Source organism: Lampris incognitus, chromosome 3 (assembly GCF_029633865.1).
Source record: "Lampris incognitus isolate fLamInc1 chromosome 3, fLamInc1.hap2, whole genome shotgun sequence".
NCBI lineage: Eukaryota > Metazoa > Chordata > Actinopteri > Lampriformes > Lampridae > Lampris > Lampris incognitus.
The window spans coordinates 98947245-99069140 of record NC_079213.1 but is presented as its reverse complement, the minus strand read 5'-3'; the positions used below and the strand labels follow the sequence as shown (position 1 = coordinate 99069140).

General features: G+C 43.9%; 5 protein-coding genes and 1 pseudogene across 7 annotated transcripts in view; 4 read left to right on the top strand and 2 right to left on the bottom strand.

Annotated features, from left to right (window-relative positions):
- Positions 1-4650: 4650 nt before the first annotated feature.
- LOC130110695 (cytochrome P450 2J2-like) lies at positions 4651-15685 on the bottom strand. Of its 2 annotated transcripts, none has more exons than XM_056277870.1 (9): positions 15431-15685; positions 10426-10588; positions 9864-10013; positions 8694-8854; positions 8236-8412; positions 7600-7741; positions 7306-7493; positions 7066-7207; positions 4651-6844 (listed from the first exon to the last, which is right to left on the bottom strand). In XM_056277870.1, the coding sequence occupies exons 1-9, from the start codon at positions 15611-15613 to the stop codon at positions 6669-6671; spliced, it is 1482 nt and encodes a 493-aa protein (XP_056133845.1). In that variant the 5' UTR covers positions 15614-15685; the 3' UTR covers positions 4651-6668. The 2 variants fall into 2 exon arrangements, with proteins under 2 accessions (XP_056133845.1, XP_056133846.1); XM_056277871.1 differs by having other exon boundaries at positions 4651-5147.
- A 236-nt stretch (positions 15686-15921) lies between these two features.
- Positions 15922-39756, top strand: LOC130110820 (cytochrome P450 2J2-like; annotated as a pseudogene).
- An 8781-nt stretch (positions 39757-48537) lies between these two features.
- il23r (interleukin 23 receptor) lies at positions 48538-64977 on the top strand. Its single transcript, XM_056276888.1, has 15 exons — positions 48538-48650; positions 48798-48967; positions 49620-49743; positions 49890-50056; positions 50490-50626; positions 50822-51041; positions 52063-52145; positions 52589-52790; positions 53703-53900; positions 54387-54485; positions 55197-55358; positions 57666-57806; positions 58091-58175; positions 63735-63825; positions 64321-64977. The coding sequence occupies exons 1-15, from the start codon at positions 48538-48540 to the stop codon at positions 64975-64977; spliced, it is 2649 nt and encodes an 882-aa protein (XP_056132863.1).
- A 15426-nt stretch (positions 64978-80403) lies between these two features.
- On the top strand, positions 80404-96769 carry il12rb2 (interleukin 12 receptor, beta 2a). The gene is made up of 15 exons (XM_056276887.1): positions 80404-80506; positions 82917-83192; positions 84485-84608; positions 85622-85803; positions 86278-86477; positions 86996-87140; positions 88867-88940; positions 89676-89886; positions 90251-90433; positions 91727-91825; positions 92038-92190; positions 95034-95165; positions 95294-95384; positions 95616-95703; positions 96227-96769. The coding sequence occupies exons 1-15, from the start codon at positions 80404-80406 to the stop codon at positions 96686-96688; spliced, it is 2523 nt and encodes an 840-aa protein (XP_056132862.1). The 3' UTR covers positions 96689-96769.
- A 9822-nt stretch (positions 96770-106591) lies between these two features.
- LOC130110760 (THAP domain-containing protein 1-like) lies at positions 106592-108703 on the top strand. The gene is made up of 3 exons (XM_056277942.1): positions 106592-106846; positions 107310-107526; positions 108275-108703. Exons 1-3 carry the CDS (start codon positions 106672-106674, stop codon positions 108276-108278), a joined length of 396 nt encoding a protein of 131 aa, XP_056133917.1. The 5' UTR covers positions 106592-106671; the 3' UTR covers positions 108279-108703.
- Positions 108704-119275: 10572 nt separating this feature from the next.
- Positions 119276-121896, bottom strand: part of serbp1a (SERPINE1 mRNA binding protein 1a) — a 5940-nt gene continuing 3319 nt past the window's right edge. For both annotated transcript variants that reach the window (XM_056275708.1, XM_056275709.1), the window contains exons 6-9: positions 121767-121896; positions 121256-121300; positions 120790-120990; positions 119276-120604 (exon numbers count right to left, since the gene is read on the bottom strand). The exon at positions 121767-121896 is cut by the window's right edge and continues 42 nt beyond it. In XM_056275708.1, the coding sequence (XP_056131683.1) occupies positions 120545-120604; positions 120790-120990; positions 121256-121300; positions 121767-121896 (436 nt within the window). In that variant the 3' untranslated portion in view covers positions 119276-120544. The remainder of the gene's footprint in view (positions 120605-120789; positions 120991-121255; positions 121301-121766) is intronic.

Below are 121896 nucleotides of genomic sequence, written 5' to 3'. Positions count from 1 at the left end.
TTAGTTTATTTATCAGGATCCCCATTAGCTGTGCCCTAAAACACCGCTAGTCTTACTGGTGTCCACATAAAAACAATACATTTAATACATACATTCAAAACAAGACAGAGAAAAACAAAAAAAAAAAACCAAACAGAAATAGCAAAAACATACATTAAACTTTACAGTACACATAAGTCATCATCCAACAGCAAAGAGACATACATAAATCATTCCAATGTACAAACTGTTGAAACCATCCAGGCTATAGAATTCAGTTCGAATCACACCTTACCCTATATTGTATGTGTGTGTGTGTGTGTGTGTGTGTGTGTGTAATATGTGTACGTATGACCATGTATTTTACATCCTACAAATATAACATTCCAAGGTGTTTCTTTATCTGCTTTTTAAATATTGATTTCTGTGTCAGTTTAGTCATTGGCAGTGGTAAGGAATTCCATGCTTTCATTGATCTGTATTCTACTGGACGCTTCAGAAAATTAGTGTTTGGCTTAGGAAGTGAAAACCGGCCTTCTGTTGCCTGTCTAGTGGCATATGTAAATGATTCTGAATTGTGTTTTAACTGATTGTACTGATATAATGGAGTTTTGTATTGTAAAACCTTCCATATTGAAGATAGAAGTGCAGCATTCATTCTGTCCTCAACTTTTAACCATTGTAGATAGAAGTGCATGCTGTTGATGTTCGTATTGTATGGACATTGGAGAGCAAGGCGCACCGCCTTGTTCTGTAGCAACTGGAGTTTGCTTAAATCTTTTTTCAAATAATTGCCAAATAATATGGGCATTCGCCCATATTATTTGGCAATAGTCAAGCTGTGAGAGAACAATAGTGTTTATTACCATTATAGTCAATTCTGGTGTAAGGTATTGTCTGCATCGCCTTACCACTGCCAATGCCTTACCCATTCTGTTTACAACAGTGTCAATGTGTTTTGACCAGGACAGCTTATTATCAAGAATGATGCCCAGGAGCTTAGTTTCCTTTACTTGTTGGATTGGTGTTTTATTTATAAAGAGTTTTAGCTCTGGCTCTTTCCTAGGAGAATGATTGGAACCAAATATAATACTTTTCATTTTAGTTGCATTAAGTATGACTTTGTTTTCAAAGACCCATTTCCAGATTATATCTAGCTCCCTATTCAAGATGACATTTAACTCAGCAGGTGTTGTTGCTGATGACACTGTAGTGTCATCTGCATACATCGTTAATTTAGCATCTTTTAGTACGAGGGGTAAATCATTTGTAAAAATGGAGTACATAAGTGGACCTAGGCAGCTTCCTTGAGGAATTCCACACTCTATAGATACTCTATCTGAGTAATCTCCGTTAAAGAAGAGTCTCTGTGATCTATGCGTCAAATAACTTTCCATCCAGGCCATTGCAGATGGTCTAAAACCATATGACTCCAGCTTTTCAAGAAGGAGCTTGTGGTCAATTATATCAAATGCTGCTGTAAAATCTAATAGGACTGCACCACAGATCATTTTGCTGTCCAAATCTTTGTACCAGTCATCTGTCATTTGGGCTAGAGCTGTACGTAGAATGTCCCTTTCTATAGGCATGCTGGAAATCTGTTATCAGATTATTTGCTGAGAAGTATTCTTGTATTTGATCAAAAATTGCCTTCTCAAAGATCTTACTTATAGCTGATAGCAAGCTTATGGGGCAGCTGTTATGGCCACTAAATGATGTTTTCTTATCTTTGGGCAATGGTATGACTTTTGCTTCCTTCCAAGCTTGTGGAAAGATAGATTGTTTCAAGCTGGTAATCATTATGTGACAGATGGGGTGTGCAATGTAATTAACAGCTATTCGAATCAGTTTATCATCTATATTATCAATTCCTGGTTGTTTGTCATTACATGTTAACTTAATTAATTTTTCAGCCGTTTCTGTATTTAGTTCATTAAACTCAAAATGACATGGTTTATCTCTCATATATTTTTTAATGTTATAAATGGATAAATTATTATCTGTCCCATGTGATAAGTCTTTCCTTAATTCATATACCTTGCTTTTAAAATGGTCATTCAAATAATTTGCAATTTCTTTGGGTTTAGTAATAAAGGTACCGCTGCAATCAATATAGGTTGGTTGTAAAGATGAGTTTCGTCCCATTATACTGTTCAGTGTACTCCAAAGCCTTTTCCCATCATTCCTTGTTCTGCTTAACGGTAGAGCATAATATTGTTTCTTTTTCTTTTGGTTGAGCTTTGTAACATAATTCCTTAATTTACAGTATTTCTGTCTGTCAATTATACTACCTCTTTTCTGTTCCATTTCCTTTGCCTTATCCCTCAGAGACATGTGGTCCTTTAACTCCTTGTCAACCCATGGTACTCTATGAGTTCTCACCGTCAGTTTTCTAACTGGTGCATGCTTGTCCATGACTAGTTGAAACTTTTTAAGAAAGACTTCTAGTGCTCCATCTGGTTCCTTTTCATCATAAATGGTTGACCAACATATGTTACTAACATCTTCCAGGAAGGCTTCCTGAAAGAACCTCCTGTATGACCTTTTGTACACAACTTTTGGTTTAGCTTTGGGTACTTTACTTTTCCTGGCAATCACTACTACATTGTGATCGCTACAACCTATTGGAACTGATACTGCCTTGGTGTAGAAATCCTTTTCACTCAAAAAAATATGATCAATACAAGATGTTGATACCCCTATTGTTAATGTTTAATCTAGTAGGTTGTGTTACCATTTGTTTCAAACAACATGCCTCAGTTGTGGTGATCAATTGTTTTAAGGGACATATGTGTGATAGCCAGTCGATATTTAAATCTCCTGTAAAAACAACTTCCATGTTCAATTCACATACCTTATCTAGATTCTCGCCTATAACATCTAAATAATAATGATTTGAGCTTGGTGGCCTGTAACAGCAGCCCAATAAAATTGATTTAATATGGGGCACGTTAACCTGAAGCCACAATACCTCAATTTCCTTGCACATAATGTCCTCCGTAACTTTCACTGGAATATGATTTTGAACATAACAGGCAACTCCATCTCCACGCATATTTTTGTCCTTTCTGTATAGATTATATCCTGGTATGGTCAGAGCATCATCATCAAATGTCTCATCCAAATGTGTTTCAGAAAGAGCAAGTATATGAATTGTGTTTGAAAACAACAGATCAGCAATTTCATTCAATTTGTTCCTCAAGCTACAAATATTCAGATGAGCAATTTTCAGACTGTTTTTTGGACGTAGAGTAGCAATAGACATGAGATATAAAATGTATTTTCTACCATATCTTTACTGTTACATATTGTATGTTTGTGCATATTGTCCTTGTTGTGGGTTCTGAGTTCCTTCTTCCTTAATGCCGTTTGTGATTAATGAGTTTGTCATACCTTAGAAATGCAATGTCCCCTCTTTCTCTGGCAGCTTTCATTTTAGGCAGCAGCTCCTTTGTCTTCTGGCGAACAGAATCGGGATAGTCCTCATTTATAAAAATGTTAGATCCTTTCAGCATTTTTGCTTTGCTCAGAATTGTGTCCCTGTCCTTAATTCTTAAAAACTTCACTATTAGAGGTCGAGGTCGCTGTCTGCAGGTGGCTGTCTGCAGGTGCAGGTGGCTGGTGTGACAGAGTAAGATGCAGAGGACAGGAAGAAATGGAAATGGACAATCCGCTGTGGTGACCCCTAACGGGAGCAGCCGGAAGTAGTAGTAGACAGTGCTATCACTGATCCCCTCAGTCATTTGTACTCTGATGTTATGGGAAGGGTGATACCAGGCTTCAAGCTAACAATCTTTTGCAGAAAATGGAAGAACTGGAATTTTTGTTTATGTTGCATTTCTGGACCCGTGTGCTAGGTCTTGTTCACAAGGTCAGCAAAGCCATTCAGAAATCAGAACTGCTATTGAGTACTTGTGTAAGTTTGTACAGTTCACTTCAGGATTTTTTTTAAAAGCAAAATTAGAGGAGATTTTGATAAGCTTGAGCAACAAGCAAAAGCCACCTTGCCAAATGTTAACTACAGAACTATCACAAGGAGACAAAGCGTAAGGAAACAGCAAGGAAATAACGGAAGTGCACTTGGTCCTGAACTCTCTTCAAGAAATACGTTTAGGATAAAATCCTTTATTCCTATACTAGATGTACTTGAAGCCAATCTAAGAAGAAGAGCTACTGTGTACAGTTATGTTGCACAAATGTTTTCCTTTTTGCTAATCTGACAGCATCTAAGCAAGACATTCAGCAAGGTGTTGAACTGTTGCTGGAGGCATACCCAGAAGATGTTGACCTGAAATTTACTGATGAGCTTTTGCACTTTCACATGTACATGAGACAAAGCCACAGGCCTACAGAAGAGCACTCTGTCTCATACAGACCTTTATCAAATTATATACAAGGAAAAAAATTCAGATGACCTTCCCTAATGTGGAAGCAATATTGCGGCTATTTCTTAGCTTAATGGTTACTAACTGCTCAGGAGAGAGGTCTTTTTCACAACTCAAAAGAATTAAAAATTAGTTAAGGGCCACAATGTCTCAAGAGAGATTGTCTGCACTGAGCATTCTGTGCATTGAACATGACAAACTTAGACGAACAAATTTTGTTGAACTTTTGAGTGATTTTGCTATGAGGAAGGCTGGAAAAAAACTTTTTTAGTCTTAGTGTATTTGATGATTGTAGTTTTTTTATTTCTTAATATGCATTTTAAAACCGATAATGACAACATAAAGTAGGATCTAAAAGTATCACATTGTCACTTGTCAGGTAGTTATGATCATTTTACTAACATTTCCCAGGTGATTACATTTTAAACTCAAGGTTTTTCTTTTTTTAAGAATATAACAGTAAACTTACAATTTCATCTTCCCAAAAATTCCTGTTTATGCCACAAAATATTTACAAAGTTCAGTTATTGCAACAGTTTTTCACAGTGTTAATTTGAAAATTTATGCATTTTTTTTCAATCCCTACAGTATTTAAAAATAACATCTTGTGTCCTTTAGAGGAGGAATTGTGAATTGAGGAATTTTAAACAGCTGTCATCATCCTTGGCTTTACTCAGTTTTGTTTAAAACACTCTTCCATCTTTCTCTAGTCATGAGGATGGGGGATTGGGAGGGGCCTCACAAGTGGGATAGCTTAGGGCCTCCCTTCATCTAAATCCGGCACTGAGGATAAGACAGGGAAGAGAGAGGGGAACGGCAACATGTGACAAACAACACAATTTGCCAAGTCATGTAGTGTGCCTGAACTGGCCATGCCTCTTAGATATCTGTCATCACTGGTGTATACAGAGTTCACAGTACATTTATCACATTGTTACATGTCAAAGTTCAATGCAACAACTTACTGAATTTGACACAGTTTCAAGCACAAGTACTGATTTACAAAACAACAAAAAGTGAATGCTCTTATAGAGCACTTAAGGCACTATGCACTTAATCAGCAGTATCATACAGATGGATTTATGGTATCAAAATCAATATCATTACTTTCAGTTTAGTGTCATTACTATAATGGTGTCAATGACAGCAAAAGATAATCGTTCAAATATTAAGGCATAGGTTTATTTGAAAATTATTTACACCGTTTGTGATAACACCCTTAAGGTGTGTTTTAACTGAATATGAAGTGAAATTTATGACCGGCGATTCATTTTTTTCTTTGTAAATTTAATACAAGACTGAATAATAGGATGATCCTATAACATATTTGTTAAATATGATCCAGAAGCGTCTCACTTTGGTAACAACATTAAAAGCCCAGCATGGTGGGGGTGTCCAGATAGCGTGACGGTCTATTCCATTGCCTACCAACACGGCGATCGCCGGTTCGAGTCCCATGTTACCTCCGGCTTGGTCGGGTATCCCTAGAGACACAGTTGGCCGTGTCTGCGGGTGGGAAGCCGGATGTGGGTATGTGTCCTGGTCGCTGCACTAGTGCCTCCTCTGGTCAGTCAGGGCACCTGTTCGGGGGGGTAACTTGGGGGGGAATAGCGTGATCCTCCCACGCGCTACGTCCCCCTGGTGAAACTCCTCACTGTCAGGTGAAAAGAAGCGGCTGGTGACTCTACATGTATCGGAGGAGGCATGTGGTAGTCTGCAGCCCTCCCCGGATTGGCAGAGGGGGTGGAACAGCGACCAGGATGGCTCGGAAGAATGGGGTAATTGGTAGGATACAATTGTGGAGAAAAGGGGGAAATCCAAAAAAAAAGAAAAAAAGCCCAGCATGGTCAGACTTGTACATTACGCTGGTCGCCAACATACAAAACATAGTTCAATATACATAAAACGTTCAATACACATATATATAATAGTGTTTGATGTTTTTACATTATTTGTCATGCATCATTTGGGTCTTATTGTTGAGCTGAGCCAAATGACCTGGCTCACTAAAAAGAGCTGGAATTCCCATCACTATAACGTAGCTGTCGTCTATTGGGTCTAGCAAACTTGCTAATAGCATCACTGTAATCAAAAATGCTAGCCGTGACATGGCAAGAAATTCGTCTGTTAATTTTTTGATCAAACCACTGCGAGGAAAGCGAAGTGAATTTTGCTTTGCATTCAGTTAAACTGCACAGTAAACCTTTTTGTTCAGTAAGTGTTATCAATATAGTAGTTTGTCCTGTTTCACAGAAGACTCTGTATGAACTTCTAGTTTGGACTGAAAGCGGATAGGGTTGGAAGTCACCGAGGCAAAGCAAGCATCCTGAAGACCTCAGGCGAGTGCGTAAAGCCCAACACACCCTGCATGCTGGGCATCTCTTCGAGAACAGGAGAGAAGGTGAAGCGTTGGAGAAGGGAAGCAAAGAAAAGGAACAGCTCCATCCTAGCCAGTTGTTCCCCTAAACACACACGCTTACCTGAGGCGAAAGAAAGTCACTGGCAGATATGGTCTAGCACATTCCTAACCTAAACAAATTGTGCTATTGGTAGCATAGCATAGTGGGTATTCTTTAGAAACTTTTGTTTCTGACAGCGTTTCAATCGCTGGTAAATCGTAACTTCAAAATGTGAACTCACACCATTAACACATATGGAATAATATGAGAAGGACTGTTGAAAATGCTAGTTTTCGAGGTACCTGCTGAGAATGGTAGGAAGGCCTCTCTTCTGCGGAAATGGCCCTCTGAATCCAAGAAGTGTTCAGGATTGAACTTATCTGGAGTTGCCCACTCATTCTTATCAAACAGCACAGATGAGAGGTTTGTAGTAATAACCGTACCCTGGTGAGAGGAGCATGAAATATTTGTGATAACGGTACTTCAGGCTACATATCAGCAAGAGGTCACACTGAGTATGAGTTTTACTAAAAGTATTTTACCTTGGGTATGTAGTATCCTCCCAGTGTTGTGTCTTTGGTGGCCATTTTGGGAAAACCCAGAGGGACAATATTCCCTAACCTTTGAGTCTCATGGATGACAGCGTCAGTGTAGGGCATGTTGGGTCTGTCGGCCATAGTGGGTTGACGAGACTGTCCAATCACGCTGTCTATCTCAGCCTGGACTTTCTCTGAGTGGCAAAACATTGTCATGAAATGTAATTATTTTATTGATCACAGCTCATTAATCATTATCCATCTGGCTGGCTTATGGCTGGTGTTTAGGGTTTCACTGACCCTGGATATTTGGATAGTTCATCATGTACACCAAGGCCCAGCGTAATGTGGTTGCAGATGACTCTGTCCCAGCCTCAAACAGGTCCAGGGTGCACACCATCAGGGTCTCTATGCTGAAGCCGGCCAGGGGATCATCCTTCCTCTTTCATCATGATAGCAATGATTACGTATTATTTCGTATTAATTTTGTTAAAATAATACAGCCCACTTTATTCATCAAACATTGATGGAGTATAACATTTTTCATTGATAAATTGCCATTTCAACTCTAGTGTTGTGCGCTGAAGAGTGGACTTTTTCACAAAAGTCTTTATGCATCCAGGTACTTTGTAACACAGTAGAGTGGGACTGGGGCGCTTGATGAAGAAAACCTGTAAGGTTACTGGTTTTAGCCAGCTACAGCTAACTAAAACCTCTGGAGGGCATGTTATGAGGAAAGGACTATGTCCTTCTTGACTGGTATAGCCATCCATTCAGAAGCCAGTTTGAGCTTTTACATGTAGTTTAGTTTGCTGTTTTTACATTAAAATGTTTCTGCAAGTGTCCCTTATATGGCAATAAATTTGAATTATTTGGAAATGTAAAATATTGCACGCAATTCCATGCAGCTTTACTGAAGATCTGAAAATATCTCACCCTCTCAATCTCTGTAAGATAGGCATCTATATAATCACGGGGGTCATCTGGGTTCCAATCCTCACGGTGTCTCTCGACTTCTCCTTGAAGGAAATCCATAATCTTCTTGTAGTTGGAGAGGATGGTCTGGTGAGGACCTGGCAGGTGCTTCATCAGGCGCGGAAATACATCATAGAGCTGGTTAAGAAACAATATTCCGGTGAGTCATGTTTGAATGTATTAGCCAGACAGTCCAACATGCTTTGCAACAAAAAAAATGTCGATTACAGTGGTTCCCAACTCCAGTACTCTAGACCCCAAGTACACCTGGTTGTCTGTTCTGCCGAGGAGTTAATCACAAATGGAAAACAAGCATGACTTGGGGACCAAAGTTAAGAACTACTGCAATAAGTTACATCAGAAGTTTGGGTGTCCTCACTAGTTTAAACCATGCATGAAAATGCTATGAAATTAGCCACCTGAGCTCCAGCTGTGCCAGCCAGAACAACAGCCTCATTGTCCAAACGTAGCAGATTCTGGAAACGTTCATCACTGTAGTCAAAGCGTTTTCCAAAGACCACCGAAGAGATGACATTACCCACAGCATTGTTTATGGTGTAGTGGGGATTGAATGGTTTACCTGTAAACAGTTCAAAAATAAAATACGAGTTTAGATATGATGGTGGTACATTCTTAAGAACATTTAGCATGGCATTGCCAGGTAATCTACACCAGTGTATAATGTAATGAAATGGGTGGTTGATACAGTGTCATCAACAAAGCCGATGCATACAACAGTTTGCTTTCTAGTGTTATACTAGAATGAGAATTAATGAGAGGGAGGACAGTGGAATGGTGAGGATGCAAGGAGTAGAGGTGATGAATGCATATGAGTTTAAATACTTGGGGTCAACTGTCCAAAGTAACAGGGAGTGCAGAAGAGAGGTGAAGAAGAGCGTGCGGGCAGGGTGGAGTGGGTGGAGACAAGCGTCAGGAGTGTTTTGCGACAGAATTTACAAGACGGTTGTGAGACCAGCTATGTTATATGGTTTGGAGACAGTGGCAATGATGAAAAGACAGGAGGCGGAGCTGGAGGTGGCAGAGTTGAAGATGCTAAGATTTTCATTGGGAGTGACGAAGAAGGACGGGATTAGGAATGATTATATTAGAGGGACAGCTCAGGTTGGATGGTTTGGAGACAACGCAAGAGAGGTAAGATTGAGATGGTTTGACATGTGTGGAGGAGAGATGCTGGATATATTGGGAGAAGGATGCTGAATATGGAGCTGCCAGGGAAGAGGAAAAGAGGAAGGCCAAAGAGGAGGTTTATGGATGTGGTGAGGGAGGACATGCAGGTGGCTGGTGTGACAGAGGAAGATGCAGAGGACAGGAAGAAATGGAAATGGATGATCCGCTGTGGCGACTCCTGACGGGAACAGCAAAAAGTAGTAGTAGTGGTAGTAGTAGTAGTTTCTAGTGTTATGCTAAACATTCACCCCCTCTGAATTTACCTAAAAGTTTTAGCAAGCATTGTTCACAAGTTTATATGTTGTATAAACCAGATCCAAGTAAAATCTGGTGGTCCCGACTTTTCGCACTTGCACTTTCTGCACTATGCACTTTGCATTGACTGGTTCATATCTACTTGCCTTGCTCCTCTTTGAAGGCTTCACAGAGCAAGGTGCTTTCCAGTTCAGTATGTTTCTCCAGGGACTTCTTACCCTCCCCAAAGTAACGCAGGTGGGTGTTGGCAAACTTCCTCTGCATCTTCCATAGGTAACCATTGCTTAAAGCTATGCCTGTAAATGATAATTTTAACAAAGCAAATAGGGTAAGGGGAATGATGGTATAGTCAACCCTAAAGCCCTTTAAATGTAACTTGAATTTATTCATCACCATTATTCCATTATTACAGGTTTGATAAAGCACCCATCATGTCTTTTGATCAGGAAAGAATCAAGACAAGCAATAATGCCTCATGGTGTGGACCACATATGACCAGTTTATTTCTTTTAAATGGTCAACAACTACAACAATGAAGTTCAGTCCTTGAACACAGCCCAAATGATGAGTTTTTTGTAGTTGAACACTAGTGATCACGGGGCAAGAGAAATTGTGATACCATTCATTAAGCTCCATATTACCTAATAAAGATTTATTGATAAATACAAGCTTATAAGAGCATAGAAAATAGATTATTCACTCACTCACCAAGGCCTTTGAAGACAACATGGAAAAGAGGGATGATAGGTCGTTCAACAAAGCTGTCCAGCTGGTTAATGAGGGCCTCTTTTACCATCTTGAATCCTGAAACAAACACTATCCTCTCACTGCCTTTGCGTAGGCTGAACACTCGGCCGTACTCCTCAGTCATCTAAATTGAGAGGGGCCATGATATTAGTACAGGAGATATCTGACAAACCCAAACAATACTTATCTTTAGGTCTTTAATGGCTATTACTCCTGTCATCTGAACTGGATTAGTAACTGTTAAAAAATGGTATATCAGTTGTTAGAGTCAGATCAATGGTGGGATGAGGCACTGGAAAGTGTAAATGCCTCTTCATCATGTGCCAGGCTCAGTCTCATCCAATTTAAAGTGCTCCACAGAATTCACTACAGTAAAAGTAAACTATCTGCAATATACCCTGACATAGCAGATGTCTGCAGCAGGTGTTCTTAAACACCAGGGGACTGTTCGAGGCTGGCTGGGTTTTGGAAATCTTTCTTTGACAATGTCTGAGGTATTAGGGTCAACCATTACCCCATCTCCTCAAATTGCTATCCTTGGGGTTCTAGGAAGGATGCAGGACTATCTGTTAAACACACTTAGAATCATTGGTTTTGCCTCTTTAATTGCCCACCGAAGAATAATCCCACACTGGAAATCAGATACTCCCCCAACAACTATGTCCTGGTTACATGATAACTTGTCTGTTTTACACCTGGAAAAAAAATTACAACCAGAAGGACTTTTGACAAGTTTTTTGTTTGTTTGTTTTTGTTTTTTTTGTTACTGGCAACCACTCAGCTCTTATTTCGGCAACTCACAGAGTGCATCCCTTGATCATTCAGATTAATATATTGACTTTACTCATTTTGTCATAGTTATGTTATCGGTGTTTCCTGTTTTATTTTGAAGACTCACCAGTCCCGCCATTTCTGTTTCTGTCCCTGCTTTGCTCACCTGTTCCCCATTCTCTGTTCGGCTTGCCATTTCTGTTCCTGCCCTGCCTTGCGCACTTGTTCCCCATTCCCTGATTGGCTCCCTAGCAGTTATATTCCCCTGGGTTGCCCTGTCTCTTTGTTGGATTGTTATGTTAGCCTGGTGCTTCATGTCTTGTCCATGAGCCTTCGATGCTGTTTGTACCTTGCCTGTTGTTTTGGACTTTTGACCCCTGCCTACCTCTCCATATGTTGTAAGCTTCATTCTTTCAGTTCTTCATTAAATCACTGCTCTATCCTAGCCTGTCCCTGCTGTCTGCGTTTGGGTCCTCAGTTTCTACTCCTGGTATGACCGTACAAGCCGACCAAATATGGACACAGCAGATCTACTCAGCCTGTCGTATACTTGGGAGGATTTTGGTGTGTCGAGGGACACTTTTCTCAAAGAAGAGCCAGGCTTCTTTAAGCTCCTCACTGCCATCTGGAAGAGGGACCCTGCGTTTGTCCAAGAAATGGCTTTTTTTCAGGTGGAAATTCCATGTTAACCCTATTCCTGACCCTGTTCCTCCCAAGCCCATCATTTCAGCCTCCAATGTTTCCCTGGAGTCTCCCAGCTCTGCCCTGGAAAAGCTAATTGGCTTGTCAGCTAGCTCCAAGACTGTGTCTCGTGTGGCTAGCCTCCAACTAGGGGGTATCCGGCCTGCTAGTCACCAGCTTTCTCAGCCTGCTAGTTTTGGGCATGCTAGCCATCAACCTGTGTGGGAGGTGTGGTATTGTATGAGGAAGTTGGGAGTGGCAGAGAAGTATGTCGGAATGGTGCACGGGGAGTGCAGTGTGACAATAGTGAGGTGTGCGGTTGGAAAAACAGATGGGATCAAGGATCGGCTCTGAGCCATTTGTTGTTTGCAATGGTGATGGACAGGTTGACAGACGAGATCAGACAGGAATCTCTGTGGACTGATATTCGTGGATGACAGTGTGATCTGTAGCGAGAGTAAGGTACGTTGAGGAGAGCCTGGAGAAGTGGAGGTATGCACCGGAGAGAAGAGGAATGAAAGTCAGTAGGAGCAAGACGGAATACCGATGCATGAACAAGAGGGAGGACAGCAGAATGGTGAGGATCCAAGGAGTAGAGGTGATGAAGGCGTATGAGTTTAAATACTTGGGGTCAACTGTTCAAAGTAACGGAGTGAAGAAGAGAGTGCAGGCAGGTTGGAGTGGGTGGAGAAGACTGTCAGGAGTGATTTGCAACAGAAGGGTACCAGCAAGAGTTGAATGGAAGGTTTACAAGATGGTTGTGAGATCAGCTATGTTATGGTTTGGAGACAGTAGCATTGATGAAAAGATAGGAGACAGAGCTGGAGGTGGCAGAGTTGAAGATGCTAAGATTTTTGTTGGGAATGACAAAGATGAACAGGAATAGGAATGAGTATATTAGAGGGACAACTCAGTTTGGACGGTTTAGAGACGAAGCAAGAGAGGCAAGATTGAAAGGGTTTGGACATGTGCGGAGGAGAGACTGGGTGTATTGGGAGAAGGATGCTGAATATGGAGCTGCCAGGGAAGAGGAAAAGACGAAGGCCAAAGAGGTTTATGGATGTGGTGAGAGAGGTCATGCAGGTGGCTAGTGTGACAGAGGAAGATACAGAGGACAGGAAGGGATGGAAATGGATGATCCGCTTTGATGATCCCTAACGGGAGCAGCCAAAAGTAGTAGTAGCCATCATCCTGTCTCCCAGTCTGCTAGGTTTGGGGCCGCTAGCCACCAGCCTGTCTACCGGTCGGTAAACCACCAGCCTATTTATGGTGCTGAGCCAGCTCCAGCCCTAAACCCGTTCTGGGGAGCCTGCCTGGCCAGGGGAGGTCCCTGTAGTTTCCGCCAACCTCCCAGGCTTCGTGGCAGGAAACTCAGTGTTTAATTGGGCTATATTGCAACCAGACTGGTCTGTTCCGGAGCCTGTACAGTTGGCTCCGGCCGCCGGCCGACGCCCTGCCCATCTGCAGGCGCCTTCCACCTGTTCCTGTGCCGCCGGCCAACCTGTCAGTTTGCGCTGCCCAGTGTCTTTACATGGGTTCAGCCTGTTTCTATTCCCAAGCCACCAGCCGACATACTTCCCGTGTCTCCAGTGGCCCAGCTCCACTGGTCTTGCCATTTCTTTCTGCCCTGCCTTGCTCACCCGTTCCTCATTCCCTGATTGGCTCCCCAGCAGTTATATTCTCCCGGGCTGCCCTGTTTCTTTGTTAAATTGTTACGTTAGCCTGGTGCTTCATACCTTGCCCTCGAGCCTTCCTTGCTATTTGTACCTTGCCTGTTGTTTTGGACTTTTGACCTCCTGCCTACCTCTCCATTTGTTGTAAGCTTCATTCCTTCAGTTCTTCTATTAAATCATTGCTCTATCCCAGCCTGTCTCTCCTGTCTGCGTTTGGGTCGTTCCTGCTCCCAGCACGACACATTTGACTGACCCATCTTATGACAGTCACTAACATCCCAAATAGAGCACAGAATCCCGTACTTTTCTATAATGTAGGCTGGAAACCCTAAGGCTGTTTTTATATCTCATTCATTCACATTCCTATTCAACTTTTTCATTGTATTATTTTGTGCATATGTTTGACTTGTGTTTTCACATTCATATATCTCAATTCCATTATAATTCCATTATAATTCCGTTATCCTCTTTCAGTGTTATTCTGTATACACAACATCCATTGCACGTCTGTCCATCTTGGGAGAGGGAGATCCCTCTGTTGCTCTCCCTAGCAGTTGCTGCAAGCCATCCGGTCCTTGTATAACCAAAGTGAGCGCTGTGTCTGCATTCCCAGCACAAAGTCAAACACGTTTTCAGTGGGTGTCAGACTCCGCCAAGGACTTGTCTCTGATTCGGTTTGATATTCATGGACAGGCTCTCAAGGCACAGTCAAGGTGAGGAGTGTGTCTGTTTTGGGAACCTCAGAATTGCATCTCTACTCTTCGCAGATGAAGTGGTTTTGTTGGCTTCATCAGAACGCGCCCCCCAGCTCCCATAATGCCAATTATGCATAATAAAATCACTTGCCGTAGCTATGCAAACCCCAACTAAATTTACCTAGCTCTTTACCGAGTAACTATGGTCCCATAGATTCCTTGCATCAGTGCATTGAACAAATCAAATGGCTGGATGTACCTGAATCCTTCTACTAAAGTCAAGTCATTTTTATTTGTATAGCTCAATATTACAAATTTGCCTCAGGGGGTTTTACAGCAACACGACATCCTGTCCTTAGACCCTCGCATCGGATAAGGAACAACTCTCTAAAAAAAAAAAAAAAAAAAAACCCTTAACAGGGAGAAAAAATAGAAAGAAACCTCAGGGAGCATAACAGAGGAGGGATCTCTCTTCCAAGATGGACAACGTGCAATAGAAAAATAATTATGGACACATCTAAATTTTACTAGCTACATTAAGCTAATAACAAATTCAGGCTATTGTCATGTAAAAAAAAAAACTTTACCAGAAATAGAAGATTCATGTAAAAAAAAAAAAAACAAAACAAAACGGGAAAGCTCTCTGGCATGTTCAGCTCATTCAGAACACTACTGCTGGGGTCCTAACAAACACGAAGAATGCTGAACACATTACACCAATTTTTCGGTCTCTGCACAGGCTCCCAGTATGTCAAAGAAATGATTTGTGCATGAAATGTGCTATACAAATGAACTTGGCTTGCCTTGCCATTATATATTACAGACTATTTATTATACATAAAGATCAATATTGTAGACTGATAGTAAATTCACTGAAACCATTTTGTTTGCGAAATTGTGAGTTTTAAATATGATTGGGTAGAAATGTCACACGAATAAATAAATATTGGTGTAACCGGTTATTTTCTTGCTCGGTAGGAGATTCGATACGAGATGTATTGCACCACAAGGCGACATTACTAACCGTTCGGCTAAAGGCTCAGATCCGTTAGTTAGGGACTAACGTGTCTTACTAGTAGTTTACATTGGTTTATGTTTTGTATGGAAACAAATGTACATTTGGAACAATGCTATTTTTCATGTCACCTTATTTATGGTTTTGAAGTCCGTTCCAGTGAAGATATTGCCCAGTAAAGGCAAAGCCAAAGGTCCAGGTGGAAAGTTTGGTGGCTTCCTGTTTCTGATCACATCAATCACCAGCAGCGCCGTAAAGATGGATATCAACCATCCTGTAAAATCCATACACTCTAACACAGCTTGTAAAATCATAACGACCTCACTGAAAGACCCCAGCAAAGTCACAGAGTGCTATGGTGATCATGCAGAAAAGTGCTTCCCTACTTGGTAGTTGTGTAAAAACCTCTAGAGAGCAGTGGACTGCGGTGTACGTGAGGGGCGTCTCGCTGCAAGGCTCGAAACGAGTGTTGCATAACTGTATTGATGCCTTGCAGGATTTCTAGAGCAAAGTTTAGGCCACAGGGTTTGAGCTCGAGACTGCACTGCCAGATGTTTTTTTTTCTTCCTAGTGTGTGTGTGTGTTGGGGGAACTTTAACCGTCTGGTCGCCTGGTCGGTCATTCACTGCTCTACAATAGAAACCTTTTTGTTGTTGTTGCTGTTGTTGTTGTTGTTGTCTTGCTCCCATATATGAGATGGTGACGCTGTCTGACATTGTGGCGTGGGAATGGATGGATTGGAAAAGTTTTGTGATATTTTTGTGCCTTTTCTTGCTGATTGCTGACGTTATGAAGAAGACAGCCGCCGTGAGAAACTTTCCTCCCGGGCCGTGGTCTCTTCCGATCATCGGCGATCTCCTCCGAATTGACCCGAGCAGGGTGCACCTGCAGTTCGCCACGGTACGTCAACGTAGGAATGCCCTGTCACAGGTGAAAAGCAAGGGTCACGAATCGGGGTTTCAGTGACTCCCTGTAACAGGAAAGCTTAAAACCGTTTGTTTAGTGCAAGTAGACCAGTTTGTGCAGCTTCGATCGGTAGTGTACGGAATTAAAATAGCCTCAAAATGAGGCACCAACATATGTCACGCAGGCACAGTAGAGGGAAAACACCCAACGCACAGATAAAGGCAGTGATTTGTATTTGAAACCCACCATCTGAAAAACATGTAAGCTGACTTTGTAAATATGCAACATTTTGTGCGTTTACATTTTCTTTAATAAACACACAGTGCATGAATCAATGCAGAGTAACTTTTAAGTTACTTTAAGGCTTTTACTTATTTGTAACTTTTAAGTGCAATATTTGTGAATAAATGCTTTTAAATTTACATTAACGTGGCACCAACTAACATTTTTTGCCCTGACAAATCATCATTAAATTCATTTTGGTCGCATACTGATGGGAAAAATGTCGCTGTTCAGTATTATTTTTCGGTAAGATGCTTAAAAGAAGCTGGATATGTATATTACAACAACAACAACAAAAATCAGAACTTTGATCTTATTTCTAGGATTTTGAATGTTCTCGTTATAACTTCGTTTAAAGAGTAATTAAACCATAGAAGCCGAATGAGACTAGAACAGACATTCCCGTTCAAATCACCATAGCAGGCTGGGCAGAGCGGCGGCCATTTTTATTTGAACCGCTGGCATTGTAGAGAACTGACCATTTTAGCAGGTTAACGTCCATGTAAACTTTCCGTATACACTCACCGGCCACTTTATTAGGCACACCTGTCCAACTGCTCGTTAACGCAAATTTCTAATCAGCCAATCACATGGCAGCAACTCAATGCATTTAGGCATGTAGACATGGTCAAGACGATCTGCTGCAGTTCAAACCGAGCATCAGAATGGGGAAGAAAGGTGACTTAAGTGACTTTGAACGTGGCATGGTTGTTGGTGCCAGACGGGCTTGTCTGAGTATTTCAGAAACTGCTGATCTACTGGGATTTTCACGCACAACCATCTCTAGGGTTTACAGAGAATGGTCCGAAAAAGAGAAAATATCCCGTGAGCGACAGTTCTGTGGGCGAAAATGCCTTGTTGATGCCAGAGGAGAATGGCCAGACTGGTTCGAGCTGATAGAAAGGCAACAGTAACTCAAATAACCACTCATTACAACCGAGGTATGCAGAAGAGCATCTGAACGCACAACACGTCGAACCTTGAGGCAGATGGGCTACAGCAGCAGAAGACCACACCGGGTGCCACTCCTGTCAGCTAAGAACAGGAAACTGAGGCTACAATTCGCACAGGCTCACCAAAATTGGACAATAGAAGATTGGAAAAACGTTGCCTGGTCTGATGAGTCTCGATTTCTGCTGCGACATTCGGATGGTAGGGGGAGAATTTGGCGTCAAATACATGAAAGCATGGATCCATCCTACCTTGTATCAAGGGTTCAGGCTGGTGGTGGTGGTGTAATGGTGTGGGGGATATTTTCTTGGCACACTTTTGGCCCCTTAGTACCAATTGAGCATCGTGTCAACGCCACAGCCTACCTGAGTACTGTTGCTGACCATGTCCATCCCTTTATGACCACAGTGTTCCCATCTTCTGATGGCTACTTCCAGCAGGATAACGCGCCATGTCATAAAGCTCGAATCATCTCAGACTGGTTTCTTGAACATGACAATGAGTTCACTGTACTCAAATGGCCTCCACAGTCACCACATCTCAATCCAATAGAGCACCTTTGGGATGTGGTGGACCGGGAGATTCGCATCATGGATGTGCAGCCGACGAATCTGCAGCAACTGCGTGATGCTATCATGTCAATATGGACCAAACTCTCTGAGGAATGTTTCCAGTACCTTGTTGAATCTATGCCACGAAGGATTAAGGCAGTTCTGAAGGCAAAAGGGGGTCCAACCCGGTACTAGCAAGGTGTACCTAATAAAGTGGCCAGTGAGTGTAAACCCACTTGCAGCAAGTCGCGGACTTTTTTTTTTTTTTTTTAGTGGACTCACTGAAGTGAGGTTTTGCAGTTGTCACTACCTGATCCACAGCCTGCTGATGTGCGGCCAACGTGGTTTAATACTGCCTAAAAAGTTGAGCATTTTTATTTATTTATTTATTTTACTTTTGCCGGGTGTCACCAACAACCAGACAGGGGTTACTGCAACAGCTTTTTGGGTGTGAGGAAAGGTGAGTTATTGGGTGGATTTAATCCTACCGAAGTTGCAGACTGGGTGCGTCAAAGAAGGTTGAATCAGTTCATCTGGATACAACGTCCAGATCAAAGATCGTTGTATCGGTTGTAAAAAAGATTGTTGTATACAGAGATCCAATGCTGTATCCAGATCAAAATCAAAAGGTTGAATCAGTTCATCTGAATACAACGTTTATAAACATTGTATCCAGATGAACTGATTCAACCTTCTTTGGTTTTCTTACCTAGATTATTGAGCATGCATCAAGACGGATTGGGTGTGGTTTGGTTGGACTGGATCCTGTTGAAGTTGCAGATTGGGTGTGGTTTGTTGATGCTTGCTTCAGAAGTGTGTGCCTGGATAAGTGTTAAATTTGCAGTGACCAAAACGGAGGACAAGCTGATCACAATTATCAAAATGTTCCTTGTTCTTTACAACTTTAATGTAACAGTTTTGTGATAAACCATTGAAAAATGACACATGGAGAAAAGTTGCACGTTTGTATTTAACAAACATAATGCCACAGATAATCCACGTGGCAGTGCAATGACATTTGTAGCTCTAGAATAAAATAATTCTCATTGATCCAAAACATTGTGGCTACACAACATGATGACAAAGACCCTTAAAGACCACATGAAATGAAAAAATTATTTCCCTCCGTTATTCAACTTTTATCTGCACCAACTCATTTGTCTATCATTATGTACGCAAAAATTCACAAAAACAATTGCCCTTTTTATTTGCGTCCAAAGAATCCTGTGTTCTCTCTTCCTGGACAAGGCATCAAATGCAACTATGAATGAATGATTTATTTTGAACATGTAAACAAGCAGGGTATACCCATTGCCAATAATCTGAAGTGATCAACAGATCCACACATCAAACTCAGCGAACAGAGCTCCATATACATCAGATTATTTGTTACATGTTCTAAAAGGAGTAGGAGGAAGTATTGCGGCGGACACTAGGGGCTATGCCTCTCACCCAGCAGGGCTGTGAGCTGGGGGCGTGGTTTACGTTCCCGGGCTCGCCGGTGCAGGGTTGTTCCTGAGGCAGCTGGTTTTTGGAGTTGAGGAATAAACATCAAACTCGCCTTGGTCTGCTGTGTTTTTCCTCATTCCTGCCACAGTATACTTATTTTTCCTACCCCTTCTCACCTACTCTTAAGTTAATTCAGCTACTATACATTACAAAAAGGAAAAGAAAAAAAAGTAACAAAATATATGACAAAAAAGATGTGTGTGTGTGTGTGTGTGTATGTATGTATAAAACAACGCAGATATCCACTAGGTGTCATATAAAAGAAAATGCAAGTATGTAATTAGGAATGTTTGGAGATAAGTAAAACTTTATCAGTTAACACAACTCTTCATCATCCCTATATCTCTTGAGCTGCGTAATGTTTGTACTTTGTTTGAGGTCCATGCTCAAATTGTTCCACAATTTCACCCCACAGATTGAAATGCCCATGCTCTTCAAAGTTGTACAAACACACAATTTCTTGAAGTTTAATTTCCCTCTCAAATTATATTCCCCTTCTCTATCTGAGAATATGTTTTGTATATGACTCGGTAGTAGATTGCTTCTTGCTTTGAACATTGTTTGTGCTGTGTTAAATCCTACTAAATCCCTGAACTTCAAGGCACTTGACTTTAAAAATAGCTTGTTGGTGTGTTCATGATATCTTACATTAACTATCCTTATGGCTCTTTTCTGTAGTATACATAATGGTTGTAAGTTGGTTTTGTAGATGTTACCCCACACCTCCACACAGTAGTTCAGATATGTTAAAATAAATGAACAATACTGAGTGTGCAATGATTTATGATCCAGAATGTGACTTATTTTTCTCATGCCTGCAATGCTCCTTGCCAGTTTTGCTCGCACATATGTTATGTGAGGTTTCCAGGCCAGCAGATTTTGTGGTCTAGTATCACACCTAGAAATGTATTTTCATATACTCTTTCTAGTTGGACATTGTCTATTACTGTTTTTACCTTAGTATTTATTATTTGATTTCCAACAAGTGAACCCGGCTCTGTGTCTTTCCCACTTTCGCCCGCAGTTGTCCAATAATGATTTAATGTAAACCGATGTCTTTCAGAGTAAAAGTAGTCTTTCTTGATGTAAGAAAAAAAAAATCAGGTCTCGGCGCTTGCAAAAGGATTGACTGCTATGGGATTTCCTATTCCTGATTTCAGCTCCAACGCTAATGGAAACACAGATGATTACTGTACAGAACTCCTTGCTGGCACAGTGGCCTCATTAGGCCTCAGTACAATAATTGGAGGTGGGGGGTATTAACACCACCAAGTGTTGGATAACTGGACTTATCTGCTGTTACTCTATCAGTTTGCAGAGAAATAAGGAAACATTTTCAGTCTTCGACTTTTTGGAGGAAGGGTTGTGGTGGTCAACGGGTATAAGCTTGTGAGAGAAGCCTTGGTTGAAAAGGGGGAGGACTACACGGATCGCCCTTCCATGCCACTGACTGCTGAAATGTTCGGAAATAATGGTAGTATCGTTTTCTTTCTTTCTTTTTTTTAAGTTGTCAGTGAATGTAAGTCCAATGGGGACAGTTGTATGAAAGGGGTCTAAAACAAATGCCAAGTAATGTGAATTGTCTGTTACTTTGTTGATTATTTGGTTGTATTGGACATGTATTTCATGTGTAAGGAACAGTCCATTGTTATTCCTGAATCTTTTTTGTCCTCCAAATAGGTTTGCTGATGTCAAATGGTCACAAGTGGAAGCAGCAAAGGAGATTTGCGCTCCATACACTCAGGAACTTTGGTCTGGGCAAGAAGACCCTTGAACAATCCATCCTGCTGGGAGTGTCGTCATCTGAATGAGGCCTTTGTCCAAATGCAAGGTACAGGACAAGTCTTCACTGTCTTTTAACAAGAAACAACTAAATAGCACCGTGTTGCCAACTATAAAATAGTACCCTAAAAATCTCCTAAGGTCATTGCTATTGTCAAGTCAAATTTATTGATAGAGCACATTTAAAAACAACCCTGCTGACCAAAGTGCTGTACAGACTAGAGCAGGTAGCTAAAACATAAATACAAGAAACGCTGCCATAGACAACAACGCACATACGTAGGTTGTAGGCACTGATAAAAAACACATAGACATTGACACGAGCCAGAAATTAGCCACATCAGGAGGATTCAAATGCTAGAGAATAAAATTAAGTTTTGAGCTGGGACTTAAAAGAGTCAATGGAGGGGCAGATCTCCCAGGGAGGTTAATGCTGTTCCACAGTCTAAAGGCTGCAACTGCAAAGGTCCTCACCTAAGCTTAAGTTTAGATCACGGGACAACCAGGAGTCCCAAGTTAGCTGACCTGAGGAACCTGGAGATGGAATAGATGGTTAAAAGGTCTGCGATATAGGAGGGGGCCAGCCCATTTAGGGCTTTATAAACAAACAGGAGAACCACCTTTATAAGTGTGGGGATACCTGCAGCCAGTTGAGACTAAAAAAATCCAACGAAAGTATACAGGGAACCGTACTATCACATCAGTATATCAGGTCGGTCTTGGTGACCAAAGCTCGCCTGAATCCGATAAATTTGGACATTTCCATTGTTGGACACATGACAATGTACATAAGTGCCTAGATTGCATTTCGGTCTACTTTAAGTTTGGTTTGGTGGATTAATAGACGATTGACAGAAAATTTACGTCCACAGTACTGTTGTTTTTTGTTTTTCTTCCCTTTTGTATCTGTTTTAAGTCAGAGAGTACTGCTGGTGTCGTGTGTAGCTACCACTTCTCCCTCTCGTAGCCCCCCCTTCCCACCCACCCCTGTATGTTTGTGCTATGTTTATCTGTTTTCTTGTTTCACCGCCGTTTATTGTAAAGTGACTTTGAGTGTTAGAAAAGCGATATATGTTTAATCTATTATTATTATTATTAGTGATGAAACGTTTCTGTCAATAAACGTTGTGTCCAGATGAACTGATTCAACTTTATGTGATTTTCTTACCTAGATTATTGTGCTTGCATAAAGACTAACAGGAGAACCTTAACCCTTCTGTTGTCCTACAGGTCAAAAAATGCCCATAACAGTGTTTAACAGCAGAGAAAGGGCTCTAGATGATATTTTTTCAACCTAAAATGTGATGACTTTTCCTAGAGTGACCCAGACATTAGAAAAAGTGAAACGTTGTTTTTGTTCATAGGGTACTAAGATTGTCTTAGGGTCATTTTTGACCTTAAGACATGTTTGGGTCATGTTTGACCCTATGAAAACGAGTGGTGTCCACTGATGAAATGCAGTCTTTCTGCACTGTGAAGAGGGAAAGCCCAGATAGTCACAAAGTTTGTGATGAATGACAGGTTGTTTCTTTGTGCAAAAATAGATTTGGGGATTAAAATTGAATTAAGTTGCTTTAATTTAGAGGTTGAATGGAGGCGGGTTATAAATGACCCTTAAGACAAGGCAGTATACAGAATGTGTGGACAAAACAAGGGTTAAAATCAGTCCTGAACTGAACAGGCAGCCAGTGGCACAGAATAGAGATCGTACAGAAGTACCAATGACGTTCGCGATGTGTAAGACATAACTTGACGTCACTGGACCGCCGCCATTACTGTTCGACTGGAGCTAAAATAAAATATTGCAAATTTTGTGTGTTTTCACACTGTTTCCATGGGTTGTCGGTCATAATGAGTTGTGAAAATGCCGTTGTCGTTCGTAATGGGGCTAATTACTGCCATGGCATCCACTACAGTTGTAACAGCAAAGACACCATCGAACCGAGGACGGGTAGAATCGTCTGATTCCATTGGTGAATTTTGCATCTTTTTATTGCATCACAGTACAACCACTCCTTAAGAACCCAGATCTGTCACTATCTCACACTGGACCAGATCTAGGCCCTTAAGGAGTGGTTGAGCAACAAAATAGCAGACCAGAGTAACAAAATGAAAAAGCTGTCAATTTAATGACAAAATAGTGTAAATTCACTTGAACATGAAAACTATTCACAGCTATGTGTCACACATTCATACATTTAGATATACTTAAATCCCTTTTTAATTCCAATTAGGTTTGTTTAGGTTCAGGTTTCTAATTAGTTTAGTCAATTATCTATTTTATATTTTCCAATTAAGATGAGACCGGTCTATATATTGTAACATGCATGGATAAGTAGACACGTTGGTCCTTGACTAACGGGTCGGACCCTTTAGTCAACTGGTTAATGTTGTCGCTTGCGGAGTGGGAGACATGGATTCGCGTCCCGGCTGTGGAGATGGTCATTTTCCTTGGATAACAGTCTACTTTATCAAGCTACACCTATCTTGTTTCAGTTATTTTTTTCCTTTGAAATAACTCTTTTTGGTTTCAGGTGAGTCAGGTAAGTCTACACCCTAAAATCCCTTTTTCATGTAAATTGGCCCTTTGAGATTAAACCTTGCAGGAAAAACCATTCAAATTCACCATTCAACTCAAGACATCAATATACAGTCAGTAACATTAACAATTTAACCTTAATAAATGCGATGTTACACTTAACAGGGTATCCCTTTCTTTTCAGTTCAGTTCAATGTCAACAGTTCAGTTCAAGTCTCATTCTGAGTGAGGTCCGATGGTATTCAGACGGGGAATTTTGTATCTTTTTATTGTATCACAGTACAAAATATTCTCTCGATTTGAGTGATATTTCTAAAGTTTGCCCATAATAGTATTTGTAAACAAAGGGGCTAAGAAGAAATGGTAAGATCCCGTTGAGATCGTTTCTGTGCTGATGTTTCGGGACAAACGGTGCCTATTTCGCCAGTAATAATGCGTGATATTTAATACTCTATTGTCGATTAGGCCGGATTAACTCTCCGAAGCTTCGCATTTGTGATAAATGAATACAGATTTGAATCAATTGATTGAAACCAGACAACCTTCATGGTGGCGCCATTGAATTACTGAAAACGCGCGGTCACTGGTTGCTCCAGGTAAACAACAATGGCGAACGCGCTTGCGTCTTTACGTCTTTTGTGACAGAACTGCTCATTGGTACTTCTGTAGGATCTCTATTCTGTGGCCAGTGGAGAGAGGCCAGTATATGGATAATATGGTCTTTCTTCTGGGTACATGTCTGGAGCCTGGCTGTGGCATTCTGGACCAGTTGCAGGTGGGGCAGGGACAACTGACTAATCCCAGCATACATGGAGTTACAGTAGTCCAAGCAGGAGGATATACACTACCGTTCAAAAGTTTGGGATCACCCAAACAATTTCGTGTTTTCCATGAAAAGTCACACTTATTCACCACCATATGTTGTGAAATGAATAGAAAATAGAGTCAAGACAGTGACAAGGTTAGAAATAATGATTTGTATTTGAAATAAGATTTTTTTTACATCAAACTTTGCTTTCGTCAAAGAATCCTCCATTTGCAGCAATTACAGCATTGCAGACCTTTGGCATTCTAGCTGTTAATTTGTTGAGGTAATCTGGAGAAATTGCACCCCACGCTTCCAGAAGCAGCTCCCACAAGTTGGATTGGTTGGATGGGCACTTCTTTGAGCAGATTGAGTTTCTGGAGCATCACATTTGTGGGGTCAATTAAACGCTCAAAATGGCCAGAAAAAGAGAACTTTCATCTGAAACTCGACAGTCTATTCTTGTTCTTAGAAATGAAGGCTATTCCATGCGAGAAATTGCTGAGAAATTGAAGATTTCCTACACCGGTGTGTACTACTCCCTTCAGAGGACAGCACAAACAGGCTCTAACAGGTACTATTTAATGAAGATGCCAGTTGGGGACCTGTGAGGCGTCTGTTTCTCAAACTAGAGACTCTAATGTACTTATCTTCTTGCTCAGTTGTGCAACGCGGCCTCCCACTTCTTTTTCTACTCTGGTTAGAGCCTGTTTGTGCTGTCCTCTGAAGGGAGTAGTACACACCGGTGTAGGAAATCTTCAATTTCTTAGCAATTTCTCGCATGGAATAGCCTTCATTTCTAAGAACAAGAATAGACTGTCGAGTTTCAGATGAAAGTTCTCTTTTTCTGGCCATTTTGAGCGTTTAATTGACCCCACAAATGTGATGCTCCAGAAACTCAATCTGCTCAAAGAAGTGCCCATCCAACCAATCCAACTTGTGGGAGCTGCTTCTGGAAGCGTGGGGTGCAATTTCTCCAGATTACCTCAACAAATTAACAGCTAGAATGCCAAAGGTCTGCAATGCTGTAATTGCTGCAAATGGAGGATTCTCTGACGAAAGCAAAGTTTGATGTAAAAAAAATCTTATTTCAAATACAAATCATTATTTCTAACCTTGTCAATGTCTTGACTCTATTTTCTATTCATTTCACAACATATGGTGGTGAATAAGTGTGACTTTTCATGGAAAACACAAAATTGTTTGGGTGATCCCAAACTTTTGAACGGTAGTGTAGGTGTGGATGGCTTTCTCAAGATCTTTAAAAGAGAGAAATGGCTTGATTTTGGTAAGAGTACACAGCGGAAAAAAAACTGGCTTTTACTACTGCATTAACTTGCTTGTCAAACTTGAAGGCAGAATCAAATATCACACCAAGGTTTTTGACATGATGTTTGACAAGGGTGGACAGGTTGCCAAGACTGTTGGTAACACTTAATGCAGTCAGGGGGGCCAAATAGGACAACTTCAGATTTGCCTTCATTCAGCTTTATGCCATCCAGCACTTTATGTCTTCAAGGCACTTCAAGAGGCTGACTAGATTGGGCTGATTGTTTGGTTTGAGGGGAAGATAAAGCTGAGTGTCATCAGCATAACAGTGCAAAGAACTGTCATATTGTTGAATGATTTGACTAAGGTGATGCATATATGTAGAAAAAAAGATTGGGCTTGAGGATAGAACTTTGTGGGACCCTGCAGGAGAGACTAGCTGGGGGAGAGGAAAAATTGCCTATGTTAATTGAGACGCTTCTGTTTTTGAGGTAGGATGTGAACCATTTCAAGGCAGAACCATCAACACCAACCCCATACTGGAGATAGTCTATTAAAATGTCATGATCCACAGTATCAAATGCCGTGCTGAGGTCAAGAAGAATTAGAATGGCACAGTCACCGGAGTCGATACAGAGAAGCAGGTCATTGTACACTTTCAGCAAGGCAGACTCTGTGCTATGATAAGCCTTAAAACCTGACTGAAATCTTTTCCAGATGTTGTTTTGGTGTAGGTAGGGCAGCAGTTGATTAAGAATAACCTTTTTGAGAACCTTTGACAGGAATGGAAGTTTAGAAACAGGTCTGTAGTTACTAGGTAAGATAAGGTCTAAGTTGTTGGGGTTTTTTTTCAGGAGGGGCCGGACCACTGTGTGCTTGAAAGAGGTTGGAATGGTACCAGTGGCCAGGGAGCTGTTGATAATGGAGAGGATGCTGGGCCTGGCTATATTTAAAGACATACTTCAAGAGGGCAGTAGGGACAATGTCATGGGGCAGGTTGTAGGTTTTATGATGGAAACAGTCCTTGTAAGGGTGGGTAGCGTGATAAATTGGAAGCAGTCTAATTTAGCAGAGACAACCAGTGAGATAGCTACGTCACGGGTGGGGGGGAATGTTCATTCTTATATCCTCAATTTAAAAATTATTAGGGTGGCACAGTGGCCCAGTGGTTAGCACTGTTGCCACAGCAAGAAGGTCCTGGGTTTGAACCCCAGGTCATCCCAGGTCCTTCCTGTGTGGAGTTTGCATGTTCTCCCCGTGTCTGCATGGGATTCCCTCTGGTGCTCCGGTTTCCTCCCACCATAAAAAGACATGCATGTTAGGGTTAATACTCCTGCCTGTGGCCCTGACCAAGGCAATAGGAAAAAGAACTGGAGTTGGTCCCTGGGCGCTGCAGCTGCCCACTGCTCCTATAAAATAGCATGGGTTAAATGCAGAGAACAAATTCGTTGTAAGAATACAATGTCAAATAAAGTGACTCTCTTCTTTTTTTCTTATTCTCAACTTTGCTAATGAGAATTTTTTGAAATTCTTTACACTTGGCAGGGGACACATCTAACTAATATGGTACTGGAGGCAGGGCAGAGGACAGAATTTATGGCACTAAATAAGACCTTGGAATTATGAGAGTTGTTGGCAATTAGGTCAGAAAAGTATTTTGGGTTGTGCGGGTAGCGTAGCAGTCTATTCCATTGCCTAACAACACGGGGATCACCGGTTCGAATCCTCGTGTTACCTCCAGCTTGGTTGGGCGTCCCTACAGACACAACTGGCCGTGTCTGTGAGTGTGAGGCTGGATGTGGGTATTTGTCCGGTCGCTACACTAGCGCCCCTTCTGGTCGGTCGGGGTGCCTGTTCGGGGGGGAGGTAGCGTGATCCTCCCACGTGCTACGTCCCCCTGGAAACTCCTCACTGTCCGTTGAAAAGACCTGGTGACTCCACATGTATTGGCGGAGGCATGTGGTAGTCTGCAGCCCTCCCCGGATCAGCAGAGGGGGTGGAGCAGCGACCGGGACAGCTTGGAAGAGTGGGATAATTGGCCAGACACAATTGGGGAGAAAAAAGGAGGGTGAGTATTTTGCTTTCGCAGCCTTATCTGCTTTTTGATATTTGTGAAGATTGTTTTGAAATTTGTATTGAATTTGTTTTGCAGCCTCAGTAGTGAATGTTCATTACCAGGGCATTTTACAGAACCTTTACTAGTTACTGTAGGGCCTCCAAAAGTATCTTTATTTGTCTACAGATGTTTGAGATATTATATGTTCTATATGTGGTCTATTTCTAATTCTGTCTAATATAGTTGAGGATACATTCTGAATGGCTTCACATTATAAGGGGTCTTGAGAAGTTGATAGAATAAATGAAACACATATTTAGTGGCTGTCTTGCTGGTCACGGGTCGTAATGAGCCACCATGGTATCTAAACAGCAGTTTTGCAGAGATTGCATTTGAGAGATGTGTTTAGAAGACAATGGCATACAGTCGGTGTCATGCTCATGAAACCATTACCTCGCCACTTTTGTCCAGGTTATGGGGGGTACAACATCCTCAAAAGACATTTATTAAAGAAGCTACATGCTCACGCCTTAGGGCCCAGACACACCAAACCGACTAGCGGCGACGAAGGCCAACTGTTGCGTTGCCTCACATCACCTGACATCTGGGCCAAAAAGTAGCAGTTGAACACACTGCGAAGACGACAGCCGACGGCCAACTAATATGTACGTTCTGCACTGATTTGCTAAGCTGAACAGCCAATCAGAGTGACCTCTCTCACTGACAGGCTCCAGCGATTTAAGATGCTGAATCATCCAAAAAGCTGCCGACGGGTCCAGTTAGTGCTGATGGTGTGGGACACACCGCAAAAACTAGGGTCCCAGACACTCACCGACGGCCTGACATTGGCCGACGGCCGATCGTCGGCCTGGTGTGTCAGGGCCTTTAGGTTGGCTTAAACTGTCGCCTGACTCAGAGGTGCTTCAGTGTATAAGCCTCCACCTAGTTATTCCTCAGGAGTCATGTATCCATCCATTCATCCATTATCCAAACCACTTGTCCTGCTCAGGGTCGCGGGGATGCTCGAGCTTATCCCAGCAGTCATTAGGCAGCAGGCAGAGAGACACCCTGGACAGGCCGCCAGTCCATCACAGGGCCAATCCACATAATGATTTGGCAGAATTTTACGTCGGATGCCCTTCCTGACACAACCACTAACCCTATGGATGGGGGAACAGGTAAAGTGCTGAATGCATCACAGTATTCATGGATTTGCGCCCATGCCTCTCGCTGTTAGAATGTCATTGTACACTGTAGCATTAAGATTGTTCCTTCACTGAAACTAAGGGGGCTAGCCCAAACCATGAAAACCAAGACATCTCACGAACTGCTGTTCTTTGAGGAACATCAGTGTTTCTGAAACTTATGCCAAATGTGTCCCAGCAATCATCCCTTAAAGTCAACAACCTTTGTTCTCAAAGCCTAAATAGACAAAATCATGGAGAACTTGGCCTGCCTATGGACTTAAAGCTTCAACCCATGACTTTTTTTTCTATCAATAAGTCATCATTTCATCTATTTGCTATTTGAAACGTGATGACCATGTGACGATTCTGTTATACGATATAGTTAGATGTAGAATGCAAAGAGAAAGGGATCCATGGGAACTGGTTTTCTCAGACTACAAACGCCATGTTGCTTGTGTGCCATCAGCTCACCAGTAAACTTTTCCCAACCTTGTAAAAATGGGATCCTCGGAGGAAAGCTAACACAGGCAGTCTAATGTATTAACAACTACATCAAACTGTATCATAACACTGTTACACAGTAATATTGATTTTTTTTAGTACTTTATTAATCCCTGTGGAGCAATTCTTCCTCTGCATTTAACCCATCCTAGCTGTGTAGCTAGGAGCAGTGGGCAGCTGCCGTGCAGCACCTGGGGACCGACTCCAGCTCGTCCTTTCATTGCCTCGGTCAGGGGCACAGACAGGAGTATTAGCCCTAACATGCGTCTTTTTGATGGTGGGGGAAACCGGAGCACCCGGAGAAAACCCACCGCAGACACGGGGAGAACATGCAAACTCCACACTGAGGACGACCTGGGATGACCCCCAAGGTTGGACAACCCCGATGTTCAAACCAAGGACCTTCTTGGGCCACCGAGCCGCCATTGATTGTCTGTCCAACAGAAGCTTGGCAACATCGGCATCATGTTTCAATTTTGTTTCCTGTTTGAATTGTTTGCAACATATATGTGTTTGTTCATCTTATCCAGTCAAAAATGTCAATAGCTGGGGCGTACATGTGGCGTAGCGGTCTATTCTGTTGCCTACCAACACTGGGGTGGCTGGTTCGAATCCCAAGGCTTGGTCGGGCGTCCCTACAGGAACAATTGGCCGTGTCTGCAGGTGGGAAGCCGGATTGTGGGTATGTGTCCCTGGTCGATGCACTAGCACCTCCTCTGGTTGGTCGGGGCGACTGTTGGGGGGAGGAGAACTGGGGGGAATAATGTGATCTTCCCACACACTACATCCCCCTAGCAAAACTCCTCACTTTCAGGAGAAAAGAAGCGGCTGGCAACTCCAAATGTATCGGAGGTGGCATGTGGTAATTTGCAGCCCTCCCCGGATCGGTAGAGGGCTAAGCAGCAACTGGGATGGCTTGGAAGAGTGGGGTAATTGGCCAAGTACAACTGGAAGAAAAAAAAGGGGGGGGATCAATAGCAGTATTCGGAGGCTGGAGAGTGTCTCTGACCATGGTAAAAATGCAAGTTAATATAATGTACCTGACCCTATGATTTATCTAATGGAGAAAAGTCACATATTTCAACTTTAAGCATTTTTAGAGGGTAATTACTTATTGAAGGAGTCAATCTTGAGTGATTAAGAGTGACCTCTGATAATTAACCAGTTGATAAAATTAAATTCTTTTCCTTTTTTTTTTGCACTTGATACTAACGAGGAGTGCAGAAGAGAAGTGAAGAAGAGAGTGCAGGCACGGTGGAGAGGGTGGAGAAGAGTGTCGGGAGGGATTTGCGACAGAACCAGCAAGAGTTAAAGGGAAGGTTTACAAGATGGTAGTGAGACCAGCTATGTTATATGGTTTGGAGATGGTGGAACTGATGAAAAGACAGGAGGTGGAGCTGGAGGTGGCAGAGTTGAAGATGCTAAGATTTTCACTGGGAGTGACGAAGAAGGACAGGATTAGGAATGATTATATTAGAGGAACTGCTCAAGTTGGACAGTTTGGAGACAAAGCAAGAGAGGCAAGATTGAGATGGCTTGGACATGTGTGGAGGAGAGATGCTGGGTGTATTGGGAGAAGGATGCTGAATATGGAGCTGCCAGGGAAGAGGAAAAGAGGAAGGCCAAAGAGGATGTTCATGGATGTGGTGAGGGAGGACATGCAGGTGGCTGGTGTGACAGAGGAAGATACAGAAGACAGGAAGAAATGGAAACGGATGATCCGCTGTGGCGACCCCTAATGGGAGCAGCCGAAAGTAGTATTAGTAGATACTAATATTTCGCACATGGTACATCTACTTCTCATTTGTGCGCAAAATTTAAACAACACCAAATAGACTTTTTTTTTTTACTTGAATATGCTGAAATGTCCCTGGAACTTGGACCATCCTTGGATTGTTTTAAGCCCATGTGTCAGTGTGTGAGTCTCTTAAACAGTCTGTCTTAATGTCTCAGGTGAACCATTTGATGCCCAGCTGCTGGTGGACAATGCCATGTCCAACATCATTTGCTGCTTGGTATTTGGGGATCGCTTTGAGTACAATGACAAGAAGTACCAGTCTGTTCTTGAGGACTTCAATGAATTCTTGTACTTGGAGGGAGGGGTGTGGGCACAGGTGAGTCACAAAATTATACAGAAAATCAGACATTATGACAATTTCTCTATACATGGTGTCAACCAGAGACATTCTATTGAAGGTGCTATTTGCTATATTTTAGCTTTCCTGAAGTACAGTATAAATTGTTTGATGAATCGTAGGTTAACACAAAGTGAAGAATGAAGCATATATGTGACAAACTGCTGAAAGGTGCACAGACCCTAAAGAAGTTCTACAGAGCCATCTACATTTCAAACGTGTCATGACTGATTAAACTTACTTGAAGGTGAAGGTGTGCTTTAGGAGTGAGGTAGCTGGTGGAAAGTTTGATCCTCCATATTCCATTCATTATCTATCCATTATCCAAGCCGCTTATCCCAATTGGGGTCGCGGGATACTGGAGCCTATCCCAGCAGTCATTGGGCGGCAGGTGGGGGGACACCCTGGACAGGCCGCCAGTCCATCACTGAGCTGACACACATTCACACCTAGGGACAAAGGACAACCGGGACGACCCCCAAGGTTGGATAACCCTGGGGTTCGAGCCCAGGACCTTCCTGCAGTGAGGCGACCACGCTAACCACTTTGCCACCGTGCCACCGCTTAAGGGCCCAAGCCAGATTCAAACCCAGGCTGACGTGGTGAGGACTCAGCCTTATGTGGTATGCGCTCTACCAGGTGAGCCACTGAGGCGCCGGTATTGATCCAAACAGCCAAATTTCTGCGAAGCACAAAACACAACATGAAGAACAGGCTCTCTTCTTCCCCACCAACAGATGAAGTTTGTCTAGTTTGTTGCACAGTGATCGCGAGTTAGAGAGAAATATTCCCAGTCAGTCAGTGCACCATGAATTATTAATAAAAAAAGCTCCATATTTATGTCTTTTAATGGGACGTGGCTGCTCCCCCACTGGTCTTAGACAACAATGTGGCAAATCATTCTCCATCTGCTGCAGATGAACCATGTTATAGTTGGTTGAATTAATGTTTGCACAACAGCTTCCTTAAAAACCCACCATTGTCAAAGGTAATGAGGCCATGTAGCTGCAGTCTTGGCTTTGTCTGGGTCTACATGCTCACCAGTTGCATTTCAAGGCTGGTTAGGTGGCAGACTAGCAAATCTGACAAGGTAAATATGTGCGTGCTCCGTAGGCTTACAACATGCTGCCTTGGCTAATGAAATGGCTTCCCGGACCTCACCAGAGAATAATGGAGCTGATGCGGAAGCTTACTGCCTTCGTGCAAAGCAGGATCGATGAACACAGAGACGACTACGACCCCTCATCACCCCGAGACTACATTGACTGCTTCTTTTCAAAGATGGAAGAGGTTTGTGCATGTAACTCTGGCTGCTGTATGAACTCTCTTCTTCTGACACTAATGAAACTACCTTTGACCACATTTGTTTGCATGAGCTAAAGGAAATAGTGTTTGCTTGTATTGGGCCAAAAGTTGTGTCTACATTGATTTTGGTTGTGTGTGTGAATGTTGAACTGATGATGTTTTTTTTCTTTTGTCCTTTTGTAGAACGTGGATCCAGATTCAGGTTTTGATCTGGAGAATTTGTGTATTTGCACCCTGGATCTGTTCGGAGCGGGAACTGAGACCACCACCACAACCCTTCACTGGGGGCTGCTATACATGATCTACTACCCTCACATACAAGGTGTGTGTGTGTGTGTGTGTGTGTGTGTGTGCGTGTGTGTGTTTCTGAGGGCTGCAACACTGATCTTGAAACTCATAATAGAATCCAACAAGCCTCTGCAGCCTTCAGCAAACTCTGACGTAAGGTCTTCCAAAACAAACACCTCCACCTGCACACCAAAATTGTCGTTTACAAAGCTGTCTGCATCACAACTCTCTTATGCAGCTGTGAAGCCTGGGTCATATACAGCCGCCACCTAAGGTTGCTGGAGCAGTTCCACATAAGGGGTCCACAGCGAATCATGGGGATCACATGGCATGACCGTGTTCCTCATGCTGAGATTCTTGCTAGGACAAACTGCAAGAGCATAGACGCCACGGTCACTGAACACCAACTGCGCTGGCTTGGGCATGTCATCAGGATGCCCCAAGAACACCTGCCACGTCAAGTCCTGTATGGACAGCTTCATCTGGGCTGCCGGTCCGCAGGTGTTCAGAAGAAGCGATACAAAGACCAGCTTAAAACATCACTGAAGAAGTGTTGTATCGATCCCTTGAGACTGGAACAAGCTGCCATCAACCGTTCCAACTGGCGGGAGATCTGCCACAGACGTATAGAACAGCTGGAAATGGAGATGAATGTGAAAAAACAACAGAAAAGACAGACATGCAACCATGCCTGCCCCCACATGCCCAACATGCAATAAAACGTGTGGATCAAGAATTGAACTCTACAAGTCATCAAAGAACACACCGTTAACAAGGAGGGATGTCATCATCAGACTCGATGGACTACCAGCAAGAAAGTGTGTGTGTGTGTGTGTGTGTGTGTGTGTGTGTGTGTGTGTGTGTGTGTGTGTGTGTGTGTGTGTGTGTGTGTGTGTGTGTGTGTGTGTGTGTGTGTGTGTGCGCACGCACGTCTGTTTGCAGCAGGTGGCAGGTTTTGGGTTGCATGTATTGTGTGCTATGTTATCATTGGTACACCTGAATGTCTCGAGACAATTAAATTGTCATCAGTTAAGGCAACCATGTTACTGCTTCCATTATGGACTGGTCACTTTAACTTCTAGTGTCAACCTGCTGCCTGTTTAAGTGGGCTAAATACTGGAGAACGTTATTGCCTACTCTTTTCAATGCACAGAGAAGGTCCAGGCTGAGATAGATACCGTAGTTGGTTCATCCAGGCAACTGTCTTTGAGCAACAGAGAGAACATGCCCTACACAGATGCTGTCATCCACGAGATCCAGAGAATGGGCAACATCCTTCCCCTCAATGTAGTCCGTATGGCAAACAGGGACACCGAGTTGGGGAATTACACCATCCCAAAAGTAAAACCACTCAAAAAAAATTACTTGAATTTACATTTGTAAAAACATCTGTTTATTTGTCAAACTCTTTGAGATAAACATGTTTTGTGAAAGAAAGAAAACACTGTAAATAGTTTTGTTTTTTTGCTCCTTTTATCTTCTTCTCTAAGGGCACCATGCTGCTTACCACCCTTTCCTCGGTTCTACATGATGAGACTTTGTGGGAGACTCCACACACTTTCAACCCTCATCACTTCCTGGACCAGGATGGAAAGTTCAGGAGGAGAGAGGCCTTCATTCCCTTTTCAGCTGGTAAGTGTTTTACACTTCTAGAAATGACTGAAGCACAATTTTAACTACGAGTTTCAAACGAGGTTTTCACAACCTGCGATTTTTTTACATGTGCATCTTACAGCTCCTCAGTTTTATGCCACCAGGCTGGTTTCCATTACCATAAGATTGTCTGGTTACAACTAACGTGTGCTATTTTCATTCATAAGCCAGTTTCCAAGCCAGATAAAACACCCAGGACATTTTTATTGTGACTTTCTATGTGGATAGAAATATTTCATGCCACCAGGCTGTTTTATTGTTTGATTTGTTTTTATGTTTTTTATTGTTATATTTGTTTTATTCCATTTGTTTTTTATGTTTATTGTTTTTTTGTTTTGATTGTTTTTTATGTTGTATTCCATATATGTTTTTTATTTGTTATTTATGTTTTATTCCATTATGTTTTTATTGTTTTTATTGTTTTTTATGTTTTATTCCATGTATGTTTTTATTGTTTTATTTATGTTTTCTTGTTTTTGTAGCGCTATCTATCCTTTTTAACGGTCAAGGACAACGCTCCTGAGTTCTCTATACAACTCGGTATCCAATAAACTATTGAAGTATGTTAACTTCGCTTTTTATGTGTTTAAAGTATGTTACAGTGTCATCCAGTAACTCCAACTAAAAAGGTTGACTACCCCTTTAAGGCGCTCAAATATGGCATATGACCCCTTTAAGGCAATCTAACATGGTCTAGACACCTCAATGTGTCACCGAGTAACTTATATTAAAATGATGGACTAGCCCTTTAAGGTTGTCTCAACATGTCACTTACCATAGCCTAGACACCACTGGAATAAACACACATGAATAATCCACACTCACACAGGTACATAGAATTATATATACAAATGTATTATGAGTAATAATTATTAGAATGAATGAAAGTGATAAGCCTCAATGGCTAACAAGCATCTGCATTCAGATATACACAAATTAATCAGACTAACACATTAGCATACAGCTCAATAACCCTATAACTAAGCCTGCAATAAAATAAAAGAAAGTCAACCCCCAGTTGCAGGCCTGTTTCTTTATCAGGTACGTTGGGACCCTAAACAGCCCTCTTCGCTCCCCTTGGAAGCCCGCACATCCAACTTGTACTCACAAAGAATGCTCCTCTTCGTCTCGCGCTTCTCACCGCAGCACAGCAGCGAACGTCAGGCAGGCAGCCATCCTATAGCTAACTGGCTAGTTAGCCGTTAGCACCATCTCACGGTCGAACCGTGCGCTCGCCTCGGCAGCACAACACGGCAACAGACGACTCCTTCTGCGTTCCTCGATGGTCGCATGAACCCACCACTACACTGTAACTGATGACGTTACTTCGCTAAACTAGAAGATGGCCCGACTCACTGTGGGGAGAGCCCCTTACCGCATCCAGTCCATTCGCCCGTCTTGCTGTGCTAGCAACGAACACCGACTGGCTAGCTCGCTCCGTAACGTCGCTGGGTCCACATATGGGACTGACGAGTAGTCAGTTTGTCTCCCCAGTCCACACAAACAGTTCCCGGGATGGGTCTCGGTCAGACACCCGCACACATCACTGTTCACTAAACTTCAATTACATTTCTCTCACCGCAAAATAGCATATAACAACTCGACATCAGACTGCTCCGTTACTCACACCAGGGACGAGAGACCTCCTTCTCCCCGTCCAGTCTGTGCTGACGTTTTCCGCTGCCCTCTCAACCAATCACATTCAAGGTAAGGTATTCGCTCCACAGCCAACCAATCACAACAATGGTAAGTTTCAACACGAAAGTAAATGCATTTCACATTGGTAAACAACTGTTTTGCAGAACAATATCAACAATATAATATATTCATATTCAAAAGGTATACAAAATAACAAACATAGGCCAAACTCTTATCTAATAGTGCAATGTAATATATCTAAGGCCTATAATTTAACCACAGGGTTACATTTTATTTATGCCACCAGACTGTTTTATTTCATTTCAGTCATAAGCCAGTTTACAAGCCAGATAAAACACCCAGGACATTTTACTGTGACTTTCTATATGGATAGAAATATTTTATGCCACCAGGCTGTCTTATTGTTTTATTTGTTTTATTCCATGTATGTTTTTTATTGTTTTATTTATGTTTTTATTGTTTTTTATGTTTTGTTCCATGTACGTTTTTTATTTTTTTATTGTTTTATTTATGTTCTTGTTTTATTTATGCCACCAGGCTGTTTTGTTTTATTTCAGTCATAAGCCAGTTTACAAGCCTGATAAAACACCCAGGACATTTTACTGTGACTTTCTATATGGATAAAAATATTTTATGCCACCAGGCTGGTTTCCATTACCATAAGATTGATTGGTTACAACTAACATGTGCTTTTTCAGTCATTAGCCAGTTTCCAAGCCAGATAAAACACCCAAGATATTTTATTGTGACTTTCTATATGAATAGAAATAGGGATGCACTGGTAGCGGATATCTGGCTGATACCAGGCCAAAATGCAGTGTTGGTTTTGGAGATTTTACCCAGAACTAAAACCAGAAACCAAAAGCCACGAGTAACATTTCATAAATAGAAAGCAAAATGGCGTGTTCTACTGATTTTTTGGCGAAAAGACGCCTGTATTTCTTTAATGGTGAGGAAAAAAGTTTCTATCTCAGTTATTATGCTCATTGGCCCCAATCTAATGGTCTTATTTACACTATTCAGCAAAAGTAATGGTTCGGATTGGCACTCAGTATTGGCAGATACTTAAAGATTTGTATTTGGAATCGGCATCAGCAATGAAAATGTGATATTGGTGCATTCCCTAGATAGAAATTTTCCATTTTTCCTACCATATTTCCCGGACTACAAGATGCACCGGAGTACAAATCGCACTCAGCTTAAAGATGTTGTTGAAAGGAAAACACACACACACAAATATGTGTGTGTGTGTGTGTGTGTGTGTGTGTGTGTGTGTGTGTGTGTGTGTGTGTGTGTGTATAAAAACAGACTTTTACACTGAGGAGACTTCAGTGTAAAAGTCTGTGCCATCTATTGGCCTCTGTTGAAATGCAGTGTATTCGTCCCACAAAATTATATTGTATAAATCGCTTTGGAATATAAGATACAGGACCAGCCAGACAATTAAAAAAACAGTGACTTATAGTCCAGGAAAAATGGTATTACATTTCTGGTTTATTAACAATTTGTCTTTTTTTTCCTTTTTTTTTGTTATTGTAACAAAGGATCGATAGTAACAATTGGAGGCCAATGTTGATGACACATTAGCAGGGGATCTTAACTGATGGACATTCCCTTTAGTTTTGTAGATGGAAGTGAGTCGAATAATGCCGATTGCACAGCTAGCCCCATCCAAAAATGTATTGGAAAATGCAAAATGCATCTGAGCATGCCATGTGCCTTGTGTCTTGACAGGTAAGCGTGTGTGTCTTGGGGAACAGCTGGCCAGGATGGAGCTGTTCTTCTTTTTCACCTCCCTCCTTCAGAGGTTCTCCTTCTCTGCCCCGACTGGCGAGGAGCCTAGTCTAGAGTTCAAGTTGGGAGCCACTCGCTGTCCCAAGCCCTACCGCCTCAGTGCCAAACCACGATAAACCATCTGCTGTCCTACTGCATGTGTCAAACAAGGATAACCCACTCACTGTCATTTGCTCTGTTCATTTTACCACAAACTTTCATACACTGTTGACTGGCCATTGACCCATTGCCTCCAGCCTATAAATACTGTGGACATTAAGTTACATATGGAGCTCAGCGTCCGGGTAGCGTGGCGGTCTATTCCGTTGCCCACCAACACGGGGATCCTGGTTCAAATCCCCGTGTTGCCTCCGGCTTGGTCGGGCGTCCCTACAGACACAATTGGCCATGTCTGCAGGTGGGAAGTCGGATGTGGGTATGTGTCCTGGTCACTGCACTAGCGCCTCCTCTGGTCTGTCGGGGTGCCTGTTCAGGGAGGAGGGGGAACTGGGGGGAATAGCGTGATCCTCCCATCCGCTACGTCCCCCTGGTGAAACTCCTCACTGTCAGGTGAAAAGAAGTGGCTGGTGACTCCACATGTATCGGAGGAGGCATGTGGTAGTCTGCAGCCCTCCCCAGATTGGCAGAGGGGGTAGGGCAGCGACCGGGAAGTCAAGGAAGAATTGGGTAATTGGCCGGATACAATTGGGGAGAAAAAGGGGGGGGGGGTTCCATATGTAGCTCAATAATTTCCACAACTTGTCCACAAACATTTCAAGTCGTACACTGGTATCATGCAACTTTCACGTGTTTAACAACCTTTTATAAATCTCAAGTTCATATGTTGAATTAAGTAGTGGGGGCCAGTAAATATATTTTATGTATTCACATATGTATGTTGATAGTTAGGCAATAAAATGCACAAGGTCATGTGTTATTGTGAAAAACATCACAGCTGTGATTTGGTCATGGGCATAAGCTGAAGGCAAGTGCCGTACCTGATCTCAGTTGTGATTTTATTCGCGATAAAAACACAAACCTTGTGGGTTGTGTTGCTTTATAGAACAGTTGTACAAAGCAAAGAAAAGAAAACCCCAAAACACTGTTTAAAATATGATTTTGTGCGATTTCTTCCATCAAAATCTAGTTCCACCAATGCAACCAAGCAACAAAGGAGAAACTAATATCACACACTTGTAAATTAACCTTTTGTAACTCTGCAATTGCATAGTAGACTTGAATTAGATACTATGTAAGTGGCATGGTAAGTGCCACACTTAACGGTGAAATGAGAGATATCACACAATAAACCTCGAGGCACTGATGACTGTATTGCTCATTTCAAAACGAATACAGATGTCTAATACACAATCTGCACAAACACAAGTGTATTTGTCGAATATACTACAGGCACAAATGCATATCTTACAATGGATAGGAAATGGATTTTTACATTTTATTATGTCAGGGTCTGCAAATTTCATGGACTTAAATGGGACTTGTTTTGCCCTGATCCAAAGTACACGTGATACCATATGAATGCATTGAAATCATTTTAATTTGAAAAAAAGACATAATTTAGTTGACAAAACGGACTTTTTTTTCCATTTTTTTAGTATACCCCCTCCCTTTCCCCCCCGAGTCAATACTTGGTGGCAGCACCTGTGGCAGCAACTACCGCCACCAGTCTTGTTGGATAGCCCTGCACTAGGTTGGCTCACCCGGATTTGGAAAATATAGATTTATTGAATTTTAATTCCAGGTGTTAGGTCTACTGAATATGAACATTTTTCAAGGGAAATTAGGCATATTGTGATGCTCGGGGGGAAGAGGGGGGGGGTTCAATTCCATCATAGACTTTTGAAAATGTTGGCATTCACTTCACTATTGGATATAACCAGAAGAGGCAGCATGGTGCACTAAGTTGTCCTCTTGACTAAAGCTTTGGGGGTTTGTGGATTTTTGTTTGTGAGTTAACTGAAAGATTGTCCATAGAGTTTACCCAGGGAAAAGTTTTATTACAAGTTGATATAAAATAGACACTGATGATAAATGTGTATTGTGTGGAAATGATTTTGAATCTCTAAGCCACCTTTTCTGGAACTTCCCACATGTTGGCAAATTTTGGACGGATTTATCAAATTTTATTCTTAGGAAAACCTCTTTCAGTCTTACCTTTCAAAAGCAACATATCCTGCTTCTATTCGACCCCATATAAAGACCCCAACATGACGTTTGTTATACATTTATTAATTATTCTTGGCAGATTCTTTGTGCATAGGATGAAATGGAATGGAAAAAACCCAAACTAAATGTGTTCTTGATAGACATGCAAAACTACATCAAGACCATTCATTTACATATTGTAAGGGGGCGAGCTGGTAGGCAAGAGGAATCACAGGTCAAGTTTTTATTTACCCAAAACCATTCCCCCGTGATGACGAAAAGCTCTGGGCCCATAAAAGAGGTCGGGAACACTTCCTTGTTTTGAGTTTTGTTTGTTAAATAACTGAGAAATCCCGAAGAACAGTATTTTTGTTGAGTGAACTGAAGCGAACTGAACTGATAGTGGTAACCGGGAAATCCCGAAGTGGAGTATATTTACTTTATAAACTGAACTGAATTATATGGAACTTTTTCTCGTTCCCTTTAACTCTAACCTATAACCTTGAAAATTGACTGATGCTGTGGTTGAGTTTATTTAAATTTAATGTTTTATTTCCCTGCCTTGGAATTAATTATAAATTGTTGTAAAAAAATAAAGTTGTAAAAAAATAATTCAAAGAGCCACATCCAAGGATGTAGGGTAGCACTCACCAATTTGAAAAAGGACAGGGACAGTGCCTCATTTCCACCAATTTATTTTGCCCAGCAAAACATGCTAATGTTTCAGCCTACTGCTAATGAATGCCTTACCACGGGGTAAGGCATTCATTAGGCCACCCTTACCTGAGGGATAGTGGGTGTAGATCGGTGTAGTGTTCGGGGACTCGTCGTTCTCCAGCGACCCCTCTGGCCCATCCGGGCGCCTGCAGCCAAACAACCGAAAGCATTCTCCCTACGTCTCCTTCGCGGCCTGAGGGGAATGCAATCCACGCGAGGCTTCAGCGTGTAAAATGGCGAGAGCAGCCGACAAGAGTTTGAAGGAAGCTGGTGTTACGACTATCTCCTTCCTGTGGAAACGTGAACCAGGGAGTTATTCGACAAGAGTTCCGGCCATATGCCATTGGGTTAATCGGGTGAGATAAGGGGAAAAACTAGAAATAAATTCATGAAAAAAGAGACAAAACACACAAAGTTAAAGACAAATTTGACTGACAGCATTTTTTGTAGTTTTTATTTTCTATAGATATCACAATAATATCGTTATCGTGAATTCTTTTGGCCACAATAATCCATCCATCCATTATCCCAGCCGCTTGTCCTACTCAGGGTCGCGGGGATGCTGGAGCCCTATCCCAGCAGTTGTTGGGCAGCAGGCGGGGAGACACCCTGGACAGGCTGCCAGTCCATCACAGGGCACGGGCACACACACACACACACACACACACACACACACACACACACACACACACCTAGGGACAGTTTAGTACGGCCGATTCACCTGACCTACATGTCTTTGGACTGTGGGAGCAAACCGGACCACCAGGAGGAAACCCACGCAGACACAGGGAGAATATGTAAACTCCACACAGAGGATGACCCGGGACGACCCCCAAGGTTGGACAACCCCGGGGTTCAAACCCAGGACCTTTCTGCTGTGAGGCGACCATGCTACCCACTGCACCACTGTGCCGTCCACCACAGTAATCATGTAGTGAAAATCTAATGCAATTATACATTTCAGATGCAAAAACATTCTTTCACAATTATGCAAACCAGAAATACAGCCACAGAAGAGCCACGGGACCTAAAGTACTAAACAAATTTATGGGCACACCAAATAAAATCACAAGTGCAAACCTTTTATCATCGTTTTGGCTCCTGTTCTGTATCACCTCACCTCACCTATCCTGTAACCTCTCAGGAGGTCATTGGGGCACCGCTGTTGAATCCACAACCAGTCCTCGCCATATCTGTCTGTCCTCAACTGCCCTCTGTAAACTGGCAAAGTCCAGGCCTGTCCACTCTCTGATGTTACATAGCCATCGCTTCTTCTGTCTTCCTCATCTTTGCCCGCCCCTCACTGTGCCTTGCTGGATGGTCTTGGCAAGGCCGGAACTTCTCGAGATGTGACCATACCATTGCAGTTTTCTCTTCTCGGCGATTGTCAACAAGTCTTCATGTGTTCCAATGGCTTGTGTAATCCTTCTTCTCACCTCTTCATTCGTAATATGGTCTCTATATGAGATGCCTAGAATCTTTCTCTAGCACCTCATCTCCACTGCACTTATTCTTCTGTGGAGATCTGCTGTGAGTGTCCAAGTTTTACATGTGTATAAAAAGATGGAGATGACTAGTGAGCGCATCAATCTGACCTTAGACCTGGTACTAATGTTTTTGTCTTCCCAGATTGGTTTTAACCTTGTGAGTGCTGCGGTCACTTGTGCAATGTTGGAAAGGACTTCCGGTTTGGACCCTTCATCTGTGACGATGGCCCCAAGATATTTAAATTTGTTGACTGTCGACAGTGTCTGACCATTGACCTGAATGTTACTGGTAATGCCATTGGTGTTATTAGTCATTAGTTTGTTTTTTTTCAGCACTGATCTCCTGCCGTATGCCTTTGATGTCTTGTCAATGTGTTCAGCCAGGCTTGTCAGCTCTTGTTTGTTAGCGGCCAGGCCGTCAATGTCATCGGCAAAACGGAGGTTTGTGATACCTGTACTATATGCACCCACTCAAAGTAGAAAATAGCACATTGCCGGCAATGCTGCAGTTTATCACACAGGTCAATTCGTAGCTATGTGCAGGTGGGGGCCACACAGTAAAGCCAGAATTATTTGTATGTACAGCGAAGCAGACAGACGTAAAGTAGGTCATTACAGTAGACACAGTGTAATGCGCCCATATGAGATTCTTCAATGACTGACTGTTTAGTTTACCCAACTGACCGTGAATGTTCTCATTCATCCAGGTCATGGTTATCCAAAGGAGTTGAATCAAGTGCAACTGGACTTGGTATATATCCGTGAATACGTTTCGCCTCTCATCCAAGAGGCTTCTTCAGTTCGTGCCTTTCTGACTAGACCAAGCTAGTCTGACTGGCTGGTGACGAGACTCAGAATTTATCCTCTGGGAGTCGTTGTCAGAGCCATAGATATGCGTGGCTCTTTGTGATCAGATGTTTACCAACGCCCGTCGCTAACAGAGCCATAGGTATGAGTGGTGTCAGGGATTCGTTCGCTATCCCCTCATCCGAGTCCGTTAATGTGAAGAAACGACAGTCGAGACGTTTTTGGAGATAATTCCGCGGTTTATTATTTGACAGATATCTGGAGACACAAACAGCCAATCCTCCCTATGTGTCTGTCTTTCTTTGTGTGTGAGATTCTTTATATGCTAAACTTCCCTTGTTCATGCGTCACAGACGGCCTTGAGCATTCTTCCCGACTTGTTTTACTTCTCTACACTATCCCTTCTGTCTGCATAACCCCCCTCTCTGTTAGCTATCCCCCGTTTGGGTAGGGAGAGTTCATCCTGTGTTGACATGCCGTGTCTACCTCGAGGGTCTCTCTGTTCCAGACTTCTTATCTCCTCTCGCTGGCCTTGGCTACACAAGCATTCCTCTCTACAAGTAGCAAGTAATATAATTCACATAATGACATTTAGTTACCCCACCATCGTTTGATATAAATGGTTTATGGTTCCAATAATATTTTAAGTCTTACAGTGGCTCTTTTGTGTACCGATGTCCAGCCGCGCCCGTCGCCATCGGAGCTATTGATTTGCACTTGTTTAGCAGCGACGGTCGTTGGGGGTGTTAGTTTCGACTTCATCGTTCAGTGGTCATAGGAGTCGTTGGAGCCGTTAGTGACTGACTGTTGTTCTTGGAGGCTAGGCTTCTTGAGTCTCCTGGGTAGAGATGAAGGACGGCATTGTAAGTGGAAATAGGTGGAGGTAGATGGTTTGAAAGAGGGGTGAAGGAAGCCATCTATGCGAAACTGGAAAAACCATCCCTCAACAGAGGAGGAGGTCTGCGACACCAACTATCTCCCACTTACAATGCCGTCCTTTCATCTCTACCCAGGAGACTCAAGAAGGCTAACCTTCAAGAACAACAGTCGGTCACTAACAGCTCCAACGACTGACCACTGAACGATGAAGTCGAAACTAACACCCCCAACGACCGTCGCTGCTAAACAAATGCAAATCAACAGCTCCAATGGCGACGGGCCCGGCTGGACATCAGAGCACAGGAGAGCCACGCATATCAATAGCTCCGATAACGACTCCTAGAGGATAAATTCTGAGTCTCATCACCAGCCAGTCAGACTAGCTTGGTCTAGTCAGAAAGGCACGAACTGAGGAAGCCTCTTGGATGAGAGGCAAAACGTCTTCACGGATATATACCAAATCCTGTTGCACTTGATTTAACTCCTTTGGTTTACCCAACTGAGTTTCTGTTGTGTGTAAATTTTCACCAACTTGAGCTCTAAGGTTAAATCTTCATGAGAGAGAAGCTTTGCTTTTCTTTCTTTCTTTTTTTTTGGGGTGGGCGGGTGGGTTTGCAAACACTTCAAAAGCAAAGGTGTAGGTTAGAGAAGCAAAACGTCAACACTTGTGGTCTCTGTGATCTCGGTGTGAGCGTGTACATATTCTTACCCTTGGGTTTTCCCTTTTAGGCCTTTTGAAGCTGAGTACAAGCATCGGCAAGGAAATCTCAAAATCTACTGAGGCGCTGCAAAGCTGCCAGCCCTGTTTTGCTCGTCTCAGCAACAAAATACTCAAATCTGCTCAAATCGAGCCGTTTTAAATGAGTATGAACAGAGGCACGCGGGGAGACTTCTCTACCCAACCAGTATCAATTAAGGAAAGTCTTCGGTTTGCTTCCATTCTTTCTACACTTGATCTTAGCCAAAAAGGCCGAGAAGCGACTTCGTCTGTTCTTTCACATGGCATGACCACATTTAGCCTCAATGTAGTAGCAAAGATGAAGGATTCCTAAAGGCAGACGGTATTATCATCTCATCATGATGTTTTAACAGTGGCAGCGCTTGATCACAGTAACATCTGATCAGAGCTTTTCATGATTTATCCCTTTCGTCTGTTATTCAGTCCATCTTCTTCCAGGTGCTGTTGGAGGACTTTCTCCCTGTAAAGAGGTTTTGTATTTTTTAGGGAGTTGTTCCTTATCCGATGTGACGGTCTAAGGGCTGGATGTTGTGTTGCTGTAGCACCCCTTGAGGCAAATCTGTAATTTGTGATGTTGGGCTATACAAATAAAATTGACTTGACTTGATTTAGGACCAGTAGAAACAAGGGAAAAGTTTAGTAATCACAATAGCGTAGGGGTTTTGTTTTCAAGATGAGGGGAAAGAAGTAAGCCCCCTTCGCAAGGCAAGCCTTACAGGACATGTCATTTGCTAACTGACAGCAGAATTCAGGACAGCGATGGTTATAAATGAATTGACTCGGCTTTTGTGGTGAAAAATAGGAGGGAACCGAAGTAGGACACCAGAGTACTCAAGCAATTGTTCAAAGACTTTGCAAGTGCTCAAATGCCACCAATCTGGGTCACTGGCCTCCTTACGTGGTTTCAGAGGCATGTAAACATGTAGTTTTGGCAGACACGTCTCAAGGGGCTGTGGGAACGACTAAGGATGAAGCCACGAGGAGCAGCAACTCTAACCTTGTCAACCCTGTCATTTAAGAGGCTGCAGAAGATCTGAAATGCCGGTGAACTTTGTCTGCGTGCCATCACACCCTAAAATTTGAGATAAGATTAGCACAAGAGGTGAAAGTGCGGGGGAAAGAAGTGATTAATGCCTCTTATCTCAGGTCAGGATTATTTGGACGACATCATACAAAAGATGTGGGTAAGTTAAAAGTTACTGAGTTGCTCATGGAACGTGTGTCAGAGGCTGCGTTGGTATATCATCTGTACGTTCTGTAAACGCTGTCAGAACAGACTGGGACTCTCTTTCTCCTCTCTTCCCAGACGCGACATCTCCACCGTCTAGATGGCCGAGATAAGCCGAGCTCCTTTTTTTTTTTTGCCCTGAGCTATTTTGAAAATGTTGTGATTAGTTAAAAAGCTATGTTTAAACACCACCCCTATGATCAAAACACGTGTTTTTGCCATCACAGATCCGTCATACTGATGGGATACCCCTGTATTTACGTACCAGAGACTGAAGATGAGCTGAGATGACTCTCCACCGAGCTCTTTGGAGATACGCAATCGCATTCCTCCTCAGCTTCTCCACCAGACGCAAGTTACATCCATTATTATAATATGAAAGTAGTGTGCCTTATCACTGCATTGCCACTGAACTGCTGTCTGTATTTTTTTTTCCCTGACTCATTTATTTGCATATCTATCTGCCCATCTCTCTATAATCTGTCTGTCTGTCCCGTCGTTGATCTATCTTTCTGCCTGATGGCTGGTCTTAACTTTTAACTCTGATAAAGCCCATTGAGAGTTCTGGTTAAAGAAGCGGTGTCATGTCAAGTGGAAAGGGTTGTAGAAAAATTCTAAAATGATGTACATGAGCAAAAAACTTTTTAAAAAAATCATGAATTATGAAACTTCACCACAGATATCTGTAAATCCCTCGTATATATATGTCCCATTACAGCTATCTGTGCTCACAGTTGACCTGCCTGAATGTTTTTGCATGGTAATATCTGCTGCAGCAGGTCTCACTATAAAGCACGGCGGCAGCAGACTAAACAATACGGCCAGCAGGAAAACAAAAAAAGAGCATAAATAATAGACAGATAAAGATATAGCAAGACATAAAAGGTGAATTTCCGGAAATGAACACCCAACCTGAATAATTACACTTTTTTTTTTCTCCCTGGTAAAGCGTGTTTTTTTTTAGGGAGTTGTTCCTTCTCTGATGCAAGGGTCTAACGACAGGATGTTGTGTTGCTGTAAAGCCCCTGAGGCAAATTTGTAATTTGTGATATTGGGCTATACAAATAAAATTGACTTGACTTGATTTAGAAGCAGGCTAATTAAAAACGAAACAAAACAAGAATATATCCTATGCGTGAATGAGAGGGAGACAGTGGAATGGTGAGGATGCAAGGAGTAGAGGTGATGAAGGCGTATGAGTTTAAATACTTGGGGTCAACTGTCCCAAGAAGAGAGTGCAGGCAGAGTGGAGTGGGTGGAGAAGAGTGTCAGGAGTGATTTGCGACAGAAGGGTACCAGCAAGAGTTAAAGGGAAGGTTTACAAGATGGTTGTGAGACCAGCTATGTTGTATGGTTTGGAGACAGTGGCACTGACGAAAAGACAGGAGGTGGAGCTGGAGGTGGCAGAGTTGAAGATGCTAAGATTTTCACTGAGAGTGATGAAGAAGGACAAGATTAGGAACGAGTATATTAGAGGCACAGCTAAGGTTGGGCGGTTTGGAGACAAAGCAAGCGAGGCAAGATTGAGATGGTTTGGACATGTGTGGAGGAGAGATGCTGGGTATATTGGGAGAAGGATGCTGAATATGGAGCTGCCAGGGAAGAGGAAAAGAGGAAGGCCAAAGAGGAGGTTTATGGATGTGGTGAGGGAGGACATGCAGGTGGCTGGTGTGACAGAGGAAGATGAAGAGGACAGGAAGAAATGGAAACGGATGATCCGCTGTGGTGACCCCTAACGGGTAACAGCCAAAAGTAGTAGTAGTAGTAGTATATTAAGAAAGAAACGTGTGTATAGCGTGCAAATACGGCAGTAAAACCTGCTAACATCCACAGGAGTAGTGCTGAATAGCATGACACCCGGACCAGCGGAAAAGATTGCAGAAAGAAGATTATAAGGATATATGATAATTCAAGTAGTGTCACCCGCCTTGAGGTTTAAGGGGGGACGGAGCAGGGCTGTCCCATCTAGCTGACTGTAACTCAGCCGTGGACATTTCGCTGCTATGAAAAGATGTGTTTATTGTTCTGCTCTGCACAGGCTTTTCCATGTTCCCTGCTGGTTGCATGGCCACTAACTGCACCGGCGGCTACCTGACAGTGGAGCCAGCCCCACCCTTCCTCCTGGGCTCAGAGCTGACGGTGTACTGCCACACCACACAGGCAACATGTCACAGCAGGTGGGAATGATATATATGCTCTGCATTTACTTTCCTATTTATGATTGTTCGTGTCATAGGATATCTCGTGTTTTCACGTTCTGTTATAGAAGCTTCAAGAAGTTTTTTTTCTTGAATCCTGTTATTGTTACTCAGTTCCAAGTCCAGATTGGCCCTGGAGCTCAACCACCAACTGTTGCAGCACGAGGAAAGAGTAAGCTGCAGCATGGCAAAAATCAAACTGGCCAACATCCACAGGCCAAAATCCATCCTGCTGTGCAATCTTATGACAGACGGGCATTTGAAGGTTGTCTGTGGACTTGATCTCACCGGTGGATGTATGTGCAATATATTTTCCCATACATATTACAAACATTATCCATCCTTTCATTATAGGGCATACTGATGCCAAACGAATTGTGCTGTACTTCTGGCAACAGAAATCTGCATAAAATAATTGACTTGAAAATATTTCTCCAGGGCGGCGCGGTGGTTAGCGCGGTTGCCTCACAGCAAGAAAGTTCTGGGTTCGAGCCCCGGGGTAGTCCAACCTTGGGGGGTCATCCCGGGTTGTCCTCTGTGTGGAGTTTGCATGGTTTCCTCCGGGTGCTCCGGTTTCCTCCCACAGTCCAAAGACATGTAGGTCAGGTGAATCGGCCGTACTAAATTGCCCCTGTGTGTGTGTGTGTGTGTGTGTGTGTGTGTGTGTGTGTGTGTGTGTGTGTGTGTGTGTGTGTGTGTGTGTGTGTGTGGGCGGGCAGGCCCTGTGATGGCCTGGCGGCCTGTCCAGGGTGTCTGCCGCCCAATGACTGCTGGGATAGGCTCCAGCATCCCCGCGACCATGAGAGCAGGATAAGCGGTTCGGATAATGGATGGATATTTCTCCATTATATTTTCAAGATGATGGCTGTTCTTTGCAAATGTTTTTCTCTAATTTTCTGAAGAGCTGGATTAGACAGAAATGGGTTTGATGTTCTTCTGCCCTTACAGTGCCTCCTGATAAACCCACAGATATTAGCTGTGAGACGTCGTGGCACTCAGATGTAATAGACTGCACGTGGAACAGGGGACAGGAAACATACCTGCTCACTACCTTCAACATCTCAGTCACCAGGTAGTACTGTACCGTGAGAAATTGTGCCAGTGCATCAGTGAAGCAAGTCAACAGAAATGAACAAAAAAAAAACAATATCCTGTACGAGCACGACAAATGATCAGGAACTGAAGGAGTGTCTGTCCTCATCTCTGATATATAAACAGGGAAAATGGAAGCCAAGTGCATTACAACTCGACACGGAGCACGGGAGAATTCACAATGCCAAAAACAGGGTTGGATGACAGTGAGAAGTACCTGCTGACTGTCACCGCCAGCAACCACTTCGGCATGTCGGAGTCAGAGCCCTTCATCCTCCGCACAAAGGATATCGGTATGCAACAGACTCGGCGAGTACAGTGTGCAGATGTTGTCACCTCAAACCATCTGCTATTTTGAGCAAGCCTCTTTTGTCATTAGTTGGTCAAGATGTTATCAGTTGGGTTAACTTCCCTTGCTTTTGTGCACCTGTTTCTAGCCTGTCTGCAACTCATCTCTGTCGGCAACAATTTTGCAACCCCAGAACGCCTGCTCAGCTTTTCAATACGTGTTTTTACCGCATATTGCAACCAAGAATGATGCATTTTTTTGTATCAGCAATCAACTTCTGGTTATCATCGTGCTTTGAGTACACTGGAAATGACCTTTTACAACCATCATATTTGATTCATAGAGCACAGTCACTCTTGGGTGCATGCTATAGATTTTAAAGGACATTTGGATGGAAGTTTTTCTAACGGGCACTTTGTTTTTTGTTTTTTTTGCAGTGATACCAGAGACCCCCTATATTGTGCAGATAGATTTTTATAACAACTCAGTGGGGACTACGTTGCACTGGAAAAGCCCAGAGTCTTCACAGCATCTCAGGTCCTACGTTAGGCTCAAGACAGAAAATGGATCGTGGGTAAATTAATGTTTACAATACCATTTAGCAAAAACTACCCCTCCGTGTGCCATGTAGAGGGATGGTTTTACAGAACTCCCTACAATGGCAAATGACGACTTCTAGTGTTGGCCATATTTATCATTAAAAGGTGCCAGTACATCATTTACGACAAGAGGTTTTACGTGTGACTGAGTGTGATTGTATTTTATGCAGGCAGCGGGACAGGGAACAGAGCTCAGTGAGGGCTTGGTAAGCCTGGAGGGCCTGCAGCTTCTGACACAATATGAGTTCCAGATCAGAGTGTGTAGACTTACAAAGACTGAGAGACCCGCCGCCACACCCAGCTCCACCTTCTCAAACAAACCCGTCTCTAGGGAGAGCCCCCTCTGCAGCAAATGGAGTCCGTCGTACAGGAGGAAAAGCCCAGGCAAAGGCAAGCTCATCACCTGAATATTTTTTGGGGGGGGGGATTTCCCCCCCCTTTTTCTCCCCAATTGTACTTGGCTAATTACCCCACTCTTCCGAGCCGTCCCGGTCGCTGCTCCATCCCCTCTGCCGATCCGGGGAGGGCTGCAGACTACCACATGCCTCCTCTGATACATTTGGAGTCGCCAGCTGCTTCTGACAGTGACTGTGAGGAGTTTGCCGGGGGGACGTAGCACGTGGGAGGATCACACTACCCCCCCCCCCAGTTCCCGCTCCCCCCTGAACAGGTGCCCTGACCAACCAGAGGAGGCACTAGTGCAGTGACCAGGACACATGCCCACATCCGGCTTCCCACCTGCAGACACGGCCAACTGTGTCTGTAGGGACCCCTGACCAAGCCAGAGGTAACACGGGGATTCAAACCAGCGATCCCCATGTTGGTAGGCAACGGAATAGACCGCCACACCACCCAGACGCCACCACCTGAAATTTTATGTGTGAAAAAATTGCTGTTGATGAAAGTGATTGGTGCTCATCTTGAACAGCCGTCCGGGTGGCATAGCAGTCTATTCCGTTGCCTGCCAACTCAGGGATCGCTGGTTCGAATCCCCGTGTTACCTCCGGCTTGGTCGGGCATCCCTACAGACACAATTGGTCGTGTCTGCGGGTGGGAAGCCGGATGTGGGTATGTGTCCTGGTCGCTGCACTAGCGCCTCCTCTGGTCAGTCAGGGTGCCTGTTCGGGGGTGGGGGACTGCGGGGAACTGCGTGATCCTCTCCTGCACTACGTCCCCCTGGAGAAACTCCTCACTATCAGGTGAAAAGAAGCGGCTGGTGACTCCACGTGTATCAAAGGAGGCATGTAGTAGTCTGCAGCCTTCCCCGGATCAGCAGAGGGGGTGGAGCAGCGACCGGGACGGCTTGGAAGAGTGGGGTAATTGGCCAAGAATAACTGGGGGGGGGGCGAACACACTAGCAGCTAGAGTTAGATTCGTTACACAAGTTCATTGATTTATTTTTGTTGTTTAGGTCCGTCTCAGCAGTTAACTATCTGGAGGTTGTTAGGAGACAAGGAGGCAAACGGGCTGCAGGATGTGACTGTTTTCTGGAAGGTAAAGACACGTTATGTGTGGATTACAAATGACTCATTACAAAAGTTCCCACATATAATAAACATTCATTCATAACTGACCATCATGCGTGGCACGTGAGTACATGCACATCCTTGAGTTTTACTGTGTGAGATGAAATATCCCTTTAACCACAAGAAAGGGTGGAGGCCCTACTTCTGGCTTTCATTTTAACACCTCTGGTCTGTTGATGCACGAGGATGGCTCACTGAAAACCACATTTAGATTGTATAAAACATCAACGCAATAACCAGTATGATATGTAAAAGGAGGGTTTTCAGGACTGAAGCTTTAAAAGCACGGTATTGGGATATTTTCTGCTAAAACGACTGGTAAATACACTTAGCGGTCATGTTATACTCCTGGTTGAATAAAACAGGCGAACAAATGTTCAGTGCTGAACTTGAGCAAACCTTTCTCTCCAGCCCTTGTCTCCAGATGATTTCAGTGGCGAGGTGCAGTGGTATGAAATAATCCTGGATCCGGGTCTGAACCAGAAGGTCAGGTGTCCAGCTGCAGTAAGCCAATGTTCAGTCCAGGTGTCACCAAGGGTCCAGGCGCTGAGCGTCAGTGCTGTCACCTCATACGGAAAATCTCCACCTGCTACCATAATGTTCAGATACTCAGGTAATATTTTACACCGAGGCCATCTCTACACACATTTTTTAAACTTCGTTTCACTTCCAACTCATCCATCCATTATCCGAACCGCTTATCCTGTTCTCAGGGTCGCGGGGATGCTGGAGCCTATCCCAGCAGTCATTGGGCGGCAGGTGGGGAGACACCCTGGACAGGCCGCAGGGCCATCACACAGCCCCCCCCCACACACACACACACACACACTTAGGGGCAATTTAGCATGGTTGATTCACCTGACCTACATGTCTTTGGACTGTGGGAGGAAACCGGAGCCCCTGGAGGAAACCCACGCAGACACGGGGAGAACATGCAAACTCCACACAGAGGACGACTCGGGACGACCCCCCCAAGGTTGAACTACCCCGGGGCTCGAACCCAGAACCCTCTTGCTGTGAGGCGACCGCGCTAACTACTGCGCCATCGTGCCGCCACTTCCAATTCAATTAAAAAAAAAATTAATTCAAGTTGATGCAATTCCGTTCTGCTGGGTTCGGTTCACTTCAGCTCGTTTCAGTCCAGTTTCATTCAACTTTACTTTCATTGTCTGGTGCACAATTATAGCAAGTAAAACAGGCGAGCTTGCAGCTCCAATGTACTATGTAATGCAAAAAACAAAACACCAGCTATCAAACGAGGAAATCTTGCAACAAAATGTGCACCAAATTGTGCAAGGAAATAAAAAGTGAACAAAACAAAACATGCAGATAGTATGGTGTGTTAACTTCCCTCAGGAGAACCAATTCAAACAGTACATGACAAAGCAGAAGGTACAGACATGTAAACAGTGCAGTGCTTGGAGTGCATACAAGCAAACTGCAACAGTGTGGTAGTGCAAATGGCAGAAGGGAGCTTGTTAAACACCTCTGAGCATGTTTTTCTTCCTTTGACGATATACTGTAGGTGCTTCTGGGCCTGCTCTAAGAAGGCTGGCCCCTGCAGGCGATGACAGTGTGGTGCTGTCCTGGTCTCGGCCTAAGACTGAGCAGAGCGCAGGGTCTGCAGGAGAGCTGTTAGGCTATGTCCTCGAATGGACGAGTAAACCTACAGAGCTACACTGGCAAACGGTGTCCAAAGGTCAAACCACCACGTCTATTACAGGTAAAGTCAAACTTCTGGGCCCCCCCCCCCATCTGCTGTGGCTCAGTTTCTATTCAGGAACACAAACAACGCTCTCAAAATAAATGATCAACGTGGTGAAGCATCAAGAGATGAAATAGTGCCCTCTAGTGGAATGTGTGATATTACATTATATTGTGTCTTCCTCTACCACAACCGATCCAACTGAAAAAACTAAGCTTGCATGCGGCTTTTTTTTGGGGGGGGGGTGAATTATGGTTCCTTTCAGCTTAGTTCAATTCATTTCACCTCATGCAGTTCGGTTCAATGATGACACTTTTTTCTTGCTACTGTTTTATGATCTTATTTTTAACAATTTTACGCTTGTGAAGCACTTTGTGACCTTGCTCTGTGAAAGATGCTGTACTAAATAACTTTACTTACTAACACCTAGATTTCTTTTTTTGTGGTGTCGTTTCCTTGTTCTGTTTTTTTGTTTTTGTTTTGGTTCTGTTTTTGTTTCCCCAGGTCTGACCGCAGGTGTAAGGTATAATGTCTCTTTGTATGCTGTGACGACCAGGGGCGTGAGCAGTCCATCATCTGGCCTGGTCTACTCTAAAGAGGAAGGTAGGTTGCAAAACTCACGCGTCTACTTCACCTGAATTCCCAACCTCACTATAGCCCTAAATGCAAAGATAATATTGTGGATACAGTAAATGATATTGTAACGAGCATGGATGACTAGACTTGCTAGCCGGTTGGCTAACAGGTCGGACCTTTTAGTCGACTGGTTAACGTAGTCGCCCCAGGTTCGCGTCCCAGCTGTGGCGGTTCACGGCCCAGATAGCATCAGGATGTGGGCCACTTCAGGCAATGATGCGGCACTGATGGCCTTCTTCTGGCCCTGACAAAATGGATGTGAGCCTGAAGTGGCCCAAATATGCCAAATCAAATGTGGGCCTTTTTTGGGCAAAGATGCGGTGCTCTCAGTAACATGTAATCTGGATGTGACCCTGAAGTGGCCCGTGTGGTAAATAATGAATATGGCCCAAATATCACAAAACAAATATGGGCCACCTTTGGCAAATATGTGGCACATGCGGCATTGCTATGGGTTGGTTCTGGCCCAGATCTGGCAAACAGGAGCGCCAGCGCCATCATTCCACGTGGTATGTGGACTGGATGAACGTGTTGGTGTGGGACAGGTCCGGGCCACAGCAATTTTGCTATCTGGGGGGTTGCCCTCCCCCCCCCAATTCTAGAGTAAGCAAGACTGTTATATACTCGGTATATACTCTGTGCATAGTGTACCTAACATCCACTCCATCTGTGCACCAGAACCGTTATCTGGTCCAAACGTGTCAATACTGGTCCACGAGGCCACACGGGTCCTGATCGAATGGGAGGAGCTGGCTGTTGACCAGCAGAGAGGCTTCATCACGAGCTACACCATCCATCTGCGAAGCTCAGCCTCCGGCCACACCAAACAGCACAGTAAGGGTTTCTAGTGATGTGTGTGTGCATGCGTGTGTGCGTGTGTGTGTGTGTGTGTGTGTACATGTGTCTATTCATTACAAGTCTGCAAGTGAAAGCAGGTGATCTCGTATTCATTATAAAAGTTGGTTTGACGTGCACTAAAACTGACTCTTACTCTGACCTTTTCTCAAGCGGTTTTTATTTCTAACGTAAGTAAAGTAGACGCTGGAGCAATGAGCTCCATGAGCTCTGTGAAAATAAGATAATAAAAAAAAATGTACAAAAAGGTAGCTGATCTGAAGGTTGCTGCAAACCATCCACCCCCATCCCCCCAGCAGTTAAAATATACGTGTTGCAGAACACACAGCTCCATATGCCTCTGTAAACAGTGGTTTCCTGTTCTTTTGAACTGACACGGCTGTGCTGTTTTATATTTGTCCCAAGTCATAAAAAAAAGAGCTCACGTATGTACTCTAACTTTCTCAGGCTGCGGCCTTGTGATGAGGCCGTGTATATAGGCAAGGATGTGGGAGGTTCCTTGCTACGCAGTAGTATTCATACGTTGTGTTTCTGTACACTCCACGCTTACATCACGGAAAGCGTGTACCTGTCATCCCTTTGATACCCCCCTCCCACAAACCTGCGGTGCATCAGCAGGGTTTTTCAGCTCGCAGTTCCAGTAATCCAGCGAAGAATGAATGCTTTACATCAACCTTGTAGATAGATAGTGGCTCCCTCTCGTATGTATAAGTTTGGTACGGTGTCTTTGGAGGTACAGCCAACACACAGCAGAGCTTTGGACTGTCACATGCTAAGCCTAGTGATATAACTACATCTGCCCACTGACTCGTTCTTGACAAAGGTACAGATCAGAAATGGTGAAGGAAATTAAAGATATGCAAGTAATTGAGCTGAGGAGAAAAAGTGGGGGGGTATTTAAAGCACAAGTAATGATATTTTCAGTTTTGGGGCTCAGTAGTTTGGGTGAGCGACTCGCAATTGTAGAACTTCCTAGACCACAGACAGGAAGTGCACGCTGCACACAAAGCCACGTGGCTACGTGCACACGCACACACACACACACACACACACACACACACACACACACACACACACACACACACACACACACACACCTGGGGACTACTACTTACCAACCTGCATCTCTTCTGGCAGCCAAAAGCTGCCTGCAAAGTAGCTTTTGTTACTGTGGTGTATAACCCGATGCACATACAGGATACCATAGGCTTGTTTCAGCATGGCAGCATTTCAGCTGGAACATTTTCATTTGCACTCATTGCACTGTTTTTTTAAATGAATATTGTGATTGCAGTATGGAGTGTGATGCGTGTAAACATTGGGGGCAAAGGTAATGTTTAAATAGCATATTTTCTAAAATTACAAAAAAAACAATATTCAATTTCATTTGTAGGAATTGTGCATATTAGAATACCTTCTTTTTGGGGCGCCTGGGTGGCGTGGCGGTCTATTCTGTTGCCTACCAGCACGGGGATCGCCGGTTCGAATCCCTGTGTTACCTCCGGGTTGGTCGGGCGTCCCTACAGACACAATTGGGGAGACAGGTGTGGGTTTGTGTCCTGGTCGCTGCACTAGCGCTTCCTCTGGTCGGTCGGGGCGCCTGTTCGGAGGGGAAGGGGGACTGGGGGGAATAGCGTGATCCTCCCACGTGCTACATCCCCTGGTGAAACTCCTCACTGTCAGGAGAAAAGAAGCGGCTGGCGACTCCACATGTATCGGAGGAGGCATGTGGTGGTCTGCGGCCCTCCCCGGATCAGCAGAGGGGATGGAGCAGAGACCGGGGCGGCTCGGAAGAGTGGGGTAATTGGTTCTGTGCATAACTGTAGTCCACTGACTTCCGGTTTCTGCTGCAGAAAATTATGACTCCTATTAAATGATATCATAAAATTATGATTACTGCAGAAAATTATGAGGATGAGGATACTCATCTTCATAATTGTGGACAACTTGAAACTTGTCACCCATTTGCTGGTAGGTGCAAAGTTTGTGGACAATTCTGTGCATGTTGTTGATATTTATCCATGGTAAATCTTGCAGCCATTGTCACTAGCACACACCAACAAACAGGAAACTGGTGTGACCGCTGCAGTAGAAACCGGAAGTCAGTGGACTACAGTTATGCACAGAGTCGATTGGCCAGATGCAACTGAGGTGAAAAGGGGGGGAAAAAATCTGAAAAAGAGAAAAGAATACTTTCTTTCCTTCGCTTATATTTAGAAGTTGAAGGTGTGTTTGAATTTAGTTGTTCAGCCCAATCAAACTGAATCCTGGTTGTTTGTTGTTTCTTTCCAGCGACGGTGACTGACTCTGGACCCCGGCAGATGTGGCTCAACTGTCCCGAGGGGACTCTTTCCCTCTTTATGTCTGCTTCCAACTCAGCGGGAGAGGGTCCACCAGGGATCTCAGTCTCCTCTCTGCCTGCAGACCCTGCAGGTCGGTCACCAGCTAACACACTGTGGCCCAATCCAAAACTACACCCACCTCCTTGTTGTTGGCGATATGTGTTTTGAAAGTATTCGGTATGCCGTAAAAGGGCACGTTCAAACACCGTTTCTCGTATTAATGACTTTGTTCCATGTGAGCCCGAGATAATAAAAAAAGAAGACTGCAAAGTTAATTGCAGCCTCCCCCCAAGACTTTCCAACATCTGAGCCTGACTACTGTGGGGTATAAAGTTGTTGTGAATCCTCTTTCTTTCCCGATCTTGTTTCTTTTAGTTGACGTGGTGTCTGGCCTTATCATCACTGCCCTCGTCATGATGGTGATGGCCAAATTGGTGTGCTGGAGTTGTGTGAAGAAAAGGTATCATACAGCTGCACTGTGTTTTCTGCCTCACGCTATTCAATATCATGTAAAGGTCTTTGGTATTGGTGATACAATTGTCATTTAAATGTTGCATAGCTTTTAATTGTTGTGCTCAATCTGCTCTGGCATGTATACAGACTTTGTTTTTGGTAGTTATGCTTAAAGTAAAGAAACAGTGAGGCGTCCAGGGAGCATAGTGGTCTATTCCGTTGCCTACCAACACAGGGATTACTGGCTCGAATCCCCAAGTTACCTCTGGCTTGGTCGGGCGTCCCTACAGACACAATTGGCCGTGTCTGCGGGTGTGAAGCCGGATGTGGGTATGTGTCCAGGTCGCTGCACTAGCGCCTCCTCTAGTTGGTCGGGGTGCCTGTTCGGGGGAAGGGGAACTGGGGGGAATAGCGTGATCCTGCCACATGCCCTGGCGAAACTCCTCACTACTACTACTACTATGTTCGGCTGTTCCCGTTAGGGGTCGCCACAGCGGATCATCTGTTTCCATCTCTTCCTGTCTTCTGCATCTTCCTCTGTCGCTCGAACCACCTGCATGGCCTCCCTCACCACATCCATAAACCTCCTGTTTGGCCTTCCTCTTTTCCTCTTCCCTGGCAGCTCCATATTCAGCATCCTTCTCCCAATACACCCAGCATCTCTCCTCCACACATGTCCAAACCATCTCAATCTTGTCTCTCTTGCTTTGTCTCCAAACCGTCCAATCTGAGCGGTCCCTCTAATATAATCATTCCTAATCCTGTCCTTCTTCATCACCCCAATGAAAATCTTACCATCTTAAACTCTGCCACCTCCTGTCTTCTCGCCAGTGCCACTGTCTCCAGACCATATAAAATAACACATAACAACCATCTTGTAAACCTTCCCTTTAAGTCTTCCTGGTACCCTTTTGTCACAAATCACTTCTGATACTCTTCTCCACCCACTCCACCCTGCCTGCACTCTCTTCTTCACCTCTCTCCTGTACTCCCCGTTACTTTGTACAGTTAACCCCAAGTATTTAAACGCTTTGTAACCTCTACTCCTTGCATCCTCACCATTCCACTGTCCTCCCTCTCATTCACGCATATGTATTCCGTCTTGCTCCTACTGACTTTCATTCCTCTTCCAGTGCATACTTCCACCTCTCCAGGCTCTCCTCCACCTGCAGTCTACTCTCACTACAGATCACAATGTCATCCGCAAACATCATAGTCCACGAAGAGTCCTGCCTGATGTCGTCCATCAACCTGTCCATCACCATTGCAAACAAGAAAGGGCTCAGAGCTGATCCTTGATGTAATCCCACCTCCACCTTGAACCCATCTGTCTTTGCAACTGCACACCTCACCACTGTCACACTTCCCTCATACATATCCTGCACCACTCCTACATACTTCTCCACAACTCCCGACTTCCTCATACAATACCACACCTCCTCTCTCGGCACCCTGTCGTATGCCTTTTCTAAATCTACAAAGACATAATGTAACTCCTACTGGCCTTCTCTATACTTCTCCATCAACATTCTCAAAGCAAACATCGCATCTGTAATGCTCTTTCGTGGCATGAACCCATACTGCTGCTCGCTAATCATCACCTCCCCTCTTAACCTAGCTTCTATTACTCTTTCCCATATCTTCATGCTGTGGCTGATCAACTTTATACCTCTGTAGTTGTTACAGTTCTGCACATCGCCCTTATTCTTGAAAATCGGTACCAGTATGCTTCTTCTCCACTCCTCAGGCATCCTCTCACTTTCCAAGATTGTGTTAAACAATCTAGTTAAAAACTCCACTGCCATCTCCTAAACACCTCCATGCCTCCACAGTATGTCATCAGGACCAACTGCCTTTCCACTCTTCATCCTCTTCATAGCTGCCCTCACTTCCTCCTTGCTAATCCACCGCACTCCCTGATTCACTATCCCCACATCATCCAACCTTCTCTCGCTCTCATTTTCTTCATTCATCAGCCCCTCAAAGTACTCCTTCCACCTTCTCAGCACACTCTCCTCACTTGACAGCACATTTTCATCTCTATCCTTGATCGCCCTAACCTGCTGCACATCCTTCCCAGGTCGGTCCCTCTGTCTAGCCAATCGGTACAAGTCCTTTTCTCCTTCCTTAGTGTCTAACCTCTCATACAACTCACCATATGCCTTTTCCTTTGCCTTTGGCACCTCTCACTTCGCTTTATGCCGCATCTCCTTGTACTCCTGTCTACTTTCTTCATCTCTCTGACTATCCCACTTCTTATCTGCCAACCTCTTCCTCTGATCTTGTCCTTTCCTCCCTCTGACACACAAGTAGAGACACACATTGCTGTGTGCTTGACTGACATCTCGGAGTGGATGGCGACGCACCACCTGAAGCTCAATCTGGACAAGACAGAGCTGATGTTCCTCCCGGGGAAAGGTTGCCCGCACCGAGACCTGGCCATCACCATTGACAACACCGTGGTGATGCCAAATCGGACTGTGAGGAATCTGGGTGTGATCCTGGACAACCAACTGTCATTTGCTGAAAAACGTTGCATCGGTTGCTCGCTCCTGCAGATTTCTCCTCTATAACATCAGGAGGATTCGCTCATTCCTCACCGACGAGATGGCACAGGTGCTCATCCAGGCTCTGGTCATCTCCCGGCTGAACTACGGCAACTCTCTCCTCGCTGGCGCCCCAGCGACGGCCATCAGACCTCTGGAGCTTGTTCAGAAAGCTGCAGCTCGTCTGGTGTTCAACCGCCCTAAGTTCTCCTACACAACTCCCCCTTCTCATGTCCCTACACTGGCTCCCAGTAGCTGCTCGCATCCAGTTTAAGACTCTGGTGCTAGCCTACAAGGCATTGAAAGGAACAGCGCCTTCCTATCTCCAGGCCACGGTCAAGCCCTACACCCCCGCCCGACCACTTCGCCCTGCTGCCTCGGGACGCCTGGTTGCTCCGTCTCTCAGAGGCCCCTGCTGCCGATCGACGCAGTCACGGCTCTTTTCTGTCCTGGCCCCACAGTGGTGGAATGAACTCCCCGCTGATGTCAGGACAGCGGAGTCGCTGCCCATCTTTCAGTGCAGGTTGAAAACTCACCTCTTCAAGAACTACTACCCTGTTACTTGTTCTTAGCACTTATTGTATTCACTCATTAAAAAAAAAATCTTTCTTGCACTTTTACTTTAGCCCTGGTTTTGCTCTTAGATGCTTGTTTAGATGCACTTATGACCTCTGATGTCTAGTAGTTCTCCTGATTTCCTACGTTAAATGCACTTATTGTAAGTCGCTTTGGATAAAAGCGTCGGCTAAATGACTGTAATGTAATGTAATGTAATGTAATGTATACTTTGCTGTACTTCCTTGTTCCACCACCAAGTCCCCTATTCTTCCTTCCTCTGTCCTGATGACACACCAAGTACCTTCCTAGCTGTCTCTCTCACTATTTCTGCAGTGGTTGCCCAGCCATCTGGTAACTCTTCACTACCACCCAGTGCCTGTCTTAACTCCTCCCTGAACTCCACACAACAGTCTTACTTCTTCAACTTCCACCATGTGATCCTTGGGTCTGCCTTCCTCTTCTTGATCTCAAAGTCGTCCTACAGACTACCAGCCAATGCTGCCTAGCTACGTTCTCCCCTGTCACCACCTTGCAGTCTCCAATCCCTTTTAGATCGCGCCTTCTACATAAGATGTGGTCCACCTGTGTGCACTTTCCTCCACTCTTGTACGTCACCCTGTGTTCCTCCCTCTTCTTGAAATATGTATTCACCACAGCCATTTCCATTCTTGGGTCCGCGATGGTGTAGTGGTCTGAGCATCAGCTTTGTGTCGATGCAGTTGCCCATTGGGGATCGGGATTCGCGCTTCGGTCTCATCAGATCCGACTATGGCCAGATTCGATGAAGCAGCAATAATTGGCAACGCTGTCTTCGGGAGGGGTGCGGAGTCGGCTTGTGTTCGTCACATGAATGCGTCTGTGTGTGTGTGTCGGAAAAAGCAGTGGTTCCGCCTGGAGTTGCCTTGTCATGGAAGTGGCGAGGCATCCCCTTCGAGACTGTCGGCCGGAAAGATGCAGTTGGTGAACGCACGCAGTACGAGGGTGGGTGTTTGAACTAGAATGGGGAGTGATTGGTCACTAAACTGGAAGAAAAACGGAAAAATCAGAAATAAATTTAGAAAAAAAAAATTTCCATCCTTTTCGCAAAATCCACCACCGTCTGTCCTTCCACATTTCTCTCCTTGACACCATACCTGCCCATCATCTCCTCATCACCTCTGTTTCCTTCACCAACATGTCCATTAAAGTTGGCTCCAATCATCACTCTCTCCTCCTTAGGTACCCTCTCCACCATGTCATCCAACTCACTCCAGAATTCTTCTTTCTCTTCCATCTCACACCCAACTTGCGGGGCATATGTGCAGATAACATTCAGCAATACAACTTCGATTTCCAACTTCATACTCATCACTCTGTCTGACACTCTCTTCACCTCCAGCACACTCTTAATATAATCTTCCTTCAGGATTACCCCTACCCCATTTCTCCTCCCATTCGCACCATGGTAGAAGAGTTTGAACCCACCTCCAATGCTCCTGGCCTTACTCCCCCTCCACCTGGTTTCTTGCACACACAGCATACCTACCTTTCTTCTTTCCATCATATCAGCCGGCTCTCTCCCTTTACCAGTCATAGTGCCAATATTCAAGGTTCCAACTCTCTCCTCCACACTCTTACCCTTCCTCCCCTCCCGCACGCTGCTGGCCAACAGTACTGGTGACAGTCGTTGGTAACCCGGGCCTCAACCAATCCGGTATGGAAATCTGACTTATGATCCGCATATTTGATTTTGCACAGATTTTATGCCAGATGCCCTTCCTGATGCAACCCTCCCCATTTATCCAGGCTTGGGACCGGCACTAAAAATGCACTGGCTTGTGCATCCTCAGTGGCTGGGTTGCATTCCTTACTGTCAAGTGAAAAGAAGCGGCCGGTGACTCCACATGTATTGGAGGAAACATGTGGTAGTCTGCAGCCCTCCCCAGATTGGTAGAGGGGGCGGAGCAGTGACCAGGACGGCACAAAAGCATGGAATAATTGGCCAAGTGCAATTAGGGAGAAAAAAAGGGGGGGTCCCAATAAATAAATAAATAGCTGAATGCTACCATGGTTGTAGTGCCTCTGTAATAATACTATGCCACTGCAGTTGGCAGAAACAGAAAAGAAAAATCATCTATAAAATGGCGTCTAAGTACACAGTCCCACCGCTGGTGACCACCGGTGAACCACATGTAAATAAAACCTCCCATTCAGATAGGTGGCTTTAGGCTTATGAAAATATTGCATATGTACCTCACACACGGTGGTATTGATAACTTTAATAACAAAGACATAGAGCTGTTTTTAACAGAAATGCCTCTTTCGTTTATTTACTCTGTTAACAAGACTTTGTCAGAATAAACCTATTAAAGTTTTAAGTTTTTTTTTGTTTTTTTCCCAAATGCAATATGTGCAGTATCATGGCTCAGCACAATAACGTTTAAGTGTGTTCCATAGTAAAATGCCATTTTCTCTCTACGCAGGATTAAACAGAACTGTGTATCCTTGGGACCTGCCTGCCTTGCTGATAAGTTACCAAAACTTGAAAATAGTTATGCTATCAAGCAACTGAAGGTAATCAGGCTATTTAAAAGCTCTTCTGACATTCATGGTTTCCCTCATTCTGCACAATACATTCATCACCATAGACAAAACAACAACATTAATAGCCAATTCATATCATGGCAAAGAAATTTCTTCTTACAAAGAAGCAAAAGATATTTCTCATGGGAGAGAAGACATTCGGATTCACTGTGACTGTTATTGACTCCTTTCTGTGGTCATCAGCACTGTAAAAACAAATATTTGAATGAGGCTGAAAACAGTACACTCTTAATAACCAGATGGTTCATTAGCCCGAAGTCATGCCAGTATTACTTTCAAGCTCTTGATGATTTCATTCATCAGCACCTTGCTATTTTTTTGGTGTCCATAACTTTCACCAGCTGGTTTTGATGCATCTTAGAAATGCCTGCCTGTTGTCATTAGCCATCACCAGTAGCCGTCTGAAACTTGACATCAATCCATCTGCTGTCATCAACCGAGACATGTTTTCATTCTTTTCTTCAGGAAGGAAGCATCTGCAACTCCTATTGGTCTTTCATTCATAGTGATCCTCTCCTGTCCCCCATCGATGAGATCACCGAAGTGGAGAGGGAGGGGCTGTATCCCATTATCCAGACAGATGGGTTCAACAATGAGCCAGGACAGTTCCCGATGAATGAAGCACCTCAAACAACAGACACGGGGACCATGCCAACGGAAAGGCTGCTGGAGCTACATGTGAGCTATATGCCCCAGATAGCGGCCTCAGCTCCACAGCAGAAGGAAGAAAATGAGGCAAAGCGGAGGGAAGAGAAAAAGAATTATATTGCAGCCTGTGAGCTGGGACACAAAAGCTCCTCTGCATCTGGAGGACTATGGAGAAGTTGCTTCTCCACTGTGGAGATGGACCTCTCCAGTTCATCTCTAGGAACGACTCAAAGCCCTTTGAATGACCTTTTGGGGACTGATGCTCCAGGATTAGAAAGTCTTCTCTGTACAGAGGACTTTCTCAGGGAAAATAGGACCACGAGTGACGTGGAGAAGGACACTGCTTCCCTGGATTTACAGCAGGATGAGAAATCGACATCAGATGAGACAGCTAGTTGTCAGCTTCAGTTTGAGGCAACACTGACCAGCAGCTATTTCCCCCAGCTAGCCATGCACAACGTCTGCCAAAATTAGTTGATAACTTAGACGTCAGAGAAGAGGGCTTATGACTGCCAGTTTGAGTCCCTTGTTGACAAAAAACATTGTTTTGAGGGGCTAAAACCTTTGTGCCCTCCCTACCTTCAAACAGCAACTACTGCTGAGGTACTCTGTTGCTGAGCTGGTCAGGGACCATTAGAGGATTGCACTTGAACTGGTCAGCATGAAGATATTAATGTGTGAAACTGTGGGAATGTGCCACAAAATATTCATGAAACAGAGTATATGCACTCAATTGACCTTTTTGAGAGGTTAACTAAACATTGTACACCAAAACCACCAACACCGAGACTTTCTACAGCATTATCTCAAAACTGAGTTTTGATTGAATGCAGGTGTGATAATTGTTTCTGATGATTCTATATTAATTGTGCAATGTGGTATTTCCAGTTTTCGCAATTCCCGCTTTTCCATCTTCAATTCGAAGCTGATATACGTAGGTCTACAAAATTATAGCCAGTAGGCCCCCAGCTAATTTCTGGAAATAACTGTCCTTTGAGAATTACTGAGAATCAGTCTGTTATTTTATCTTGATGCATGCCCAATAATCCAGGTAAGGAAATCACAGAAAATTGAATCAGTTCATCTGGACACAACGTTTATTGAGAGAGAAACGTTTCATCATTTATCTAAGTAACTTCTTCAGTCTCAACTGAACAGCTCCGTAAGTGTAAACCAGTGGTGATTCCATATGTGGCGGGAGTTTCGGTACAGTTGAGATGCGTATTTTCCAAAAACCGCATCTCTGTTGCTTTCAAACCCCAAAACACACTGTGCCAGTAATTGATCCACCCCAAGGATCGGGTCTCTTTGCACAAACAGAGCAATATAGTGTACACTGTTAAGTGTCAGGAGGATTGCCATGACTTGTACATCGGGGAAACCAAACAAACGCTGGCCAAGAGGATGGCACAACACAGAAGAACTTACACGTCAGGCCAGGACTCCACAGTCTAGACCCATGTACAGGCCAGTGGGCACCCTTGCAAGGATAAGGATGCGCACATCCTTGATAGGGAGCAACACTCGTTTGAACAGGGAGTCAAAGAGGCCATCTATGTGAAGAGAGAATGACCATCCCTGAACCAAGGGGGGCCTAAGAATACACCTGTCACCACCTTCAATCCTGTGATTGCAAATATTCCCCAATCCTCTGTGAATAGTACACATGGCCATTGTAACTCTAGTTAATAGTCACGGCAATTTGCATATGAAAACGATCATTGTGTTCTGTCGTTATGCCACTGTATTGTTTATAAGGGTAGGGATACCTGCAGTCAGCTGAGACTGAAGAAGTCATTTAGATGAGTGATGAAATGTTTCTCCCAAGAAACATTGTGTCCAGATGAACTGATTCAACTTTGTTATTTCTGTAATTTTTGCACCAAGAAACCAGAATGCAAACTATTCCAAATCAAAACTAGACCTACAGTTAGTTCAACATTTCCCTTAGTAAAGGCTAGAAGATTGATTTTAATTTTTTTAAATCAGCTCCTAAATCTGTCTACCTCATGTAACATCTGCAACTTCTCAGGAAACCAAATAAACAACAAAAAAAACCGCCTGCACAGAAACAGTCAAATGGAAGCTGAAATACATGCATTATTATTATTAGCCTATTATTATTAAGTCTTGTCCTTTGCCACTAAAGTTATGAGCCCGATGGGCTCATATTTGTGTAAATCCAAGTGTAAAAGCAAGAGTGTGTAAGTGCAGCATGGCAAGTCCAAGTGATGTAGTTTATTTAGTTGTGTGTGTTCAGGATATGGAAATGTTGGCTTCATTGTGTACATTTTCCCTTCATGCAATTGAAATTGCAATTGAAATACTAAATTACATTTCTGTCTTCGGTCTTCACACTTTGCAACACTTAAACCATACCCATTGCATTAACACCCGTGCATGGGACCTGTAGATTAGATGAATGATACCATCCCATACCCTTTGGCTACACACAATCCATGGCATTGTTAAAAGGGCTATCATAATCTTCAAAGGTAGTTTTAAAATAGTAGTTTTGACAAGTGCCACCCTAATTAAATGGCTGGCCCCAGTTGCCCCCCCCCCAGTATAAAGTCCTGGCTACGCCCCTGCTGCTCAGCATAGTCCAAAAACAAAACAAAACAAAAAAACGTGGCCACAATTAACTTTTTTTTAAATATAACTTTATTCAACAAGACAATGTACATAATGTGTCAGGTACAAACAAGAACACACAATGCAGCAGAGCTGATAACAACATCAAAAAAATAAAATACCAATATATATGAGATGAATGACATTCTAAATAAGTTTAAAATTAAGTAATTATAGTAACAATACAAAAAGAAATGAAAATCTTAAAAAGAAATAAAATCCAAAAGAGAAAGGGAAAAAAATCATTTGACATCAGGGGTTTCATCAAATATGTTTCTGTAATATTCTAAGAACCAGAACTGTTGTGTGTGAGAGCAAGAGAGTTAAGCACCAAGTTAAATTCGATCAAAAAAAGACGGAAAGATGGTCGTGAACCTAAAAACTTCTGTTTATGAATAAAGAATTTCCCCAATAAAATAAAAAAATTAACAACATATTTCAGAGATTTGTTACTCATATTGTCATTGAAACAGATTATAGCTTTGAGAGTAAAACAATGAGTAACATTAGTGATACATGAGAATTTAAATCAGACCAAAATTTGACTGTTATTTTACACTGAAAGAATAAATGGATTGACGTTTCATTGGTATGTCCACAAAAAGAACAAGCGTTATCAACATCCACATATCTGGAGATCATAGATTTCCCTGGATAGATTTTGTGTAAGATTTTAAAAGGAACTTCTTTGACTTTGTTAGGAATGCAAAACTTATAAGGTAAAAGCCATGTTTTTTGCCAGTTAATTTCTTCCAAATGTGAGCTTCAGTAAAATTGTCTTTTTGGAGTAATTTTGGTTTTACTTTGAAAATTTTGACGAATATGTCTATTATTACATTTCTTGTCATTTATGCTGATACCATTCAAAAGCAATGCAGATGGAGCATCTGGGGTATTTCCTCCACCAAAACATAAGTGACTCCTAATAAAATGGATTAGACCAGAAGGAATGGCTTTGACAATGGAATTGTATTCTTTAAAAGGAATTGGAAAGTTGTGTCTAGTTATAAAAAGCTCATAGGACAGTATACAGCCAAGTTCATCCACAATGGATAAAACGTTGACAGTATTTCTTTGGAACCACTTGGGATAAAAAAGAGATGTATTCCTATTAGTTATATAATCATTATTCCATAAGAAAGTTTTATGAGGAGAAAAATTGTAGATGAAGCTTAACTTCCAGGCAAGAAGGGATTGCTGATGAAACTTAGCTAAAGACACGGGAAGTTTGTTACGTGAGTGTTATATGTTACATGTTAATATAAAAGAGAGACCACCAATTTTATCAAAAATATGATTTGGGATGAAGAACCACAGAGAATCTGGGTTTGGCAGACATTTTTTTAGCCGATTGACTTTAAAAGTGTTTACAGTATCAATGAAATTTAAAACTTCAAGACCTCCGTCCGCTCTGCTGTTAGAAAGTACTGCCTTTTTAAGTTTGTGAGACTTATTTTTTCAGATGACAGAATGACTTGTTGATTTCATTAATTGTGGGGTCATTAACAAAAAGAGAAAGGGAAGGATGAACCAAGCGAGAAAGGCCCTCAGCCTTGGATAAAAGAACTCTGCCGTATAATGTCAAGTCTCTTTGAAGCCAGAGGTTAAAGACATTCTTGGTTTTCTTAATCCTTCCATTAAAGTTCAGTTGATGTCTGGCTACAAGGTTTTTAGTTATATGAATGCTCAAATATTTAACTGTGTTCTTTACAGGAACATTTTCAATTGATGCATCTTCACAATCATGTATGGGCAATAACTCACATTTAGAAACATTGAGTTTCAAACCTGAAGCTAGTGAAAACTGTTCAACTAGGTTTATAGCTTTCAGCAACTGATCTTTATCTCTTAAGAAAAGAGTTGTGTCGTCAGCTAGTTGTGAAATTTGTATTTCCCTATTAAATATAGAGATGTCTTTAAACTCTGGATCATGTACAATATTTAGAGATAATAATTCAACAACTAAAAAGGGGTGAAATTGGGCAACTTTAACCGACACCACGTTTTATATAAACTCAATGGGAGGTGTTGAAGTTGATAACGACAGAGCTATTGATATCTTTTAAAACATATCAATAATGTCAATAAAAGCTTTTCCAGAACCAAATAACTGAAGACGTTCTAAAAGAAACTTATGTTCAATAGTATCGAAGGCTTTGTAAAAATCTAAAAAAAGAAGAAGAAAAAAAGCTTTTGAATGTACTGAATCTGCATAGTCCAATAAATCTAAGGTAAGTCTGATGTTATTGCTAATATGCCAGCCTTTAATAAAACCGGACTGTGTTTCAGCAACAGTATGATTAAGCCCTGTCTTTAGTCTGTTCGCATAAGCCAAGCCAAAATGTTATAATCAATAGTTAGAAGCGTAATAGGCCGCCAATTATCTATTAACAAAATGTCTTTATCTAATTTTGGGATAAGGGAAATAATACCTTGTTTCATAGTTGTGCTCATCTCTCTCAGATTGATACATTCTTTGTACATACAAAATAATGGGTTTTGAATCTACTACTACTACTTTCGGCTGCTCCCGTTAGGGGTCGCCACAGCGGATCATCCGTTTCCATTTCTTCCTGTCTTCTGCGTCTTCCTCTGTCACACCAGCCACCTGCATGTCCTCCCTCACCACATCCATAAACCTCCTCTTTGGCCTTCCTCTTCTCCTCTTCCCTGGCAGCTCCATATTCAGCATCCTTCTCCCAATATACTCGGCATCTCTCCTCCACACATGTCCAAGCCATCTCAATCTTGCCTCTCTTGCTTTGTCCCCAAACTGTCCAACCTGAGCGGTCCCTCTAATATAATCGTTCCTAATCCTGTCCTTCTTCGTTACTCCCAGTGAAAATCTTAGCATCTTCAACTCTGCCACCTCCAGCTCCGCCTCCTGTCTTTTCGTCAGTGCCACTGTCTCCAAACCATATAACATAGCTGGTCTCACAACCATCTTGTAAACTTTCCCTTTAACTCTTGCTGATACCCTTCTGTCGCAAATCACTCCTGACACACTTCTCCACCCACTCCAACCTGCCTGCACTCTCTTTTTCACCTCTCTACTGCACTCCCCGTTACTTTGGACAGTTGACCCCGAGTATTTAAACTCAAATGCCTTTGTCACCTCCACTCCTTGCATCCTGACCATTCCACTGTCCTCTCTCTCATTCACGCATAGGTATTCCGTCTTGCTCCTACTGACTTTCATTCCTCTTCTCTCCAGTGCATACCTCCACCTCTCCAGGCTCTCCTCAACCTGCACCCTACTCTCGCTACAGATCACAATGTCATCCGCGAACATCATCATCCATGGAGACTCCTGCCTGATCTTGTCCGTCAACCTGTCCATCACCATTGCAAACAAGAAAGGGCTAAGAGCCGATCCTTGATGTAATCCCACCTCCACCTTGAACCCATCTGTCATTCCAACCGCACACCTCACCATTGTCACACTTCCCTCATACGTATCCTGCACCACTCCTACATACTTCTCTGCAACTCCTGACTTCCTCATACAATACCACACCTCTTCTCTCGGCACTCTGTCATAAGCTTTCTCTAAATCTACAAAGACACAATGATACTCTTTCTGGCCTTCTCTATACTTCTCAATCAACATTCTCAAAGCAAACATCGCATCTGTGGTGCTCTTTCGTGGCATGAAACCATACTGCTGCTCGCTAATCGTCACCTCTCCTCTTAACCTAGCTTCTATTACTCTTTCCCAAATCTTCATGCTGTGGCTGATCAACTTTATACCTCTGTAGTTGTTACAGTTCTGCACATCGCCCTTGTTCTTGAAAATCGGTACCAGTATGCTTCTTCTCCACTCCTCAGGCATCCTCTCACTTTCCAGGATTGTGTTAAACAATCTAGTTAAAAACTCCACTGCCATCTCTCCTAAACATCTCCATGCCTCCACAGGTATGTCATCAGGACCAACTGCCTTTCCATTCTTCATCCTCTTCATAGCTGCCCTCACTTCCTCCTTGCTAATCCGCTGAACTTCCTGATTCACTATCCCTACATCATCCAACCTTCTCTCTCTCTCATTTTCTTCATTCATCAGCCCCTCAAAGTATTCCTTCCACCTTCTTAGCACACTCTCCTCACTTGTCAGCACATTTCCATCTCTATCCTTGATCGCCCTAACTTGCTGCACATCCTTTGCAGCTTGGTCCCTCTGTCTAGCCAATCGGTACAAGTCCTTTTCTCCTTCCTTAGTGTCTAATCTGTCATACAACTCACCATACGCCTTTTCCTTTGCCTTTGCCACCTCTCTCTTTGCTTTACACTGCATCTCCTTGTACTCCTGTCTACTTTCTTCATCTCTCTGACTATCCCACTTCTTCTTTGCCAACCTTTTCCTCTGTATAATTTGCTGTACTTCCTCATTCCACCACCAAGTCTCTTTGTCTTCCTTCCTCTGTCCTGATGACACACCAAGTACCTTCCTAGCTGTCTCCCTAACTATTTCTGCAGTGGTTTTCCAGCCATCTGGCAACTCTTCACTACCACCCAGTGCCTGTCTTAACTCCTGCCTGAACTCCACACAACAGTCTTCCTTCTTCAACTTCCACCATTTGATCTTTGGCTGTGTCTTCACTCGCTTCCTCTTCTTGGTCTCCAAAGTCATCCTACAGAGCACCATCCGATGCTGCCTAGCTACGCTCTCCCCTGTCACCACCTTGCAGTCTCCAATCCCTTTTAGATGGCGCCTTCTACATAAGATATAGTCCACCTGTGTGCACTTTCCTCCACTCTTGTACGTCACCCTGTGTTCCTCCCTCTTCTTGAAATATGTATTCACCACAGCCATTTCCATCCTTTTCGCAAAATCGACCACCATCTGTCCTTCCACATTTCTCTTCTTGACTCCATACCTTCCCATCACCTCCTCATCGCCTCTGTTCCCTTCACCAACATGTCCATTGAAGTCCGCTCCAATCACCACTCTCTCCTCCTTGGGTACCCTCTCCACCATGTCGTCCAACTCATTCCAGAATTCTTCTTTTTCATCCATCTCACACCCAACTTGCGGGGCATATGCGCTGATAACATTCAGCAAAATAATGGGTTTTGAATGAGGTCCCAAAAATAAACGTAAAATTCAACTGAAGACCATCAACACCTGGCGATTTTCCCTTTTTCATCAAGAAAATAGCTGTTTTAATTTCATTTACTGTCAGATCAGAATCACAGAGTATTTTATAGTCCTCATCAATAGCAGAAATATGTTTTCTTATCTTATTGATAAAACTTTCACAGGAATAGTCATTGAATTCAGAAGTATACAGGTTCCCATAAAAGGAAGAGACAAAGTTGGAAATTAATTTTCAATTCAATTCAATTCAATTCAATTCAATTTATTGTCATTAAAAACAATGTGCAGGCACATGTTAAAAATGAAATGAGGGCTGTGGCTTCACCAAAAAGTGCAAGACAGACACAGACAAACACAGCAAACACAATATAAGATATAAACACATGAAGACCAAACGCTAAAAATAAGTTAAGTCTGTATGCTGAGTTCCGTTAATATTAAGAGCAGCTAGTGACTTTCTTTTGCCATTTCTTTTTTCAAAAGCAAAAAAGTAGCTAGAGTTTGTCTCCCTGTCCTCTAGTCATTTGGCTCTGGATCTTACAAATGCACCCTTGGCCAAATCCAGATAAATTTGATCTATTTTTTGTTGAATCTCCTTCAATTCCAGTTCCTCTTCAGTAGATATGCTAGTCTTAGATAAGAGGACATTTATTCTATTTAATAAGTTAAACTCTGTTTTACTTTTAAGGGCCTTTAACTTTTTACTTCTCTTTATAGCAACACCTCTAATCATGCACTTAAAATACTCCCATTTTCGTTTATATTCACAATTTGTGTTATCAATGAATATTTCGTTAATGAACTTTTTAACACTGTCATTAAAGGGGCCGTCTTTAAGAAGGGCACTGTTGAGTTTCCAGTAACCTCTTAATTTTGGAGTATCCTGTAGGCCACCAAGCTTTAGAATAATTTGCTTATGATCTGACAACGGTGCAAAAGAATGAGATGATGTTGCCATTGCTCTAGATTGCTACATCGATCACTACTGCTGTCTTCTGCTCCTTGCCAACCACCACAATATCTGGTTGGTTAGCCAGCACCTGCTTGTCAGTCTGGCACTTGAAGTTCCACAGGATCTTAGCTCTGTCATTCTCAATCACCTTTGGCAGTGTCTCCCATTTGGACTTGGGGACTTCCAGTCTCTATTCAGTACAGATATTCCTCCAGATGAACTGATTCAACCTTCTTTGGTTTTCTTACCTGGATTATTTAGCATGCATCAAGACAAGCAAATATTCCTGTATACTATCCCAGCCACTTGGTTATGCCTTTCAGTGTACACTTTTTCAGCTAGTATTTTACACCCTGCTACTAAGTGCTGGACTGTCTCAGGGGCATCTTTGCACATCCTGCATCTTGGGTCTTGTCTGGTGTGGTAGACCCCTGCCTCAACCGATCTGGTACCTGTTCTTGTGCTGCTATGATCAGAGCCCCTGTGCTGTCCTTCAGTCCAGCCTTGTCTAGCCACTGGTAGGATTTCTCAATATTAGCTGCGTCTTCTATCTGTCAATGGTACATACCATGGAGGGGCTTGATCTTCCATGATTCCTCCTCCTCTTCTTCTTCCTCCACACTCTCTGTCTTCTGCTGCCTTAGGTACTCACTCGGCAGTTCATCCTGGGGGGCCCTCTTTCTGATGTACTCATGGATGTTCCTTGTTTCATCCTGGATAGGGGCCCTGACACTCACTAACCCTTGGCCCACATCTTTTCACTTATCATAGAGTCTCAGGCTGCTGGACTTCAGGTGGAACCCTCTGTGCATTGTGAGGAGTTTCTATGTCCTGATATCTATGGTCTTTATCTCCTCCTTTGGCCAGCTTATTATTCCAGCTGGGTATCTGATAACTGGTAGGGTATATGTGTTGATGGCTTGGATTCTTCCCATTGAGCTGGCCCCTCAGGACCTGCCTCACTCTCTGGAGGTATTTGGATGTAGATGACCTCCCTGCTGCCTCCTCATGGTTTCCATTTGCGTGTGGAATACCCAGGTACTTGTAACTGCCCTGTATGTCTGTTACCCTGCCATCTGGTAATTCAACCCCTTCAGTCCACACCATCTTTCCTCATTTTGCCACCATTCGACTGCACTTGTCCAGTCCGAATGACATCCCAATGTCATCGCAGTAGACCCTGTTGAAGTGGATCAGTGAGTCAATGTCTCACTCATTCCTGGCATACAGCTTAATGTCATCCATGTATAGTGGGTGGATGATGGCAACTTCACTTCTAAACCTGTATCCATATCCACTCTTTGTGATGATCTGACTGAGGGGGTTCAAGCCTATGCAAAACAGCAGCGGGCACAGTGCATCGCCTTGGTATATGCCATATTTGATGGTTACCTGTGGGATTGTCTTTGAGTTGGCCACTAGTATTGTTTTCCGCTGCGGCATTGAGTTCTTGGTGAAGGCTTTTGGTGTCCTGTTGGCTTTGTATAGTGCAAAGCACTCCAGTAACCGTGTGTGGGGTATTGAATCGTAGGCTTTCTTGTAGTCAATCCAGGCTGTGCTCAGGTTGGTCTGTCTGGTCTTAGAGTCTTGGGTGATTGCTCTATCAACCAGTAGATGATGCTTTGACCCTCTGTTGTTGCTCCCAATTCCTTTCTGAGTTTCACTTATGTATTGACTCGTGTGCCCATTCAGCTTAGCTGCCTGACAGGATCTTCCATATTGTGGAGAAGCAGGTTATCGGCCAGTAGTTTAAAGGTGTTGTGCTCTTGTGGGGATCCATCATAAGCATTATTGTTCTCCCCTGTATTAGCCAGTCAGGGTGAGACCCTGATGTTAGCAGCTAGTTCATCTGTGTTACCAGGCATTCATGAGGTGCCATTAGCATCTTCAGTTGGTAGGCTTGAACCATGTCAGGGCCTGGTGCAGTCCAGCTCCTTTCAGTATTGCTCAGTCTCTGCTCTGGGTGGATCTGATGTTGTTCCCTTGTTACACTGCAGCTGGGAGTACACTTTGGATGGTTCTTTGAGGAAAGGGACATGTACTCTTTTGGCTTCTACTTCTCTAGTGTATCTCTTTAGCTTGGTGGCCAGAGCTGTGAGCCTTTGTTTGGCAGTTTCCAGAACCTCACTTATGGATAACTTGCTGTACTTCAACCAGGTTCTGTCTTTCATCACACTTTTCTGCACCTCTGTTAATTGGCTAACATCGCTCCATGCTGCTTTGATCTTGGCTTCCAGCCTTCTCTTCCATGGAGGGTACTGTTGGTTACCTGTTTTCTTAATCCTGTACCGAAGCATCTCCAGGATTATGGTTGCAGTGGCATATACAAGCTCATTTGTCTCTGTTATGGTGGTAGTTGAGATGTTGCATAAGGCTGTGTTCACATCCGCAAGCAAGCTTTGTGATGGTACTTTGTCAATGAGTCGTGGAAGCTGTGCCCGAGTGTTGACTGTCTTTAGTCTATCCATGATTCTCATTTGAACCAAAGCCATGATGGCTGAAGCTGTCATGGCTGGTAGGATTGTTTCAGCAGGTTGGGGTCTGTTCTCATGTATCTCCTGCCTATTGGGTGGCCATTCAGGGTGATGAAATGTATGGTCATCATGTTGGAGCCTCTCCATCTCAAGTCGTGACAGTAGCTTCCATCTATTGATGTTTGAGCACTGAGCCACTAGCTGCTTCTGAGTCAGTGTGGAAGGAGGTCTCCAACTGGCCCACGGTTCCCACATAAGCATCATATAGCCCCTCTCCACGGGTCTGCTGTTATAGTAGCATTCCATCGATTCCAGGTTCTTGGCCTTTGTCCATGAATGTCTTCTTACAGTAGTCCATTTCTCATCAGGTTGCCCTGGTTCCCCAACACCTGATGCGGACCTTGTTGACCCAGGCAACGTCCGAACCGGTATGACTCTATTCATGTTACTGTCACCCATATCTGAGGTAGCTGGCTTGTATAGCATTAGGAGTCTAAGCCACGGACTCTTACTGGATATTTGTCCCAACCGGGGTTTGAAGGCAAGGCAAGGCAAGGCAACTTTATTTATACCACATTTTATACACAAGGCAGACTCAATGTGCGTCACATAAAAAAATTAAAATAAAAAAACATAGTATACAATAAAAAAAGGATTTAACAACTAATCCATAAGAAGAAATTTAAATTAAAGAATAAAATTAAAATGTAATGCAAGGTTTACAACTTTGCAAAAGTCAAAGTGCAAGTGTAGGACCTGACATGACTACATAGTCATAGTTTAGTTATAGGACTACAACTACCAGTGTTCATTGTTTTAGGTAGTTAATGCTAACATCTGGACTGAGACAGTTAGGTTAGTTCTGATAGCATGCCTAGTTGACAGCCACGAGTGCCTCACTTGTAACTTTTATTCTTTCATTAAACTTCGTTAAACGGCACAACAAGTTTGGTTATTATGGTTAAAAATATACACTCCTACATGTGGCGACGAGGATTTTTCGAAATGAACGTTGATGTCTGACGCTGACGAAGCAGACTCGCCGGAGCAAGCGGCCGAGCTAGAAGAGTTAGCTACCGGGCCCGCTGTAGAAATGAATGCGTCCGCATTTTTGGCACCGACCCAGCCCTTTCTGGCCGCGCCAGGCGACCCTCCTCTACAATGGAAAATATGGAAAAAGCACGGTGAAACTTACCTGCTAGCTACTCGATTAACCAAGGTCCTGAAGGAGCAACAGTTGGCGATCCTTCTCCATTGTTTGGGGACCGAAAGACAACGCATATTTGCTACGCTACCAGGTGATGCTGAATTTACTGAAATGGAGCATGCTATCGCGCGCCTGGATGCGCATTTTCTGCCCAAAGTAAACGTCACTATTGAACGGGCTAAATTCTACAGAAGGGCACAACTACAGGGAGAATCTGCAGCAATGTATGTAGCAGCGTTAAGGAAGCAAGCAAGTACTTGTGAATGGGGAGAGCTTAGAGAGCAGTTGATAAAAGATCAGTTGATAAACAAGACTACAAGCAACAAGTTGAGGGAACGTTTGCTTAACGAGGGGGACATTACCCTGGCTAAAGCTGTTGTCATAGCAACTAGCATGGAAGCTACGCGAGAGGAAGTGAAAGTCCTGCAGGGGGCAGCGGCAGCACAGGCTGGCACAAAAGCTGATGTGCAGAGAATCGATTACTCACAAAATCGTAGGGGTAATTCACAATGGAAAAACTGAAGACAGTCTCAGCCAAATGACAGAGAGCGAGGAAATGGCTCAAATGTGCAATGTAATAACTGTGGATTATTGGGTCATAACTCAAGAGATGAAAACTGCCCAGCTCAGGGAAAAAAGTGTAATTGCTGTAAAAAGTTTGGACATTTCAGTAGAGTGTGCCATTCAGCTAATGCTTCAAACTTGGCTGTCAGAGCTGTGACAGAGAATACAGAGGATGGTGATGATGATGAAGAAGGTGGGGAAGTTAACACTGTAATGCAAGTATACAAAGTACACAGTCTTCACATGAAAAACCCAGAGGACGCTTTCTCTCATCAGTGCATTGTTAGTGGTATACAGGTGAAAATGACACTGGACACTGGAGCCCAGGTGTCTTTGCTGAACTCAGGTGTTTACTATGCAAAGCTAGCACAAAAGTTTCCCCTACAGCCACTGGATGCTAAAATCAGTCAGTATGAAGTATCCAGTGTGCCTGTTGATGGATATATAGTTGTGCCAGTGTCCCACAAAGGTAAAACAGTCCAAGCTAAGCTGTATGTTGCACGTAATGGTGACTGTCTGCTGGGACGACCTCTCCTACAGGCACTGAACTTTCACTTGGTCCAGGGAAACACAACCGTTGCACCCACACAGCCTGCTCTTCAGATTGCAGCAAAATCAGAACCAGAGTGTGTAAAAGAATATGCACAGCCTTTTAACTGGTCTAGGCTGTATTAGAGGTTTTGAACATGCACCTAGAGTGGGAGAAGATGCCTGGCTCGTGGCGCAACCACTGAGATGACTTCCGTTGTCTGTCAGGGAAGAAGTAGCAACAGACCTGAGATGACTGCAACAAGAGGACATAAGCGAACCCGTCGAGGCGCCAGAATGTGTTTTGAACATTACAGTTGCCAGGAAGAAATCAGGAGAGATTCGTACGTACTCGGTTTTCTCCAAATTAGACATGAGAAGTGGATATCACCAAGTTCCGCTAGCTCCTGAGTCTCGCCACATCACCGCATTCATCACGCATGAGGGCGTGTTCCAGTACAAACGCGTACCCTTCGGATTAGCATCTGTGCCATGTGCTTTTCAGAAAATCATGAACATCGTGCTGACTGGCCTGAAGGGGGCGCCACACTACCTTGACGATATCACAGTCCACGGAAAGGATCGAGAAGAACACGATGAAAGACTGAAAGAAGTGTTCGCACGCCTTGCGAAGTACATGACATTGAATAGAGAGAAATTTGTCTTCAGCACCGACACAATCGAGTTTCTTGGCTACAAGGTGAGCGCTACTGGAGTGAAACCATGCCAGTCCAGTGTGATTGCCATTGAGAAGATTCCAGCACCACAGAGTGTGAAAGAGCTTCAACCCTTCTTGGGGGATGACAAACTACTACTTGAAGTTCATTCCGGATTATGCAATGACAACAGAACCCCTGAGACTGTTGCTACACCAGGACACGGAATAGAAATGGACATGCGCACAAGACCAAGCCCTCACCAAACTCAAACATGCAATAGCAGAACCACCTGTTCTAGCTTACTTCCACCTAGATCGTACAACATTCCTTACCTGTGCCCTGACCACTCTTCTGTTGACTTCAGGAACTGGAAGACGACCCATGAGAATCTCCAGATGATCAGATCGGCTTGCCCAGTATACGTACAAAACGGAGTTTCGCCCAGGAAAGTCCAACAATGTTGCAGACACCGTTCGAGACTTGTGCCACAAGATGATGGTTCAGAGAAGTCTTCGACGAGGAGGAAGATGAGCTTTTCATACAGCAGACCTTCATTGATGAGCTTCAAGCAGGCATCACTACTGAAGAGCTCGCAAGAGAAACACTGCAAGATCCAGTACTGAAGGAAGTGCTGTGCTACATGAAAACAGGATGGAAAGGTCCACCGAAAGACATGCTACTCAGCCCATACTACATGGTAAGGGAAGAACTTTTCAGTTGGAAAATGTCATGTGTTGGAAGAGGAGACCGTACCGTTGTACCAATCACACTCAGACACAAAGTCCTCACCCAAGTACATCAAGGACATTCAGGAACAAGGAAGATGAAACAGTTCCTTCGCGGCAAAGTATGATGGCCAAAGATGGACAACGACGTCACCAACTTTGTGAAAAACTGTGTGCCCTGCGCACTGAGTGAAAAGTCACTCGTACCAGAGAAACCACCGCTACAGCCAACATCATGGCCTAAAGGACCTTGGGAGAAGATTCAAGTGGACATCTTCGGGGAACTACAAGCAGCTCCAGCACATCAGAAATATCTGATCGTTGTTACTGACCTGTATAGCAAATGGCCTGAAGTCATATCCACAAGCAACGTGACTACTGCGATAGTGATTAATGGACTTTCAGACCTGTTTACATGATGGGGCCAGCCTCAAGTTCCAGTGACATAACGGCCCACAATCCCAAGCTGACTTCACATGCTTCTTGGAGAAAAAAGGAATCGCGCACCAGAAGACACCGTTGTACCATCCACTGGCCAATGCCGGTGTTGAGAGGTTTAACAAAGTTCTGAAGTATGGTCTTCGTGCCCTGCTCCAAGAAGGAAAATAGTTCTCTGATGCGCTAAAAACACTACTGTTGAGCTACAGATCAACGCCTCACACGGTGACAGGGAAATCACCCGCAGAGCTCATGATCGGAAGAACATTGAGAGTCCCACTGGACACAGTCCGTCCACCCTTCGCAGCTGACAAACCACCTGATGACGCAAAGCTACGCAAAGAAGTACAGAAACGTCAGGAGGCTGAGAAGAAGTACTACGACAAAAGAAACCACGTCAAGGAGGATTCCTCACTGCAAGTTGGAGATTGTGTCAAGCGACCACTGAGGGGGCACCAGCTGAAGACCAGTTTGTCTGGCCCTTATAGGATCATCGCTCGACATGGCAGGTACACCTTCCAGCTTCAAGATGGAACCTTCTAGAACTCAAGAAGACTATTTGCACCAACCAGCCTGCTGAAGAGGACATGGATGCTGAGTTGGTCATTCCACAACCACCTGACCATGATCCAGGTCAAGAGCAGAACCTTCAACAACCGAGACAAGAAGTGGCTCAGGGAGATGTGCCACAAGCAAGGCCACAAGAAGAACAACATGCAGAGCCACAGCCAGTTCGTAAAAGAAGACTGCCTGCTAGACTGAATGACTTTATATTGACCTAGGGTTTTAGTTAAAGAAGGGGGAAAATGTAGGACCTGACATGACTACATAGTCATAGTTTAGTTTTAGGACTACAACTACCAGTGTTCATTGTTTTAGGTAGTTAATGTTAACATCCGGACTGAGGCGGTAAGGTTAGTTCTGATAGCATGCCTAGCTGACAGCCACAAGTGCCTCACTTGTAACTTGTATTCTTTCATTAAACTTCGTTAAACGGCACAACAAGTTTGGTTATTATGGTTAAAAAGACACACTCCTACAGTGAGGTTTGCACATTAGCAGAAACCAATGGTAGACATGAACGTTTTTAATATGGATTTAAAAGTAGCCAGTGTTGGAGCAAATCTCAATTCTTCTGCGAGCTTATTCCAGCTATTTGTTGCATAGCTAAAAAGACTTCAAAAGACATGCACGTTAGAGCCAACACTCCCATCTGTGCCCCTGACCAAGGCAAGGCAGGGCAAGGCAAATTTATCAATAGCACATCTCTGCAACAAGGCAATTCAAAATGCTACACACAAAACACAATCTCCAGCATGGAAAGCAGACGTTCTTACCAACTGAGCCAGCTGCTATATATACATATATATATATATCAACACGGATACAGGAAAAAAGATTTTAATGCATAGCAGTACAGGCGTGTTTCGTGCGTCTCGCACTCACCAGCTGCACTCGTCAGCTCATTATATATATATATATATATATATATACATACATACATACATACATACATACATACTCCTCATTAGTTGAGCACTTATAACACCATTGACGGTTTCGGAAAAAAAACGCTGTACATATATATATATATATATATATATATATATATATAGTCATGCAATAAATACTCTATATCTAATTGACATACTAATATAAAACGTACTAGTCTATACTAATATAATACGTACTGGTCTCTACACAAGTATAACACTTACTGGTCTCTATACTAGTATAATACGTACTGGTCTCTATGCTAGTATAACACGTACTGGTCTCTATACTAGTACAATACGCACTGGTCTCTAACACGTACTGGTCTCTATACTAGTATAATACGTACTGGTCTCTACATACTGGTCTCTGTACTAGTATAACACGTTCTAATGTGTGTAGTAGTATATATGAACAAGTCTCTGGTGTCCCACCCTGGTCATGGAGAGCTACCATCATGCAGGTTTTCAATCCAACCCTAGTTTAACACAGCTGATTTTACTAATTACCAACTGACCAAGCCCTTGATTAACTGAATCGGATGTGTTAAATTAGGTTTGGAGTAAAAGCCGGCGGCAGGGTAGTTGTTGTCAGGGAGCAGGGTTGGACATCGCTGCTCTATGGGGAACTGAGAGGAGTCGTTTACCAGACGCGGAGTTGTGAGCGTGCTCGCTCGTGTGTCAAACCGCGTCAGTCAAACGAGGCGCCAGGTTCGTGCTCCGGACCGTGTGGACACTCAAAACAAGACGATGGGATAGAAACTGCGGGAAAATTACGACGGCAAAAAATGAAGAAATGCGACGTTATGCCGCTGCTGTCTTGTGAGTAGACAAAACGTTTGTTGTTTTCTTTTTTTATTTGTCACCCTTTTATCCGATGGCAACCGACAGGCGTTAACCTGCCGCTTTCGACCAGTCGTCTCCGGTTCGTCTTCGGAGACCTGTTACCGCTGGGAGCTAGTCGGGATAGGATGCTCTTTTTTTAATCCGCGTAAGACTTCTGCAAATGCGGGAATGACGAAGGTTTAGTCTCGCACTTTTTCCAAAACGTGACTGTTGATTACTGGATTTGTTTATTTGTTTTTGTCTGTAGGAGAAGGTAACCGCAGCCATGTGAGAGAGACATACGGTGCCAGGCCAGTGACAGAGGACTCATGGCTACAACATCCCAACCATGGTCCATTACGCTCATCCTGATGTTGGGAATACACGTTTGCTTAGGTACAGTTTGGCTGCCTGTATACAGCTTACTTAGTGGGCAAACTCTGAAAATATCTGGACCGATATGTACCGACCACGGTTGTATAGACTCCGTAGTAGACTCCGTAGACTACAAGGATGTGTAGACAGGATGTGTATATGTGTAGTAGTTTATCAATACATTGTAGCCAATGAAGTCTGATTGATTGATTGATAACTTAATAAAGCGAGGCGGAGGATGAGGAACAGCCACAAAGGCACAGCTGATAGGGTTTTCAGACTACACTAAAGTCAGCACTTAATTTGTTAGTGACCCAGTTAAAATGTTCAGTGTGGCGATGGCAATAGATTCACGTAACAAAAGGACCGGGGTTAAAACCTTGAAATGTCATTAGTATCTCATCGCAACAGTGTTGGACTGATTCTTTCATTCTTTTCCTCCAGGCGAGAAATCCTGCAAAATATGGTCAAGCGCTGGCTCTGATCCTGTTGTGCAGCGAGGCTCCACTTTTCAGGTGTACTGCACTTTTAACTGCAAGTGCAAAAGAATCATGTATGAAACCATACATGATACATATGAGCAACAGCCGGTCGAAGTATTCAATTCTACAACCCTCTATCGTAATGTGGAGAACATAACCGAGGACAGAACGTATAGCTGCAAGTGTAATAAATGCACGCCAGCCCTTGACTCCTGTGGACTTGATATCACCACTGGATGTGAGTAGTGAATGTCTTGTGGCTCTATTTAAAGGCCAAGTGGGATATTCTCCCACTGTTGCACTCTTGCTAATGGTTTTATTTTATTTTTTTACATACTGTTTTTGAGGGCTGGGGGCTTCTTTGATTTTGAATGCAGAAATTTGGAAAATAGTTGGGGGCTGGGGGCACACTATTTTAGTCGCAACCCCTGTTGATATTGACTAGTCATTTTATGATTCGGGAAAGCTGAAATTTTACAAATACACCCTTCGAAAAAGTTTTTGTTAAAATCAAAAATGAAATCTGCCCTGAATTTTGAACACAACTATAAATCCGACTGGTGCCCATGATGTTTTGTTGTTGAGATACTTGTTGCATTATAGCAGGCATCCATTTGTCAGAAGAAATGCATGGCAGAGTTGCACAACTACAGTAGCACACTGTAGTTGGTTCTGCATTCTCACCTATACTTTGTACATAAACCAAGTGTCAGAACAAGTGCATAGTGTCAAAGCTGACCAAAATAAAATAAACTGAATAGTGTGACCAGACAGCTGGAGTTGTGAAAGCCAAAGTACAATTTAAGAAATAAAAAAGGGAAGGGCTGCTTTTGGACACATGACATGATGCCTGTTTAGATTAGAACATACTGTATATATTCTCGGAATCATATTTCTACTCAAGAACAAAGAGAAACCTGCAAGTCAGCGGAAAATCAGTACCTCACACAGACAGGACAGATAAACTGAATGAAGGAGAAGGTCTGAATCACACAGTTAATCGTAACAGTATCTTAATAGTGTAGATGTAAACATTAAACTAATGACTGATTCAGACTTGATGAAGACACTCCGTCTCTTGTATGCATGCTCAATAATACAGGTAAGAAAATCAAAGAAGGTTGACTCGGTTCATCTGGACACAACGTTTATTGAAGATGTCACTTAGTTGAGTGACGAAACGTATCTGACTATAAACGTTGTGTCGAGATGAACTGATTCAACATTCTTTGTCTCCATCTCTTGGTTGCTATTAATTTTGTGCTCCAGACCTCCTTCATTTGGTCACTCAGAAAAAAGTTGGAGTGGCTTTATAGTTGGAGTAAGGTAGTACATTATGGGTTTTAACTGGGTTTAAGATCATTTCAGAGTTTTATTTACAGAAAACCAATGTTTTCATGAAGAGAACTAGAAATGTTTTTCTTAGATATTGACTGATGACTGTCAAATTTGTTTCATCTGACTATTAGTTATTCGCTCTCTACACAGCATCTCTTTTTTTTATTCATTCATTTCTTCCTTGTCCTGTAGACCCTCCAGAAATACCTCAAAACATAACGTGCATCCAGAATGTCATTGATGGTGAAGTGGGACATGTGAAGTGTACTTGGAAAAGTGGAAGGGCTACTGAGCTGGATGATGATCCAAAACTGTGGTGAGTTTGAAAGAGAAATGGAATCTTTTTGAAGGTTTTGATTTAAAGAAACCTACAAACATTCAAGCAAATGAAGGTTGTACCCTAGCTCTCAGCATATCAGATGAGCAAAAAGATGTTGTTTGTGAATGTCAAGTTATCAGCTGAATATCACTCCGTTTTAAATCAACATGTTTCGTCCATCCATCCATTATCTATACCTGCTTAATCCAAGTCTGGGTCGGGGGGGGGGGGGGGGGTTGAGGCCTGAGGCCTATTTTAGCAAGCACTGGAAAGAAGGCAGGAAGACACCCTACATAGACACACCTAAAGGCAATTTAGAAACTTTACCATAATGCGATGCGTGTTTTTGTACTCCAGGAGGAAATCCATGTTAACACAAATAAAACATTGGGTGTCCGGGTAGCACAGTGGTCTAGTCCGTTGCCTACCAACACGGGGATCGGTGGTTTGAATCCCCATGTTACCTCCGGCTTGGTCGGGCATCCCTACAGACACAATTGGCCGTGTCTGCGGGTGGGAAGCCGGATGTGGGTATGTGTCCTGGTCGCTGCACTAGCGCCTCCTCTGGTCAGTCAGGGTGCCTGTTCGGTGGAAGGGGGAACTGGGGGGAATAGTGCGATACTCCCACGCGTTACGTCCCCCTGGCGAAACTCCTCACTGTCGGGTGAAAAGAGGCAGCTGGTGACTCCACATGTATCGGAGGAGGCATGCAGTAGTCTGCAGCCCTCCCTGGATCAGCAGAGGGGGTGGAGCAGCAACCGGAACAGCTCAGAACAGTGGGGTAATTGGCTGGATACATTTCAGGAGAAAAAGAGAGAGCAAAACAAAAAAACCCAGATAAAACATGCAAACTCCACAAACGCGGACTGAAATCAAACCCAAATTCCTCTTGCTGCGAGGCGACAGTGCTAAGCCAACATGCCACTCAACATTTTTCACTTCATGGACAATTTGATATTCTATACCCTAAACCTGTCAAGCCCATGAAATTACTGCCTTGTGTATTCCAGGGTGAGAGAAAACCACATAGCTGTACCTGTGTCCTACAAGGGATCCAATGGGGAATCTAACCTCCTCTCAGCTGTTTTCAAAGTGTCCAGTTCCGTCCAGGTGATCTCTGTATGGGTCAATGTAAGCAATCAACTGGGCACTGCAGCGTCCACCGTTGTCAGCTTCACACTTGCGGACATCGGTGAGTTGGCAACACGTCACTAATCACCCTTAAAGCATCTACGTTAACTGCCATGCTTGAGGTTGGAATAGATGAGTTCATGTTGTGAGATCACATCATTGCATGTGAAAGTAACTGTCTCTTGCTTTGTTTCAAACAACAGTTTCTAGATGTTTATAAGGTAGGTTTTAGTAGTAATATTGAGAATGGATTCTGAAACTAGCGTTGCAGTGAAATTCTTTCTGCTCTCTTGCCATGCTACACAACTTATAACGCATGGTGTCAGTAGATAATGTCTTTCCTGTGATGGGATCTGTAAAAGAATTTATTCAGTCAGTTGTGGAGAAAGAAGCAATTGATTCCTACCAAGTCTTCATCCGCTTCTCTTGCATATAATGGGTTAGCAACTAATCTCGAAGCGCTGTGTGCATTGTGGTTATCTTTGTGTGTCTCGTGTCTTGATAAAGGCAACCATCTCTTTAAATCTGACCATAGACTCCAGAGAGTACTTCAGCAGTGCTGATTCTTTGTCCATTCCTTCTGCTCCTACAGTGAGGCCATCACCACCAGTTTTAGACAAAGTTGCGTGTCGCTCCCGAGACTGCCTCATCAATGTTGGACAGTCCAACAGGACCCAGCACCTACAGATACAGTACCAAACAGAGCAAGGGGCATGGATAACCCATTCAGACACAGTAACCATTCCCTTACATATGCAGTACATATATATATATATATATATACACACACAATGTGGGCTGATAAAAATGACCTTTAATTTCTATAAGTTTTGTTCTAGGTTTTTAAAAGTCAGGGAACGGCTTTGCAAAGCTGCAAGAGATATTGCAAATGCAAAAACGGCAAACACTGGATCCCAAATAGCCTTAAGATCAAACCACAAACCCCTTGGTTGACTCAAACCCAGATGCAATGATCTTTGATTTTCAGTTGACATACATTTGTGTGCAGAAATGCTGAAATTGGTACAGCCCTCTATTTAGAAAGAGCATGTAAAATAAACTATCACTTGGCCTTTCCTTCTCTAAGTAGCTTATCCTCAACATATATTGTTTCCAGAAGTAACGAAAGTGAAATTATGCTGCAGCCAAGCCCGTTCAAACATCGCATGTATACTGCATCGATATTACTTCTGTAAAAATGTACATGAAGGAGCATAAGTGGATAATCCATGTAGATGTACTGTAATTTACAGAGCGGACAGATGAATTTGCTCAGGGTCCAGTCCGTCTCTTCTCTGGAACCCTACAGACTTTACTATTTCAGAGCCAGAGTCAAGCTGAGTACTGGGCTGTGGAGTCAATGGAGCACAAGCATCTCAAACTGGACTCAAGAGGAAGGTACACAAAAGTCATTTGCCTAACAAGCCCTGTTGTTAATATCTGTGCTTGCACTACTTGAATAAAAGTGCATCTTGCTTTGTCTAAATATTTTTAAAAAATGCTGTCTTTGCAGTTTAAGATGTACTTGCTATCAGCTAAATTGACAATGCTTCCTTCCCTTTGAGCCCTGCATGAGTAATTATCAATTCACCGCTGATTGCCTACAGAATACCAGACCAACAGAAAGAACTGTTGGATTGTGGCAGACAAAAATGTAGCCTTGTTTGTGATTATTAAAATTAAAAACTTCAGTAGCTCACAGCAGTAGACAATGTGATGCTCTGACAGAAAAGGTACAATTGGTATTTAGAGTAGAACATTACTTAACTCTGAAGAAATCTCTGTGTTGCGTAAAGCTTTTGAGATGAGGGGCACATCAAATCTGTCTCATTTTCTCTTGTTTTATTTTTTTTGTATGAGCACACATGAACCCTATCCACCTAAAAGTTATTTACTAAGTTTGAGTATCCTGACAAAAAGGCAGTGCCCTTTATTCTGTTGCCGGAGAGGCTGGTTGTCTTTTTTGCATTCATCCTGCTTAATAATAGCCACAATCAGACTATTGGACAGCACAGTGGCCCAGTGGTTAGCGCTGTCGCCTCACAGCAAGAAGGTCCTGGGTTCAAAACCCAGGGTTGTCCAACCTTGGGGGTCATCCCAGGTCGTCCTCTGTGTGGAGTTTGCATGTTCTCCCCGTGTCTGCATTGGGTTTTTTTTCCGGATGCTTCGGTTTCCCCCACCATCAAAACAAGACATGCATGTTAGAGTTAGTACTCCTGTCTGTGCCCTTGACCCAGGCATAGCAACAAGAACTGGAGTTGGTCCCCGGGTGCTGCACGGTGGCTGCCCACTGCTGCTAGCTACACAGCTAGCATGGGTTAAATGCAGAGCATAATTTCCCTACAGGGATCAATAGAGTGTAAAAAAAATTTTTTTATAACTACCAGTTGACAGTGGTGGGTCCAGTTTTAGGGCACCAACATTTTTGTTTGTCTTGATAGACTTTACATAGGGATCCCACCTTTACACTGTGGTGTCATCTGTCTGTATCACATGCATCTGTCTCCACTGAGGTTGAGTTTTTATTAGTGTGCCAGGATGGGGAAAGTCCCCCACAACCCGCTTCCTCTGTCAGATACTATACACACAGAGCTGCTGCTGAGCTAGAAGAGCTCTTCTTCATGAATTCAACAGTGATGAATGAAATTTCATGGCATTCTTTTTTCTATGTATAAAGCCTAACCATGGCAACCACAATTCGCAAAACAAAGATAAAGCACAGTAACTAGCCATATAGTCTTTGCTCATCCTGGCAGGGTCTTCCGTATTTTGAAAGGCATCTGCATCAATTGTCCAGATGTCAACTGATGCGCTGACAGAGAAAATATGAGTTAGGTTTCCTGGCATTATTAGTCATGGGTTCTTCTGAGGAAATTGTAACTGAGCTGCAGAGGAAATGCTCATGTGTATTTCAAATGAATCTTGAATGATATGACAGATTATCAGAATGAATTATGATCAGTAAAAAGTGTATAAAATAAGTTGTCGGTGATGTAACGTTACAGTAATTCAAATACTCATAAATGCTGTTAGAATATTCATTCTTTGAAGGCAGAATTAAACATTTGAAAACACAAAACCTTGTCACTCATAAGTTTAACATTAGCAGCCTACTGTTTTACAGGCCCAAACAAAGAGCTGGATGTATGGTTGGCTGAATCCTCCTCTGAAATGGCCTCCACGACCGTTTACTGGAAGGTAAGCTTTCACCAACTCCTTGGTCAGATGCACAAGTCATGACAAAGAAAACGGACTTTCACTTCTCTCGGCTGTTATGAGCGAGAATTGTTCAATAATGCAAACTGCAGATTGAGTTGAGGGATATTGCACATAATGCAAATGTATCACAAGACTTTCTTTATTAGTCTACACATGCTAAAGGCCAGCTCTTGACCACTTCCTTAGTGTTACAACTCAACCTCTACTTTACATGCACGCATGCACACACACAAAATCAGACACCCTCACACATAAATACACACCCCAACACATGCACAGCCACATATAAAATCGCAAAAAACACATGCAAGGTTAACAGAAACCCAGAGTAGACGCCACAGTTTCAGTTTACAAGAAACTGAAAAGCTTAACAGAAATGCTCGGTCTCAAGCACTATTCCTCCTTACTCTTTAAGCACACTGTGTAGCAGCACCCTGACCCCATCCACATGTAAAGGCTCCCTGCAGTCTGCCACAAATTCCCTTTACTTCCCCTTTCCTCAATTTCTTTATTTTTACTCTTTCTTACTTCTTTTTTTATTTTTTTTACTGAAGCCACCTGTAATCAGTTGGCACAATTTTGTCTAATTGTGCTACTTCAGATGTCTTAACATAATAGAGATTGGTGGACTTCTCCATCTTCTTTTTTGAAACAATAAACCATTAGGATGTTTTTTGGAGGCTAACCCAGAATCTTATCTGCCTCTTACTGAAGAAACTGGATGATATCAGCGCCGGAGGGAAGATCGTTCGATACTTGGTCAAAGTTCACTGTCTAGATACAGGATTGATCGTCACCAAGAATCTCAGCGCTGATGCCACTAATTCTTCAATCCAGTCCTGCAGCAAATGTAACATAACTGTGTTTGCTTGCAACTCCAAAGGAATGTCCCCTCCTGCCATAATATCCATGCTTCAAAAAACAGGTGAATGCTTTTTCGATGACTTGTACCAATGTTATGACTTACTCAGATGTGAATGTTTTCACCATCATGTTCCAAATGTATGACTTTTGTCACTGAAACATGTCGGTAGAAAAACAGTTTGATCAAAATTTGTGAAAGGATTTTTTTTCTCATGTGAGGAAATGATTTGCACCTTCTTTGGTGTGTGCAGTCCTTTGAGAGGTTGCTACACAGATCTGTAAACGACACTGGACACGGGGTTAAAGGAGTGATTTGCAGTTGCGCAACTGTGCATGTGACTCTCTCCTGTAAGTGTTCGTCATGTCTTTACCACTCAGCTTTTATTTATTTTTATAAAAGAAGTCCTCCTTCTTCCCCTTCACAGGCCAGCCTCCTCAGGATGTTCGCGTAAAGGTGAGCAACCGCACTGTCTCCATCTCCTGGACGAAGCCTGAAACTACACTGCGACCCGATGGCTATCTGGTGGAGTGGTATCCAGAGGGCCAGCAGCTAAGAGACCTCCAGTGGCTGAAACTGAGCCAGAACAGCCATCACGCAGTCATCACAGGTACGTCATAGCTGATGTAGGACTAAGTGGAAAAAACAAGTAAAGATAAGTCAGCGGGGTAAGTAGGTGAGTCACAGCCATACCCTGCTGAGAGATTCATATTTGATTCAGGTACTTTTAGGTTGCCAGTGAACCAAATGTAAATGGCAGTTTTATGTTCTTAGTAAGATCCTGTTATGTAAATCATGAAGATTTATATGACTGTCTGTCTCTGCTGGCTTAACAGTTAATAATTTGTAATGCCAAAAAACATAAAGAATGAGTTTGTAGCATCAAAAGTAATGTTTGTCATGAGTATCAGAATGACTTGCATGCATCCATGGCACAGCGCATGAACACAATCAAGACTCGTCAATAATAGCCACATTCTTCTCTTTTTTTGGGGGGGGGGGGTTATCCCCGTTTCTTGCCAATTGTATCCGGCCAATTACCCCACTCTTCTGAGCTGTTCCGGTTGCTGCTCCACCTCCTCTGCTGATCTGGGGAGGGCTGCAGACTACCACATGCCTCCTCTAATACACGTGGAGCCACCAGTTGCTTCTCTTCACCTGACAGTGAGGACTTTCACCAAGGGGATGTAGCGCGTGGGAGGATCACGCTGTTCCCCCTGAACAGGTGCCCCGACCGAGCAGAGGAGGTGCTAGAGCAGTAACCAGGACACAAACCCATATCCGGCTTCCCACCCACAGACACGGCCAATTGTGTCCGTAGGAACGCCCGACCAAGCCAGAGGCAACACGGGGATTCGAACGGAATAGCCCGCTGCGCTACCCAGGCGCCCCCATAGCCACATTCTTTTGCGATTTTCCCATCTGTAATTGCTCTACACTATATCTTTATGCATGCTCAATAATCCAGGTAAGAAAATCACAGGTGAATCAGTTCATCTGGACACTTTTATTGATATGCAAATTGCCATGAGTATTAACTACAGTTAGAATGGCCATGTGTACTATTCACAGAAGATTTGGGAATGGTTGCAATCACAGCATTGTAAGATGACGACAGATGTACTCTTAGCCCCCGATTCAGGGATGGTTCGTTCCCTCTATGTGAAGAGGGCTCATTTTCAGTCATTATGCCACTGTGCTGTTTATAAGAGTGGGGGATACCTGCAGTCAGTTGAGACTGAAGAAGTCACAGATGAATGATGAAATGTTTCTCTCTCAATAAACGTTGTGTGCAGATAAACTTATTCAGCTTTCTGTGACTCTTTACACTACATTCTCTAAAAACACCTTTTTGATGTATATCACCCTCATCTTATGCCTCTTCTTCATATCTCCTCCACAGACGTGAAGCCGTTTCACTGCTATGAGGGAGCAGTATATGCCCTCTATAAGAACTCAATCGGCAGGGCCAGATTCAGCAGTGTCAGCACTTTGGAGTCAGGTAAATGACTTTGATGGGGGAATTAATTTGATATTGATTTATTTGAGTGTATTTTGATTTAATAGTAACAGACCAAGGCATTGAAAATTTAGCAAAGCAAAAGGTAAAAATAAAAAGTAGTGATGGAGTTCCCGTGACATTGTTTGAACATGGTTCTTTTTAACATTCACCCGATTTGACTGTTATTCCTTGGTTCTGCTTGTGGTTCGCAGCTCCAGTGAGTGGTCCATCTGTCCAAGAAATGGTAGAGGGAAATGTGCTGACAGTGACCTGGACGGAGATTCCAAATGGACAACGCGGGGGATGTATCAGCAATTATACCATCAAAATAAAAGACACCAAAGACTCCAAAGTCCGCTACTCTGGTAAGTAGTTTCGTATTACACAGTAACACGTTTATATATATATATATACACTACCGTTCAAAAGTTTGGGATCACCCAAACAATTTCGTGTTTTCCATGAAAAGTCACACTTATTCACCACCATATGTTGTGAAATGAATAGAAAATAGAGTCAAGACATTGACAAGGTTAGAAATAATGATTTGTATTTGAAATAAGATTTTTTTTACATCAAACTTTGCTTTCGTCAAAGAATCCTCCATTTGCAGCAATTACAGCATTGCAGACCTTTGGCATTCTAGCTGTTAATTTGTTGAGGTAATCTGGAGAAATTGCACCCCACGCTTCCAGAAGCAGCTCCCACAAGTTGGATTGGTTGGATGGGCACTTCTTTGAGCAGATTGAGTTTCTGGAGCATCACATTTGTGGGGTCAATTAAATGCTCAAAATGGCCAGAAAAAGAGAACTTTCATCTGAAACTCGACAGTCTATTCTTGTTCTTAGAAATGAAGGCTATTCCATGCGAGAAATTGCTAAGAAATTGAAGATTTCCTACACCGGTGTGTACTACTCCCTTCAGAGGACAGCACAAACAGGCTCTAACAGGTACTATTTAATGAAGATGCCAGTTGGGGACCTGTGAGGCGTCTGTTTCTCAAACTAGAGACTCTAATGTACTTATCTTCTTGCTCAGTTGTGCAACGCGGCCTCCCACTTCTTTTTCTACTCTGGTTAGAGCCTGTTTGTGCTGTCCTCTGAAGGGAGTAGTACACACCGGTGTAGGAAATCTTCAATTTCTTAGCAATTTCTCGCATGGAATAGCCTTCATTTCTAAGAACAAGAATAGACTGTCGAGTTTCAGATGAAAGTTCTCTTTTTCTGGCCATTTTGAGCGTTTAATTGACCCCACAAATGTGATGCTCCAGAAACTCAATCTGCTCAAAGAAGTGCCCATCCAACCAATCCAACTTGTGGGAGCTGCTTCTGGAAGCGTGGGGTGCAATTTCTCCAGATTACCTCAACAAATTAACAGCTAGAATGCCAAAGGTCTGCAATGCTGTAATTGCTGCAAATGGAGGATTCTTTGACGAAAGCAAAGTTTGATGTAAAAAAAATCTTATTTCAAATACAAATCATTATTTCTAACCTTGTCAATGTCTTGACTCTATTTTCTATTCATTTCACAACATATGGTGGTGAATAAGTGTGACTTTTCATGGAAAACACAAAATTGTTTGGGTGATCCCAAACTTTTGAACGGTAGTGTATATATATATATATATATATATATATATATATATATAATATATTAGTTGCGCACTCACAACACCATTGACGGTTTCAGAAAAAAACGCTATATACATATATATATGTTTGTGTGTGGGGCACAGTGGTTAGTGGGGTTGCCTCACAGCAAGAAGGTCCTGTGTTCGAGCCCCGGGCTAGTCCAACCTTGGGGGGTCATCCCAGGTTGTCCTCTGTGTAGAGTTTGCATGTTCTCCCCATGTCTGCATGGGTTTCCGCTGGGTGCTCCGGTTTCCTCCCACAGTCCAGAGACATGCAAGTCAGGTGAATCGGCCATGCTAAATTGTTCCTAGGTGTGAATGTGTCAGCCCTGTGATGGACTGGCGGCCTGTCCAGGGTATTTCCCCACCTACCGCCCAATGACGGCTGGGATGGGCTCCAGCATCCCCGCGAGAATTTACTGGAACATCTTGGAAATTATGACGTGATTATAATGTGCACTCACAAAATGCAGGCCTGCCTACACAGTAGGGCACCAGCAAACAACAAATTTCTATCAGACCAAAAATAGAATTTGCCTCCACCCCCTTTTTAAACAGCGCTGCATACCCGCTCTCTCATCACATGGGCACGCAATATCACTTTGTGTGACATAACCCTAACGCGGTAAGCAAATTACTGCTGTTTGCAGTGACACAGTGCCTGTGTCAAGTAAGGAGGAGGTATAGCAGAGCAGATAGACTACCCTGGCTTATCAACAGGCAGCAGGCAATGTAGCATAGTGGCAGCCCGTGTCCAGCTGTTACCGAGCGGCTATAAATTGGCAGCAGTGTACATCACATGAGTCCTAACGGGTTGTTTTTTTTGTTAACAGAAATATAACAGAATGACAGGAAGCAGACATACATAGTCTTACTAACTTCCCTGAATGCTGTAGCTACTCTTGATCCTGTAGTTATGTGGTGTCTCTGTACTCGGGCTGGCCGTTGTGCTACCATATTTTGTAATACCCATCCATTTGTTGGAGAGTTGGTTGAGGCCGAACTTTCATAAGGGGTGCAACGGGATTTAGCGAAATAAGAAAAAACCATTTCCTCCAGATGCTCCGGTTTCGTCCCACAGTCCAAAGACTTGTAGGTCAGGTGAATCGGCCCTGTGGTAGCCTGTCGGTTTGGATAATGGATTATGTTGCAACCCAGAAACAATAATGAGGTTGAATAACAGGACAAAACGCAATCAAACCAAAATGGAAATAAAAACATTACCATTCCATCCCTCTACCAAAGCTTTCATCCCATTGAAAAGATTGTATGCTAGCATCTGGGTGGCGTAGCGGTCTATTCCATTGCCTACCAACACAGGGATCGCTGGTTCAAATCCTCACGTTACCTCCGGCTTGGTCGGGCATCCCTACAGACACAATTGGCCGTGTCTGCGGGTGGGAAGCTGGATGTGGGTGTGTGTCCTGGTTGCTGCACTATCGCCTCCTCTGGGCGGTCGGGGCGCCTGTTCAGAGGGGAGGAGGAACTGGGGGGGGAAATCATACACACCGTTAATTTCACAAACCATTGCGTTATGTAACATGGCTATTTCATCTGTCAATGAAGTTTGTGTTTCAGACCCAATACCTGCATCTAAGAGGATGCACACCATCAAGAGCCTGCCTCCAGCTGCATACAGCCTTTCTATGACTGCTTGGACCTCACAAGGAGAAGGCCCGGATAGTGAAATAGTCAGGTTCGTCATTCAAGGTAAACGCTTTCAATTTTACTTCAGCGTTTGATAAATTTACTTTTGTTTTTTACAGAATAAAAAAGTGCCATTTCTATTCATGTTTTTTTCCTAATTCACTGTCTCTCTCTTTTATTTTTCTTTACAGCACAGAGCCATACAGTCCTAATCCTGTGTATAGTATTGCCATTCTTGATGGTTCTGTGCTGTCTGTCGCAGATGTCAGCTATGCAGCAAAGGTAATGGGATAATGGCAGCAGTCTCACACCACACGGTATTGAAAGAGCATTAAAAGGGAGGATCACAAACAGTCCCTCAGGATCAGGAAATACATGGGAATTCAAGGGACCAGTTTGAAACAATTGAAATCAGCAAGAGGCCCATATAGTATTTTCATAAGGACAAAGTATACTGTCAGAGAAAGCTCCAATGTTGGCTTTTTTTTTTTAAGTCCACTTCTCTTCCTCTAGGTTCTGTGTGTGTTTTCATCGCCTCATGCCAGATGTTGTACCAGATCCTGCCAACAGCAAATGGGCAAAGGAATGTATCGCAGAGAAGGTATTTATTGACAGTAAACTGTGTGTGTGCACGCATGACTATACTTTTTTTTTTTTCGTAGTCAGGCGGCACGGTGAAGCAGTGGTTAGCACGGTTGCCTCACAACAAGAACGTCCTGGCTTTGAGCCCTGGGGTAGTCCAACCTTGGGGGTCGTCCCGGGTCGTCCTCTGTGTGGAGTTTGCATGTTCTCCCCGTGTCTGCGTGGGTTCCCTGCGGGTGCTCGGGTTTCCTCCCATAGTCCAAAGACATGTAGGTCAGGTGAATTGGCCTTACTAAAACAAATTGTCCCTTGGTGTGAATGTGTGTGTGTGTGTGTGTGTGTGTGTGTGTGTGGTCAGCCCTCTAATGGCCTGACCAGGGTGTCTCCCCGCCTGCCGCCCAATGACTGCTGGGATAGGCTCCAGCATCCCCTCAACCTTGAGTAAGGATAAGCGGTTTGGAGAATGAATGGATGGATGTGTAGTCAGGCTCGTTTACCAGTCTGAGTGATCTTTGCTTTGCGCCACATCTCTTTCCAAACAGGGTAAACGGGGTAAGATTACTCTCCAACCTCAGCTCAGCAGCTCTAGAGAGGAGGAAGAGCCCATTATCGTGGATATAGAGGAATTGAGCAGGGAAAGCAGTAGCAGCTCCTCCCCTGGAGTGACCACCCAAGATGTCTCCTCAGACCTCCTCCAGCCCAGCCTTAGCCCCGGCGTGAAGCCGGCCACACTGCTTTACCCTCTGACATCCTACATCAAGAGCTTCTCACATGATTCAGACAGCTCCGACAACACACACAGCTCCCAGGAAACCAGCACAACTGTCGACTACATCTCATCTCATGGGCTAGCAAATGAAATAGAGGAGGAGGATGAAGAATTTATGGATGTCCAGGATTTCTTCCCGAGTCACAGTGCCTTCATGGACCCTCAAGTGTTTTTGGGCAACTTGACCCTGGATGTTGTCAAAATTGACTGCAGTAACTTGTTGGAAAACACTTAGTGGAACCCTAAAATGAAATCATTTGGGATTTAATAGAGGAGGGACTTGGCCAACTGGATTTAAAAGAAAAATCAAGGGGCATCCGGGTAGTGTAGCAGTCTAATTCTGTTGCCTACCAACATGGGGTTCGCCGGTTCAAATCCCCGTATTACAGCTTGATCGGGCGTCCCCACAGACACAATTGGCCATGTTTGCAGGTGGGAAGCCAGATATGGATGTGTCCTGGTCGCTGCACTAGCGCCTCCTCTGGTCGGTCAGTGCACCTGTTCCGAGGGGAGGGGGAACTGGGGGGAATAGCATGATCCTCCCGCTTGCTACGTCCCCCTGGCGAAACTCCTCACTGTTGGGTGAAAAGAAGCGGCTGGTGACTCCATGTATCGGAGGAGGCATGTGGTAGTCTGCAGTCCTCCCAAGACTGGCAGAGGGGGTGGAGCAGCAACCGGGATGGCTTGGAAGAGTGGAGTAATTGGCCGGATACAATTGGGGAGAAAAAAAAAGGGGGGGGATACAAAAAAAATTAGAATCTGTTTTATTAGACAAATAAGCTGCACATAAACATGACTGGAATATTATTTCCCTTTTTTTGCAGTCTGGGTTGCCAGCAACTTAAAACTACTGTTTTGGATTGAAGAACTGAAAAAGGTGACAGCGCACACGATTAACGCTGCATCAGTAATTTACTCATGACAAATCACCCATTTTCAAAGAACATGAGGTCAAAATATTCTCGAGCAGCCCATTGGATAACTGCTATATCATGAAGATGGCAATTATCCATGGGCAGGTCTCTTTTTTGTGGGGAGGCGGGGGGGTATTTGTTTTTTTGTTTATTTTTCATTTAATTTTCCTGTCTTTTGGATCAAGCATCTAGTTTGTTTTTGTGTTGTTGTTGTTTTTTTTTTTTATGTGCATCAACTACCTCCGCTGTCCACGTCGCAACACATCTTTGCAGGATTGTATATGAACAACACACGTCCTGGAGAGCAAGGATTAATGTCATCTAGCTGCAGACGGCAATAATTTTTCCATCTCTATACTTGATTCAACTAAAACCTACTCAGTGACATGCATTACCTGTAAATTATCTTTTTTTTGGATAAACTAGTATTACAATAAAAATAAATCTACTACTACTTTCGGCTGCTCCCGTTAGGGGTCGCCACAGCGGATCATCCGTTTCCATTTCCTCCTGTATTCTGCGTCACACCAGCCACCAGCATGTTTTCCCTCACCACATCCATAAACCTCCTCTTTGGCCTTCTTCTTTCCTGGCAGCTCTATATTCAGTATCCTTCTCCCAATATACCCAGCATCTCTCCTCCACACATGTCCAAGCCATCTCAATCTTGCCTCTCTTGCTTTGTCTCCAAACGGTCCAACTTGAGCAGTCCCTCTGATATAATCATTCCAAATCCGGTCCTTCTTCGTTACTCCCAGTGAAAATCTTAGGATCTTCAACTCTGCCCCCTCCAGCTCCGCCTCCTGTCTTTTCGTCAGTGCCACTGTCTCCAACCCATTTAACATAGCTGGTCTCACAACCATCTTGTAAAACTTCCCTTTAACTCTTGCTGGTACTCTTCCATTGCAAATCACTTCTGACGCTCTTCTCCACCCACTCCACCCTGCATGCACTCTCTTCTTCACCTCTCTACTGCACTCCCCGTTACTTTGGACAGTTGACCCCAATTATATAAACTCCTATGCCTTCGTCACCTCCACTCCTTGCATCCTGACCATTCCACTGTCCTCCCTCTCATTCATGCATAGGTATTCTGTCTTGCTCATACTGACTTTCATTCCTCTTCTCCCCAGTGCATACCTCCACCCTTCTAGGCTCTCCTCAACCTGCACCCTACTCTTGCTACAGATCACGATGTCATCCGCGAATATCATCGTCCATGGAGACTCCTGCCTGATCTTGTCCGTCAATCTGTCCATCACCATTGCAAACAAGGGCTCAGAGCCGATCCTTGATGTAATCCCACCTCCACCTTGAACCCATCTGTCATTCCAACCGCACACTTCACCATTGTCTCACTTCCCACATACATATTCTGCACCACTCCTCTGCAACTCCCGACTTACAATACAATACCATACCTCCTCTCTCGGCCTGTCACCCTGTCATATGCTTTCTCTAAATCTACAAAGACACAATGCAACTCTTTCTGGCCTTCTCTATACTTCTCAATCAACATTCTCAAAGTAAACATCGCATCTGTGGTGCTCTTTCGTGGCATGAAACCATACTGCTGCTTGCTAATCGTCACCTCTCCTCTTAACCTAGCTTCTATTACTCTTTCCCAAATCTTCATGCTGTGGCTGATCAACTTTATACCTCTGTAGTTGCTACAGTTCTGCACATCGCCGTTGTTCTTGAAAATCGGTACCAGTATGCTTCGCTACTCCTCAGGCATCCTCTCACTTTCCAAGATTGTGTTAATCTAGTTAAAAACCCCACTGCCATCTCTCCTAAACATCTCCATGCCTCCATAGGTATATCATCAGGACCAACTGCCTTTCCACTCTTCATCCTCTTCATAGCTGCCCTCACATCCTCCTTGCTAATCCACTGAACCTCCTGATTCACTATCCCTACATCATCCAACCTTTTCTCTCTCTCTTTTTCTTCATTCATCAGCCCCTCAAAGTACTCCTTCCACCTTCTCAGTACACTCTCCACCTTCTCAGTACACTCTCCTCGCTTGTCGGCATATTTCCATCTCTAGCCTTGATCGCCCTAACTTGCTGCACTTCCTTTGCAGCCCGGTCCCTCTGTCTAGCCGATTGGTACAAGTCCTTTTCCCTTCCTTAGTGTCTAACCTGTCATACAACTCACCATATACCTTTTCCTTTGCCTTTGCCACCTCTCTTTTCACTTTACACTGCATCTCCTTGTACTCCTGTCTACTTTCTTCATCTATCTGACTATCCCACTTCTTCATTGCCAACCTATTCCTCTGTATACTTTGCTGTACTACCTCTGTATACTTTGCTGTACTACTTGCTGTACTACAATCAAAATAAATGTAAATGACAATACAGGCTGAAAGTGCGCAAGTCAGATTTTGTACACCGAACATTGCCCGCAATGTACATCCCAAGACACTCTGCTGATGCCAATTGCCTTAGCACACTAGCCTTACCCTCAGATACCTGCTCATGTCCTGAATGAGGCACTTGTGGCTTTGCATTTCTATTTACATCATTTGCATGTTGTATCAGTGTCATCGGTAAAACCTGTATGCTGGAATTTATGCTACCTCGATCTGTCTTATCTTTACAAGGAGGAGACTCTATGTTCCATCCTGACCGGAGTAGAATCTGTTACTTTTTGAATTGGTGATGCACGCTATATCGCTCAGCTTGTATTTGCTTTAGCCCTTGTGTGGCGTTCACTTTTTGGACCCTTTGTTTGTGTTCACCGGATCAGAATGACTCACTGGGATTTCAAAGCAGTACAGAAATAAAAATTATTGCAAAATACTCAACGTATATTGTATTTATCTCAATTCCAAACGTATGGTTAATGTTTGCCATTTACCTCTGCTAGGTCACATTTAACATTGAAAGAGCCATTAATTTTTACAGATAAAATTGTGATTTATGTGGGAAAAAAATCCACTATAGTGAAGACATGTGGTATAAATCATGTTCATCCTTCCTTCCTTGGTGTATTAAAAACTGATTTGACAGAAATTCGTCAAACGTGTAGCGGGGTGGTAAATCTGTTAAATATGTTAAATGATTTTCGACTTAAATTGAGTATAGTTTAACTGTTAATATATGTAATTTTTACACTGTCAAGCCATGTAAAATGTCATTTGATGTATTTAAATTGTGAAGCAGATTGTGAGTGTATTTTTATAGTTTTGGTTGTCATTGCATGTTTTGACCAGTAAGTGGCAGTGTTGCGGACTTTTATTGTAACTCCGTGCAAGTTATCCAAGTGCATCTTGGATACTCTTTCTGCAAGTTATCCAAGTGCATCTTGGGTATTCTTTCTTTTTTCTTGTGTGAACCACCTGAAGATTGCGGTGTGACGGTGCTCTGACTCCGTAGTAAGTAGGGGTAAATATCTTGTGAAATATACCTGTAACATTATCCCAAACAATATTGTATGTCGATAATTTGACAAGATGGTTTGATTTAGACGCTACTGGAGTTGATGTTCGGTGATCTGGGGCGCGAGCCGTCGACCACTGTTCGCCATTGCAGGCATGACAAGGTAATGTTGGCGTGCATAAAGCCACACCATGCCATTGTATTTGGGTAGTAAGGGAAATGTAAAGGTTTTATATGCATTTTAATTCTGTTTAAAGGTAACTGACAGAGTGAGAAGTTGCGCGATCTTCAGGAAGTTCCACATGTCTTTGTTAAACCCTGTTTAACATACATAGTCCTCTGCCGTATTTTGCACCGTATGTTGTATTTTGTATTTATTATTTTCCTTTTAAAATCTTTTCTGTTAAACTTGCCACATCTGTGAACATTTATTAGCTGTTTGCTCGAAAGACACAGGAGTTTATGCACTCAGTAAAACGATCTGCATTCGAAGGCTCAAACAATAAAATTAAAGCTACAAGAACCCCGGAAGTAATTGTGTCCTGTGTGGTATCTAATTCCAAGGGCTACACATGCTAGCCCAGTATCTGACCTAGTTCGGTCATTACATTAATAATTAAGTTAAAATATTGAACAGCTAATGTTGAGCACATATAGAAATAACAGTATTTACTATACAAATGACAGGTAATGCAGTAAATGAAGTTGTGGTGGACACGTATTGGGGATAGAATTCACCCCAGGAACTAAGGGTTAAGTCAGGGTTGCCCTGGCAGGTTAACGCAGGGTTAAGTTATGGTTGTTCAGCCAGTTTTCTGGTTATTCTTGCCGCCTCCGCTCAGTCGAGCTGTGGTTTTGTTGTCTCTCTGGTTTACCGTTGATTAAAAAAAGTTGCCTACACGGCTAAAGTGTGAACCTACGGTCTTCTCCGTTCCTTCGGCTCTACACTGGTGACCCCGACGTCGGTTTTCGGATAAGTTTTCTGAAACCACACACATTATGGCTACGAACGCCGTTGCAATTAAACTGCCGGAGTTTTGGGAGTCTTCCGCGGCTACAGGGTTCGCGCAGGCTGAGGCACAGTTCGCGCTCAGAGACATAACAGCGGACGAGACCAGGTGCTACTACGTAGTGGCAGCGCTGGGTGGCGCTACGGCTTCCAGGATAAGCGGTTTCATAACCAACCCACCGGCCGATGGTAAATACGCCGCACTTAAAAAATCTCCTCCTTGAAACTTTTGAACTGTCAACAACGGAGAGAGCACGTCGCCTCTTCGCAATTCAGGGCTTGGGAGATGGCAAACCATCGGAGCTAATGAGCAGGATGTTAAATCTACTGGGTCAAGAAAAGCCATGTTTCCTGTTTATGGAGCTGTTTCTGCGCAACATGCCGCCCCACGTCCAGACTGCGCTCGCTAACTCCACCATCACTGATCCCCGTGAGCTGGCAAAGGAGGCTGACCGATTCTTCGTCGCTACGCAACGTTCCTCCCATGCCGGGGTGCTGGCTCCTACCTTCACTGGCCCCCCGCCGACATCGCGGGCGTGGCCCGACGGTGGCGCCACAGCGTCAGACCGCTACAAGCCCTCTGGACTCTGTATGTACCACGCTCGATTTGGTGCGAAAGCTAAACGGTGCCGTTCCCCCTGCAACTACAGGCCGACGGGAAACGAGAGGGCCAACACTCGGTAGTGGCCATGAGTGTTGGCGATACGAGCAGGCTACTCTTCATCCTCGACACCATCTCCGGTCGGCGATTTCTCTGTGACACGGGCGCACAGAGAAGCTGCTCCCTGCTACTGACGTCGACATCATGGGCGGGGAGCGGGGCCCCCAGTTGGCGACGGCTAACGGCAGCCCTATCCACACCTACGGCGTGCGGTCTGTAGAACTGTGTTTTGGTGGACAACGTTTCACGTGGGAGTTCGTCATGGCCAATGTAACGCTTCCCCTCCTCGGAGCTGATTTTTTTGTGCGCTTACGGTTTGCTAGTGGACATTCAGAACAGCCGTCTGGTCGACGCCTTCACCTTCTCCTCCTTCGCATGTACGCGGAGGGAAGCGGCCTATGCAGGTCTAGCCAACTCTCTCTCAGAGGCAGACAAGTTCAACCGCCTCCTCACTGAGTTCCCTGACCTCACCCAGCCTACCTTCTCTGCACCCACCGCTAAGCATGGTGTGGCGCGTCACATTGCTACGAAGGGGCCCCCGGTCTACGCCAGAGCCAGGCGTCTCGACCCCGCCAAACTCGCCATTGCCAAGTCTGAGTTCGAGCACCTGGAACGCATGGGGATCATCCGCCGCTCTGACAGCCCGTGGGCGTCCCCACTCCACATCGTCGCTAAGCCTGATGGGGGTTGGCGCCCATGCGGGGACTACCGCCGACTAAATGACGCCACCACGCCCGACCGCTATCCTGTCCCACATATCCAGGACTTTTCTGCAAACCTGTCTGGCAAACGCGTCTTCTCAAAAGTCGACCTGGTCCGTGGTTATCATCAAGTTCCCGTGCACCCGTCGGACATCCCCAAGACAGCGGTGACTACCCCATTCGGCCTATTTGAATTCCCACGAATGCCATTTGGACTCAAAAACGCGGCCCAGTCCTTTCAGCGGCTGATGGATTCAGTGCTCCGTGGCCTTCCTTTCATCTTCGTCTATTTGGACGACATACTCATCGCCAGCGCCTCCGAGGAAGAACACCTGTCCCATCTTCACGCACTCTTCACACGCCTCAGCCAGCATGGGCTGATCGTCAACCCGGCGAAGTGCCGGTTCGGGCTGACGGCCATTGATTTCCTCGGGCACCGCATCACTGGGGACGGGGCGGTCCCCCTGCCCTCACAGGTGGAAGCGGTGGCGGCTTTTCCGTGCCCCCAAACAGCTCGTGCGCTCAGGGAGTTCATCGGGATGGTGACATTCTACCACCACTTCATTCCCCGCGCCGCCTTTATCATCCGGCCACTGTACGAGGCGCTGAAAGGCAAGTCCCCCAACCAGGCGGTCGACTGGACAGCAGAGCGGGACCGTGCGTTCACCGAGACTAAAGCTGCGCTTTCCCAGGCTACCCTGCTAGCGCATCCTTCACCTACAGCGCCTATTTCTATAACCATCGGACTATGCTGTTGGTGCGGTTCACGAGCAGTGGTCGGGGGGGGGGGGTTGGCAGCCTTTGGCCTTTTTCAGTCGCCAGCTTACACCCCGAGAGCGCAAGTATAGTACTTTTGACAGGGAACTCCTCGGTCTCTGGCTCGCCGTCCGGCATTTCCGGTTCCTGCTAGAGGGCCGCGAGTTTACTGCGTACGTGGACCACAAGCCCCTCACGTTTGCCATGTCCAAGACGGCCGAGCCATGGTCCGCTCGCCAGCAGCGACAACTCTCCTACATTTCGGAATTCACTACCGACATCCAGCACGTCGCTGGTAAGTCTAACCAGGTAGCTGACTGCCTCTCTAGGGCAGTGATTGGAGTGGTCCACCTAGGCCTGGACTATGCACAGATGGTCGCTGACCAGGCCATGGACCCGAGCATCCTCCGTCTCCGGACCTCCGACACGGGGCTCCGCCTGCAGGACGTTCCTTTCAGCGACACAGGTGTCACCCTCCTGTGTGACGTCTCCACAGGACAGCCCAGGCCCATCGTCCCGGACAGCTGGAGACGCCCCGTGTTTGAAGCTGTGCACGGCCTCTCTCATCCAGGCGGTAAGCCATCTGTGCGCCTGACCTCTGCTAAGTTTGTGTGGGAGGGACTTAAGAGAGACGTGAAAGCGTGGGCCGACTCGTGTGTTGCCTGTCAGCGGGCTAAGATACACCGCCACATTAAGGCGCCCCTGGAACGCTTTGCAGTGCCGGAGAGACGATTTGACCATGTCCACGTCGACCTGGTTGGTCCCCTACCCCCCCCCCCCCCATGGATTCACCTACCTCTTCACTGTGGTGGACAGGACTACGCGCTGGCCTGAAGCTTTTCCCCTGGCATCCACGACGTCTACTGATGTGGCCCGGGCTTTTATTGGGTCGTGGGTCTCACGTTTCGGTACGCCTTCCGACCTTTCATCTGACCGCGGGCCACAGTTTACCTCAGAGCTATGGAATGCTGTGGGTGAGGCTCTGGGCGTCAAGCTTCACCGCACTACCGCCTACCACCCTCAGGCGAACGGCCTATGTGAGCGCTTCCACCGGTCCATGAAGGCTGCGCTTCGGGCTACTCTCAAGGACCGCAACTGGGTCGACAAGCTCCCATGGGTCATACTGGGCCTGCGGACCGCCCCGAAGGAAGACCTACAAGCCTCCTCTGCGGAGCTGGTGTACGGCACGCCGCTGCGAGTCCCAGGCGATTTCATGCCCAACGCAACGCGTCCCTGGTCAGCTGTGGACCAACGAGCCTCCTTGCTGGACGGGGTCAGAGCTTTCACACCCGTCCCTACCGCCCAACACGGCGCTCCGGTGTCCCAGGTGCCCCCAGGTCTGCAGTCAGCGGACTACGTGTTCATCCGTCACGACGCACACCGCCCCCCTCTGCAACCCCCTTATGACGGCCCCTTCCGCGTCCTGGAACGGGGAACTAAGCACCTGGTGGTGGATTTTGGGGGCACGGCCGAGCATGTTTCAGTGGACCGAGTTAAACCCGCACACCTGGACTTGACGCAGCCGTTGGAGTTAGCCCAACCCCCTCGTCGCGGTCGTCCCCCGGCTCCGCCTCCTCCCCCCGTGGAGGCCCGCGCTGCCTCTTCTGCTCCTCAGGCCGACCTCCACAGGCTCGCGTCAATGCCTCCCAGAGACACTCCGGCCCCTGTTACCCGGAGCCGCCGCGGACGGCCTGTCGTCCCCCCGCGCCTGCCTGACTTCGATTACTAGGGCGAATTCTGGGGGGGCTCATGTGGTGGACACGTATTGGGGATAGAATTCACCTCAGGAACTAAGAGTTAAGTCAGGGTTGCCCTGGCAGGTTAACGCAGGGTTAAGTTATGGTTGTTCAGCCAGTTTTCTGGTTATTCTTGCCGCCTCCGCTCAGTCGAGCTGTGGTTTTGTTGTCTCTCTGATTTACCGTTGATTAAAGAAAGTTGCCTACACGGCTTAAGTGTGAACCTACGGTCTTCTCCGTTCCTTCGGCTCTACTAAGTGAATTATCTAAAATCTTACCTCCTAACTTGTCAACTTACCGCTGAAATGGCTTGATACGCAGTGGAAAGCGATGTTGTGAATATCAACGTTTGGAACTATTCATGGTCCCCATAATCCGGAAGGGGCCGGAAAAGTCTCCGCCATTTTTTACAATGGGGGGCCTATGAGAGTGTCGCCGCTGTTTTTCAACCGCCCTGCTTGCCGCAAGGTTGTTTGCATATGACGTCACGAACTACAGATGGAGGCAGGATTGGTTTTCTACATAGGACGCACTATCAGACTTTCGAAATGCCTATGTTTGGCGTCAAACCACAAGGAGTTTTTATTGAGTACCATAAGTTGTTGTTCATGAGGGAGGGGATGCAAGAAACTGACCGAAAACGCCGGAAAAATGGCTTTCGAACGTGTGCGGTCGGGAGGAGCGGAGTCGGATAACGCGCGTGTGTGCGGTGACCACTTCGTCAAAAAAATCACTCTTCATAACATAAGGATCATGTCCAACATATCTTAATGTCTGTTTATACCTTTCTCTCATAATATCGTCTAAACTAGCACAGTTCGGGCTAAACTAGCTCCATCTCGTCCGTTCTGCGTTTCACTTCCTGCCCCCCAGCTGAACCTCGTGCGTCATCAGAATCACATGTCTGCAGACGAGCCATTCATTGATACCCTGTGACGTCACTATGTTTTAGCGCCGCCATTTTTGTGTCCGGGACACAGCTGCACAACCACTACTGCCAGAGTAGACTAGTTGTGATTCTAGAGTCTCTAGACACAAAAGAAAGTTCATACAATATGCCCGGGATATGTTGTGCTGTTGGCTGTAACAACAGTCGTCAGAGAAACCCCAGACTACAATTTCATTCAGTCCCAAAGGAGCTAGATCGGCGGAATAAATGGCTGGCTTCAATCAGAAGGGACCGCTGGCAGCCGACTTCTAACTCCATATTGTGCTGTCAACACTTTACCGGTAAGTTACGTTTGCCTTTAACTTAGCTAATTATTATTTATATCTTTAAGCTCCCTTATAGCACCTTCTTTCACTTGCACCTTAATAAAGAGGTTTCAACTGCCAGGGTTGCTCCAGTGTTCTTCTCTATCTTAATGCTTGTCCTCACCGAGAAGCACCGGATTGCCGATCAGCAGATGCGCGCTGAGATCACCCTTATTAAATATACATTACAGTACTTAACTGCAGCATAAAGGCGAATAAGAGAGAAAAATATCTGAGCGAAAAAGATGAAAGGTAAATGACCTTGCTCAGGTTGTCTGTGAATGTTCTCATTCATCCAGGTCATGGTTATCCAAAGGAATTTAGTCGACTGCACCAGTGGCACTCGATTCAATTCCTTTGGACTTGCTCAGGTTGTTCAATATCTTGATGGTATGCACACATGTAATATTCTACCATTCTTGCCTCTCTGTCTGCTCAGGAAGAAAAAATGACAACCCCATGAGCCCTGATTATGTACCCAGCCTGTTTGCACACACTTCAGCTGGACAGCGGCAGAAAAACATCTATGCCAACAGTATGTTTGAGCATACCCAGCAGATGAAATGGAAAAAAACTGAGACTTTGGCCCCTTGCAGTGACACTGACCATGAGATTGTGGCCCCTTTCAGCACCAGCGATGACACCGACAACACCATGTGAGTACAGGCAGACTGTGAGCACAGTTACTCTCAGCCCACTCACAGCCCAGGCATCGTGGAACCATGCTCAAATGCAGCCTGCAAAGCTACAGTCAAAGCATTAACAAATGAGTGTGCTCGACTTAGAGCAGAGGTTCATAGTCTAAAGGACAAAGTTGATCTGCTTTCTTTTAACGAAGAGGCATTTAAAGGAAATGATGAAATGGTACAGGAAGTCTTCCAAGCTATGCTAAAATAATGGTTGTCTTTACCTTTCTGTCAGGATTTCTTAAAGCTAGTCCAGGACTGACTCCCTTTCATAGCTTTCTGTTAACAATGATGAGAATGACGCTCTGTTTACCTCTATATTTTTTTGTTTATTTATTTTGTATTAAGACAAGTGTTGCCAGAATATTTAATAGCACATTAGATGTCATGTATGTTAGACTGTCACCACTTATAGTTTGGCCATCAAAAGAACAAATTCAGGTCAGTCTGCCCATCTGCTTCAGGGATGACTATAGCAACTGCACTTCTATCATTGACTGTTTTGAAATGTTTATAGAGAAGCCAAGAACTTGAGAGCTCGTGCACAGACATACTCTAAGTACAAGCGTCACAACACTATAAAATACCTGATATCAATAACACCACAGGGTGTTCTATCCTTTGTGTCAAATGGCTGAGGTGGACGCACAAGCGACAAGCACATCACAGAAAACTGGATATCTTGTGAAATTGTCACCAGGAGATTTCATTCTTGCAGATAGAGGCTTCAATGTCAGAGATGCAGTTGGCCTGTATTGTGCACAGTTGAAAATACCAGCATTCACCAAAGGCAAGCAGCAACTGCATCCACTGGAACTAGATGCAACAAGGGGCCATCAGGATCCATGTGGAAAGAGTCATTGGCCTGGTCAGGAACAAGTACACCATCCTTCAGACCACCATCCCACGGTCTCTCTGCCAATCAGCCACTCAAGGACAACCTACCTCCCTTGACAAGATGGTAACAGTTTGCTGTGCTCTTTGTAATATTTGCCCATCTGTGGTCCCCACAGAATAGACAGGCAGTAGTTGCATGTAAAATGTAAAACTTGTACATCAAGGTAATAAATGTGACCTTTACTGTAACCTGTGGACTTATTGTATTTGGCTTTAAATAAACCAGCTGTAATAAAGTTCACTTTTAATACAAAAGCAACCTTAACGTCTCCAGTAGTACATCATTCATTTCATAATGTCTCCTGCCATTTAAAAGAGTAACTATGTAGGGGTTAGAGATCACAAGTGGTCTGCCATCTAACATATACGTATGCTATGTTTTATATACAGTGCATCCGGGAAGTATTCACTCCCCTTCACTTTCCCCACATTTTGTTATGTTACAGCCTTATCCCAAAATGGATTAAATTCATTTTTTTTCTCATCAATCTACACACAATACCCCATAATGACAATGTGAAAAGGGTTTTGTAGAAATTTTTGCAAATTTATTAAAAATAAAAAACTGAAATATTGCATGTACATACTAAGTATTCACACCCTTTGCTATGACACTCAAAATTGAGCTCAGGTTCATCCTGTTTCCACCGATCATCCTTGAGATGTTTCTACATCTTGATTGGAGTCCACCTGTAGTAAATTCAATTGATTGGACATGATTTGGAAAGGCACACACCTGTCTATATAAGGTCCCACTGTTGACAGTGCATGTCAGAGCAGAAACCAAGCCATGAAGTCAAAGGAATTGTCTGTGGACCGCCGAGACAGGATTGTATCGAGGCACAGATCTGGGGAAGGGTACAAAAAAATGTCTACAGCTTTGAAGGTCCCAAAGAGCACAGTGGTCTCCATCATTTGTAAATGGAAGAAGTTTGGATCCACCAGGACTCTTCCTAGAGCTCGCCACCCAGCCAAACTGAGCAATCAGGGGAGAAGGGCCTTGGTCAGGGAGGTGACCAAGAACCCGATGGTCATTCCAACAGAGCTCCAGCGTTCCTCTGTGGAGATGGGAGAACCTTCCAGAAGGACAACCATCTCTGCAGCACCACCAATCAGGCCTTTATGGCAGAGTGGCCAGACGGAAGTCTCTGCTCAGTAAAAGGCACATGACATCCCACTTGGAGTTTGCCAGAAAGCAACTAAAGGACTCTCAGACCATGAGAAACAAGATTCTCTGGTCTGATGAAACCAAGATTGAACTCTTTGGCCTGATTGCCAAACATCACGTCAGGAGGAAACCAGGCACCTCTCATCACCTTGCTAATACCATCCCTACAGCACGGTGGTGGCAGCATCATGCTGTGGGGATGTTTTTCATCGACAGGAACTGGGAGACTAGTCAGGATTGAGGGAAAAATGAATGGAGCAAAGTACAGAGAGATCCTTGATGGAAACCTGCTCCAAAGCGCTCAGGACCTCAGACTGGGGCGAAGGTTTACCTTTCAACACGACAACAACACTAAGCACACAGCCAAGACAACGAAGGAGTGGCTTTGGAACAAGTCTGTGAATGTCCTTGAGTGGCCCAGCCAGAGCCCAGACTTGAACCCCATTGAACATCTCTGGAAAGACCTGAAAAATAGCTGTGCAGCGACGCTCCCCATCTAACCTTACAGAGCTCGAGAGGATCTACAGAGAAGAATGGGAGAAATACCCCAAATATAGGTGTGCCAAGCTTGTAGCTTCATACCCAAGAAGACTTGAGGCTGTAATCACTGCCAAGGGTGCCTCAACCAAGTACTGAGTAAAGGGTGTGAATACTTATGTACATGCAATATTTCAGTTTTTTATTTTTGATAAATTTGCAAAAATTTCTACAAAACCTTTTTCACTTTGTCATTATGGGGTATTGTATGTAGATTGATGAGAAAAAAAGGAATTTAATCCATTTTGGAATAAGGATGTAACATAACAAAATGTGGGGAAAGTAAAGGGCTGTGAATACTTAGCGGATGCACTGTATAGGATTACTTTCTGCACAATCTACGGTATTTGCATGTGTTCAAGTGATGTCAGATGAATGTGTATAGACCATAAAGACAAAAGAAAAAACAGCAACAGTAGATCAGGGGCCTCATAACATTTATTCCAATTACAGCGTCTGTTCTGACCCCAGCTAGGTGTTACATTACTGTACTGAATACATGCTCTTTTGTATATTAACTGGATTCTCTTCCAGGTGAGAGATGCACACAAAAAACTCAACTGAGAACAAGATTCCTTCCTGCTCTCTATAACTGCATGAGAACTGAAGACGACAGAACTGCACATGCTTTGTTATGACGTTAGGTGTTCCAGTGCTCCCCTCTATTGGTTGTTTTAGGTACTGTTAGTTTCACCGGCTGAGAGTTCGTTTTGTTTATCTTCCGTTTGGCTCATTGTGAAGCAGCAAGCAGTGTGTGTGTGTGTGTGTGTGTGTGTGTGTGAAATGTGTTCTGTTTTTCTTCGTTTGAACCTTGGAGTAGACATGTCTGTGAGTATCAGCACTTACATGTGTTGAGATATGACACCAGTGTATTTGTATGACTATGTGTTACTGTGTACTATTTTGTTTACGACTTTGTTTGTCCACAAGTGGGCGGTGTTGCGCTTGCATGCGCGGATTGATTACGTCACTGAGACGCTGTTCATTTTCTTCTCCCAAAACGACCGTATAAACGAAGGCTGCATTTTTCCCTCCAGCAGAAGTTCGGTAGTCAGTACGATTCTTTATAACGGTTTAATAATCCACTTCATCTGCGCAGAGATAGACATAAAGTATTAATCTAGTCTTCTAACAGGTTATGGGCCCAGATAACGTTGGATTATTTAGTAGTTTGATAAAAGAAGTACACGAAGTGTGATAACCTCGGATGGCGGGATGCGCGCAGGTTAGCACGGAGTAGCAAGTTAGCAAGTGTGAAGCTAGTTAGCATCGAGAGAGGCTATCGGGAAGCTAACGGAACCTTAAGCTAACGCTACCTAGGGAGATGGAGCGGAAGAAGAGCAGGTGGCCCACATTCAACGGACAGGCCGATGAGTATGAACTGTGGGAAGAGCGAATGCTCTGTTGCATGCATGGTGTGGGGCTGAAAACCACCATTCTTACCGAGCCCGTGGGACCTTTGACAGCGGAAGAGCAGGCCCTAGACGAGGAGCGGAACGCGGACGCCTACTGCGCATTGGCGCCTTTATTGGACAACACAAGCTTGGGACTGATCTTCAGAGAAACGAAGAACAACGGTAGAGAGAGTCTACGGGTGTTGCGGGAACATTACATTGGTAAGGGCAGACCCCGGATTGTCACTCTGTATGTAACATTGACTGGGCTAAAGAAAGCTGATAATGAGACGATAACCGAATACATTATCCGAGCTGAACAAATCATTACGGCTCTCAAAGGGGCGGGAGAACCACCGAGTGAGGGACTAATGATGGCCATGGTGATGAGGGGGTTACCCGAGAGATATAAGCCATTCACTCTAATGGTGACACAAGGCAACTAGTGAAAATTAGACTCGGACACCAGGTCTGCACCCAGAAGACTGGGTAAGAGAGAGAAAGTCTGTTGAGACAGCTGCAACTCAGCCTAGAGTACAGAAAAATGTACAGACTGACGGTACACAGTCAGCACCCGAGGATGATGACGAGGAGCACCCAAGGGTGACGTCACAAGCCTCAGCCAGTGGGAGGTACCCCCAAAGGGAACGCAACCCTCCGAGATACCTGATTGACTATAGTCAGGTCGACAGTGATGACAGCTCACTCACTACTATAGATGCATACAGGGCAGTGTGCGGTGTCCCTCTGACCTTTAAAGAGGCCATGGAATCGCCAGAATCAGAAAAGTGGTCCAGGGCAATGGACGAGGAAATGGAGTCTCTAAGAGACAACAAAACATTCACCCTTACGAAATTGCCAGAGGGCAAGAAAACAGTGGGAGGAAGGTGGGTGTATGCGATAAAAACAGATATAGACGGACACGACAAGTACAAGGCTAGATTTGTCGCAAAGGGATATAGCCAGAGAGCTGGGGTGGATTATGGGGAGACATTTTCGCCGACAGCCAACCTAACAAGTGTTCGAGTGCTTCTACAGAAGGCGGCTCAGTATGACTTGATTTTACACCAGATGGATGTAAAGACGGCCTATCTTCATGCCCCCATAGACTATGACATATACATGGAACAACCTGAGGGTTATATTGAGAAGGGAGAAAAACTAGTGTGTAAACTGGAGAAGTCAATCTACGGCCTCAAGCAGTCTGGCCGCAATTGGAACTTACTGTTACACGAGTGTTTGACAGGTGATGGTTTTACACAAAACCAATCAGACCATTGTGTGTACTCCAAGGAGTCAAAGGAAGGGAAAACGATCATTATAACCTGGGTAGATGATCTTATCATAGCATCAAGCAGCACAGAGATGCTGAGTAAAGTGAAAAAGATGCTGTCCACAATTCAGGATGAAAGATCTGGGCAGGTTAAAGTGCTTTCTTGGGATGGACTTCACTCAGTCCGCCAACTGTGTAACAGTTTCACAACAAAGGTACTCTGAGAAAATATTGGAGCGTTTTGATATGCAGGAGTGCGGGGTAAGAGAAACCCCATGTGAGCAGAAATTAGACTACTCAGAAGATGCACCAAAAATGTTAGATGTGGAAAAAGTACAGAGAGGTGGTCGGGAGTCTAATATACACTACCGTTCAAAAGTTTGGGATCAAATTGAAATGTCCATATTTTTGAAGGAAAAGCACTGTACTTTTCAATGAAGATAACTTTAAACTAGTCTTAACTTTAAAGAAATACACTCTATACATTGCTAATGTGGTAAATGACTATTGTAGCTGCAAATGTCTGGTTTTTGGTGCAATATCTACATAGGTGTATAGAGGCCCATTTCAAGCAACTATCACTCCAGTGTTCTAATGGTACAATGTGTTTGCTCATTGGCTCAGGAGGCTATTTGATGATTAGAAAACCCTTGTGCAATCATGTTCACACATCTGAAAACAGTTTAGCTCGTTACAGAAGCTACAAAACTGACCTTCCTTTGAGCAGATTGAGTTTCTGGAGCATCACATTTGTGGGGTCAATTAAACGCTCAAAATGGCCAGAAAAAGAGAACTTTCATCTGAAACTCGACAGTCTATTCTTGTTCTTAGAAATGAAGGCTATTCCATGCGAGAAATTGCTAAGAAATTGAAGATTTCCTACACCGGTGTGTACTACTCCCTTCAGAGGACAGCACAAACAGGCTCTAACCAGAGTAGAAAAAGAAGTGGGAGGCCGCGTTGCACAACTGAGCAAGAAGATAAGTACATTAGAATCTCTAGTTTGAGAAACAGACGCCTCACAGGTCCCCAACTGGCATCTTCATTAAATAGTACCCGCAAAACACCAGTGTCAACATCTACAGTGAAGAGGCGGCTGCGGGATTCTGGGCTTCAGGGCAGAGTGGCAAAGAAAAAGCCATATCTGAGACTGACCAATAAAAGAAAAAGATTAAGATGGGCAAAAGAACACAGACATTGGACAGAGGAAGACTGGAAAAAAGTGTTGTGGACGGATGAATCCAAGTTTGAGGTGTTTGGATCACAAAGAAGAACGTTTGTGAGACGCAGAACAAATGAAAAGATGCTGGAAGAATGCCTGACGCCATCTGTTAAGCATGGTGGAGGTAATGTGATGGTCTGGGGTTGCTTTGGTGCTGGTAAGGTGGGAGATTTGTACAGGGTAAAAGGGATTCTGAATAAGGAAGGCTATCACTCCGTTTTGCAACGCCATGCTATACCCAGTGGACAGCGCTTGATTGGAGCCAATTTCATCCTACAACAGGACAATGACCCTAAACACACCTCCAAATTGTGCAAGAACTATTTAGAGCAGAAGCAGGCAGCTGGTATTCTATCGGTAATGGAGTGGCCAGCGCAGTCACCAGATCTGAACCCCATTGAGCTGTTGTGGGAGCAGCTTGACCGTATGGTACGCAAGAAGTGCCCATCCAACCAATCCAACTTGTGGGAGCTGCTTCTGGAAGCGTGGGGTGCAATTTCTCCAGATTACCTCAACAAATTAACAGCTAGAATGCCAAAGGTCTGCAATGCTGTAATTGCTGCAAATGGAGGATTCTTTGACGAAAGCAAAGTTTGATGTAAAAAAAATCTTATTTCAAATACAAATCATTATTTCTAACCTTGTCAATGTCTTGACTCTATTTTCTATTCATTTCACAACATATGGTGGTGAATAAGTGTGACTTTTCATGGAAAACACAAAATTGTTTGGGTGATCCCAAACTTTTGAACGGTAGTGTACTTAGCTACATGTACACGTCCAGATTTATGTTTTGTTGTGAGCAAGCTATCTCAGCATTTTGCAGAGCCTACTGAAGAGCAATGGGTGACAGTAAAAAATGTGTTTCGTTACCTTAAGGGCACCACAGACAAACAGCTCTGTTACAGGAAGAGCGATGTAGGAAGCTTGGCTTACAGGCATATAGTGATGCCGACTGGGCTTCAGATACTGCGGATAGACGCAGCACATCAGGTTACTGTGTGAGCATGAGCAGGGGAAGTGCACTTATCTCTTGGAAAGCCAAGAAACAAGCTACTGTGGCACTTTCTACGTGCGAGGCGGAGTATATGGCTCTGGCTTTAGCCATCCAGGAATGTATTTATGTTGAACAGTTACTGAGAGGTATTGATTCATATGAATACAAGAGAACAGTGGTTTATGAGGACAACCAGGGGACAATAGTTTTAGCAAAGAACCCGGTGTGTAGGCAACGCTGCAAACATGTGGATATCAAATACCACTTTATAAGGTCTACCATAAGAGAGGAAAGGATGTCATTGGTGTATTGGCCTACAGACGAAATGGTTGCGGATGTAATGACGAAGCCCGCATCCAAGGTAAAACTGAAGACATTTGCTAAGGCAATGTTTGGTGTGTGAAATGTGAGTGGTGTGGGTTATACCAAGTTTTTTTTTTTATTTTGTTCAATGAATATGAAAAGGTATACAGTAAGCACATGATTCATAAGTGGGAGTGTTGAGATATGACACCAGTGTATTTGTATGACTATGTGTTACTGTGTACTATTTTGTTTACGACTTTGTTTGTCCACAAGTGGGCGGTGTTGCGCTTGCATGCGCGGATTGATTACGTCACTGAGACGCTGTTCATTTTCTTCTTCTCCCAAAACGACCGTATAAACGAAGGCTGCATTTTTCCCCTCCAGCAGAAGTTCGGTAGTCAGTACGATTCTTTATAACGGTTTAATAATCCACTTCATCTGCGCAGAGATAGACATAAAGTATTAGTCTAGTCTTCTAACAGCATGTTATATCTGAAACGTAATTTTAGTTAAGCTACATATTACTAGAAGACGTTTCTTGTCTTGATGTTGCTAGCTAACCTATTTTAGCTAACTCCGAAGCTCATTCAAGCGGACAGCTCCCTAGCTAGCATCTGACTTAACTGACACGTTCTCATGTTTGCTAAGTTCTTATGCTAGTTTATTGTTTGGCTGTCTATATCTGGATAACGCTGAAGAAATTAATGTTATTGTTAATTGTGACATGTTATATTTCATGCTAAAAAGCAATTTCATGTAAGCTGTATGTGTTTAGTAATCTATCAATCTTTGTTTGTATTTTCAGTTTTACAATGTTGAAACCAGTAAAGCCACACTCTGTTGAAGACGGGTTTATTGAGGATTCATTTTGTTAGCTATCTGTCCAGCCTCGCTCAGACGCAATTGCGAGGACAGAATAGCGTCAAACTTAAAAGGTGCAGGAGCCAGCGCCAGTGGAGGGCTGAGTGGGTGAAACCAACCATTTTCATCTCTGGTACAAACAGAGGTTAAAAAGCTATGGAAGTGGAGGCAGTAACAACGCAGTATTCCTGCGATTTATCATCAGAAACTTGTGGCATAGCCTACACTGGTACAGTACCTGTTTGTATTCACCAGTGATCTTCAATCAATCATGTCCTGTTATCAGATATGTTTTTTCCCCAGATGCCATATCCTTGTGTCGTTCACCCATCTGCGTATTGATCGGCATCGGCGCTCTTGAAAGTCTTCAGGCTATCTCCGGTGTATGGGGGATGGGTTGTGTACAAGGTAAATATAAATGTCAGGAAAAGTAAGTTGGGGCAGACGCCTCACGGAAGTTAAGGGACAAAATAAAGCTGAAGGTAATAAATAGGGATCGCTACTAATTGATTTTTTTTCCCAAATATCGCTCTTTCATTGGTGTTGGCGGTCATGACGGCAATGACGGTCGCAGCAGAAAACTGTCAAGTCACTCAGACACAAATATGGCGGTGGGCATTTCGGAAGTGACGTATTTGGTACCCATGAATCCGTAGTAATTGATGAACTGTATCTGTTGAGGAGGCGGGCACGCCCTGCGACTACATATGACATCACTACTTCACACATTCTGATTGGGTAGGGGCTAGTTCAGTTTAGGCAAAGCCGTTTGGTTTAGGAACAGCGGGAAACAGCAGATTGACTTTAGACGCAGCTCGTCCAGGACCCCCTCCTGAGCCTGCGGCCTCGCTCCTTAGACGCAGCTCGGGTCTGCGGCCCTCGCACCTTTACTAACCAACTCTATGTCAACGTGGATTATAAAAAAAATACAGAGCTAAATAACTATAAAGCAACGCTAGGTAGCAATATAATCCGTGACGTCATATGTAGTCGAAGAACCCCGAGCAGAAATGGAACCCACACCGGAACAGCGGACATTCACTGTCTGTGAGTGCAGAGACGTGGGAGACAGCGTGGTGTTTCTTTGACGTCCGCACCAAGCATCAGTCACGGTATATATTGACAGGTAAACTCCACCGGTGGAAACTAAGAGACATGTTGGTTATAATGAAAAACATCGACATGAGCGGAAACGGTCATGGAAATGATCCGTTATCGGCAAAAAAAAAAATCAATAACATGCATCCTTAGTTTGAATTGTAGATACTCTAATTTGGTTAAAAAAAAGGGCTGAATCATCATTGCAATATTTTTGTTTTATGTAATTTATTTTGCATTATTCAAGATTATTAGGTTGCATAATTTCACCAGATATGTGCAGCTTTTGACTGTCAAGAGCTCCATTTGCAAAGAATTTCTCACTGAAGAAACGATTAGGATGATTTTTAAAAGGGACGTAAGGCAGCTAGCCCAAGTCATTGAATCAGACTAAACTATATTTGTCAGATCCATTATCACGAGTAGAGCTGGGTGATATGGACAAAATAAAATATCACGATATTTTTGGACCAAAAAATATCGATATTTTGTCCATATTATGGGGGTGACTAAGTATTTTCACAAAACATTTACACAAGATTTTTGATAGTCATCAGTAATGCCTATATAATAACTCGGTGGGTAAAGGCAAATAATAGAAGAGCTAGAAGTCTGGTAAGTTCAGAAAATTACCTTTACTGTACTGCAGCCTATAAAACCAGGAAAAGACAACACTTTTGCCATTTCACGATATTACCATATCCAAAATCCGAGGCAATATCTAGTCTTATCATGATATCGATATATTTCCCAGCCCTATTCAAGCGCAGTCATAAAAAAACGGACTTTACTATATTGTTTCCTATTGAGCAATAACCGATTTAACATAAAGGGCTCAATATCCTATACAATGCGTCCTTTGCAATGTGACTATAACGTGTGTACACCGAAATTTCGATTCTGAATGATACATTGTGATTTCAATCCTAGTAAAAAGCATGAATGAAATGTTAATAGATTTAAATACCCAGTTCGTGGCAACACAATAACAGAACTCTTGGTGTGCAACCAAAAGATAATGGGTAGTTCAAGGGAATGTAGTTTTGATCGGTATTGAAGAGACGGTGGGCTGGTGAGCCTGCTGCGAAGGAGCTTATAATTTTGGGCTTTCTATAATAGTCACAGAATCCATTTCTGAGTTACCTGCCAAGGTAAGCACCGAGCTAACAACGCACATGAGACACTTGCTCCAGTACAACTTTCCCCTCCAACATCCAACTTTGGTTTCTACCTACGAGCTCACCTTGAATAGCACAAGGGATAGTCACATCAGATCTAACAGGACTATGTCAAAACTTAGTTTATGGCTGGACCGTGTATGGTCCATGTTTGAAATTGTGGCCAAATGGTGACAGGGCTAGTTAGTATGGTCTATAATGTCAATTCCTGGATATTAAATGTTCATCTGCAACTTTCGGTATTGGTTCCAGTAATATTTGTTGTTAAAGTGTACTGAAGTAGCATATCACATGACACAGTTAAGCTACATTCAAGTAAAAAAAAAAATGCTATAAATGCAGCTGCAAGAACAATATTTTCCACTCATATCTTTGGATGTTTGATTTTAAAAAGAGAATTTAATTTAACTTTAGGTACAAGTACTCTACTTGTTAACTGCCCCTCTTTCATCTGTTTCCATCTGTGGCTGTCTCATTTTTCTTTAGGATACTTTAATTGTACTCCCCCCTCACAACTCTTGTTGCATGGCGAGTCGTTTTCTCTCCAACTCTGCTCTATGCTGGACTGTTATCGTGCATAACTAGATGGGGAATGAGCAGCAATATTCCATTCTTGGCATGCAATATCGATCTGCTGACATATTAACTCCTAGCGGCCCAACCGTGTCAAACTCTAAACATGATCACTAAGCGGCGGCATTTGTGGTTGTAGAACTGGCTTGCCTGACGGTGCAGCCAAAAATTTGATTATGTTCTAACAGAATAAAACTGACAATGCAAAAAAAAAAATGAATCGACCATCTTTATTTACCGACAGAGGTCTCTAATAGCAGGGCTAGAATTCACACATCTGCAGAGCACTCAGCCGTTCCGCACAACGAACAACTGTATTTCTTTCAGAGCGATTATGCAGCGGTGTCACTGTGGAAATTTAAGGGCAGGTCAACAATGGAGAAAATTATCGGCACGAAAACAGACTGCAGAAACAAATTAGAGCCGGGCTGGGTTCACAGCTGTCCCAGTATGCTGGACTGGAGTGTGTAAACAGTAGTCTGAGGGTCTGCGGGCTTCCAAAGGACTACAGCTGCATCTTAATGCAAGGACCTCCTCTCCTCGTCTCATCTTAGGGAAACACCAAGGCATCTTTAACTTGTACATAGCTTGTTATGTAGCAGAAGGGGTAGGAGGACTTTGTCAATGAGTAGCACCCAAATATAAGTAAATGAAATCACAAGTAGAAACTTTCAAGCTGTAAATTATTCCAGTTGACTGGTGTCAAAATATCAATTTTAAGTTATGAAAGTAATCACCTTATGACCATTTAGTCCTTTGGAAACACGTCGATACAAAAGAACCCCAATACAGAATGGGCTCCATCTAATCCATGTGTCCCCGATGTAGGTACTAGGATCAAAGTATCAGCATCATCTGAAATACAATCTGAGATTTCCTATGAAAATAGTTTAGATTTACAGGTCTAATATTTTAGATTAGACCCAACTTTATAAAATATAAAACAAAAATCCCAGTTCTAAAGTAAAGTCCTTAAAATCTCAATGAGTGAAGCAGTAACTTCTTCTAAAATACCCAGTGTGGTAAAGCTTATATGAGCTTGAGTTGGATCCCTGCAGTGCCCGTTAGGAAGCAACAAATCAAGCAAGCTATGAGACATCGCAAGCCAAAAGGATACGCCTCTATTTGGAAATGCGTATTTTTCCAAGCAGCAATTACAAAAAAGTATCAATGAATAATGCATAACCTCTGAAAAAAATACTGTATGAAAACATCCCTGCTACTTTGTTTCCAAGTACAAAACCTCTACCAATAAGTTGCTCCAGAGTAGCAAGAAGTCCTTTTCTTTTTTCCAACGTTTTTTGTGTTCATTTCTGTTTTTTTCGTCTTCTTTTTTATTTTTAATTGGTAAAATTCAGTCCTCAAACTTGAGTGTCATAGATAATGACAGTCTTCATCACTTTGCTGAAGGATCCAGGAACATGCAAGCCTCGTAGTGGAGGTGCCTAGGGGCTCCTGTGGGCCCGAGGGATAGCAGCCGGGGCTTAGGCCAGGGCTGGGAAGGCCTCGGGGTCATCCACGTTGGGCACAGAAACACCACTTGACTGGAGGAAAGAAAGAGTAAGAAAATCTGACCGATATCATCATGACCCTTTCGCAAAAGCCTTCAGTTGACTCAGAACTTAAAACAAGAGTTAGGTCAAGCTTGTTCATTTACTAAGCCACAGGATTTCAAATGACAACAAAACTAGGTATAAAATGACCTGATAGATTAAATGTTACTAGTCACCTTGTCTGTCCTTCCTCCACGGGGTGGCCTTGTAGCAGCTCCATCACGAGCCTCACGGGGTTCGCCCCTGCCACGGCCTCCTCCTCTACCACCACGGGGTCCCCCACGGCCACGGCCTGGACGGCCAAGGTCTCCAAAGTTGATCTCCAGCTGGGACGTAATGTCATTGGCTGGTTTGCGGAAGTGGTGTTCATCCTCTACCTGAGATAGGAAAGTGGAAAACCATTATTTCTAAATCTAAACAGGGTTAAAAGGATTGGGTAATAATACTTGAGATATTTCAAGTGTGGTCCCCCCCCCCCCATTTAATTTCCACAAGGTTATATAATCAGAATCATGTTTATTGGCCATGCAGGTTTGCACATACATGGAATTCGACTCCGGTTTCGTGGCTCTATCAGTGTACTTAAGAATAACAACACAAGAATCTTCAGATATACACACACGAGGATTGAATGATACATACCTTGCTCTCATCTATTTCAGGGTCTATCAGAGTGCCCTTCTTCTCCTGTGTTAGAGCAGAGGAAAAAAAAACTTTTTTGAAACAATTACTGAGCAGACTGACAGATTGCAACATTTGACTGGAACCTGTGCATTCGCAACTTTAGCTACTGTTTACTTAGAGGCAATTCATTTTCAAGAAAATCTAACATATACCATAATCCCTTCATCTCCCTGTTACCCTGCCATGACCCACCCAACTACACTGGCACAAATCTTAACATACAGGTCTAAATTTACATTAAGCGGGCATACCCCTTCCAAGGGCTTTGCCAATTTATTGCAAACATGAGACTTACTAGAGATTATCAATATAGCTCTGAAGTTGTGGGACTTCCCAATGCTAAACCTTTCTAGCATTTGATGAATCTTGATTCACCAGTGATGAGCAACTTTATCAAAATTAAAAAGAAAATAATTGACATGTTTTTCTGACACATTGCAGAAAGAGCCCAAGAATTGTGTCTCCTCACATCCTCTGCCTTGGATTTGTGCAGCACATATCCTTTCTTCCACTCAGCTCCCTCGTTGGCCTTGCGGATGTTGAACTCCACTTTGGCCCGCTCCTTGTCCTGCATGGCCTTCCATTCATCGAGAGTCATT

Bases quoted from the DNA above. Each gene is read 5' to 3' on its own strand.
- il23r (XM_056276888.1), top strand. From the start codon at position 48,538: ATGGCCACTAACTGCACCGGCGGCTACCTGACAGTGGAGCCAGCCCCA. The intron at 48,968-49,619 runs GTATGTGCAATA...CTGCCCTTACAG, and splicing joins ACTTGATCTCACCGGTGGAT to TGCCTCCTGATAAACCCACA. The intron at 63,826-64,320 runs GTAATCAGGCTA...TCTTTTCTTCAG, and splicing joins ATGCTATCAAGCAACTGAAG to GAAGGAAGCATCTGCAACTC.
- LOC130110695 (XM_056277870.1), bottom strand. From the start codon at position 15,613: ATGATTTTACAAGCTGTGTTAGAGTGTATGGATTTTACAGGATGGTTG. The intron at 10,589-15,430 runs GTGACATGAAAA...CTCTCAATTTAG, and splicing joins ACTTCAAAACCATAAATAAG to ATGACTGAGGAGTACGGCCG. The intron at 7,742-8,235 runs GTGAGATATTTT...TCATGATGAAAG, and splicing joins ATCTTACAGAGATTGAGAGG to AGGAAGGATGATCCCCTGGC.
- il12rb2 (XM_056276887.1), top strand. From the start codon at position 80,404: ATGATCCAGGTCAAGAGCAGAACCTTCAACAACCGAGACAAGAAGTGG. The intron at 83,193-84,484 runs GTGAGTAGTGAA...CTTGTCCTGTAG, and splicing joins ACTTGATATCACCACTGGAT to ACCCTCCAGAAATACCTCAA. The intron at 95,166-95,293 runs GTAAACGCTTTC...TTTTCTTTACAG, and splicing joins AGTCAGGTTCGTCATTCAAG to CACAGAGCCATACAGTCCTA.
- LOC130110760 (XM_056277942.1), top strand. From the start codon at position 106,672: ATGCCCGGGATATGTTGTGCTGTTGGCTGTAACAACAGTCGTCAGAGA. The intron at 106,847-107,309 runs GTAAGTTACGTT...CTGTCTGCTCAG, and splicing joins GTGCTGTCAACACTTTACCG to GAAGAAAAAATGACAACCCC.